Here is a 144,179-nt window from a genome sequence, read left to right as displayed (position 1 = left end):
GGTGTTAAGTTCGGCACTTTATGGTGCTGAACTTTGGGGCTTCGAGGATTTAAGAAAGCTGATGCTGGCAGAAAATGAATTTCTGTGGAAAGCTACTAGCGTTCCCATAAGTACCCCGTTAATACCACTAATGTGGGATCTTGGAAAAAAGGCGGGGCAAGATCTTGCCTTTTTACTGCCATTATTGTACTGGCGCCGTTTATGGACCACTGAAGAATTACGGCATTATGCCCAGGGGCTGAAGGAGATAATGATTATGGATTCATGCCAGAAAATTCATTGGCTGAAGGCCATTCGGTCTTTACTTTTCAAATTGGGAATGAGGGAACTCTGGGATGACCCGGAAAACACCATATTCCCCTCCAAAAAAATTGTAAAAGAAAAGTATTGGGAGATGGTGATCACAGAAGCGAGGACAAAGGGACTCTCCTCGCACATAACAGGCCGATTCATGGAAATTAAAGCCCGACCGAAGCTGGAATTATATTGGGACACTATTGGGAAACAGCAGGACCGTAAGCTCTGTTTCCAACTGAGAGTAGGCTCCCTTCCAGTAAGGTGTTTTACAGCTAAATGGGCAGGTGAAAATGATAATGACAGATGTCCTATGTGTGGGGAGGAACAAGAGTCACTAAGTCACTTCCTCTTCTTCTGTCCTTTGTATTCGGCCCCTAGATCGATGTGGATTAAGCCTATATGTAAATTGTTTGGTATTCATAGACATCAAGAGGCTCTAAGAATCCTATGTACTGACCCGACGCCCCTAATTGCTGTTGCTGTGGCTACATTTTTTAAATGGGCTTGGGTAATTCGTATAAAACAAATAGCGGCAGGCATGGGAATATTAAGCTGTTTTATACTTGTACAGTTTTGTGGGTTGTTTTTATTAACTTTTTGTGCAATACTCCTCTGGACCAAATGTATATTGATGAGTTTGTTTTTAGGATTTATGAAATAATGTAAGAAGATATTAGGCAATAGTCTAACGTAGTTTAATATATTTTTTATATTTATTGTATAAGTTTTAATGGATTTTTAATCTAAAATTGTGTATTTTATGTATACTTTTATGACTTAATTGTCGAATAAAGTTTAAGAAGTGGATGTACCTAGTGGGCTAGTTGGTCTCTAAGGACCCTCAGGATTGGAGGGGAATTATTTCCCCAACTTAAAGCGCAGGAGAGGGCTTATTTGCACAGTGGTGAAGGGAGGGGATGGTGTAGGAAACTGGCTCTATATATATTGGGCCAAAGTGAAATCAACCGAAATACGAATTCCGATTTACTCACCTGTTATCAGGAGAGACTTCCGTCCTGCATATTTGAGCCCAGTACTGATCCTGAAAAGTAATTTTAACCATACTTACCAGTAACTTGAATTTCTGTACATAGGATATTATTGCCTGCTTTTTGCTGAAAAAGTTTCTAAGAAATGATTTAAGAAACTTACAAATATTCCTCTAAAATCAGCCGAACTACGAATTCCAATTTACTCACCTGTTATCAGGAGAGACCTCAGTGCTGCATCTTTGAGCCCAGTACTGAGCCTGAAAAGTAATTCTAACCATAATTACCAGTAACTTGAATTTCCTTCCATAGGAATCCATTGTCTGGTTTTCACTAGAAACATTTCTAAGTGTCTATTTTCACAAACTACAAATATGCCTTAAAAATCACCTGTATGACTTAAATGCATTCTTTCAACTGTTTACAGGAGATACACCAGTGCTGGATCCAGGATCCACCACTGAGTAAGAAAAAGTAACAATAACACTGGTAAAATTGGTAATTCTATGTGAAAGTGTCTGTGTCAACTTTTAAAATACAATAATATTCCTTAAAAATCACTACTGTAACCAAAACATTTTTACTCAACTGTATACAGGAGATGTCCCAGAACTGAATCTAGAATCCAGTCCTGTGGTTAGAAAAGTAATCCATAAAGTAACTTATTGAATTTAACTAGAAATTCACACTGAGCTCAATGTTGCATTGTGTTTGAAATTGTGTTGCCCATTACAACAACTGTAACTACTGTACTTAAAAGTCTATTGCCTATTTGCAAAGTATTTAAACTAAAGTAATTTATTATAAGAAAGAATATTTTGTAATGTAATGTATAATGTAATTATAATGTAATTTAAAAAATAAAATATCTAAAAATAAATAGTTAAAAAAAATGTAATAAGTCAGTTTAAAAAGAAATACATATAACAATTAATACATTTTAAAATTGTCATTTACAAAACCTTTGAAATTCACTGAAAAAAAACATAGTTTTCATACATGTTATAGTTAGGAATTAGCATTTAAAACACCTTTGAATTTCACTGAAAAAACATAGGTTTCAGACATGTTATAGTTAGGAATTAGCATTTAAAAAACCTTAGAAATTCACTGAAAAAAACCATCGGTTTGAGGGGTGTTATAGTTAGTTGGGCATTTCACTTGTACAAAACCATTGACATTTCTCCGTTATAGTGAGTTCTACTAGTATATATAATATATTTATAAAGAAAATACCCTTTGAGGCATAGAGTGATGAATAAATTATGCAAAAAAGAAGCCGAGAACTCTGGGTAGTTTTCAAGTTTAGGTGGAAAGCAGCTCCTGTATCGGGCTCTCGCAACACCAGCCACACTCTAGATCTGCTCACCTCAAATATCTGCTTTTCTATCAAAGTCTCTAAGCATAGGATTAGCACAGTGCCATCCACGCCGAGATAGAAAGGGACAAAGTCTTTTGCCATTTCTACAGCAAAGCCTTTAAGAATAGGACTAGCACAGTGCTGTAAAATGACAAAAGCCATTTACCACTCTGTAACAGAGCGGACCACCTTCCTGGTTAAATTGGTAATAAGAGGGTATACAGCTTTGCCTCTTGGTCTATCTTTCTTTAATTCTTTATGTACGGGACTTTTGGTGTAGTCTATTTCTTTCTTTCTTATCAGGAACAGTTCATTGTCCTTAGGTCTATAATCTTCTTTCCTTTTCTTTTTCAGGCTCTCCAATCTTCTTCTGGAACATTTTGGTTCCAGGCCTTTTGCCCCTCAGAAGGAAAACAGGACCCAGGTAAGATTTTAGTCAGTTCCTAGTCTTAACCTTAACCAGTTTTCAGCTAATCTAATTTGGTAGAGGGATGTGAGGGTTTCTTTTCTTTTCACCCGACCGCCACCAGTACAAACAATCTGTCTTATTCCTCTTGCTAGTGAATTCCCTGCCCCCCTCCCCTTTCTACCCTCCTCTCTCTTTATTCTTCTAGGTTTGCTTGCGTCCCAAGCACTTTTCCACCAACTACGGACCCGGCCAGGCACCTGAGAGAGCCACGCTCCTCCGGGAATGTGGCGAGGTACCAGGTCTTTTTTCCTCTCGCTCTAGTCAGTCTTTGTCCGTGGTTCTTTGGTCTCGCAGAATAAAAGCGTCTTTTCCTCTAGTTTCTCTGCCTGAGCTTTCTCTGCGTCTTCCTCTCGGCTCCTCCAGCGAGATCCGCCTTCTTCTTCCGGGAGTCCTCTTAAAGGGCGAACGCTGCCTGCTGCTTCCTCCTTGAGCAGTGCACTGGTCACTTGGGTAGAAAACTCTGTTGGCGCAGGAGCCAGGATCGGCAGTCAGAGCAGGCTGTAAGGAAGGGGAGAAGAAGGGGTGTAAGGTCGCAACTTCCTCCTCCTCTCCTCTGTCTACACTATCATATGGGAGCACTTCATGATACACTCCTGGCACAATATTACAGCTTTGAATTGGGAAAATACCAGCCAAGCTGAAATGAGTAAAAGCAACCCCTGACACAGTGTTTCACTCTAATTAGAGCTCTTCAGAGAGGTATAGCTTGGTGGAGACACAAGGGAGCACCCAGTATAAGTAAAAAAAATACACTTTCAGGCATAGAGTGGCGAATAAATTTTGCAAAAAAAAGCAGAAAACTCTGGGTAGTTCTCAAGTTTAGGTGGAAAGTAGCTCCTGTATAGAGGACTCTCAACACCAGCGACACTCTAGATCTGCTCACCTCAAATGTCTGCTTTTCTATCAAAGTTTTTAAGTAAAGGATTAGCACATTGCCATCCACGCCGAGATTGAAAGGGACAACGTCTTTTGCCATTGCTACAGCAAAGTCTTTAAGCATAGGACTAGCACAGTGCTGTCCTTGCAGAGCTGTAAAATGACAAAAGCCATTTACCACTCCAGGCACAATATTACAGCTTTGAATATGTATACATATACACACACACACAACATATATGTATATATATTAACTACTGGTGGTTGCCAGTAGGTAGTTATAGTTAGAACCTAGTTTCCATAGGAAAAGCAATATTTGATTTGCCAATAACTTTGGCGCCGTTTGACGAATCTTCACAAAATTCTCCCAAAAATAAGTCTATCCAGGTCAGCTCCTATCCTGAAAGTTTGGGGGTGATTTGTCAAGCGGGGGCTGAGAAAAAAGGGGGGTCCCAAAATGCATTTTCTGCATGTTATATTCGTTAGGAAATTTTTGGACAGGCTACAACCCAAACTGCTGAATGGAATTACTCCAAATTTGGGAAAAAGGTAGAGCTTGGTTCAGAAAGCGACCTTTTTTATAAATGGTGTAAATCCGTTCAGTAGTTTTTGAGAAATTAAAAAATAAGAGTAAAAAAATCAATTTCCCATAGGAAACTTTGGGCAAGGCTACAGCCGAAACTGCTCAACGGACCCCAAATTTGGCAAAAAAGGTAGTGCTTGGTTCAGAAAGTGACCTTTCTTTAAAATGGTGTAAGTCCGTTCAGTAGTTGCTGAGAAATTGAAAAAATAAAAGTTTCGATATCTAGGGCAGCAGTGGAGTCGAGAACCCTCCCGACAACGATCTTCATTCTAATTGGCTGCCACGACCACAAGCTTCATTCTAATTAGTGTCAACATTCTAAACCAGGAAGTGTTGGCAGCCATCTTGTGGCTCGGTACAAGCGAGTCACTAGAAAACAGAGAAACAAAGATATAAAATAAGAGAAGGGGGCAGGGTAGAAAACCCCTGACCCCCTAGGCCTGCTCAGGGTGTCCCAACAGGAACCCCAGAACCAAAAAAAGATGATTATTTTTTAAATTTCTGCACAATAAGCGCTCGGGTTGCAAATTCCGCCAGAACTGTTTAAAAACAATGAATTTCTTAAAAAATATTAGCGGGATCTGCTGGGGCCTCCGCAGACCCAGGGATCACCACCTCCCCGGGGCTTTACTCATTTTGAGAGGGGGGCGCGCGGCCCTCCTCCTGGAGCCCATGTGGACCATCGCCCCACAGGGCCAGCTCCTGCAGTGTCCCGGGGTTCCCACCCCGGGACACTGCTGTTTGCTATGGCAGGACAGGAGCCGCGCGGCTCTCACCCTATCATAGCAACCTTGCTTTGGATTTTGGAAGCAAGACCAGGGAAACCTGGGCTTGCTCCCACAATCCAAAGCTGCTTGCTTTTCCACACGGGGAGCTGCATGTCAGCAGCTACTCGTGTGGAAAAGCAATGCCGGCTCCCGCAGGATTCAGTGAGCCGGCGGCCCCATGGGGGCATTGGGGCTCCTCCCACGGTCCCCAACGGTGAGGCCAGGCCAAATGGGGTCCTCGGGCCGGAAGTACCTACGGAAGGGCCTCTTCTCATTTTTTTAATTAAAATAATGAACATGTCGGCATGCTTGAGGGGATGCCGTCCCGAGGCAAATTTAAATTAGTGAAAATAAAAATTAGCTCTCAGCACAGCCCCGTGTGAAAGTGATGTCACTCGGCTCTCAGCACAGCACTCGAGTACTTCTTACGTCTTTCAAACACTGAGGGGGATATTCTGAAGGACACATCCCCGAGTTAACAGCACTTTATCGCAACCAAAATGGTGATACATTTAACTCACCATTCCCAATCTGGAGCAAACAGTTCAAATCACCAGTTTACCAGCGATAGCAGCTTCAAAAAGCATCATTACAGATGACCTCGGCAAATATCGCGAATGAGATGTAGAGCAGGCGTTCCCATGCAAAAAGCAGCGTACACAGCAAGTTTCGCAACCCCTAGCAAGATCGTCAAAGAGAGTACAAAACTAGTGATAAGGTGTATTAGTAGTAGGAAGTTTACACCTGCTCCGAGCTAGTGTAAAGTCAGACTACAACCTGCAACATGAAAGGGAGCCTAGCCCAGGTCCACACCTGAATGACAACAGATGCAATGGAGCCAACGATCATGCAGCTCGGACACCCAACACTGCTTTGACACCCCCCGCCACTAGCACCTTGTCCGCCATCCCCCCTCACCCCTACCCCCCCACAAACAAATGTGACAGCAAACGTAGGAAATCTTTGAAGTAACAAATTGGATGAGGTCGCACAATTATAATTAAAAAGATGCATATGAGGTTGGACAAATAAGAATCTCAGTCATCTATGGATTCACATATACAACATTTTATTTAAACAAAACAACACAATAAAAGTAGGTACAGGCATGGTGTGTCATCCCTCGACAATTTGTGAATCACAGACTGCAACACAAAAAGAAAGATAAGATTGTGCATCATGCGCCCATCAAAGGAGAGAGAGTGAAAGAGTGAATGAGAAGAAGAGAGAGAGAAAGAAAGAAAGAGTGAGAGAGAGAGGAAGGCAGAGAAAGAGTGAGAGAGAGGAAGAAAGAAAGAGTGAGAAACAAAGAAGAACAAGAGAAAGAGAGAAACAGTGTGAGAGAGAAAGAGAGAGAGGGAAAGAGTGAGACAGAGAGGAAGAGAGAGAAAGAAAGAATGAGAGAGAGAGAGGAAGAGACAGAGAAAGAGAAAAAGATTGAGAGAAAGAAAGAAGAGATAGAGTGTGAGAGAGAAAGAATGTGAGTGACAGAAAGGAAGACATGGAGGGGGAAAGTGAGTGTTGACACTGTGGAGAAAATTCTCACAGCTCACCTTTTTGCCACTGGTGTGTCTCCAACCACATACCTGGGCATAGTGCAGCCCTCAAGTTTAGTCATCTGAAACATAGTATAGAATCAGTAATGGCAGAGTACATACAACTACAGACGCCTAATTCTCAGCTTCGCCCCTGCTCACCCAGGCTGCTGCACCCCATCGACTCCCGCAACCCAGAGATGTCTGTTCACCCTGCATACTCAGGCTGCTGCACCCCATCGACTACTGCCGCCCAGAGGTGACTGCCTGCCTCTGCGCACCAAGGCTGCTGTACCCCAGCCACTCCCACTGCCCAGAGGTGTCTGCCCACTGCTGTGCACCCAGGCTGCTGCACCCCATCCACTCCCAGTGCTTGGTGGTGACTGCCTGTTCCTGCACCATCAGACTGCCGCACCCCATCCACTCCCAGTGTATAGAGGTATCTGTCCACTCCTGTGCACCCAGGCAGCTGCACCCCATCCACTCCCCTTGCTCAGAGGTGTCTGCCCGCTCTTCTGCACCTAGGCTGCTGCACACTATCCACTCCCACCGCCCAGAGGTGACTGCCCACTGCTGTGGAAACAAGCCTCTCTGCTCACCTTCTGCCACCGGAGTGTGTGTAAGAGGGTCCACTACGTGCTGAAGAAACCTCCTCAGCCGTTGCATACACGCAATCAAGCCGAGCTCACAATTCAGAGTGGGGGTTGATTGCCAGGATGGACACGCATCATCGCAGGCTGCACATGCGTTCAACTCTGGTGGAACTAACTCAGTGGAACTGAAGTCATTGCCTCGTGGCGAGAGGTCTGTGTGGGAGGGGTCGTCAATCTGTAAATCACAGCCTGCTAGACAAAAAGAAAGATAAGATTGTGCGTCATGCGTAAATCAAAAGAGAGAGAGAGAAACAGTGAGAGAGAAGAAGAGAGAGAGAAACAGTGTGAGAAAGCGGAAGAGAGAAACAGAGGAGGAGTGAGAGAGAGAGAAAGAGAGAGAGAAAGAGTGAGAAAGGAAGAGAGAGAGAAAGAGAGAAACATTGTGAGAGAGAGGAAGAGAGAGTGAAAGAGTGTGAAGGAGAGAAAGAAAGAGATGGAGAGGCACAGTGAGTGCCCACACTGTTGACAACACCCTCACAGATCACCTTTCCACCACCAGTGTGTCTCCAACCACATGCTGGGACATAGTGGAACCCTCATGCTCACTCATCTGAAACATAGTACAGAATCAGTAATGGCAGAGTACATACGACTGCACACACCTAAATTGCTGTCCCCCCTTTGTGCATCCAGGCTGTTGCACCCAATCCACTTCCACTGCCCAGAGGTGTCTGCCCTCTGCTGCGCACCCAGGCTGCTGCACCCCATCTACTCCCACTGCCTGGAGGTGACTGCCCGCCGCTCCCCAAACAAGGCTCTCTGCTCACCTTTCGCAACCTGTGTGTAGAAAAGAGGGCCTACCATGTGCCGCTGCAAGCCCCAAGCTTGGGGCCCGCAGACAGGGCACTCTACATATCATGCAGTCCGCTCCGCAGGCCACCAGCTCTCACATTTGGTGCTGCGTCTTGATTTTACCATGGCAGATGACATACCAGTGCACCCGCCATCAACGCAGGTTGCACACCCGCTCAGCCCTTGCAGTGGCACCAACTCTGTGACCAATGAGGCCATGCCATGTGGCGGTAGGCCCCCGCTGTTCGATGGCTCAGGCCTAACCTACTGTGGGTCCGGCAGGGCACACAAAACCTGACCTGCCCGGACCACCGGGACGGGGCACCATCGCAGGCTGCACACCCGCTCAGTACGTACAGTGCCCCTACTTCAGTACACCGAAAGTCACCTTCCCATGCCGGCGTGCCTGTGCCGGCCGCAATGCATCCGGTGCTACCAAGTCTGAAATGGAAATGGCGTGGAGCACGTGCGCCCGTTTTTTTTTTGGGCAGGGTCACATGTCCTCTGACGCCTGTGCTTAATGGGTGTGGTGTGGGTGTAAACCAACAGCCAGGGAGTGGTTGTGGTGTACTGACAACTAGACCAGCGAGCAGCAAATCACTACAATGAAAATCTGAGCCATATAGAATTGTTGTCCCTACCTGTAAGCATAAGCGGAGTGGGCTGTCCTGTTGCATGCCATTCCTTCTTGAGGCTGTGAACAATGACTCTGGAGCTCTGGGCGTGGTTCCTTCTGGGCTGTATGAGGAATCAACTGATGCGAGTTTCTCTGTTGTAGTGCTACCGCCACCCAGGCAGCAAGCGCCTATGTGTCTCCCTGTGACCCAAGTCCCAAAACATGTCCAACATGGAAGGTAGGGGGAACCACTGACCCTACATTCATCTATACTTCTACACATGAAAGATCGTGCACATGAAACATCTGTGTGGATATGAATGTTTATTGCACATTCAGTGGAGTGTTGCAGCTGTAGCAATATAGGGCCATGCAAAGCCCAAATTTCAGTTTTGGGCACATGGAGGGAAGCCAATTAGAGCCAAGCTCGTGCTTGGGGGTTAGGCTTCGCCAACATATGTACTTACCTAATTACTCCGCCAATCTCCAAGGACTTATAAATTCACTATACACTCTCCTGCAGTACTGTAATGATCCAGTCTCTACCCATGTACTTATATAATGACCCAGGCAAAGTTACATAACCAAAGCTTTCCCCACTGTCACAGGTAACATGGTTGCGTGCGCTGTCCACAGCACAATGTAATGTGGTAGGGCCCAGGGGCAGCATCATGCATACATAATCACCACATGGACACAGTTAGAAAGATAATGGAACTGGATACGGGCACGTGCGCTCGGCCCCTTTTTATTACCAGGGGTACATGTCCAGTGACGTCTGTGCTGGATGCATGTGGGGTAGGTGTAAGCCAGCCCTCAGGGAATGGCTGGTGCTGGAAACAAGTACAACAGTAATCATTGGATCCCACACAGAGATTCAATCGTAAAGGGTTCATGACTTGTGGTACACTGAGGTAGGGGCAGCAGATCCAAAATCATACACAAAATATTCTATCATAAAGGGTCCATGAGTTGTGGTGCACTGAGGTAGGGGCATCAGAAGCATTCCGCATGTGCACAGCTAGCAATGATGCATGGCCAGGGAGGGCCGCACTGGTAGCAATGTCTGTTGCTTACTTGACTGCTTCATCTGCAATTGCAACTCGATCTGAATTGTGAGCCCTGCAGTCGGCAATATAGATGGAAGGCAGTAGTCAGCCCAGACAATGCTTTTTGCCACTTCCTCTTGACAAAATCCGAGGACATAGTGTACAATTATATCTGCAAGTAATAAATAAAGAATGTATTCAAATTGTGAGCTCTTCTGACCACAGTGTACGTAACGAAAGATGAAATATGTATGGCATACATTGTCAAAATGTGTAGATTTCGGGGACGTTAAAGTTAGTTGCCTACTGGACTCTGACATTAATGAATCAAGACTGAATTTGAATTGTGAGCCCTGCTGACCACAGTGTAGGCCGAAGGCAGTGGTCAGTAAAGGCCCACAGCCACGTGTCATTGACTTTAGCTGCACAGATTGGGAGCATTTGGATTTCGTAACCGATTATAGTCTCTTACACAATTTGCATCAGTACTAATATTGAATTGTAAGCCCTGCTGACCGCAGTGTAGATGGGAGGCAGTGGTCAGGAAGGGCCCACAGCCACGTGACGTTGACTTGAGCTATATAGGGTCAGTGGTAGGTGTGGCGCTCAGCGTGTGCGCAACCATGGTTGATGCGTGGTGGGGGGCGGGCTGCACTGGGAGCAACGTCTCTTGTCTACTGGACTGCATCATCTGTAATCGCGACTCCATCTGAATTGTGAGCCCTGCTGTCCGCAGTGTAGATCGAAGGCAGTAGTCAACACAGACATCAAGGAATGCTTTTTGTGACTTCCTCTTGAAAAAATCCAACGACATAGAGTACAGTTCACTCTTCAATAACGAAATCATAACTGAATTCAAATTGTGAGCTCTGCGGTCCACAGTGTAGACTGCCATTCAGTGTTCCTTTGCACTTGCAAGATGAATTTGGTCATTGTACTAAAGCTATAATTGATGGCTTCCCATTAAGGAACGCATCGAGTTTAAAGCTCTCTGTGTTAGTCACAGGATCGTTCATGGGAAGGGCCCTGGCTTCCTGCGCAACTTGCTTCTCCCGTACAAACCTACCCGGCTCCTACGCTCATTGGGCGCAGGCTTGCTCTTGGTCCCTAGGATCAACAAGGCGAGAATGGGCGTGAGATCTTTCCGCTCCTTGGCTGCATGTAGATGGAACACTCTCCCACTCAGGCTACGTGTGGAGCCCTCGGAGGCGGTGTTCCGGAGGGAGCTGAAAACGTTCTTGTTTCCCAAGCCTTCATTTTTCGACGCAGGGCTCTTCCTTTCTGCCCTTGGTGCTGCTCAGTCCAATGATAGCGCGGGGACACACTGGCAAGTGTAACCAGGCGCTTTAGAAACTCAGAAATAATAATAATAATAATATAATTGATATCAAAAAAGTTCTTGAAGCAAGGATACTAAAAGGATATTATGTAGGTTTTAGGGACGTTGTAGTTAGTTGCCTACTGCACTCTGTAAATAATTATTCAAGACTTAATTTTAATTGTGAGCTCTGTTGACCGCAGTGTAGGCCGAAGGCAGTTGTGAGCAAGGGCCTACAGTCACGTGGTGTTGAGTTGAGCTGCACAGTCAGTGGCATCAGAAGCATTCAGCGTGTGTGGAGCCTGAGATGATGCGTGGTCCGGGCGGGCCGCACTGGTAGCAATGTCTTTTGTCAAATGAATTCTGCCTCAATAAGTGTAGTTGGCGATGACGTATGGTGCACTCAGTTAGTGGCACCTGAAGCTCTCAGCATGTGCGCACCCTGCGATGATGCGTGTCCGGGCGGGTCACACTAGTAGCAATGTCTTTTGTCTAATGAATTCTGCCTTAATAAGGGTACATGGCGATTACTTATGGCACACTGAGTTAGTGGTGCCTCTGGCGCTCAGCGTGAACGCAGCCTGCGGTGATGTTTGGTCCGGGAGTGCCGCACTTGGAGCAATGTGTCTTGCCCACTGGACTGCGTCATCTGCAATCACGACTCCATCTGAATTGTGAGCCCCGCTGTCAGCAGTGTAGATCGAAGGCAGTAGTCTGTACAGACATAACTCTGGGGTGCTGTGCCAGTGTGTTTGCAGGGGGCCTGTGTCGAGGAGGCCCGCGGTCATGGTGGCAGTCACATGGCAGAGTGAGGGCCGCCTCTGGCTGACGCGTTGGCCTTCACACAAGTGAAACACGCCCAGAGCCCCGGACTATTTATTCACACTTCTACGCTGGAGTGGCGTACATTGGACCAGCCCACTGCGCTTCCACTTACAGTGGACGACAACACAGGTACATGACCGAGATCTTCCCCACTGCCTGAGGTAACATGGTTGTGTCCACTGTCCACAACACTACAAGCACCAGCAGTATATGTACACATGGAGAGGTTTATGCTCTGCATAGTGAGGTCTGTCCAGCACATCACCGCTACACTTGGTATTGTGTGCATTATTATTGGTGGGTGCATCCTTCACACATGTTTGGTTACCACATCTCACAACATTCAGCTATTGTGTGGCTAAGAGGCCATGCCATTTTCGGAAAGTCCGCTATCCTGTTGTGCGCTGCCTCGGTGGTAGTAGGGGGGGTGGTCCGGGGGGAGGTCCCGAGAGTGATGGCAGTGGGTTTTGTGGCCTTCTTGGGGGTCGGAGGTGCATGATCAATAGCTCTATGACATGTGGTGGTCTTCAGATGTGATTCTGGGCTGGGCTCCCTTTCACACTGTAGGTAGTCGTCCTACTTTACGATAGTAAAAGGCAGATTTTACATTCCTAGTGCTAATGCAGCTTACCACTGTTTTTGGATATCACTGCAGATTTGGCTGCTCCTTGAAAATATCGGGAAGTGGTGTTTTTGTGTTATTTTTGCACAGGAACGCCTACTCTGCATATTATTAGCGTTAGTTAATGCCCTCATTCATGGCAATTTTTTTTTGCCTAAGCTATTGCTAGAAAACTGCTTATATCGGCTGTTTTCACCTGGTTGAAAATGTAAGGATAATTTAAAATCACTGAAAAAATTATAGGTTTAATTATAGGTTTAATGAACATTATAATCAGAAATTGGAGTGGTGTGGCTCACTGGTTAGAGGCAGCAGACCCGGAAGCAGAGGTTGGCCCGGGACCAGGGTTCGATTCCCGACGCGGCAGGGTCTTGGGCCAAGGTCAGCGGACTCGATAATTCTCGCCTTGGTGCCTACTCTAACCATGGGTCCCACTCAGCAACTCTGGGCAATAGCTTGCTTAATCTCCACTAACGGCCCCATCAGCGCCGGGGATGCTTGTCTTCACCTTGGAGATGGCCAGGAGGGACCATCTCACAGGGAAAGCCAGGATGGGTTCCCCAGCGGTATACAGCGCCGGGACGCCTCTTTGCTGGGGCAGCTGTGCGCTTTACAAGTATACAACATTTAACATTTAAATTAGCATTTAAAACACCTTTGAAATTCACTGAAAAAACCATAGGTTTCAGGGACGCTATAGTTAGAAATTAGCATTGAAAAAACCTTAGAAATTCACTGAAAAAAGCATAGGTTTCAGGGACGTTACAGCTTGTTGGACATTTCACTCATACAAAACCAGAGAAATTCGAACGTTATAACTAGTAGAGCTAACTATAACTTGCGCCCCCGCAATGCACTGCTGATGACATACTACATCACTCATGACATGGTCAGTGACATCACTGATGACATCACTGATGACATCTCAAATGACACCACTAATGACATCACTGATGACATCATCCATGTGATAATCTGATGCACCTCCTCACACCCTAATATAACCTTTGATACACCCACTCTAAAATACAGCCTACAATTTTCGAAACCAAAGACAAATCAATAGCAGTTACTATATACCCACTGACTAATTCCTAGCTATACACACGCATGCTTTCATTCACCCATACAGTTACTCATACATGCAGTGACTCATCAATATAGCACTATTATATGTACTCATACACCTATACAAACACTCATACACCGTCACTCATCCATAGAGTTATTGACACAACTAGCTAGACATGTAAAGAATCAATTACACTCACCTTTACAGTTATAGATTCACAATCTAACCTAACATATACTTACCCTCTTATACAATCACTAACACAAGCACACACTAATTTATACAGCTACTCTCACAATTACTCACTCTCACATATAATCATTTATATACTCCAGCAATCACATATACTGCCTTTCACATATGTAGATACTCACACATATAACAGTGAGACATACATTCATTCACTAATACACTGATACACACACTCACTCAACTATACAGGTATTTCCACATGCACTATTGAACCCATACACCCAGTAAATTATCCACTCAGACATATAGGAAAAAAGTCCCACACCGCCCACCCACCCACACCCACAAACACTGAGGCACCCATACAGAAACACATGCAACCACTAAGTAACCCATATAGACAGTCATGTATCTAATCATCAACCCATGCAGCAGCTTACACAACAATTGAGAGACTGATACAGACATTTGCACAGCTTAATCGCTAACCCATGCATTCAGTAAGACACATTTAATCACTAACTTATACAGTCAGTCACACACCTATTATATCCTCCACCAACACCCTTATACACCAACTCAGTCTTCAAAACACCTTGGCATTCACATATATAAAATATATTTAAACTTTACAGAAACACACATTCAATGGATGATGTCGTCAGTGATGTCATTTGAGATGTCATCAGTGATGTCATCAGTGATGTCACTGACCATGTCATGAGTGATGTAATATTTGACGTCATCAGCAGTGCATTGAGGGGGCGCGAGTTATAGTTAGCTCTACTAACTATAACGTTTGAATTTCTCTGATTTTGTACGAGTGAAATGTCCAACTAACTATAGCGTCCCTGAAACCTATGGTTTTTCAGTGAATTTATATATATGTACCCATACACATATAAATATTACCTACTACCGCTTGCCAGTAGGTAGTTATAGTTAGGATGTAGTTTCCATAGGAAGAGCATTTGTTAATTTGCCAATAACTTTGGTGTCATTTAACGAGTCCTCATGAATTTTTAAAACTAGTGTGATGCTCACTTCAGCTGCTGTCTCGAAACATTTGGGATGATCCGTCAAGCGAGGGATGTGAAAAAGGGGGTCCCTTAACACACTTTCCCCATGTAAATTTCCATTGGATATTTAAAACAAGGCTACATCCTGAACTGCTCAACAGAATTACACCAAATTTGGCAGACAAGAAGTGGTAGGTCCAGAACGCGACCTTTTTGTGAAATGGTGTAAATATGTTCAGAAGTTTTTGAGTTAAAGAAATTTCCAGTTGTATATATAGGTACTAAGTGGATCCGCAACCCCTCCCGATCTCGTGCTGAAATCTGATTGGCTGCCAACACTTCAAACCAGGAAGTCTGTGACTCGGATGAACTGAGTTACACAAAATAGATTTTTTTAGAAGGGGGCAGGATAGAAACACCCTAACATCCTAGGCCTCTTTAAAGAAATTGTCGGCAGGAGAAGCACTGGATCCGCGAATCCGAACAAAAATTATTTGGTTTTAAAGCATGGGCTCTCGCACTTCATTCATTTTGGCCCCTGGGTGGGCCAGGTCCCTGGGGGATTATGCACATAAAAGAGGGGGGGTGGGACACGGGCCCCCTCTCCTGGGGCTTACTAATGCCCCAGGGACTACCACCTCCTTGGACTTCTATCGAAATCAAATGCAGTGTAGGCCAGCACAGCCCCCCCCCTCTGCCCCAGGGACCACCATCTCCCCAGGGCTTAGAATTTTATAAATGGAGGGGCATTTTGGACGCCCCCAACTTCAGGGACTGCCACCTCCCAAGGGCTATCTTGAAAATAAAGCAGGGCTGCGTACTCCCCGTCCCCGCAGTCCTGGGGACCAACACCTACCCGGGGCTTTAACAAGAAATAATGCTGGAAGCTTTGCGAGCCACCACAGCCCCAGGGACTGCCATCTCCCCGGGGCACATACAGAATAATTAAGGGGGTCCAGTAGGGACTATCAGCCCCAGGGGCCACCACCTCCCTGGAACAAATGGAAAGAAAGAAGGTGTGCTGTGGGGACCATGCTACTGGAGCCATAGATGGCCCTCACCAACATTACAGATATATATTCCTCGCTGGAAACTTCCAGTGCTGAGATTCCCCTAGCTGTCCTCCCTAATCTGTCCAACCTCTATTCTAAGGATTCTGTAACAAAGGAGGAGGTAACTAGGCTACTTACCTTCCCTCTCATGTCTCCAGAACTCACGGACCACCTGCTAGGGGGAGTTACATCTGGGTCCCGCTGGACTCATGCCCTTTGAAGGTGTTAAAAATAGAAACTGAAGCTATTATTCCCCAACTTACCTCAGTACTTAATGCAGCTATCTCTGTGGGGCAGTACCCTATCCCTTGAAAGACTGCAGCGGTCAAACCTCTTTTAAATAACCATTCTCTGGATCCAGCGAAATGAAAGAACTATAGCTCAATTTCCCTGCTACCAGTCCCAGCCAAAACTCTGGAAAAATATTTAAACTGTCACCTCAGCTCCGATCTACAGGATTACCAGCTGCTTGATGGCTCACAGCATAGTTTTAGAAGTTACCACAGCACGGAGAGACCGCTAACTGCGGAACTCAATAACATCCATGCTCAGGTTGACGCAGGGCACACAACGGTGTGCGTTCTTCTTGAGCTTACAGCAGCCTTTGATACCCGATTCCACCAGTCTCCCTTGAGACTGATGGAACGGCTCAAGGAGATAGGGATCGGGGCACTGTCCTCAGGCTACTTACCTCCTTCCTCTGTGATCGGGCACAGATAGGGAAAATGGGTCAATTCCACTTGGCTCCTAATCCTCTATTATGATGAGTTCCGCAAGGCTCCTCTTTGAGCCCGACCCTTTTTAATAGTTATGTTGCCCCGCTGGCAAAGGTTGTAAGATCCTTTGGATTGGAGATGTTATCCTATGCTGATGACACGCAAATTATGGTGTCTATTACCCACAGAATTAGGGAATCTGCCATGAACTTCAAAAACTGTATGCAGTCAGTCTCCTCTTGGATGGTTGAGAACTATCTCAAACTTAACGGGGAAAAAACAGAGGTCCTGATCTTTGGGAACCAACAGAACATCTGGTCCAACAACTGGTGGCCAGACACACTTGGTTGCTGTCCTTGCCCTTTATCCCATGGTAAAAATGTAGGGGTTATAGTGGACAACTCACTTTCTCTGAGCCTGCAGATTAGCAGCACAGTGTCCACCAGCTTTGAGATCATTAGGATTCTAAGGAAAATTCCAAAGTATCTTTTGTTTGCCTCACAAAAGCAGGCAGGGTTTGCCCAAGTGATGTCCAGGCTGGACTATTGTAATGCCCTCTATTTGGGCATTAACAAGGGCCTGGTTTGCCGTTTGCAGCTGGTGGAGAATGCAGCAGCCAGGCTGGTGAATGGCCTTCCGAAATACGACTCAGTCGTGGCTTCTCTCATCAAGCTGCATTGGCTTCCTCTTGATCAAAGAATTCTGTTTAAGGCCCTATGCCTTACCAACAATGGTTTCTGTGGCCTAGGCCCTGATTCCATTAAAGGGCTGTTCCCATGCTATGTCCCTACTAAGCAGCTTATATCTGCTAGTAAAAACCTGCTGACAGTTCCGAGGTTTATGAAGGCTAGATGCGGAGGCAGAGCTTTTTCCATTGCTGCTGCTAGGCTATGGAATTCCCTCCCTAGCGATCTCTCTGGACAAGTGTCACACTCGCTCCTCCACAAGGCTTTGAGGACCTGGCTCTTTACAGAGCCATCAGTTTGCGCATGTTATCTTAATTCTGTATGACAGCCCCTCCTGTAGCGCTTTGACGCCCCTGGGTTTAGTTTGCGCTTTAGAAAACAAATATTCATTTATTCATTCTGTGGACTGCCACCCACCCGGGCCAGCTCTAGCAATGTCCTGGGGTGCCTACTTCTGGCACATTGTAGTTTGATATGGCTTGCATACACAACAACGCAGAAAGATTGAAGGGAGAAAGTGGAGCCAGAGGAGGAGCCGCGCAGTTCTTCGAACGCAGCTAGCAGTGTGTGGACAAAAGCGGCCACTGCATGCCGAAACAACAGGAGGGCAGCCGGGAGAGTGCCGTTTCAAGGAAAGACATCGGTTTCACAGGAGGGAGGCAGGATTGTCGCAGTAATCTCAGTGCTGAGGTAGGTATACCAGTGGGAAGTATGGCTGGAGCCATCAGGATAGAGCAGGAGCCGAGGAACCAGCAGGAGAGGGGGAGTGAGAGGGGGATAGGGTTTTGCCACACTGAGAAGGGAGGTTGGGGAGCTAAATATACAAACAACTTGGTGGGGTCAAACTTCTTAGTACATGCTAAAGGGGCAGTTGAGGAAAGAAGTGTTGAAGAGGGCAGAAGATCAAAAGACATAGCAGCCCCCCAACCCACACAACCTTCACTAGAAATAGGGCAAAGAAAAAAGGAGTAAGTTGGTTACTGTTTAAGGAGTAGGCAGTTGCTAACCAAGGAACCACAAATCCTTCTAACGGAGAGACTGAACATAGACACCCTAACTCCAAAAGCATGAAAAAAAGAAGACTCCTGCAGCAGGGAAGACATGGCCCCCACTGTCCAGAGCAAGCCAAGTTGAAATAAAATTAAGGGCTTAAATAATGAACAGAAAATATTGCCTTTATTAAGGTCCTTTTTTAAAGTCCAAGAGAAACAGAAAGTTAATTACACAGACCTGGAAAAGGGCCAGAAGGAGAGCATTGGTGAGGATGAAGCAAAGGCAGCAAAAATGGATGGCGACAGGTTCAGCGTAATAACGACGGTAGACCAGCAGGAACCAGCTATAGAACTGACTAAGGAAACGCAGGCAGAAAAGGAGGCCAACGAAGGAGGACACAGCCCAGCCCAGCCCACAGACAAACCAGAGAACCAACAAAGCCAATAACAAGCAACCAGCACGGAAATAAGGATGGAGATGATGATGAAAGAGATGGGGTCCAACTTTGCAACCTCAGAGAAAAATCAAGTAAAAATACAGGAAGCATGGAAAGTGTTGGATCAAAAGATAAAAAGGCTTATTGGCAGGGTAACATTGGTGGAGTTTGAAGTAGAGATGCTGAACAAGAAAGTTGAGACAAACAAAAAAGAATTTGACCTACTGAAGGCTAAAGAAAACGAGATCAAGGACAAAATGGAGTCTCTAGAAAATCAAGCTAGAAGGAAAAATCTTAGAATTCTTAATGTTCCCGAAGGCCTGGAGGGGGAGCATATCAAAAACTTCACAATCAAGTTACTGGAAGATATATTCCCCCTGGACAAAGATGGCAAACCTCTCAGGAGACAACCAAAAAATCCACTGAGACCCATTTGGGAAAGGAAAAACAAAGAAAAACCCAAGGAAAATCCTGGTCAACTTTAAAACGGATAAGCTAAAAGAGTTGCTAAGCTGGTAAAGGCAAAAAGAAAACTTGGTGGCATATCTCTAGAGAGAATACATAGTGGATAAACGATTTTGATTGCCCAAGGGCCAAGGAAACTACCCCAGCCACCCTTGCCCCTAACTGTTTCCCCTAGCTCAGTTCCAAGTGGTGGTGTACAAAACAAGGGTATAGTAGGATTAACCCTGGGATCTGAGATGGATTCTGGCATAGTCAGAACTCCAACTCAGGCTGCTTTAGTATGTGATGGAGGCATGGATATTGCCTCCTTATTTGTCAATCCCAGTAACCTGGGCAAATACAACAGCCTTTGATCAATGGTAAGGAGGCTATGACATACAGGGACACAGGTGCAAGTATCACAATGGTGACAAAATATCGTCTGGCCCCTGAACAGATCATACTTGGTGAGGTGTACCAAGTGACCAATGCAAGCAATGTCAGGATAGACCATTCCTTGGCAGTTGTGAATTTCACCTGGGGAGGGGTAACTGGCCTTTAGAAAGTTATGGTTAGCTCAGACCTCCCTGTCAAATGCTTATTGGGCAATTATTTGGAAACTTCAGCGTGGGCTGAAGTGGAACTCAGGACACATGCAGGAATGCTGAGCATCCCTGCAGATGTGTTTGCCATGACTAGGTCACAGGCAAAAATGTCTTACACTAAACATGCCCAGGATCCTGGTGCCTTTCAAGCAAAGCAGTGTCTTTCCCCCTAACTCAGAGTGAGGATCAGTCTCTTGAGAGAGATGATCCCAGACCCTATAAAGGTACTGTCTCAGAGGAACTTGAACCTGATCAGGTTGAGTTCTTGGAGACAGGAGGCCCTTCAAGGGAAGATCTGAGCTAAGAGCAGCTTAGCTGCCCCTCTTTTGAACCCCTCAGACAGCACGCTAATGCTGATGCTGATGGGAGTGCCAGTGGATCCCACAGGATCTACTGGGAGTATGGATTTCTGTATTCAGAGGGTAGATCTCTCAAGCCTGGTGCTACCAGGAGGTTGGTTATACCTTTGAAAATTAGAGGCTTACTAATAAAACTGGCACATGACATCCCATTAGCAGGACACTTAGGCCATCGCCGTCCTGTTCCCAACAGAAAAGGTCGCTCCCCACGTTGCTCCCCGCCCTGCCTGCAGCCTGGTATCGTAGCGCTTCACCGCCAGACTGCTGTTATTGCCTGATTCATTTGCACATTTTCATAGTAGCACTAGATTGCCTTGATTGTTTAGTCATTGAATTCATTTTTAGATCGTAGCGCTAGATTGCCAAGGTGCACTGTTGCTGTGCTCTCAATTGTGCTGCGCTGCCTGTAGATTTGGTGTGTGCCTGATTGTGCCGGTGCCACTGCCATTTGCATCGCATTTGCATCCTGTTTCGCTTTAGGCTGCCTGCCATTTTGTTGTTGTTGTCGTGCCTCCCTGACCGGATCTCTACCCCGCTCCCGCCTCCCAGCTGCTCCTCCCTCCCACTGATACTGCTAGCCCCGCTCCACCGCTGTAGCGCTGTGACCGTCCTGTTCCCAACAGAAGCGGTAGCTCCCCACGCTGCTCCCCGCCCTGCCTGCAGCCTGGTATCGTAGCGCTTCACCGCCAGACTGCTGTTATTGCCTGATTAATTTGCACATTTTCATAGTAGCGCTAGATTGCCTTGATTGTTTAGTCAGTGAATTCATTTTTAGATCGTAGCGCTAGATTGCCAAAGTGCGCTGTTGCTGTGCTCTCAATTGTGCTGCACTGCCTGTAGATTTGGTGTGTGCCTGATTGTGCCGGTGCCACTGCCATTTGCATCGCATTTGCATCCTATTTCGCTTTAGGCTGCCTGCCATTTTGTTGTTGTTGTCGTGCCTCTCTGCCCGGATCTCCACCCCGCTCCCGCCTCCCAGCTGCTCCTCCCTCCCACTGATACTGCTAGCCCCGCTCCCCCGCTGTAGCGCTGTGACCGTCCTGTTCCCAACAGAAGCGGTCGCTCCCCACGCTGCTCCCCGCCCTGCCTGCAGCCTGGTATCGTAGCGCTTCACCGCCAGACTGCTGTTATTGCCTGATTATTTTGCACATTTTCATAGTAGCGCTAGATTGCCTTGATTGTTTAGTCATTGAATTCATTTTTAGATCGTAGCGCTAGATTGCCAAAGTGCGCTGTTGCTGTGCTCTCAATTGTGCTGCGCTGCCTGTAGATTTGGTGTGTGCCTGATTGTGCCAGTGCCACTGCCATTTGCATCGCATTTGCATCCTGTTTCGCTTTAGGCTGCCTGCCATTTTGTTGTTGTTGTCGTGCCTCCCTGCCCGGATCTCCACCCTGCTCCCGCCTCCCAGCTGCTCCTCACTCGCCCCTCCCCCCTCCACTAACCTCTTATCACAGATGCTAGTGCGCGCAGCATTCACGCGCAGCGGTAGCGCCCCATGCGCGCCGAAGGTGTGCCAAAGGTAAGCCCGTCTACGCCCGTCCACGCTGGACCTCGCCAAGCGCCAAACCCCCTGGTCCCCGCAAAATCCTTTCCACCCGCTTTACTTACGACGCCGCAACCCTCTCAGCACTTAACCCCGGCCGCACACCACAATGCTACCAAGCTGCCCCAGGACACACCCAAGGACCCTTCACCTGCCACTCCTGCAAACTCGACTGCATCAGGACCCACACCAAATCCACTAACTCCAGACATAACTCTGACTCTAACCACCTCAAGTGCATCCTGTTGAACACCCGCTCGGTCCACAGACACTCCATTGAACTCTGGAACCTACTCGACACCACTTCACCGGACGTCGCCTTCCTTACAGAAACCTGGATGAACACCTCTTCAACACCCGACATCGCCATAGCCATCCCGGATGGTTATAAAATCATCCGAAAGGACCGAATCAACCAAACAGGAGGAGGCATCGCCATCGCCATCGTCCACAAGAACACCATCCGCATCACATCCAGCTCCGACAATAACCTCGCTACCGCCGAACACCTTCACTTCCAGATCCACACCAACCCCAAGACCACACTCAGAGGCACCCTCATCTACAGACCACCAGGTCCCCGCACACAATTCAGTGAAGACATCACTGACTTCATCAGCCCACATGCCCTCACCTCCGAAAACTATATTCTACTGGGAGACCCCAACTTCCATTTGGAAAAGAAAAACGACAGCAACACCACCGCCCTTCTGGACAACCTGGACAATCTCGGTCTCAAACAACTTGTTGACACCCCCACCCACCTTGCCATGCACACGCTCGACCCTATCTTCTCCTCCAGCAAGCACATCTCCTTCGATCACACCACAACACTCCATTGGATGGACCACAGCTGCGTCCACTTCAGCTACAAAAAGACCACGACCCACAACCCCCCACATCCTTTTCCTCGAAGAAATTGGAACAAAATCACCACCCACCAGCTCTTCACTTCGCTCCACCAAAACCCTCCTGCCATATCATCGGACCCAAACCAAGCAGCCACCAACCTCACACAATGGATCACCCACAGCGCCGACGAACTAGCACCCTTGAAGAACCATCCATTTAAGCAAAGTAACAAAAAAGCCCCCTGGTTCAACGATGACCCTAAGAAATCCAAGAAGCTATGCCGCACTCTCGAGAAAGCCTGGAGAAAAAACCCAACCACTGACCACCTGGCCACCTTCAAGAACGCCACCCGCAAACACCACCAACTGATCCGATCCACCAAGAAATCAGCATTCAAGGATCCACTCGACAACAATGCCCAAAACAGCAAGGAACTATTCAACACCATCAAAGAATTTACCAACCCCACCGCCGGAACCAGCGACATCACTCCCTCCCAAGACCTCTGCGACTCTCTATCCTCATTCTTCCACAACAAAATCACCGACATACATAACAGCTTTGTAAACCAAACCGAAGACGAGCCCACTCCACCCACCTCCGAACCAAAACTGCACTCTAACATACTTTCCGCCTGGAACCCAATCACCACTGAAGACACCATCCGCCTGATGAACTCCATCCACTCAGGATCACCAACCGACCCATGTCCTCACCACATCTTCAACAAAGCAGACTCCTTAATCGCACCCCATATCCGCGGTGTCATCAACTGTTCCTTCAACTCCGCTACCTTCCCGGAAAGCTGGAAACATGCGGAACTCAGCGCCCTTCTGAAGAAACCCACAGCAGACCCCACTGAACTTAAAAACTACCGCCCCATTTCGCTCCTCCCATTCCCTGCCAAAGTCATTGAGAAAGCCGTCAACAGTCAACTCGCCGCCTTCCTCGAATCCAACAAATCCCTCGACCCCTCACAATACGGATTCCGAGCCAAACACAGCACCGAAACCGCCCTCATCGCAGCAACAGACGACATTCGAACTCTACTGGACAACTCTACTCGACCTCTCCGCAGCCTTCGACACAGTCTGTCATAACACCCTCATTCAACGCCTCAGCAACATCGGAATACAAGGGAAAGCATTGGACTGGATCATCTCGTTCCTCGCTGGAAGAACCCAAAGAGTCCGCCTCCCCCCTTTTAAATCAGAGGCCACTGAAGTCATCTGCGGCGTACCAAAAGGATCTTCACTCAGTCCCACCCTCTTCAACGTATACATGAGTCCCCTCGCATCCATCGCTCGCCAACACAACCTCAACATCATCTCCTACGCAGACGACACCCAGCTGATCATCTCCCTCACCAAAGACCCAAACACCGCCAAAACCAACTTACACGAAGGAATGAAAGAAGTAGCCGAGTGGATGAAGAACAGCCGTCTAAAACTAAACTCCAACAAAACGGAAGTCCTCTTCTTAGGCTCATACCCCTCTGCCTGGGACGACTCTTGGTGGCCACCGGCCCTAGGAACCGCACCCAGACCTACGGATCACGCACGTAACCTGGGCTTCATCCTGGACTCCTCCCTCTCGATGACCAGACAAGCCAACGCCGTCTCATCATCTTGCTTCAACATCCTCCGCATGCTCAAAAAAATCTTCCGTTGGATCCCCACCGAAACAAGAAAGACGGTCACCCACGCACTGGTCACCAGCCGACTGGACTACGGAAACACACTTTACGCTGGAACAACAGCCAAACTACAGAATCTCCAACACATCCAAAACGCCTCAGCCAGACTCATATTGGACATCCCTTGCCAAGCTCACATTTCCGGCCACCTGAAAGACCTCCATTGGCTCCCCGTCAACAAGAGAATAACGTTCCGTCTGAGGAAAATGATATTTTGCCTGACCAAGATGCCCCCTACGTGCACCCTATGTCATATGCATGTCACCCATGCATCTCCTTGTAGTGGCCTGAATCACTAGGCCTCTGCAAACATGTCCAGTCATCAAAGTCTCCCAAACGTTAAGTTAAAATAAAGGCCCATGTATTTGCAGTTTGCATTGTGCACTTTTAAATAAATATCGTACTGAACCCTTTTTTGTGGTTGAGCCTGAAACCACTTTCTGAAATATTGTTTTCATGACTCCTGGCACACTGAAAACTGCAGTCACATCAGCAAGAAGCCTGCCAAGACAGTATTATGAATAACAGTTATCTGTTTGCTGTACAGAGTGGCATCCCTGCCCGGTGAGGAAAAGCAAACAGAACCCGTCCGCGACAGATAAGGCCTAGCCCTCTGTCTCAGCCCCCATGCAATGAACGGAGAAATATATGCTTTTTCTGATTCTTAGTGGTGAGCAACCTTTTGCTTCAGATAATACATCCCCTATCATATCAGATTGTACAAGATGTGCTTTTCGCCCTGACACAAGAGATTTCTCTGCTGGGCTGAAAGTCAGCTCTCCCCCCAGTTACACGTCAATTGCACGCCGTGCTCAAGTTGCACAATTAGGGCAAAGTTCCAGCTGGTCATGCAAACTCCTCCTCTAAGTACCCACCCACCTATGACACCTACCTATCACCTACCTATGACTCATCAAGTGTACACCCTCATGCACCCTCATACACGCCCACATGCTCTTATCTCTTTCTTTCTTGCTCTGCCTGGAGCGCTCCTCCCTATGTACAAGGAGTAAAATGTATATATTCTGTTCATTGTTATTAAATGTTAGAAGACCCTTCCTGAACCTCTGTGGTGATGGAACTGATTCTCCCTTTGACTCGAGTTATTGGAATAAAGCCCATTTTAACTCAGATACCACGGACTCTGCTTCTCACTTGATGCATGATAATTGTTAATGCCTAGAAATTAAGCCAGGGTAATATTTTATTTACCACATTAATTGGCGCCCGAATAGGGACATGTCCCTTTCCCCACTCGCCGGAGTTGTAGGTCTAGTCTTTGCCCCCTTCCACAGCCGTGACAGACTTTAAGTGTACACGCCATTGGGATTTCCCGCTACTCCCTCAGGCCCAGGAGGAGGACGGACTGCGACCAGGCATCCATGCGAGGCGGTGAGGAACGCGGATCGTCTCAAACCAGAGCCCAGCCCGTGAGAGAGCAAGGTCCGAGGTCTCCAGAGGTCCACCTGTTCCAAGGCGCATGCGTAGAAGTCCGAGGCCTTCAAGTTTCAAGTTCTGCTGCTTCCTGGTGAGTACCACTATGGGGAATGTATCAAGATTCAAGACGGGTTCATTTTAAATGAAAACGGTCAAGACGTGTCCATGGTAAACGTGGGCGCGGTAAAGACGTGTCTCATTCACGTGAGACCGGTAAAGACGGGCCCACGGTTAAACGTGGGAACGGTCAAGACGTGTCTCATTTCTGAGACCGGTATGGTTGTACTGTATTTTCAGTGCACAAAATTGTTTTTCAAGTACATGTTTAACTCTCTGTATCAGTTTAGGTTGTATCTGTTTTAGTGTTTAATTTGTTTAGAGTGAATGGTTGATTGATTGTCTCAGTCTATTTTTGTGTATTGTGTTTCCATTGTGTTGGTTCCATCACCACTGAGAGGATGCCACTGTTTTCAAAGTTACGTCAGATAGGGACCAGAAAAGGTATACTAGAAGAATCAGTTAACATCCCGCCTAGAGACACACCTGGTCATTATATGTATAATAAGCATGGGCTAGACGCCATTTTGTTTTTAGATTTATGGGTAGACTACACCAAGGACTTGGAGGAAAAGTATAGATGGCCTGTCTCGGGTACATGGGATTCTGAATGCATTATGAGAGTAGAGGAAGCGTTATGGAAAGGAAGTCAAGACCCTCTCAGAAAGACGCTATTGAGTTATGGCGCAAAGAGTCACACAGGAGAACAGAGAAGGAATTCAATAAAGCAGAGAGAACTAAACAAGCAGAGGAAAAAGCCAAAGATAAAGAGCTACGAGAGGAAGGGGAACGTGTCAAAACAGAACAGACTGATAGGGAAAGAAACGCCGTTGTTAATGGTATTTATCCCGTTCTGTCAGAAGAACTAGCTAAAGTGACCACCTCAGAAAGATCCAGTAGGCCGCGGACGCCACCACCTGTACCATATAGAGTACATAGAATAAAGCCGACAGCATCAGATGCGTTCATTTCCTCGTATCTAGACGAGTCCCTTCCAGACTACGTTAATGCAGGTTTTCCTCCACCCCCACCAGCAGATCAGCTCCAGCAACTCCAGCAGCAGCCCGTAAAAGATGACGTAGGTCCCGGGGCAGTGGGAGGGGTGCCTACTGTAGATGCAGCCATTCCATTTTGTGTATATGATCCAGAACCAGGAAAGGGTTCAATGGTCGTGATTTCACGTAGACTAAGACAAGCTGTTGCATATCTAGAGACATTACCAGACATGAAAGATCACCTAGATAGCATGTATCGTTTTATTAGAACGGGGGAGGGACCAGATAGTATAGCACAAGCCATGGCACAAAGAAAGGTAGGGGTTAAGAATCATGTCTTACGTTTTATTATTAACTGCCTGATCAGGGAACAAGACGAAGGAGACGGAGATGTAAAGCCAGGTTTGATAGAATGGAGTGATCACATAGATGCCGGTAGACATGAGAAACAGGGACAGATAGATGCCATGTACAAGAAAATACGAAAGGAAATAATAGAAAGGCACAGAAAAGAGTCTGACGAGAAGGGCGAGTCATCAGCGGAAGAGGTAGAGGATCGTCAGTATCCGAAAGGCAAGATTAATTATGTAGGAAAAGCGCGACAGTTTGACAGACCCAAGTGCCTTGATTACTGTAAACAAGGGCCAGCTATAAAAGAAAGATATTCCCTTGAAGCTCTATTCCAGGCTACTGAAAAAGCACTGAAACAATGGATAGGGAGTGAGAGACCTCCCACACAACACGAAATAGAGTTGGCCTGGTCAGCCACCCAGTGGGTGTCCAATGCCAATATATATAGCAGTGATATAGTGGCTCAGACTTTCTTAAGCCTTCCACCGAACGAACAGCGTTTGGCTGGTATTTACATGGTTCAACACTTGATAACGTTGTATAAAAGTCAGCATTTTGATCCTGGTCACTTGCATAAAATACTTGACGACATTTTACTGGATAGATGGACAGGTTTAGGTACTGAATTAATTAATGTAATCCTGGATCAACGACATAAGTAAATAGATTCTCTGATTACATACATGCCTCCAGTCTTACACCATGACAGACATAACGTACACATAGACAGACAGAACCCCCTACGAGAGGTCCATCCCGTTAAGAATGCGGCCAATGAGTTACAACGAGTGTATGTTTACACCCCCTTAACGAAACTAGAGATTTTAGAAATGAAAAAGATGTTGCCTTGCCATGATAAAGACCCGGGGGGGTTTCACCGTGAATTAAAAGACATCCTCCGCATAGGAGATTATACGTACGCTGACATTCTGAAGCTATTAAAAGTACTGTTACCTGCAGGGATTTATGAAAAGCTCAAGGAAAAAGACTGGGAAGTGGGTGATAAAAAGTTAAGTTGGGAAGCATTGGAAACAGAAGAGAAAGGCAGGGCCCCAGGAGTTGGTCTTGGAGAAAGAGCTAGAGAACTACCTGAATTTCTGATACAAGTTGTGCCAAGATTATTGATTACTAAAAAGGAAGACTGGGATGCTATTTCAGCCTGTAAACAAAAGCAAGACGAGGACACTAGTGATTTCTATTCTAGATTTGAGAAATGCTTTACTATTAATAGTGGCCTTAAGCCAGGTAGCGAGTCATTTCCACATCTTTTTGTGAGCAAATTAGTTGAGAATTCCTTACCCCAGATCAAGAATAGAGTACTGAAGGTTGAGAGTACTTGGCAAGCAAGCAGTCCTTCACAAATGTTACAGATGCTACAGTATCACCAGAACAGAATTAGGGAAGAGCAGGATCATGAAAAGAGACGCATGAAAGAGACCAAAATGAAGGTGCTGGTTGCCCAAACGGTACCGGCAAATTCGAACAAAAATAACACAACACCAGTTAAAGGGAACTGTAATTATTGCAAACAGCCAGGTCACTTTGTAAAGGACTGCACTGTTCTGAAACATAATATAGCTACAGGCAAGACAAAAGAGCGACAGTACACTCCTAGACAGAATAACACGCAACAGAACACACAACAGACAGTAGCGAATTTTCCTCCACCACCGCCTGTTCAGGCTCAACCACAAATGTATCAGTACACACAGTCTGACTATCCAGTATATCAACAGTTCTCATGAAACAGCCTCGAGAGGGAAGTAGGCTTGCCCCTTATTGAGGTTCCTGTAGATCAAGAGGGTCCGTATGTACATAGTCGTGTTCTAGGTCAGGATCGAAAGTTTCTGATTGACACAGGGGTGAGCAGAACTACCATCAGTCATGACGAGGTTCCAGGGGCACCTCTCTCGGGCTCACAAAATGTTTCCCTGGGATTTTCAGGAAAGCCTATTGTTAATGAAGTGTCTAAACCAGTCTCCCTAGGGGTTGGTCCACTGTCACGTACCACTGACCTGTTACTTACTAAGTCATGTCCAGAAAACTTACTTGGTATGAAGACCCTTCCTGAACCTCTGTGGTGATGGAACTGATTCTCCCTTTGACTCGAGTTATTGGAATAAAGCCCATTTTAACTCAGATACCACGGACTCTGCTTCTCACTTGATGCATGATAATTGTTAATGCCTAGAAATTAAGCCAGGGTAATATTTTATTTACCACATTAATTGGCGCCCGAATAGTCACAAAATGACACAAAAGGAGGTTCGTGCATTTATTGGCCTCACTTCTTACTGCAGGCAATGGATTCCCCAGTATGCATATCTAGCCAAACCACTCATACAGTTGACTACACAGGAGGCAGCTACTCCAACTGTCCTCCCTTGGACACAAGAACACACCTTGGCATTCGAGGAATTAAAAAGAGCTTTATGTCAAGCGCCAGTTTTAGCGACTCCATGTTACAGCAAACCTTTTATGCTTTTTGTAACTGAAAGAGAAGGAACAGCGTTATCTGTTCTCACACAAGATCAAGCAGGAACTCACAAGCCGTGTGCTTATTTTTCCAGTACACTAGACCCTGTGGCCCAGGCTCTGCCTGCGTGCCTGAAATCAGTTGCAGCAACAGCCCTAGCCATAAGACAAAGTGATTCAATAGTATTGGGTCACCCTCTGACAGTACAGGTACCACATGCAGTAGAGGTTCTCTTAAACAGAACACAGACACAACACTTGACTGTAGCAAGACTGACAGGATATGAACTGACATTATTTCAGCCACACATAGAGATCAGACGTTGTAACATTCTGAATCCTGCAACACTTTTGCCCTCGAGTACAGTAAGTTGCGTCACCACATGACTGTGTGGAAGTTATGAATATAGTGACAAAACCAAGACAAGACCTGACAGATATTGCTCTTCCAGGCCCAGACCTAACACTTTATGTGGATGGTTCATGCATGAGAACAAGTACAGGAGACTTAGTAGCAGCCTATGCTGTGACCACTGCTACAGAGGTCATAGAGACACAGAAAATAGACACATTGTCAGCACAAGCAGCAGAGCTCATTGCTCTGACACAAGCCTGCATAAGAGCTAAGCACTTGAAAGTAAACATTTATACTGCCTCACAATACGCTTTTGGCGTTATTCAGGATTTCGGGGTACTATGGAGGGAGAGAGGCTTCTTGACCTCCCATGGGACCAAGATCCAGCATGGTACGCTTATTCAAGCCCTGTTAGAAGCAATACATTTACCTACAGCCATTGCTATCCTGAAGTGCAAAGCTCACACCAAAGTTACAGACACGACAAAGACAGAGATACCATTACTGACAACAGGTATGACAGTCAGGGATCCCACACAAGATGTACTTGACATACAGACACATGCCACCCCATGCAAGGGACATCCCTTGCCAAGCTCACATTTCCGGCCACCTGAAAGACCTCCATTGGCTCCCCGTCAACAAGAGAATAACGTTCCGTCTCCTCACCCACACACACAAAGCCCTATACGACCTAGGACCCGAATGCCTCAACACGCGACTGTCCTTCTACACCCCCACCCGCCAACTACGATCGTCCAATCAAGCCCTCGCCGCCATTCCGCGCATCCATAAATCCACCATCGGGGGAAGATCCTTCTCCTACCTAGCGGCCAAAACCTGGAATTCTCTCCCCACCCACCTCCGCCTTACACAAAACCACCTCGCCTTCAGAAAGCAACTAAAAACTTGGATATTCGATAAGTAGAGCACACCCCTCCCTCAAGCGCCTTGAGACCCTCTGGGTGAGTAGTGCGCTATACAAATCTCTGAACTTGAACTTGAACTATCGCAAGACCTGGGACAGGCTTGTCCTTCACGCTGACTGGCCTCATATGTCAGAAGACACAAAGGAGTTTTGTCACGTCTGTGTCACTTGCCAAGCCAGTGGTAAGGCAGGTGGTACTACAAAGCCCCCCCGATACCACTACCTGTGGTGGGGGTTACCTTTGAGATGGTTGGGATTGACATTGTTGGTCCCTTGGATTCTCCAAATGCATATGGCTTGAAACTAGATTTGAGGAGCTAGCCCCTGGTAAGACAGCTAAAATCAAGAGAAGACTGGGAGAAAATTATTAAATGAATTCATTTAGGTCCCAATAGGCACTTAAATTTGTAATCTGTGAGACCACCTAGATGAATGAATTAATTACGATCACCATGACACTTCTTATGATGTTTACAAAATGTAAAACCAGGATATTCTTTTAAGGGGATGGTAACAGTGATAACAACATCCCTATAGAAGTAGCAGAAACATATGTATCTAATGGGCACATGAATGAATATAACATAACGTTATGGAGGCTTAGGAGGGTGAATTGGACACTATATAGGGCTTTGCGAGTAGATAACAACAGACTATTTTTGAGCGCGAAGGGATACATTTCGTCTAATAACAGAGACCAACAGCCCATACATCTTGCAGTAATAATTAATGGCACAAAACGGCAATGGTGGTTTTATAGGGAGAGCTTATAACACACTCGCGAGGATAACACTCGAGATAATAAAAGGAGTAATAATTCATTAATCGCATGAAACAACACGGCCGTAGTTTTAATGGCAAGAGACGAGCGCATATTACCATAGGAACGCATTGGTGGTTTGAACCAATGAGAGCTAACAGCCTAAACGCTTCTGAACCAATGCAAGGCAAGCAAGGAAATAGCAGAACTCGCATTGTGTATCCATAACGACGGCTCCTGGATTGGTTAGATTCCCACCAATCAGCAGACGCATAACGAGCGCCCAATTAAAATGCGGGAGGCTTTTAAACCCGGAGGCAAGGTGGAAATCATTCCCTTCGCTTTCGGAATATTGACCGGACGAGACGCGCTGCCAGGAGAAAGGAGCAGGGAGGCCGAAAGAATCCAAGAAGGTAAAGGAGGAGAAACGGCTCGAACCTTGCAAGGGTTACAATATTTGTTAGGAGTATGGTCAGATTCGTCAGTTACAGAGTATGACAGCGCCGAATTGATGAACAACATTAGGACCCATGCGCATACAAATGTAATAACAGTAAAAGATCTGCGCTACTAAACGATAAGTGTGGACTGCATTAAGAGGCCGTATCAATACTGTAGGTATTGGAATGACAATTCAATATGATAGTAAGGGGAATGCGGTAACTAATAAGTGTGGGGACATTATTATTAAAAATGTAGCACCATTGCAATGCTCAAATTTTTTAATAAAATAAAATGTAAGCCAAGTTTGTAGTAGTAGTGATAAACAATGGTGACACAGTTAAAAGAGCTCATAAATGATACTATACCTAATACCCCTACAGATAACGACAGAATTACGAGATTATCCCCAGTTGAGTGATCTGTTACCTGCTGATCTTTGACCGCATTAAAAGATGCCCAAGGCAGCAGCGGCTCTCCAATCTAACTGACTCGGTAAGTGACATAATAATAGAAAATTAGACCCCAGGCAAAAGTTATATATTGCAATACTGAGTGAGGGATTAATTAAATTTTCCAGGAAAAGAACCATTCAAGTGGTACTGAATACGGTGGCTCCTCCTGGCAGCAAGATTCAGCAAGAATATATCATACCAACAGGTAGTAGACAAACTGCACGATTTTTTATGAAGCAGATGTAACATGTTCTATATAAAGATATGGACTAAGGGGAATGTTTGTCTCTCTAGGTCCATAGATATATCCCGAAGCCCGCTTATAGATGCAGATGGCTACTATATGAACATTGATTTAATTCCTAAATCTAAGAGGTATGTAGCGGTGGTATTGCCCACTCAATGTGAAGTAGCTACTTGTTAGAACAAAAATGAAAAATCCAATGGATGGTCCACTAAAAATTAAACATCTTTTAATTTAGAGAGATCACACCTTGTCAATTGAACACGGCATTTTGTGATTCGTCTTCCACTGAAAATCCCATAGAAAATTCTTGGGTATAGCCAGCGCCCTCCAGTAGAGCCATTTTCACTCCACTTGGAATAAGGTAGGCTGGTATTAGACATTTCTTGGTAGTGGGTACTACAGCTGTGGAGTAAGAACTCCAAGGGAAAGGCAAACAAAATTGAATTGTTGAACCAGACGGGGAAGGGGCAATATGTACATGATACCATGAAAAGAAGAGTGTGGTATTGTTTGGTTTAAGCAAACGATTATTGACATAAGTGGTTGAGAGAACTGAACAGAACCTTTATTTAAAAAAATATATGCAACTGTTAACAAAATGTAAATACAGAGATATTGCGGGTGAATGCTGTATAAACGTGATAATGGATGGTAAATCTGTGTCTTTTAACTGTTTAGAATCAGTCCTGAAGAAGGTGTACTAAGAGAAAAACCAAAACGCCGCGTCGACTTTTGTGATTCTTCTTGTTTTTAATGGTTTTGTATAAAAAGACAAAAAGATTTTGTTATCAATGTTAATTGTATATGTCCAGTGGGACATGGTTTTATAATTGTTTTTTTAATGACTATATGAATTGTAATATTGATTTTGTTAATAAATTTGAAACCAGAGTTTTACCAAACATGTGTTGCGATAAGTTTCATATGATGTTTATAGCCTAAATAATTTGTTACTTTTGTTGCAAGTCTATAACTGTCCCCTTAGGGAAACGGTTAACATTGTATAACACTACACTGTACCTTTGCCTTTCTCGCCCATGATTGTGGCATGCTGTTTTTAATTAGACACCCCCAGTAGTAATATTGAAACTGGACATATCCTCTGTTGTCCATTTGTGATTGGGACCTATTCCTTTTGACATTATTTTCCCCCCAGTCCCTTACAAGCCTGTGCGGGGTCCTCCTCCTTTTTTTATAGATTCATACTCGGCTTGTTAGCTGAGGAGTTGTTGTATTCTACTGCAAATCAGCAGTGTGGTAAAATTTAAGACACCACAACACAATCCTGATTGTGTTTAACAATAATGGAAGGGATAAAGACATATAGCTTTTCCGAAGACCAATTTAACCAACTCATAAATAGTAAATCCCGAAGTACCACCACAATTAGGTTAGATAAATCGGATGAGGAACAATGGGAGAAACTTTGGAACTTAAAAAAGAAAACTGTAAGGGCGGATCTTCATGCGGAGTTCCTAGTAGAATATTGTAAAAATGGGATTATACCCAAGGGCCTCCAGGTCACGAATGAACCCGGCATTTTTATAACAGATAGGAAATTCATAGAAAAATGGACACTGGTAGCCAATCGGTGTAGTAGAGATTGGATTCTACTAATAATAGAAACAGCTAATGAATTCCTAGTAATTGAAAGAAAAGAGATAGAAGACTTAGAGAGCCAATTACCCTAGTCCCTAGTATATGGTACACCATGTACCCAGGGCATAGGTGCCCCAGAGGCCTCCCTTGGGCTGCAGCATGTATTATGCCACCCATGAGAGGCCATCCAAATTGACACAACAGGCCTGCTACTGCAGACAGTCTAAGATGGCGCTTGCACCACTTACTGAGATATAGGTTCACTACATATCTCTAAATCACTACACTTAAATATCTAGCAGTCACCCCTATGGCAGGCCTTATCAATCCTGAGGCAGGGTGCTGGGTTTTATGTGAGAGGGTGCCTCTGCATGAGCAGAGCCCCTCTGCAGCCTTCAGAGACCATTCTCCGGGGTTGTCTGTGATGCAGCCAGACATACATGTTTAAGTGCATTAAAACCTTGCGATAAATGCTAACTTTAAAACGGCAGCTTAGAAACATGATGTGTTTGGTGTCAAACACATTGGAATCATACCTCCATGTATGATTCCATCCTTCAAGAGGGACATATGTGGGTCACCGGTATACCTGGTACCAGCTTTCTCGACCTGGGCAGCTCAAAATGGATGCTGCCAGCTACAGAAACGGGTCTTCCCTCCTGCTGCTGAGCCAAGCTTGCGCAGAAGAAGGCATGACAACAGGCATCTTGTCACAGGGAGGTGTAACCACCTCTCAGAAAGGATTTAGTGTATTGGGTCTTGGTGGGTGCACTCTCTGACTGCCAGAAAGTCTGCACTGTGGGCACATTTGGTGTCCCTGTGCATAGTCTGTCTCAAACCAGTTCTGGGAGCCATTGGCTCCTGATATGGTGTGAAACTGGACAAAGGACATGGGTATAGCCACCCCTCTGTCCTGTCCCTCCCACAGGAGGGACCACAGAATCTATCCAACCCCTTCCCATGGGTATAAAGTGGGGTACCTGATCGCAAGACTTTAGATTTTACCTGGTCAAGATTCTGGTAAGAAGAGACCACGTACTTCGACTGCCTACATGACTCTGCATGACTGAAGAATCTCCCTTGGAATAAAGGAGTTAATCCCCTGCAAAAGCAGGCACATATATGTAACTACCCGGTTCACTTCTCCTGAGCACCTGAGGACTCCAAAGATTTCAGCAACACAGGATGTGGGTTTCCGAGGGTCCCAGAGGTCGATCTGCACTCTCAGCAATTCTGAGACCAGTATCCCTTGTGGGGCCTCGCAACCTGAACCCCCGTGCACTGCATTGTTTTGCAGTTGCATAGGCTTAGTGATGGTTCCTGAGCCTTTGCTTTAGACTCCATGTAGTCCTGAACCCGAGCAGTATTTGCACTGAAGATTTACAGCCTCCACGCAAGTGTCATGTGGGCTGGTCCTTTGCATACTTGCTTGAGGTCTCCTCGCGATCCCTGGTCCATTGGCCTGTGCATCCTATCGAGGATCACCTTGTGAATTCTTTGGCTTACCTGGTTGCTCCAGATGTGCCTTGACTCTCCATTGCTTGGAGAGTCCCCTGGACCTTGCTGGTCCACACCGTAACCTGTTTCCTCTCACTGCGTGGGTTGCAGTTGCAGGGCCTTGTTGGTGCTCCAGCCAGACATCGACCCCTCAGCTCTTGACATCCTTTGTCGGACAGCTTACCTCCGGATTCTGGTCATCCTAGACATCTCCTGGTCCCCGTGGCTGCAGAGGCAAGCAACCCTTCTTTGCACCTAAAGCACCCGACATCAGTGGGCATTCGACTACCGAGCCCCTGGTCACCAGAAGTTACCCAGACTCTATCCCCCCTGCTTTCAGGTTCCTCTCACCTTGAATCCAGGCTTGGATTCTGCTGAACACTCTTCGCCTTCCTGGCAGCAGTACTTCTTTGACGAAGGTTTCCTACACCAATTGACAACTATGCACCCGGATTCTCTGGGATAGGTAACACAGGTACCTCAGTACTCACTGGTGGGTTAGCCTTAGAACCTCTTATGTTCCAAAAGGTTTGCTCGAAGTCCTCCTAGAAGTATCCTTAACTTGTCATTTTCCAACTGCGAATTTCCTATAGAGTTGTACAGAGCACACGTCTGTGTTTCCTCACTGAACCCGTCCTCCGTGGGCTCCCTGTGTCACTCCTCAGTGTGTTTCCTTGGGGTCCCAGCGATTCTATGTGCTCTAGTCACTGTGTCTAGTTAAGTCGTTATTGTTATACCTTTTTTTAGTATATGGTTCGGTCTCCCCCTGGAGCCCGCTGTGTGTTGTGTTATTTACTAATGTTCTATTGATTCAGTATTGTGTGCTTTGTGCCCTAGTTTCACACAGAGACTAGTAGAGAGTGTTATATCAATAAATTCATATTTTTACATAAACACTGCGTGGTTCTCCTTTCATTTAGTCCTTTAGGAGGTGATATTCTGGTTTACATTCCTTCAAGATTAAGCCTGAAGGCTGCTCTACATAACTACCACTAGGATAGCTTTCAATAAAGGTTATCTTTGACCTCATACATTGTAAGGGTCATTTGGACTGGTACAAGATGCCCACTTTAATTATTGGACAGCATATACCAACCCACCTTCTCACAGTTATTGAAGCACATTTAAAAGTTCATCACACCATGTTGCTTTAACAAATATATTCCAAAGTGGCTTAAAACACATGTTTGCAGTACATATCTGGCACTTCCAAAGTTAAAAGTTTCCAGTCCAATATTGCTGCCACTGTAGGATATGGTATCCATACGCTACTACCCAGACAGAGTCAGAATGAGGTGTCACCTCTCCTGTATCCCTTGCTCACCTCCACCTCTAGAAATGCCAGAAAATCCTCCTCTAGCGTGGGGGTCAGGGGGTCATGTTCCTAAATTATTCACACAAAAAGAACCTCCGACTTCAGAGGAGCCTCCAACCCTGCCGGGCTGCCTCGGAAAGTACAGTGACGGAGCACCCAGTAAATTGCAAGCAGCAAAAACACCAAAGAAAACACTGAGGCCCAGTGTCTGGTACACTATAGTGTTTAATTCAAAGTGCTAGTAACAGCACACTGATTCCCTAACGATTCGGCTCCAACATGAGCCTTACTCACAGGTGAAAAACATTTGCTTCAATGAGACCTTGCATTTTTAAATGCATTCAGGCTGTCATGTGACTTGGTTTGTTTAAAGTCCTACATTTTCCAGAATGTAATGAAAGTTAACAGACATGGAAAACGGAGTGCAGTGCTCCGTTGGAATAAATATACATATTCACTGAAAAAAGACAAATGCTACAGGGACGTTAGAGTTAGGGTCAGATTTTACTCATACAAAACCCTAGAAATTCAGCAGAAATAGTAACCTGCGATAACTATAACTTATGCCCCTGCAATGCATTGCTTATGATCTCACATATTGCATCACTCAAGACGTGGTCTGTGACTTCACTGCATCAAGGGGGAAACAACTAAAATATGTATTAGTTTTACTACTAATAGAATTACAGAAAGTAACTTATAATTTCAACAATGCATAGAAGCATAATTTAAATAAATACCTAGACATTGCTCATACTGAAAAGTTATGCATTAATATAAATCAGCATTTCATTTTCCATTTTTACTGTTCTCAACTTCTTTACTCATACACCGTAAACAATGTACGTTTTAAACAGTCATTATTGAACACTGTGGAAAAATCAATCACAAAGATTGTAGAAAAAACACTAAAACTGAACACAACCTCATTACAATTAAGAAACAGTGTGCATTGCACTCACTATAAATAAACAAATAAACATAACATAACTTATATAACTATTTACAGATACAGTTTTGTACACACCCACTTTAAGCACATGCAGATATATCTTTACACCAGCAAGAACAAAGAAAGTGATGTCTGCAAGCACTTTACAATACCTTCAGGGGACCTAAACATGTACAGTGTAATATTTACAGCATACAGATTGACAGCAGCACTGCCAGGGAGTATTAACATGGAACAAGTTGCAAATTGAAGCAGTTAAAACAATCCATGAAAGGCAGTACAAGTAAATAATGCAGGAGATATTAGGTATAGCAGAATCTTCCACCTCTAAAGCATCCTTGGGAGAACCTTAATCAGCTGCAGTCATCATAATATCATCAGCATGTGAAGATTTGAGTGAGATGGATACTCACTCTACAAAATGCCACAACTCTGTCACTGTAAAAATGTGTCCCTTCGGGCCTTTATGCCCTTCTACTGTACTCAGGTTGCAGACTCATACCCCACAAATGATGCACTGTTGAAATAATAGTCATTCATCAGTTGCAAAAGAGCAACAATAAAGATTGCATAAAAAAGGCATACTATGTGTATATAGGTAGATGTTTACATGTGTAAATAGGTCTTGCAGTGACAGTACTGGATATTTGAGTGGGTGTGTGCAAGTGTGTGGATGTGTCCGTACCTTTGTGAATGACTGTATAGATGTGTGAGTACATGCATGGGTACCTGTATGGGTGTGTTTGTGATCCTTAAGTTAAATTAATAATAGATACATGTATAACTTTACAAGTAAATTTAATTAAGATATTAGAATATAATTTAAACCAAACAATTAACAAACTTTACTTTTTAACTATTTACAATTTCACAAACACACTGAAACTTGAGCCTTTGATTAACTACTGTATTAACTCACTCATATAGGTACAATGTTGCTGCCTATTTACTTTACCTCTCTGGAATTGTAACGGAGAAGGAGTAAATCAGATTACAATTTTTAAAAAGTAACAAAAAAAACATCATTTGACAAGAAGGCACAAACAATTTAAAGAAATATGAAATAGACTGTTTAGAAATAGAGTAATAACAAATTTGGTAGGAAAAATGAGGGACACTAAAAAGAGAAGAGCAGCACTCAAACAAAAATAATATATTGAGAGTGTGGTAGAAAAATGGTTCCTCTGAAGCGCAATTATTTATTTTGATACTAAACAGAGTCAAAACACTGGCTAAAACAGTGTTGATTATGAACAATAAAACCAAAAAAGGCTTGTTAATAAAAGTAACTTTTGCAAAATTTTCAAAGGAGAATGGAAGTGTATGTCTGCTATTGAGCCTTTCTTTAATGAATTACGAAATGCAGTCAACATAACTGAAAGATGTTATGAAGTAAGAGACAGTAGTCCCATTGCACAAAAAGAGATGGCTCCTATAGGGATCAGTATCTATATATCGAGGGACCAAATATCGACTTACCAAAATATCGACTCCAAAATATTGAGGGACAGAATATACAATGCCTATCTACAAACAGGTAAGTACTAAAATATCGATTGAAAAATATAGAATGTTAAAATATAGTTAACTAAAATATCGAATTTTTTAAATATATTAAAAATACTATAAAATTAATAGAATAATAAATACAATTAAATAAAACAGTTACAATAATGTAGAAAAGCTTAAAATGTAAAAATAATAAATGAAATGTAATTTTTTTTTAAATATATGTACTTAATAATATTATAAAATACTTATTAATCTTAATTATAAAATATTTAGAACATTATTTAAAATATATTGACATATATATTTAAATTAACATATTATTTAAATATAAAAATACATAATATATAATAGTTAAAATAATTCAAGTAATAATTTTTATATTAATTAATAATGAGTACAAAAGTAGTGAAAGTGTTGGATAGCGTAGGGATAAAAATTACTATTCCTACTCCAGTGAGTGCAACAGTAGGGAAAGTGTTGGATTGCGTAGGCGTAAAAATTACTATTCCCACTCCAATGAGTGCAACAGTAGGGAAAGCGTTGGATAGTGTAGGGGTAAAAATTACTATTCCCACTCCAGATTGTGCAACAGTAGGGAAAGCGTTGGATAGCGTAGGGGTAAAAATTACTATTCCCACTCCAGTGAGTGCAACAGTAGGGAAAGCGTCTGATGGCGTAGGGGTAAAAATTACTATTCCCACTCTAGTGAGTGCAACAGTAGGGAAAGCGTTGGATAGCTTAGGGGTAAAAATTACTATTCCCACTCCAGTGTGCAACAGTAGGGAAAGCGTTGGATAGCGGGAGGGTAAAAATTACTATTCCCACTCCAGAGAGTGCAGCAGTAGGGAAAGCGTTGGATAGCGGGAGGGTAAAAATTATTATTCCCACTCCAGAGAGTGCAACAGTAGGGAAAGCGCTGGATAGCGGGAGGGTAAAAATTAATATTTCCACTCCAGAGAGTGCAACAGTAGGGAAAGAGTTAGATAGCGGGAGGGTAAAATTACTTTTCCCACTCCAGAGAGTGAAACATCAGGGAAAGTAAGGATAATATTAAATTAAATATCAATATCAATTTAAAATAATTAAAATTAATTACCAATTACGAAATATTTAATAATTAATTAATTATAAATAACAATGAATGTAATTTATTAAAAATTAATCACCTATTAATAATGAACTCACAACAAATTACTTTCCAATACCAAAAATGTGATAAGATTAAAAAAACAATTAATAAAAATGAATGACCAATTAATAATTAGTTAACAATTAATTATCAATACATATAAATATAAAAACATATTTACTTAATTACAATTAAATTACTTCCCACCCTATTGCCCTTATAACTCACAACACATTCCAAATAAAAAATAAAAAATATGAACAGTTATCAATTAATCAATTAATTAAAACCTCATTACCAATTAATAAAAACATAATTACCAATTAATAATTAATTAACAATTAATTAATTTTCAATACATACAAACAAAAATACATATTTACTTAATTTACTATAAATAAATACTTTCCACCCTATTCCCCTATAAACCCACAACCCAACTAGGTAATTAAATCATGCAAAAATTAAATAACAAAACATTCATTATTTAAAAAAAATAAAACATACCTTACAAATATAATATATATTTTTAACACATATACTAACATACATAACACAAGATTTTTTTTGATATTATGGAAAAAGATATTTTAACTTTGAATGTATGGGAATCGATATTTCTTACCTTAATTTCGATATTCTAACCAACTATATTTTGGTAATTCGATATTCTGTCTGTTCTATATTTTTTATTCGATATTCTGGGCAGTCAATATTTCTGAATCGATATTTAGGGTGTTCAACTCCCAGACATGCAAAAGAAGAGATAGGTGAAGAGGTAAAAGGAAGGCATAGACATGCTCCTGTATATAAATTGGAGTGCAGTAGCATTTGTAGTATTTGTTCCCAGAGGGCAGGAAACATGCCACCCTTTTACCCTTAAAAAAGAAGCCAAATGGAGACCCGGAGGATTTGAATAATCTTCGTCCCATTTCCCTGCTGGCAGCCCCCGGAAAAATGCTGGAGAAGCTAATCCAGCATCAGCTAAATGCCCATATTGAGGCAAACAATATACTACATGAAACCCAGTCAGGGTTCAGGCCCGGTTTCAGTACTGAGACGGCGCTGATTGAAGTGGCTGAGTCACTAAGATGGTCGTTGGATTCAGGAGAGTCGGTTATGCTGAGGCTCCTGGATCGATCAGCCGCATTTGATACCGTGGATCATGATAGGCTGGTACATCGGCTTACAGCAATTGGGCTGCGTGATCAAGCACTTGGCTGGTTGCAGTCCTATTTATCGAATAGAACACAGAAGGTTGCACTAGGCCAATGCTCCTCGAGGCGCAGGGCGCTGAGGTGTGGGGTCCCACAGGGGTCGGCGTTAAGCCCCCTACTATTCATTATCTATCTTGCCCCACTTTTTACACTCATTGCCAACTGGGGAGTCACCGCTATAGCATACGTGGATGACACCCAGTTGGTTTTCCCCTACTCGGAAGTGTCAGAGATGGCCTTTGCGCGCTTTAAGGGCTGCCTCCAAGATGTGGTAACTTGGATGAATACAAATAGGTTGAAATTGAATCCGGGAAAAACGGAAGTGATCTTCTTTGGCAAAAGCACCCCCCCCCCGGCAGATGTATGGTGGCCGGTTGAGATGGGGACCTCCCCCACCCCCAGCCACTGGGCAAAGACCCTTGGGGTAAAATGGGACGATAATCTTTCTTTCGCGCCTCAAATCCAGCAGGTCACCGGATGCTGCCTGAGTAAAATGAGGAACCTCCGACAAATTTTGAAACTACTGCCTGAGTCCTGTCGGAAAACGGTGATCCATGCCACAATTACATCGAGGCTGGACTATGCCAATGGCCTGTATATGGGTCTTCCTAAATATCTGACCCAATGGCTGCAAACTGTACAGAATGCGGCGGCTAGGCTGCTGAAGCATATACCGTTTAAAGAGCGCGTCTCCCCCCATCTTCGTTCTCTGCATTGGCTGCCGATATTTACTTAATTTACTATAAATAAATACTTTCCACCCTATTCCCCTATAAACCCACAACCCAACTAGGTAATTAAATCATGCAAAAATTAAATAACAAAACATTCCTTATTTAAAAAAAATAAAACATACCTTACAAATATAATATATATTTTTAACACATATACTAACATACATAACACAAGATTTTTTTTGATATTATGGAAAAAGATATTTTAACTTTGAATGTATGGGAATCGATATTTCTTACCTTAATTTCGATATTCTAACCAACTATATTTTGGTAATTCGATATTCTGTCTGTTCTATATTTTTTATTCGATATTCTGGGCAGTCAATATTTCTGAATCGATATTTAGGGTGTTCAACTCCCAGACATGCAAAAGAAGAGATAGGTGAAGAGGTAAAAGGAAGGCATAGACATGCTCCTGTATATAAATTGGAGTGCAGTAGCATTTGTAGTATTTGTTCCCAGAGGGCAGGAAACATGCCACCCTTTTACCCTTAAAAAAGAAGCCAAATGGAGACCCGGAGGATTTGAATAATCTTCGTCCCATTTCCCTGCTGGCAGCCCCCGGAAAAATGCTGGAGAAGCTAATCCAGCATCAGCTAAATGCCCATATTGAGGCAAACAATATACTACATGAAACCCAGTCAGGGTTCAGGCCCGGTTTCAGTACTGAGACGGATCGATCAGCCGCATTTGATACCGTGGATCATGATAGGCTGGTACATCGGCTTACAGCAATTGGGCTGCGTGATCAAGCACTTGGCTGGTTGCAGTCCTATTTATCGAATAGAACACAGAAGGTTGCACTAGGCCAATGCTCCTCGAGGCGCAGGGCGCTGAGGTGTGGGGTCCCACAGGGGTCGGCGTTAAGCCCCCTACTATTCATTATCTATCTTGCCCCACTTTTTACACTCATTGCCAACTGGGGAGTCACCGCTATAGCATACGTGGATGACACCCAGTTGGTTTTCCCCTACTCGGAAGTGTCAGAGATGGCCTTTGCGCGCTTTAAGGGCTGCCTCCAAGATGTGGTAACTTGGATGAATACAAATAGGTTGAAATTGAATCCGGGAAAAACGGAAGTGATCTTCTTTGGCAAAAGCACCCCCCCCCCGGCAGATGTATGGTGGCCGGTTGAGATGGGGACCTCCCCCACCCCCAGCCACTGGGCAAAGACCCTTGGGGTAAAATGGGACGATAATCTTTCTTTCGCGCCTCAAATCCAGCAGGTCACCGGATGCTGCCTGAGTAAAATGAGGAACCTCCGACAAATTTTGAAACTACTGCCTGAGTCCTGTCGGAAAACGGTGATCCATGCCACAATTACATCGAGGCTGGACTATGCCAATGGCCTGTATATGGGTCTTCCTAAATATCTGACCCAATGGCTGCAAACTGTACAGAATGCGGCGGCTAGGCTGCTGAAGCATATACCGTTTAAAGAGCGCGTCTCCCCCCATCTTCGTTCTCTGCATTGGCTGCCGATATCCAGCAGGATTAAATTTAAAGCTCTTACACTGGCCTTTAGGGCTCTGCACGGTTCATGCCCTAACTATCTGAGATTACGACTACCTAGATACACTCAGACCCGCTCTCTTCGCTAGAATGATCGGGTTTTACTGAGTGTGCCACGAGTCAAAAGGGCAAGACTGGGCGGTCGGACTTTTTCAGCTAACACGGCTCGACTGTGGAACACCCTACCACTTGATTTGCAAAGGGCCCCGTCAGAACAGAGCTTTAGGAAACAGCTCAAGTTTTGGTTATTTTCACTGGATCATTAACTTTGCTCGCTTACCGGGCAGTCTGGCTTTGTTTTGCTCTCACAGCTCCCGGACACCTCCTAGTTGAGGTAGCTGTTCGCGCTATAGAAAATACAGTATTATTATTATTATTATTTGTAGTATTTGCCAGGAATACATTGATACAGTAGGACTCCACACATGTACTTCCAGTGAATCGTCAGCATGTTAGGCTTAAGTGCATGTTGTGCAATTTATCAGAACCGAAGTTGTGTAGTATATCCATGGGATCATTTACATTGCTTTCTGAGAGAAGCAAACTCTTACATTAAAGATATCATCCACTGATCGTCAGCAAGGGCTCAAAGGTAGAGATGTGTATTTTCCTATAGATGTCAAACATATTATTGAAACTGTGTTTGTCGAGGGAAATTTGGAAGAACAGCATGTTATTCTAGTATGGCATGAACTAGTGGATGTAAATAAGGTGAAGAAACCTGCATTCAATCTAAAAGACAATAACATGCACTGTAAATATGTAAATGTTTTCTAACAAGGAAGTTGCAGGGAGGAAGAAATGTTGCTTTCAAGTGGACAGTTTGAAAAACTGCAAAGAAGTAGATCTGAAAAAATATTTGAGCATAACTGTATCCATCCACCACATTCATGAAGTTTATTAGGGATGCCATTGAACTGTATCAGACGAAGCAAGCTAAAAGAATTCCAATGAATGTCTGGAAAAGAGTTCAGAGGCTCAATATTTTTCTCAACTATTTCAAACTGGACTAGGAGGATGGTATGATGACTGCCCCATCCAAATATCTGCAGCAGAGTACAAGTCAACAAGATTATTTTCTGAGGACCCTAGATGTCATATTCCATATGTATTCCATCAGTTGTTTGAAACAAGCTGTTTTTTCTCTATTCTCTGTGGAAAAAAAGAAAAAGAATAGAAACACCTTAAAACATCAGTATTTTTAACAAACATTTCAATAGTACCCCACAAAATCCTTTGAGCAGTAGTGACACCATTTCTGATGGTGGAAAACAGCTCTTACACCGCATGCTTTACATCGCATTCCATTACAACACGGTTGTTACAACAACCACGTTGTTACATTGAGAACCTTTAGATCACAAGTCATTACAACAACTTGCCGTAGGGGTCAGAAGGTGTTGGATTGTAAATCCAACACCTTCCCTGCTGTTGCATAAACTGGAGTAGTAATAGTTAATTATACTATTCCTAAGTTCAGCGCGCCCCCTACAGCAAGGCTTTGTAACAACTGGCAATGTAATGGTCCGCGATGTAACAACACGGTCATTGAAACAACCGCGTTGTAATGGCATGTAATGTAAAGCATGCATAGTAATGACATATATTCTTTCTGACTAACCTTGAATTTCAGCCTGAACTGTAGACAAGAGAAGTCTCGGAAAGGCAGGGCCTATTGCAGCATGGCTTGAGCAATGCTCCAGCAGGGGCCGAAATGAACCAGAGGACATTCAAGCACTGGTTCTGCTTTGGCAGCACTTTTTGAAGCTGCTGATTCACGTGCTTGGGAGTGGTGAACGGCAGGATCGCGTGCTTGGAGATGATGCACAATTGGTGACAGCTGCCACAGGGCCATAATGGTCCTTACCTTGCATAGCAATCTCTGCACACTTGGGCAATTAGTGTACGCACAAGAATAAGTAGGAAAAGCATACATTGTAAAGTACATGGAACATACAAATAAGTGAAAATACAAAAGAAAGCCAAGCAGAAAAAAGCAAAGCACAAGTCCTCACTGAATACAGCATACAAGCCTAGGCAAAGGTGGTGACAACACAGAGGGGCCGATTTCGATGTCGGACGGACTCAGGTCCGTCCGACATCGGTCAGGAGCCGTAACCGACCGACCTGCTGTGGTCGGTTACGGCCCTGCTAGTACGATATGACCGAACCCTGTTCTGTCCCATTCGTATGGTTCACAATGCAAGCATGCATTCAGACCGGAAAGCAGGCTTTCAATGTGAAATGCAGGGGTGCAGTTCATCCCTGCACCCTGTGGCCGGCACCCCAAGGTGCCTGCCACCGGGTGCAGGGATCAACGGAGGGGCGCCATAGGTGCCCCCAGGCTGCCATTTGGCGGCCTCACACCCATTGGGGCCCTGCTGGGGGCCCCCAGAGACAGTTTCCGACAGTTTTTATGTGCCCGACACAGTGAAAAACTGCCATCGAACTCCCTTGGTCGTAAAGAGGCGACCAGGGGAGTACTGGAGGATTTCCGCATGGCAGACGGGCTCTCCGATCCCGTCGTAAGCTATCCGGAAATCCGAGTCAGATTCCTTTCCGACCGAGCCCATCGGAATGACTTGGTCGGAAAGGAATCCGTGCGACACATACCGACTCGGTCAGAAGGGCTACGAACATGGTTCGGAGCCCTTCAAACGCAAATTGGAATTGGCCCCAGATAGTGAAAAGACAGAGGGGCACATGTACAAGGAGTTAACACCACCTGAATGTCAATTTTTTGACATTATGGCCGCTTTTTTTATCCCCATATGTACAAGTTGGAGCTAACCGTGGTTAGTGACAGTTTACTGGCAAAATAGTCAGTTTTCCCGATCACCACCTCTCTTAGCGACAGCTAAGGAAAATGAGATGCAAGGTAGGCTTTCCCGTGCAAAAACGGCTACTAACCCCCAATTTGTGATATTCACAATGATCGGCCGGTCCGGCAATAGATTCCAAAAACAGCTGTTAAGGCCCGTTAGACGCTGGTTTTCAAGACCAGAAAATAGGTGGTCTTAAAAACTGGAGATAAAAAAACAGGACATAAGGGAGATTAGCCCAGAGCCACATTTGCTAACCTACTGATGCCATGGAGGTACTACTCATGCAGTTTGGACACCAAGAAGACCACAATAACCACCGCCACTGCCCCCGGCCCCCAGGACCACCATTGGGCAGCGCCCAAGAAGAATGCAACTCTTTCATCAACGCATCACCCTGAAAGACCTAACGCCAGAGGATGTGATAGCCCACTACAGGCTGAAAATGTCCTCCGGATACTGATCCAGATAGCCCCCAGGTTGCAGGCACCAACACAGCGTAGCACCAACATCCCTCCGCAGACAAAGCTACTAGCATTGCTAAACATGCTGGGCTCTGGTACCTTCCAACCAACCACTGGCAGAGTTGGGAGGTCTCCCAGTCATCCTTTTCAAAGTTCCTCCCAACTGTCTTGGATGCCATAATCAGCCTGACACCACAGCACTTACGCTTCCCAAACACTGCGCAAGAACAGCTTCACACCCAGCAAGGCTTCTATGCCATTACTGGCATTCCGCATGTGTTGGGGGCAATTGACTGCATTCATGTCCCACTTGTGGCTCCTGTGGACACTGCACACATCTACCGGAACAGGAAGCACACACACTCCATGAAAATGCAGACAATCATGGGCCACTGGGGCTTGTTCACCAATGTTGTTGCCAAGTTTCCAGGGAGTGTGCATGACTCCTACATCTTCCGTCAGTCCATCATCAACCAGCAGTTTGAGAATGGCACAAAGGGAAATGGACTGCTTGTTGGAAAGTACTAACTGAACACAGCACACACCCCAAGTCCACAATTATGTAGCTGAAGCTGAAAGCGGTGACCTGTCGGTTCATGGAGAGGGAGGAGTCGAGTATGATGCCCAGGTCTCTGGCATGGTCCATGAGGGTCGAGGGCTACCCATGGTGGTGAGCCACCAGGTGTTGCGCCATGCCGCTGGGGTGGTTCTGAGGATGAGGACTTCTGTATTCTCTCCATAGAGTTTCATGCAGCTGTTGCTCATGCAAGACGCAACTTCCTGCATTCCTTCCTAGAAGTTGAGTCTGGTGGTTGTGGACTCCTTGGTGAGGAAGAGGATGAGCTTGGTGTCGTCGGCATAGGATACTATGCTGAGGTTGTGCTGTTGGATGATGGTGATGAGGGGGGGTCATGTGGATGTTGAAGAGGGTTGGGCTGAGCGATAATCCTTGGGGCACTCCGCAGTTGATTTTCATGGGTTCGGAGAGGAAGGATGACAGTCTGATTTTTTGGCTTCTGCCGGTGAGGAACAATCGGATCCAGTCGAGAGAGGTTCTTGTATGCCAGCATCATGTAGTCTGCCCGCTAGTGTGCAGTGGGAGATGGTGTGGAATGCTGCTGACAGGGCGAGTAGAATCAGGGCTGCGGTGTGGCCTTGGTTGAGGAGGATGCTGATGTTGTCAGTGGCGACAAGTAGGGCGGTCTCGTTGCTGTGGTTGCTGCTGAATCCGGATTGAGACCGGTCCAGGATTGCGTTGTTTGTGGCTTAGCTGGGAGGTTTGGTGAATTCCTGGATGATGTTGAAGAGTTCTTAGGAGTTGGCAATGATTTTGTTTTGGAGGAAGGTCCTTTTAGCGGTACAGATGTGTTGGTGGTATTTCGTCATGGCGTTCTTGTAGGAGTTGAAGTTTACTGGTGTCTTGCAGTTTCTCCAGTTCTTCTCACGGTGTCTGCAGGTGCGTCTGGGTTCTTTGAGGTTGTTGGTGAATGAGGGGGCTGCTCTGGTGCACTGTCTGTCGGAGTTGTGTAGGGGTGAGTTTGTCTGCGGAGTTGGAGATCCATGTGTGGAATTTCTTGGCAGCGCGGTTGGCGTTGGCTGCAGTGGTGGGGGTGTAGCGGTTGAGGGTGAGCTGCTCCTCTGTGACTCTGCTCCAGTTCCTTTGCGGGGCACAGGGTGTGATTTTGACTGGCTTGGGTTTGTCACAGAGAAAGTGTATGCAGTGGTGGTCGGTCTATGGGTGTTGCCTGGTGTGGCTGAAGTGTACGCTATTTCCTCCTGCAAAGATGGGGTTTGAGGGTGTGTCTTGCCTTGTGGGTTGGTGTGGTGTGAAGCTGTTTCATTCCGATGTTGGTGAGCTTTTCTCTGGAGGGAAGTGGAGTTGGGGTCATTGGTGTTGTTGAGGTGGAAGTTCCGGTCTCAGATGAGTATGCAGTCCATGGAGGCGATGGCATGGGGTGCAATGAGGTCAGCGATGGTGTTCGCGAAGTGGTCCAGAGGTCTGGGGGTTCTATAGGCGAGTGTGCCACAGAGTGTGGAGTTGAGGCTGGTCTGGACCTGGGAGTCCAGGTCTTCGGCAGCGGGTAAGGTGTCGCTGGAGGTGGAGAGGCAGAGGGACTTTTTTTGCGTGATGGCGAGGACTCCTCCTGGGTGGTTGGGGATGTCCTCCCTCAGGATCTTGTATCCGTACGGGATTGCGATGTCAGGGGCAAAGGAGCTTGTGTTCCAGGTGTCTGTAAAGAAGGTAATGTCAGGTGAGAGTGTGCCCCGGAGGTTCCAGATTTCCACGGCGTCTCTGTGCAGGGAAAGCACAGTGAGGATGCCTCTTAGACCGTTGGCAGTGTTGGCAGCCGGGGTGGTGGTGAAGGTCTGGTACCAGTGGCATCAGGAGATCTGGGTCATGTTTAGTGTGTTATGCACAAGACGGGACCTGTTCACACGGTAATCTAATGCTCACATCTCTACCAATCCGTAATGGTTTCTTAAAAAATCTGTTAGACCAGTGGTCAATCATATACTGTCTGTACTCTTGGGATCTGGGTCACCATTTTGTTAAAAGAAGGAGTTAAACTGTATCTGTTGTGTTGGTTCTGACTGATGTCTCCAACGGTCATACCCATCCCCCCATGAGCGAGAAAAACGTAGAAAAGAAAAAGTGTGAAAGGGGGTTGGTGGTGCCTCATGGAAGTAACACCACGGGAGTGGCAGGAAGGTACTTACCTGCTTCCTCAGGTTCTCATCATTAGTGACCACCAACCCATAACAAAACTGTGTGAAAGTAAATGGAAGAAAAGTAGACAATGGTGCTAGGGTGTGATATCAAATACTGCCTGTGCACCAGACAGCTTGTCTCAGTGTGCAGCAGAGTCAACCCAGAAAATGGAACTGCGGGGTCCAGACCATAGCTCCGCCCATCCCAGTTAAAACCAAGCTAGATCACACTGGCTGTTTAATTTTATTCAGTGCTGTGTGTCCGCTCATTTAAAAGTCGACATGTTTCATTGCCAGGGGAAAACTCATGGCAATTTCTTCAGGGCGTGGGTCAATCACTCCACCCTGCACCAATATTTGTTTATTTTAGTTTTCCTGCGGGAGACATAAGTACAAACAACACAGCATAATAAGTTAGAACCTGATCACAAATGCAATAGACATTTCCTCATTGTAAATGTAAAATGTAAATGTTGGAATTTGTAAAGCGCACAGCTACCTCCACCGGAGGTGTCCCGGCGCTGTCCGTATACCGCTTAGGAACCCTTCCTGGCTTTCCTGGGAAATGTCCACTCCTGGGCACCCCCAGGTGCAGCCAGGCATCCCAGCGCTTTTGGGGCCGTTGTGGAGACTAAGCAAGCTATTGCCCAGAGTTGCAGCGTGGGACCCATGATCAGAACAGGTACTGAGGCGAGAATATCCAGTCAGGGGAATTAATGAGTCGGAGACTCGCCGAGGCGGGAATCGAACCCTGGTCCCTGGCCAGAGCTCTGCATCAAGGTCTGCCTGCTCTAACCATTGAGCCACACTTCTCCAAAACCACCCTCGTGTTGTCATCATATTTACCGGGATATTGCCCCCCATGGGCATACCTGTACCCTTATGCACATGTGAGTGTGTGCGTGTTCACTGTCTCACTGGCTCTCTCAGTCTCTGCCACTGTCAATCTGCAAGACATAGTATAATGTGGTGAAACACAACTTATAAAATGAAAGGTATATCAATATAATATATTTCATATTGTGCCATTCCTGAGGGTTATGTCAGTTTATCACTGTTAAGCAGGTATACTAATGTATTTAGGATGTGTTACATCCAACCCCCGTTTTGGTACCGTAGTACCTAAAATCTGATACAACTTGTCGCATTTTAGTTCTAAAATCAAACCCCATCGCTGTGGATACAGGCACTTTAACTAGGCTGGCTTGTTCTAAAATGCACGCTCATGCTGCCTTTCCGCTCACAATCCTAGGCACAGATCTGTTCCTGCTCTACTTTTAACCCCCTAGGGGATCCCACATTCCGTGACCGTGTCGGTGTCTGGCGTTGACTCAGCACCACGCCGGTCTGGTCCACGTTGGATGTTTTTACCAAGCCAGGCTCACCGCATCATCACGCCCATCACTTGTCCCTCCTCTAGTTGTCTCTCTCCTCCCTGGGTATGCGATGTGATGTTGTAATAGCAACCTCTATGACCATGGGAGAAAGAGTTGATGTATTCCTCCCTATGTCTATAATCAGGAGGAATGTTGTACCATACATTCTGCAATTGTTTAATTGACAAATGTTCAGAATGTAATCTGCTACTGTCCGAATATAGTACCTTTTTGACAACAAGCATGATATATCTTCTACAGAAAGTGCATAGAATTGCTGGAGCAACTTGGCGACCGCTGGTAGAGAAAATTATAATTTCTTAATTATACACTGACCTTATTCCATTCAATGAGGTTGTTCAGCCCAGATTGGTGCTGTACAGTGCTTTGCTTCTTTCTTGCGCCAGCACTCTAGATTCCTCCCTAGGTTCTAAGTTCTGGAGCTCTCCTTTGCCTGGTTGACAGTTGGAGCTGTGGTTGGACGGGGAGGCTGTTCTACCTATACCTGTACTGCAAAATAAACCTCTACTTCACTTACTAGCTTATGGAGTCAACCCATCATTTATAACATTTGGCGACTTGGACTTATGGAGTGTCCAACCATCATCTCTCCGTGTATTGCTGCAGTCAACAGAAACCCTACAGTGCAGTAGAACCAAGAAATCAAGGAGCCTCTCAAGAACCCCGTGTGTACAGCCAGGACACCGACATCGTTTCCGCTTCAGTGATGACCACCTAAAGGAAAAAGTTAGTTTCTGGATGTTCGCGTTGTCCCAAGATTTCCGAAAGGACTTTGACGTCATTTCATCCGCCGCACATGAATCACGGTGAGTTACCTAGCAACGCTAACTCACACTGTGCTCTAACGCATGTAAACACAAGCGGCGTAAGCGGCAGCGTCATTGAAACACAAACAGCGTTTGTAACGACATCTTTGGAACGCAAGCGACGCCAGCTGCAGCGTCTGACGTCAGCGACAACATCACTGGAACGCAAGTGGCAACAGCGACAGCGTCACTGAAACGCAAGCAGCGACGTTGTCGACATCTCGATAACAAGAGTAGCAGCGGTGTCACCGGAACAAAGTTGACAGCGTCATTGGAATGCTTATCTAAGCAAAAACGTCAGCACACCTGATGTGTCTTTGAGGCGCATTTCTTTTGTGCATCGACCCCGCTGTGATCCGGTATTACACGCACGCCACATTTGGTCATTTGTAGGTATTTGCCTGTGATGTTACTTATCTCCATGGAAATGCTCCTGATTGAGCAATAAACATCGTTTCTTTGCCACAGACTTTCTCTTTTGTAGTAAGCATTTATTTTAAACCTCTTTTAACATTACTGCTTGGTATACTTGATTCTCTTTACCCAGCTAGTAGTATATGGACATGGCTCAAGCGATCAATGTCGCTCTTCCTCCTCAATTTTTGTCAGAACCAGGCAATCCCCCTATAGCCTGGGAAGACTAGATAGTCATGTTCTATAATTATATTGAAGCTTTAGATGGTGAAGACTATTCACCTAAACGGAAAAAAGCTTTGTTAATGACCACGTTGGGTAAAGAGGGACAGCGTCTGTTCAGATACTTACCACAAGTTCTACCTGCAGGGTCACAAGCTGACTTTGATGAGTTTAAAGAGGCTATAACAAGATTAGAAACTCGTTTTGGTAAAGAAGAGAATCTTATCCTTCAAAAATACAAATTTTATAAGAACAAACAATTAGCTGAAGAAAGTATTGATGAGTTTGTAGCGAGACTGCGTGAATTATCAATCAAATGTAACTTTGGCTCAATGGCAGATGAACTAATTAGAGATCAGCTGGTTGTTCAAGCCAACAATAGAAAAGTACAGGAACGTTTGTGGGCGGCGAAGAACCCAACTTTGAAAGACGCTATAGAACTTGCCAAGGTTGTGGAGGAAAGCGAAAAGTGTATGAGAGAACTACAGAAAAGTAGTTTGGAGTCCAAGGTGGCAGAAATCTCTCATAAGAGCACTCTTAGCGAAAATAGTGAGGATGAAGCTGCTGCCATTGCAATTGTTAGGAAGAAGGGTTATGTTCTTCAGAAAAAGAATGTACAACAATCATCTTTTAGCAAAAATAATCAAAAGATGTGTTCTAGATGTGGTAGTTTTTCCCATTCTTCGGAGGGGAAATTTTGTTTTGCAAACAACAAAGAGTGTCTACGGTGTGGTAAGACGGGACACTTCGCTAAAATGTGTAAGAATAAGAATAATTCGAGAATTACAGTTGTTAATGAATGTGTTGATTTGAGACGTGATGTCAACAAAATCTTAGTTCTGACTGACACTGTGTGCGCGTGTGATAACCAGAGAGGTAATCCTTTTAAAGATGATTTTGTAATTGATGGGAAAGTTATTACACTTATGGTTGACACTGGTTCAAAGCGGACCATAATCCCCAATTCTTTGATGAAGAGAGTGTGGGGTGAAAGAGTTTTGAAGACATGCGACATCTTCCCGTCTGGTTACCAGGGGGAGAAAATTGACATACTGGGCTTCTTCGAAGCTGATATTGTTTTCAAAGGAAGATCAGCTTGTGGTAAAATATATATATCAGCAGATGGACCAGCAATTTTAGGCCGTCATCATCAATATGATCTGCACATAGTGGTTGATCCTAGATCTGATAATCCTATTTCAATTGTCGAGACCTCATCCATGGAGGATATATTGGCCCGATTTAAAAATGTGTTTAGGGATCAGTTGGGTGAGCTGATTGGCTACTCTCATCGCATAGTTCTCAAGGAGGGCAGTTCACCTGTACAACACAAAGTAAGGAGGGTGCCCTTTGCTTTGCGGGACGAAGTTAAGGCTACTCTTGAGGAGATGCTCCAAGGGAGTATCATCGAACCCATCGAAGCATCTCCTTGGGTTTCGCCTGTTGTGATCTCACAGAAACCAGACAACAAGATCAGGTTCTGTGTGGATCTTCGCTCCCTAAATAAGTGTGTTGTAGCCGACGTATTTCCCCTACCAAACATTGGCGAATTAGTTTCAACCCTTAAAGGAGCAAGGTTCTTTAGTAAGTTGGACCGTAAACACGCCTACCATCAAATTTGCCTGGACGAAAGCTCAAAGCATTTAACTGCCTTTATCACCAGTGAGGGCACATTTCAATTCACCAGACTACCTTTTGGGCTAGTCTCAGCTGCTAGCGTGTTCCAGAGACTTGTCTCTGAAGTCTTTAAGGGTCTTGATAAGGTACTGTACTTTCAAGATGATATCTTGATTTATGGCAACTCTCTACAGGAGCACAACAAAATCTTACAAGATGTGTTACGTAGAGTGGATGAGGCTGGTTTGACATTAAGAAAAGAGAAGTGTGCCTTTCTGTTGAGAGAAATAGAGTACTTAGGATTTTGCTTGTCGGAAGAAGGCATCAAACCCAAGAAAAACTTACTTGAAGCCATTGAGTTAGCACCCTCCCCAGTGGATAAGGATCAACTTCGGTCCTTTATGGGCTTGATCGAGTTTTATTCGAAATTTGTAAGAGATTTCTCTTCCAAGACTGCTTCCCTCAGATCCTTACTTAAAAAAGGTGTCAAATTTTGTTGGACCACTGAGTACGAATCTTGTTTTAAATTGATCAAAGGGGAACTCAAAACTGCAGATGTACTCACCCCTTTTGACACTGCTCGGTCCTCTATTCTCATGGTTGACGCCAGTGCCATTGGCCTTGGTGCGGTCCTTTTACAAAGACATGGCAGTGTGGAGAAAACCATAGCTTTCGCGTCTAGGCCTTTGTCCACCTCTGAGTCTAACTACTCGGTAATAGAGCGTGAGGCTCTTGCCGCTGTCTGGGGAACAAGCTACTTTCGTACCTACTTGTGGGGTTACAAGTTCGTTTTGCGTACAGACCACAAACCCCTTTTAAACATCTTAGCTCCGGGTGGGGCTGGTAAGGGCTCCCAAAGGTTGGCGAGACTAGCTTCTCGCTTGCAAGATTATCAGTGTGAGATTGAATTTGTCCACGGGTGGAGGAATATCCAAGCAGATTGCCTGTCCAGGCTCCCTATTCCTTCCACTTGTGGTGGTTCTGAGTTCACGTCTGATGATCTAGCGGTTGCTGTTATGGAAGATGTTTTGTTGGTGGGCGGTGGTTCATTTTCCCGTGATGAATGGTCCAAAGGAATGGAAGAAGATCTGACCTTGAAGGCTGTTATCAGTCTTGTCTCTAATGGTACTAGGAGAGAAAGTACGGTTAGTCCTTCTGTCAGACCTTTCCTGAAAATTTTAGATGAACTTTCTTTAGAAGGTAAAGATGTTTTGATGCGAGGTGATCGTTTTGTCCCTCCCAGACTATTAAGAAGGAGGATTCTAGACTTGGCCCATGAGGGACATTTGGGTCAAAGTCTCACTCAACGCCGTGTCAAACAGAACTTTTGGTGGCCCTCTATTGACAATGATGCAGTTGATTGTGTTCTAAAGTGTAGCTTCTGCAAAGAAGGGGAGAAGCGCCTCAAGGTCTTGGGCTCTCGGTCCGCACACAAAATTGCTTTTGATGATACTCCCTGGCACAGTGTCTGCATAGACTTTATAGGTCCCATGAGTGAATTACCCACCGACCACCGTTTCGCAATTGTTCTAATCGATTGTTTTTCAAAATGGCTGTGTGTACAATTTGTAAAAGAGATCACCACTGATGTCACCATTAAGTTTTTGAAGGGTATTTTTATCAACGAGGGGTATCCTTGTGTCCTCATCTCAGACAATGGGACTCAACTCACCTCCTCGAAAATGACTTCATTTGTTAATGAGTGTGGCATCAGGCATCAGAAGACTAGTCGTTACAATCCACAGGGTAATGGCCTTTGCGAAAGGGTGAATCGCCTTGTCAAGGGTGTGATTCAGATGTTTGTTGAGACTGGTTGCTTCTCTGATGAGCGTGTCCAGGAGATGGTCTGGGCCTATCGCTCCACACCTCACAAGAGTGGTGAAAAGTCTCCTTTTGAACTTATGCGTGGTCGCATTCCTGTAAGCAAATTGACCCCTGCTTGGTTAAAGGGTTCTGGCGGCGATGTCCCCTTAATTCATGACAATACCCTCCTTCCCATCTCTGTTGGTGACCTAGTTAAAGTTAAGCCGGGAAGACTTGCTAAGGGTCTCAGCAAGTTTAGGGGTCCTTACAGAGTCAAGAAGGTTTTTCCTCATTTCATCGTCTTAGCCAATGGTGAAAGTTGGAACTACCGCAGAGTAGCTCTCTATCAGAAACGTAAAGACTCTTCTTCTGATGACCTGTTTCCTCCTCAGAGTGTTGGTTGTAATGGTTATTTACTGTCTTCTGGTGGTCCTTCTGTGCTCAACCCCTTGTCAACTGGACAGGGGGAGGTGGGTGGTGGTGATGCCTCCACATCTTCATGTTACTACTATAATGGTTCTGCGGTTAATTCTTCTGCTCCTGTTTCCCTTGCTCCTGCCTCTGTATCTTGTGATCCTGTTTCTTCCTCCTCTTCCTTGGTTGAGGCTGGTTTGAGGAGCTCTCGCTCCCGTCGTCCACCCATGTACTTGAATGATTATGTACATTAGTGTTTCTTTATTCTTTTCCGTGTTTCCTTTCCTTACAAAGAGGGGAGATATGTTGTACAGTGCTTTGCTTCTTTCTTGCGCCAGCACTCTAGATTCCTCCCTAGGTTCTAAGTTCTGGAGCTCTCCTTTGCCTGGTTGACAGTTGGAGCTGTGGTTGGACGGGGAGGCTGTTCTACCTATACCTGTACTGCAAATAAACCTCTACTTCACTTACTAGCTTATGGAGTCAACTCATCATTTATAACAATTGGTCTACCCCTTCTTGATAAATCCAGCGTGCCTCTCTGGTGCTTAGTCGAGTTTCCATGTTGTAGTGGTCGCCCACTACCCTTTCAAGCACAACCCACCGGATGTCCCTCAGGGTGTGTTTGAGTGCTTGAAAATGCTGCACCAATTTGGTTGTCAATTTCCCTGCACGCAGTGTGCTCAGGGGTGCTTGTATCCTAACTTTGACTCTCCGTGTTGTGAGACCTATATAATGTAGGTCACACAGACATGTGAGTCTGTAGATGACATTTGTGGTGTTACAATTGCTAAACCTGGTCAAATACCAGGTTTTGTTACTGGCATGGGTGACACTTTAGGCCGGGGCTGTGAGCTCACACACTGAACAACTGCCGCATGGGTAGTGTCCTTGCGGCACACCGGTCTCTCTCAGTTCTTCTTTGGGTCAGGTGTGCACTAAACGATCACGGAGATTGTCTGATCTTTTAAAGGCAAATCGGGGTTGAGGCATGTTCAGTGTGGCCTGTTGGCAGTTTAACTTTTTTTCCAGGGATGAGTCGTAGTGGTAGACGTTAGGAGATCCAGGGTCACTGGCGCTGGTCAAGTTCTGGTCACGGACGGGCACAGACCGGCTTGCCTTTGGAACGCCTTTGTTGTGCCAGCGGCGCAAATGCACAGCCACCGCCATCAAATAGGTTAAGGGAAGGACGAGCAGCTGGGAGGCAATGTAATTTGCATTGATGCTGGTCAATTGTCTGAAGCTACACATGACAAACCTGAATTACCAAAGTAGCATTACTCACACACCCCACAATAGAACCTCTGCAAATACAGCAGGCACAAATACTAATGGAAACATCTCTCCATTATATGTCACAGGTGATCATGGATATGCACTCTCTCCATGGCTGATGACACCCCTCAGAGCCACAAACACCCAGGCACAGAGACAGTACAATGCTGCCCTAGTACACACCAGGTCCATTGTCGAGGGAACATTTGGCATGCTTAAGTCACTGTTCCGGTGCCTCGATATCTCAGGCGGAAGACTGTTGTACAGCCCTGAACTAGTGTGCAAGATCATCCTGGCATGTTGTGTGTTGCACAATGCGCCATGGATTGAATTGCTGGATGAACCAGACAATCCTGAGGATGACTAAGAAGATGAGGCTGTCAAAAAACAGACCACAAACACACAGGAAGTGATGTCAGCATACATCCTGTTGCCTAGAGTCCTGTGCACTTTCACTTTCTCTTTTGAGCACACTTCTGGTGACTGTGGAGAGTGTTGGAAGAGTTTGGCGTTGTGTGCTGGTGATTTGGGATTTGAGAGTGTTGTGTCCTGTGAATTGTCCATAGTGTCCCTGTGAAGTCTGGCGTACTTGTCCTTATGTATTTTGTGCGTCTTGTACTAAATCTTGTTGGGTGTTTGTCCAAGGGGTAATATACATTATTAATAGTTTTTGGGGTATATATTAGGGTTCTATTTTTTGGTAGTGTGTTTAGGTGTGTGTTGGGAGATGGTGGGTGTGGGTAGGGAGGGCAGGATGTCGGAGGGGCTTTGGGGGGCTACCTTTGGCTGGTGAAGTATTACCTGCCCTTGATGATTGAAAGTGGGGGCGGAGCCTCCAGTGATATACCGTATGTGTGTGGAAGGTGAGGTGGGAGCATGTGAGGAGCCAGATGCTGTGGGCCTTCGGTGTGGACAGGACTGACCAACAATGGAAGTACAGATAGCAGGATTGCGTGGCCTGTGAGGGTGACAGGTTGGACCACCTGGGAGTCCTCATTGGCCAACAAGGTGGTAAGTACAACCTCAAAATAGTTAAATGAACACTTTTGTAAAAAATACAAATGTTGTCTGGAACACAATGCAGTATATGTATAAAAAAGTGGTGGAGTGAGGCGTTGTACATCATGCCTTCACGCCAAACTTTGCCACTTCAGAATCGCAACGCTGCATCATGTTTACAAGCATATGGTGCAGGCTTGCGTTTCCCCATGCACTGGCATAACAATTAGCAGTGTAGTGCCAATGCTAGCACCCTTAAACCATAGTGCAAGTGTGCCTGCGTGCAGGGCAAATATTGTTCATGTACAGGAAGGGTGACCTTTCTGTACATGAACAATCCATGGCATTTTGCTTATTCCATGATGCTTTTCTCCAAATTTTGCTATGTTAGGATCAGCTTTTACCTGACCTTTACTATTGGCACTATTTCCTATGTACACTGCCCTTGTACCTAGGTTTTATGTAACATTATATGAGATATGAAAAATTGGACATTTACCAAACGACATCTCCAGAGTGTCATACACCATCAATAGCTGTGACACACCATTATGCGATCTGCAGCAATGCTATTGTCTACAGAGAATGGAGAACATGATGTTGTTGGGAGAAACAGGGCCTTGGGAATGTGTCACACAAGTCGTCTGTGCAAAATGTGCAAATGTGCAAGCATGATTATCTTGTTTGGCCTAGCTCTGCATTATCATGTCTTGTTGGAATAACAGGCAAACTAGACACAATCATGTATTCAACATGTACAGTTACAGACCATTGACATTGATGGTGATGAATTGGATGATAATAATAATAATATTAATAATCCACATTTGTAAAGCGCACAATCACCCGTAAGGGTCTCTAGGCGCTGGGGGCCGTCGGGAAGATTAAGCAAGCTATTGCCCAGAGTCACATGGTGCTGGGCTAACCTGCCGCCGGAGCCGGGGATCGAACCGTGATCCCCAGATTCCAGCGTCAGTCGCCCTGGCCTCGGCGCCACACCTCTCCCTGATGAATAGGACACATGTGTGAATTTACGTCTGTTACCAACACATGTTTCTTTTCATGTCTCACAGCTTGCAGGCCAATCATCGCACAGGGATATTGACGTCTTCAGGGACCCACACGCCACTGGTGAGTTCACCCATTAAATATTGTCATTGTGAGATGTGATGAATGTCTGGGTCAAATCATGTTCTTAGTATTATGCATGCAGTATAGGTGTGTATCACATGTACCTTGCCTCCAGTTTGATGGTGTTTTGTGGAAGTGTGAAGGGTTTACAGATAAATAAGTGAAGATGGAGCAATGCATATGTCTTCCGGATGTAACTTTGCACATCCCCAGTCAGTGATACCCATGCAAGAAATATTAATGGGTTCATTCACTACAGCACATGCATGTGGATTACAGAGAGTACAGACAGGAGAGGAGACATGTGAGTGGTGTTGGTGATGAGTATGACCAGACATGGAATGCATGTACATCCTTGACTGAGATGACTGTGCAAGTGGGCCAGATCATGCAGAAGGAGGTAGCATTTTTCAGGCCGTGTGTGATCAGACACAGGTCTGCACAGTACTATGGTAGGTATGCTGCGTACCAGCTCTCCCAAAGTTGCAGGGCGTAGCTTTAGGCCAAGGCTACCAATGGCACGTTCCCCAACCACCTAGCAAAGATGGCCCTATGCATGTAATTGGCATGTTTTGGAACTGCAATGGTTTTGTCATGCTGATTCCTTGGGGCCCTTCCCTTGGTAGGCTCAGGTACAAATGTACAAGCCCCTCTCGCCGAATATGTGACGTTACCCCGCATGCATTTACCACGCATGCTTATTCTCTGCAGTTTTTTCTCTGCAATAATTTTTACATCACAGGGCTTTGAAACACTATTCGTTACAACGCATTCCCCATTACAACGCAGTTACTATTCTAACTCTAGGGGGGTGTTACTTTTGAGAATGCGTTGTAACAGTTTGCGGTGTAAAGCCCTGCGTTGTAAACATTTTAGCAGAGTAATAATGCAGGATAAACAATGTTTGTCCCACTCGCCACCACTACGTCACCTATTGTGAAGATGTGGTGGCGAGGGGGGCTGTGCCTCATGTACAAGTCAGTGTTTAGCCACCTAAAGTTATTTTTCCATGTGTGCTGCTTGATGCAGCACAAATGAAAGTGACCATAGGGATTTTCCAGGATTGTTAATGTGCAGGAAGGGACACCTTCCTATACTTAAACAAGCCCCCCCTGCACACAGACACCCGTGCAAGGGTGCCTGTGTTGCATCAGAGTTGATAACCTTCATGCCATTGCAGGTGGACTAGCAGGGCTGCACCAGAATATTGTACATATGGTGCAGCCCTGTGTTACAGAAGTGGAGGAGCGAGGCGCTTCACCCAGAGGGCTAATGCTTCTCTCATCAAATTCCTTTTACATGTTCCCCTCAGTCAGGGTATGTGACAGCCCCATCATTTGACACTGACAGTCTCATTGGATTGTGACACTACATGTTACATGCCATGCACTGTCATGTCAGTGTCGCCAGCATGTTGTAACTGATCCTTGATTCTACATTGCATTGTCCATGTCACTTTTGAACTTCACAATCTTTTGTTAGAGTGTAGGCTCCCATGTTTCACTGACCTTGTTTTTTAAGTTAAATGGAGAATATTGACATGGTCATCAGGACGCACATTTTGTCATTGCTCTTATTTGACAGACAACATGCTGCCAAAGAAGGCCCAAGCGTTCCAGGTCAAAAAGGGCCGGTACCTTCACATACACCGGGTGGCCAAGGGATAGCGCAACATGGCAAGGAGGCATTTAGCTTACTGGGCAGCTGGGAGGTGGAAGTCGGTGCCCGATGTAGTCCTCCGACGCAGGTAGAGTGACACACAGGCCATACCTGGCCCTTCTGGCAACAGGCGTGGTTCCCGACGTGGACAGGGATCTGCACATCCTCCCGAGACACCACACAGACAAGCTGCTGCCTCAGGATCCAACACACAATATGTGTGAGAGTCACTCCTACTCAGTAGACCCTGATATTGTGTCAAGATTTATATTTTTAGTAGGGGTGGATTGCATGGTGCCACACCTTGCTGATGGCAATGCACCATGATTGTTGTTGTGCCATGATTATGCCTATCCCATTGTTGTGATCTGGTGATGTGCCACATGATGTGGGCAGGGAGGTATGCTTGATTTGCCATGATACACACAGTGTAGCTACTTGTTCATTTTGTTATGTGAAAGGGAGTGGTGACATCTTAATGGATGCATGTTGATATGCAGGTATGGTACAGCTTTGGTTTAACTGCTCCTTATCCCTTTCATGCAGTGACCTTTTCACTTGTGTGCATTTTCAATGGTGAGATGTTGCAAGCTTGAGGAAATATGTGTCTTGGTCAGTTGTGACACTTGTGCATTGTTGGCCATCAGATGTCTTTCTTAAATCAGTGGTTGTATGGACACAAGGAAGTGACAGAGTGTGACCTGCTCCTTTAAGTTGACATGTTTATGGTGCAGGCATGCATTTCATCATGCACTGTCACTTGACTTTTCATTGTGGCTCACAGACAGGCAGCTTTGCTGGGCAGTGAACATGTGCAATGGTTTGGCGCAAGAATGTTTTTGTGTGAGGAGGGACCCCTTCAGGCACATTGGCAATGATGGACTAATTGCTGATTCTATGTGTGCTGCACAAGGCAGTGCAAATGTACATCCAAATAGCTTTGGCTATTGTGATTTCTCTTGTGTGCATGTCGTCGGTCATGTTTTTCCTAGCAAGTATTGCTTACTGCCCTCTTGTTCGCTTAACCATTGTGAGTATGGTGTAGTGTGACTTTCTATTGTTGTTGCAGACTGAACAGACAGTAAAAACACCCATTATACTCAACGTGACACCAAGTGTAGTGTGTAAGTGGGCCTATATTTCAGGGATGTGGATTTCCAAAGGCTTATTAGTGGTGCTCAGGCCCTATCACCATCCCCACATCACATCAGGTGCGATTGGCATGGTGATATGTGTTTGGGAGTATGCCATGCAGATGCTCACATGGAGGAAACATGCTGTCCTGTTTCCAAATATCTGTTGCCTGCGTTTGCGTGCAGATGAGAACAGACATGACTGCATATGTTTTCACTGACACTGTTGACTTTCCCAAAATACTTGTTTACATGCAAATCAATTTGTAATGGGCAAATCACACCAGGACTAATCTAGAATACAGTTTTTGGTATGGCACATGTGTACACTTGAGAGTAGAGGAGTGCATTTGGAGCTAAGGGGTGCCATTCATCAATTAGACATTCTTTGGTGCTAAATTGCTATTATTGCTTGGTGTCATAATTGACTTGTCATACTTCTTTACAAGGACTTTTTACTTCTGTGAGTATGGAACACAGACAAGACATGTAGTAAAACATTATGGTGTCACATTCCAGATATGCATAGTCCATGCACTGTACTGTTGAAAGCATGTCCCCCCTGCTTATGGTATGACATCGCCTTTTGACTCAACTGTGCTGAATGTGTGCATTGTGGGACATGCACCTTTTAGCCAGAAGGCTGCACGATCACTATGTTGTGACAATGCATGTTTTATGGGGATGCAGACTCACTACATGGTTTCTCACTTGGTGTACACAGGGCTGCATCTCATGAACAAGGAAAGGGGCACATTGCCTGGAGATGCGACAGGCTGTCAAAATTGTGCCCTTGCCTCAACACCACACATATATAATTTGTCTGCACAGGACTGCATCTCTATAATTACAATATGAGGATGCACTGTGAACGCAACTGATTATGTGCGTAAGTGTGCATGCCACCACAAATGTCTGCACACATGCACCATTGTGTAAGGGTGTGTGAGTTGATTTGAAGATTGTACATGTGCATGAAGTGGGACCTTACTGCACATACACATTCTTACACACAACTCAGACACCCTTGTACAATTGTGCATATGTGCTGACATTGGTGGTGGCATGCTCACTTATGCACATAATCAGTCGCATTCAGAGTGCATCCTCATATTGTTGAAAAATAGATGCAGCCCTGTGCAGACAAATTGTATATGTACGGTGTTGAGGCAAAGGGGCCATTTTGACAGCCTGCCACATCTCCAGGCAATGTGCCCCTTTGCTTTTTCATCTTGCCCTTATTTTGTGGTCTGATATTAATCTTTGGCTATATTTTGAAATACTTTTCTGTGCAGATTTCCAAGTCTGTGACCCCACCAAAATGTGTCTAGGTTGACTAGGTTGGTATGTATCTATACCCACAGGGACAGGAGTATCTGGGATAAGATCTGCAGTCATTGTGGATGTGCACTGGTAGATATTTAATTGTGCATGAGTGACATTGGGCCCATCCACTACCGTCCCTCTAGTCCCTCGTTGTTACTCACTGTGTTGCTGATGTGGGTGGTTGGTTTTTAACATGTTCAGCTGTATCCTTTCCCCGGACTCCGACCACTGACACCTGGTAGAGCCTTGCGGACACCTGTTCCTCCAATGTATCCAGCTCCTCCTGTGGTGCTGGACTCCCTCCTTTAGTCTGCTGTGCTGCCTTGCGATTGGCTGACAGTTTCTCCTTAGTCTTGCGCTTAGCATCATGCCAGCGCTTCTTGCAGTTGATCACTGCCCTCCTCACCTCTCCGACAGCATTCACCTTGGCTGCGATGGACTGCCATACTGCATTTTTGGTCCCCAATGATACAGTGGAGCTGACAAAGAGCTGGTGTTATTTCTCTGACACCTTGGCAATCAGGACCTGGTTTTCCTGCTGGCTGAACCTGGTTTTCCTCTCCCCCTTGCCCTTCTCCTGGCTCTCTGGCTGGTCTTCCTGACTGTTTGGGGGGTTGTTGTCTCCTGCAGTACTGGGTCCAGATTCCTCCATGGTTCTTCAGATTTTTTGTTCTGTTTGTGATACTTCGCAAGCATATTGTAGTCGCTGTTCCAGCCTAACGTGAAATAAATTGTAGCAAGCAGTTTCTGGCCGCTAACTGGCCTGCCTCCACTTTTTCACATTAGCAGTAAGATTTTTATCACCATAACACAGTTGCTAACATTGACAATTTCCGCAGAGATGAGAAACTATCTCCATGTAGCGACGGCTTGTACATACGCCGCTAAGGCAATAGTTTACGGCGGGACGCAGCTATAAAAATAATTCCGCTAACTCAGGTTAGCAATAGTTATCGCCAGTCCTTGTGCATATACCCCAGAATGTTTTCCTAACACAGGAACCCAAGTAGTGGCAACATGACTACATCACAAATCCTACAGGTGTTGGTATAGGTATCTGTGGTCATGACACCTTGGAAGTGTAACCTGGTGATCTTAAAGATAAAATCCATGCATCAATACCTAGCGCCTGCGTTCTCAATGCATTGCTGCATAGAATCGTGTATTGCCATTGCCTGTCCCAAAGAGTGATTCCCGCTGGGAGCATTGACCATGGCTTTCACCAGGGCCCAGCTCGCGGTTGCAGCTCATCAGAAGAATCACAGCAGCGTGAATCCGATCACCATGTCACCGACCTCCTTAGCACCTGCTGCACTCCGAAGCAGCACCTGCTCGTGGCTGCTGAATTGATGCAGCACCGTAATTGCAGCTGTAAAATTGTCGCAGTGCCTGCATCAGTGCTGTCTAATTGACACAGCTTGTCTGGATTTTCGACGCATCCTCCCTCAATGCCGACTCTTCATTGACACCGCGCAACACTAAGGAAGCCAGGCCACCTGTTCGGAAATAGATGCATCACCTCCCCTGCCAGTAAAGAAGGAACTAACACTTCACCTCCCCTCCCAGTAAGGAACCGATGCCTCACATACCCTTGTGGTAAGGAACCGATGCATAGTTTTGTTTTTCCGGCATCTCACCTACCCGGCGCTTTGCACCATCTTTAATTATTGACACATCTAAGGTACTTTTTGCTTAATTGAATGTGCACATTGATTTCTAAAGCCTAAACATGCTAAAACCTTTTAAAAGTGATATTTTGACTTGTATATGTTGATTTTTTGTTGTTTTGGTCTTGCTTTATTCTGATAAATATTTGCTATTTTTCTAAACTGCTGTTGACTCTTTTTGTAGTTTTTTCACTGTGTTACTGTGTGTGTATGACAAATGCTTTTCACATTGCCTCTGAGATAAGCCTGACTGCTCGTGCCAAGCTACCAAGGGGGTGAGCAGAGTTTATCTTAGCTCTGTGCCTCCCTTACCCTGACTAGCGTAAAGGTCCCTACTTAGACAGGGTGCAAAACACTGCCAAGTAAAGACCAAGGGGCATATTATCAAGCACAGCATTAAAATTATCGCCGCTTTAGAGGCAGAAAACTGACGCTAAAACGTCGATAATGGGCTTGATAATACACCGTAGAGAATTCCCATAGAAGCCCATGTTCACACCAGAACATGGGCTTCTAAGAGAATTCACAAGGGTCTATTATCAAGCCCATTATAACCGCTTTAGCAGCAGTTTTCTGCCGCTGAAGTGGCGATAATGTTAACGCCGTTTCGTTATAATATGCTCCCAAATTTCTAACACCAAGGTCATTATCAATCCTGGAAGAGTCCCTTCTGCAAAAGGCTACCTGTTCACAGATATTTGTTACGTGTGACGAAAATCTCACATATGCAGCCCACAGGCATGTGCACACTTGTGTACAGGTGCAACCTGCACAGAGCCTCTTACCCTAGTGGCACAGGAGTGACCTTATTCCTAAAAACAGATTCTGGTGTTTAGCACTCTCAGCCCAATTACAGAATTATAATGAATTTATTTTCAGTGAGAGTGAAGTAGTGAGACTCACTCACAGTAAAATTCTGAAAACTGATAGTCAAATATGAAAAATCCAGGGGGAGGGAGGGGGTAAATTGGCAGAACTCATTTACTCTCGCTCTCTCTCTCTCTATATATATATATGTATATATATATATATATATATATATATGACAAACGAAGAAGCACCAGACTTGGAGAGCCCTACGCCAAGTGTTAATGTTCATTTCATGCCAGGCAGTCCCGCTGTCACTCACTTCAAGTTCAGAGATTAATTAGCCAGCATTTCCTAACGCGTTTCAAGCGTCCATGCGCCCTTGTTCACAGGTGTTGGCCGATGGGTGTGAGCAGCAATACGCCTTCAAACATCCCTAAATAGTCCCGCCCAGCTGGGCGTGTCAGCATAGTGCATGCTGGGATATGAAGTCTATTGACAAGGTGTGTACCTGTGGCCGCCGTCACTCCATCAAATTCAATACCACAGTGGGTTTCTGTACCTGTTACGAGTGGCTGCAGGGCTGTGATTATCCCTTCGGCAGGAAAACACAAGGCTCCATCTGCGTCTGTAATCACCACGCTGGACCCGCTAGTCAGCGGTGGGGCACCTCCGCGACCCCGGCAGGCCGCAATTATATGACAAACGAAGAAGCACCAGACTTGGAGAGCCCTACGCCAAGTGTTAATGTTCATTTCATGCCAGGCAGTCCCGCTGTCACTCACTTCAAGTTCAGAGATTAATTAGCCAGCATTTCCTAACGCGTTTCAAGCGTCCATGCGCCCTTGTTCACAGGTGTTGGCCGATGGGTGTGAGCAGCAATACGCCTTCAAACATCCCTAAATAGTCCCGCCCAGCTGGGCGTGTCAGCATAGTGCATGCTGGGATATGAAGTCTATTGACAAGGTGTGTACCTGTGGCCGCCGTCACTCCATCAAATTCAATACCACAGTGGGTTTCTGTACCTGTTACGAGTGGCTGCAGGGCTGTGATTATCCCTTCGGCAGGAAAACACAAGGCTCCATCTGCGTCTGTAATCACCACGCTGGACCCGCTAGTCAGCGGTGGGGCACCTCCGCGACCCCGGCAGGCCGCAATTATATGACAAACGAAGAAGCACCAGACTTGGAGAGCCCTACGCCAAGTGTTAATGTTCATTTCATGCCAGGCAGTCCCGCTGTCACTCACTTCAAGTTCAGAGATTAATTAGCCAGCATTTCCTAACGCGTTTCAAGCGTCCATGCGCCCTTGTTCACAGGTGTTGGCCGATGGGTGTGAGCAGCAATACGCCTTCAAACATCCCTAAATAGTCCCGCCCAGCTGGGCGTGTCAGCATAGTGCATGCTGGGATATGAAGTCTATTGACAAGGTGTGTACCTGTGGCCGCCGTCACTCCATCAAATTCAATACCACAGTGGGTTTCTGTACCTGTTACGAGTGGCTGCAGGGCTGTGATTATCCCTTCGGCAGGAAAACACAAGGCTCCATCTGCGTCTGTAATCACCACGCTGGACCCGCTAGTCAGCGGTGGGGCACCTCCGCGACCCCGGCAGGCCGCAATTATATGACAAACGAAGAAGCACCAGACTTGGAGAGCCCTACGCCAAGTGTTAATGTTCATTTCATGCCAGGCAGTCCCGCTGTCACTCACTTCAAGTTCAGAGATTAATTAGCCAGCATTTCCTAACGCGTTTCAAGCGTCCATGCGCCCTTGTTCACAGGTGTTGGCCGATGGGTGTGAGCAGCAATACGCCTTCAAACATCCCTAAATAGTCCTGCCCAGCTGGGCATGTCAGCATAGTGCATGCTGGGATATGAAGTCTATTGACAAGGTGTGTACCTGTGGCCGCCGTCACTCCATCAAATTCAATACCACAGTGGGTTTCTGTACCTGTTACGAGTGGCTGCAGGGCTGTGATTATCCCTTCGGCAGGAAAACACAAGGCTCCATCTGCGTCTGTAATCACCACGCTGGACCCGCTAGTCAGCGGTGGGGCACCTCCGCGACCCCGGCAGGCCGCAATTATATGACAAACGAAGAAGCACCAGACTTGGAGAGCCCTACGCCAAGTGTTAATGTTCATTTCATGCCAGGCAGTCCCGCTGTCACTCACTTCAAGTTCAGAGATTAATTAGCCAGCATTTCCTAACGCGTTTCAAGCGTCCATGCGCCCTTGTTCACAGGTGTTGGCCGATGGGTGTGAGCAGCAATACGCCTTCAAACATCCCTAAATAGTCCCGCCCAGCTGGGCGTGTCAGCATAGTGCATGCTGGGATATGAAGTCTATTGACAAGGTGTGTACCTGTGGCCGCCGTCACTCCATCAAATTCAATACCACAGTGGGTTTCTGTACCTGTTACGAGTGGCTGCAGGGCTGTGATTATCCCTTCGGCAGGAAAACACAAGGCTCCATCTGCGTCTGTAATCACCACGCTGGACCCGCTAGTCAGCGGTGGGGCACCTCCGCGACCCCGGCAGGCCGCAATTATATGACAAACGAAGAAGCACCAGACTTGGAGAGCCCTACGCCAAGTGTTAATGTTCATTTCATGCCAGGCAGTCCCGCTGTCACTCACTTCAAGTTCAGAGATTAATTAGCCAGCATTTCCTAACGCGTTTCAAGCGTCCATGCGCCCTTGTTCACAGGTGTTGGCCGATGGGTGTGAGCAGCAATACGCCTTCAAACATCCCTAAATAGTCCCGCCCAGCTGGGCGTGTCAGCATAGTGCATGCTGGGATATGAAGTCTATTGACAAGGTGTGTACCTGTGGCCGCCGTCACTCCATCAAATTCAATACCACAGTGGGTTTCTGTACCTGTTACGAGTGGCTGCAGGGCTGTGATTATCCCTTCGGCAGGAAAACACAAGGCTCCATCTGCGTCTGTAATCACCACGCTGGACCCGCTAGTCAGCGGTGGGGCACCTCCGCGACCCCGGCAGGCCGCAATTATATGACAAACGAAGAAGCACCAGACTTGGAGAGCCCTACGCCAAGTGTTAATGTTCATTTCATGCCAGGCAGTCCCGCTGTCACTCACTTCAAGTTCAGAGATTAATTAGCCAGCATTTCCTAACGCGTTTCAAGCGTCCATGCGCCCTTGTTCACAGGTGTTGGCCGATGGGTGTGAGCAGCAATACGCCTTCAAACATCCCTAAATAGTCCCGCCCAGCTGGGCGTGTCAGCATAGTGCATGCTGGGATATGAAGTCTATTGACAAGGTGTGTACCTGTGGCCGCCGTCACTCCATCAAATTCACCCCCCTCTTGTGTGGCATTCCTACATGGGCAACCTTTTGGACAGAATTTTATGTGGCTGGCCTCAGTCACGGGAATGCCCCGCCGCTGCTTCTGGCAGCTCTTCACCGTTCATGAAATTCGAGCGGTGTTAAGAAGGAGGGGGGCCTGAGCCACTGGCAGGTATTGGCAGAACATCAGCGCTGCAAACCCTTTTTTCCACCCACTGGGGAGAACATTTGAACGCAGCAAAAAGGGCACCCACGGAGGTTTTGCACTATGGAGTTTGGCAAGATCAACTACAAAGACCATAATGCCTTGCCGCACGCCCACATGGGCAGGACTCAAGTAATTGAATAAAAGCACGTGCATATAATCAAAGCCGTTTTGTTTCTCGTTCGTGAAAGTCAGTGAACAAGCTGTAAAGGCGAAACGCGTCTGGCATCACAGAAGAGAAGTGTGACAGACTGAGGGGCTGCTACCGGTGGCACGAGTACAGTAACCCCCTCTTGTGTGGCATTCCTACATGGGCAACCTTTTGGACAGAATTTTATGTGGCTGGCCTCAGTCACGGGAATGCCCCGCCGCTGCTTCTGGCAGCTCTTCACCGTTCATGAAATTCGAGCGGTGTTAAGAAGGAGGGGGGCCTGAGCCACTGGCAGGTATTGGCAGAACATCAGCGCTGCAAACCCTTTTTTCCACCCACTGGGGAGAACATTTGAACGCAGCAAAAAGGGCACCCACGGAGGTTTTGCACTATGTAGTTTGGCAAGATCAACTACAAAGACCATAATGCCTTGCCGCACGCCCACATGGGCAGGACTCAAGTAATTGAATAAAAGCACGTGCATATAATCAAAGCCGTTTTGTTTCTCGTTCGTGAAAGTCAGTGAACAAGCTGTAAAGGCGAAACGCGTCTGGCATCACAGAAGAGAAGTGTGACAGACTGAGGGGCTGCTACCGGTGGCACGAGTACAGTAACCCCCTCTTGTGTGGCATTCCTACATGGGCAACCTTTTGGACAGAATTTTATGTGGCTGGCCTCAGTCACGGGAATGCCCCGCCACTGCTTCTGGCGGCTCTTCACCGTTCATGAAATTCGAGCGGTGTTAAGAAGGAGGGGGGCCTGAGCCACTGGAAGGTATTGGCAGAACATCAGCGCTGCAAACCCTTTTTTCCACCCACTGGGGAGAACATTTGAACGCAGCAAAAAGGGCACCCTCGGAGGTTTTGCACTATGGAGTTTGGCAAGATCAACTACAAAGACCATAATGCCTTGCCGCACGCCCACATGGGCAGGACTCAAGTAATTGAATAAAAGCACGTGCATATAATCAAAGCCGTTTTGTTTCTCGTTCGTGAAAGTCAGTGAACAAGCTGTAAAGGCGAAACGCGTCTGGCATCACAGGAGAGAAGTGTGACAGACTGAGGGGCTGCTACCGGTGGCACGAGTGCGGTAACCCCCTCTTGTGTGGCATTCCTACATGGGCAACCTTTTGGACAGAATTTTATGTGGCTGGCCTCAGTCACGGGAATGCCCCGCCGCTGCTTCTGGCGGCTCTTCACCGTTCATGAAATTCGAGCGGTGTTAAGAAGGAGGGGGGCCTGAGCCACTGGCAGGTATTGGCAGAACATCAACGCTGCAAACCCTTTTTTCCACCCACTGGGGAGAACATTTGAATGCAGCAAAAAGGGCACCCACGGAGGTTTTGCACTATGGAGTTTGGCAAGATCAACTACAAAGACCATAAAGCCTTGCCGCACGCCCACATGGGCAGGACTCAAGTAATTGAATAAAAGCACGTGCATATAATCAAAGCCGTTTTGTTTCTCGTTCGTGAAAGTCAGTGAACAAGCTGTAAAGGCGAAACGCGTCTGGCATCACAGGAGAGAAGTGTGACAGACTGAGGGGCTGCTACCGGTAGCACGAGTGCGGTAACCCCCTCTTGTGTGGCATTCCTACATGGGCAACCTTTTGGACAGAATTTTATGTGGCTGGCCTCAGTCACGGGAATGCCCCGCCGCTGCTTCTGGCGGCTCTTCACCGTTCATGAAATTCGAGCGGTGTTAAGAAGGAGGGGGGCCTGAGCCACTGGCAGGTATTGGCAGAACATCAGCGCTGCAAACCCTTTTTTCCACCCACTGGGGAGAACATTTGAACGCAGCAAAAAGGGCACCCTCGGAGGTTTTGCACTATGGAGTTTGGCAAGATCAACTACAAAGACCATAATGCCTTGCCGCACGCCCACATGGGCAGGACTCAAGTAATTGAATAAAAGCACGTGCATATAATCAAAGCCGTTTTGTTTCTCGTTCGTGAAAGTCAGTGAACAAGCTGTAAAGGCGAAACGGGTCTGGCATCACAAGAGAGAAGTGTGACAGACTGAGGGGCTGCTACCGGTAGCACGAGTGCGGTAACCCCCTCTTGTGTGGCATTCCTACATGGGCAACCTTTTGGACAGAATTTTATGTGGCTGGCCTCAGTCACGGGAATGCCCCGCCGCTGCTTCTGGCGGCTCTTCACCGTTCATGAAATTCGAGCGGTGTTAAGAAGGAGGGGGGCCTGAGCCACTGGCAGGTATTGGCAGAACATCAGCGCTGCAAACCCTTTTTTCCACCCACTGGGGAGAACATTTGAACGCAGCAAAAAGGGCACCCTCGGAGGTTTTGCACTATGGAGTTTGGCAAGATCAACTACAAAGACCATAATGCCTTGCCGCACGCCCACATGGGCAGGACTCAAGTAATTGAATAAAAGCACGTGCATATAATCAAAGCCGTTTTGTTTCTCGTTCGTGAAAGTCAGTGAACAAGCTGTAAAGGCGAAACGGGTCTGGCATCACAGGAGAGAAGTGTGACAGACTGAGGGGCTGCTACCGGTAGCACGAGTGCGGTAACCCCCTCTTGTGTGGCATTCCTACATGGGCAACCTTTTGGACAGAATTTTATGTGGCTGGCCTCAGTCACGGGAATGCCCCGCCGCTGCTTCTGGCGGCTCTTCACCGTTCATGAAATTCGAGCGGTGTTAAGAAGGAGGGGGGCCTGAGCCACTGGCAGGTATTGGCAGAACATCAGCGCTGCAAACCCTTTTTTCCACCCACTGGGGAGAACATTTGAACGCAGCAAAAAGGGCACCCTCGGAGGTTTTGCACTATGGAGTTTGGCAAGATCAACTACAAAGACCATAATGCCTTGCCGCACGCCCACATGGGCAGGACTCAAGTAATTGAATAAAAGCACGTGCATATAATCAAAGCCGTTTTGTTTCTCGTTCGTGAAAGTCAGTGAACAAGCTGTAAAGGCGAAACGGGTCTGGCATCACAAGAGAGAAGTGTGACAGACTGAGGGGCTGCTACCGGTGGCACGAGTGCGGTAACCCCCTCTTGTGTGGCATTCCTACATGGGCAATCTTTTGGACAGAAATATATATATATATATATCTCTCAAAGGAACAAGAGAAGTCGTTTTCTTCCTGTCACATGCCCTCATAGGTAAGATGTATAAGCTAGCACAACCAAATGATGAAGCATGCCACCTAGTTGGGGGAGGGTCTGGGATTATCCTTAGGGCTTGTCACGGAAGGCCAATGCAAACAGTGGATCGTCAGTAACCTTTCAAACAATGACTCTACAGAATGCAACACTTTTGGTTATATGGGAAAAATATTTGCTATATGTAGGAAGGTCCTTCTAGCATGGTTACCCCCACTTTTTGCCTGGTGTCAATGTGTTTTGGACTAGTCTGACTGGGATCCTGCTAATCAGGACCCTAGTCACTGTGCTTCCTCTCTATATTGCACTGTGGTAAGTACTGTGGTACTGTCCTAATTGGCTACTGGTGCACACTTCTAAGTCCCTAGTGTATATGGTACAAAGGTACCCAGGGCATAGGGCATAGGGTCCCATGGGATGCAGCATGTATAATGCCACCCATGAGAGACCAGTCTGACTGCAGACATGCCATTGCAGCCTGTGTGAGCTGGTGCTAGCACCACTCACCACAGACATAAGATTATTTTTATCTGAGGTCACTGCACTTAAAACCTATAAGTCACCCCTAAGGTAGGCCTTTCAATCATGAAGGCAGGAAGCTTGGTTATAAGTGTGAGGGTGTCCTGCATGAGCAGGACACCCCCTACAAACCCAGGAGTCGGTTCTCCAGGCTTTGTAAGTGCCATCAGACATTTTATATATACAGTGGACATCAAGTCAATTATGAGATGTCTAACTATATTTTGGCTGCACCAAAACTGGTCATATTTGGTATCAAACATGTTGGACTCCTACCCCAACACGATTCCAGTGTTGGATGTAGGATCCCATGTACTGGGGGGGGGGCGCCTGTATTTCAGGGTCTTAAAGCAAGCTAGTGCTGCATTAGACCACAGACACAATTCTGCCCTCCTGCTACTGAGTCAAGTCTCAGCAGGGGAAGGTAGAAAAATAGGATTCCTGTCACAGAGATGTGGGACCACCACCCAGATAGGAATTAGTGTATTGGGCTGGGGTGGGGGCACTTGCCAACATCACCAGACAGCTTTGAAGGGCGCATTTGCTGCCCTCCTTGCATATTCGAGTTGAAACCAGTTCAGGTAGCTATTGACACCTGCTCTGATGTGAAAGGTGGACAAAGGACATAGGAGTATCAGCCCCCCTGTCCTGTCCCTCATCTGGGAGGGACCCCTGAATCATTCCAACCCTTTTATTTGGGTACTTAAGGGCTTAACTGTGGGTGGCTTTTCAAATTCATTGTGGGACAAGATTCAGATCTGAAACCACTTCTACTTCTACCATCTGGGCACTTTGGACTTCGTTGGACTTTGCTTTTAGGGACTGAGACTGCATCTGAGAAAACTCCTACTGCTACTGGTCTTGTCATCCTGCCAGTCTTCTGCATTGTCTGTGCCTGTAATTCATGCATGTGCTTCTCCAGGCTTGTGGGCATCAAAGACACCCGAAGGAATCTCCCTTGGAGTGAAGGAGTCACTCCCCTGCATCTGTAGCAACTGCAAATAAGCTGACCGGTATGCGTCTTCTGACGTCCTCTGGACTTTGAAAGGCCCAGCAACACAAGTGGTAGTTCTGCCACTCCCTCAAGTTCTGTATTGTCTTCTCACAGTGGTTGAGGCCAGTATCCCTTGTGGAACATGCCGACTTGCCGTTGCCAAGACTTGTTGACTCTTTTATCCAGAGATCTTTGGGATCCAAGAAGGTCCAGTTTTCAGCATCTCTTGCAACCAAGTTCTTCGTCCTCATCACACCGTGGGCCTGCATCCTTGGTCCTCTTGCAACTCATGTGCCTTTGGCCTGTGGGTCCTCTTGAGAGTATTCTTTGGCTCCAGTGGGCTTCCTGCTTGCTCAGGGCCTGCTCTTACTCTCCCGCACTTGGTGAGTCCCTTGGACCTTGCTGGTCCCAACTCTGCACCTTCTTAGTTTTCCATGTCTGTTGCTGCTGCCAATACGGATATAGCATCTTCCATTGCATGCATTTACAAGTCATGCGATTTCAATACAGTCATTACAACAACCGCGTTGTTACATTGCAGTACATTACAACACATGCTGTTCCATCAACTTGCTCTAGGGGGCGTGCTGGACTTAGGTATAGTATAATTTTCTATTCCAACTTCAGTGTGCGCAACAGTAGGGACGTTGTTGGAATAGTAAATTATACTATTCCTTAGGTTAGCGCCTCCCCTAGAGCAAGTCGATGTAACAACTTGCATTGTAATGTACTGCCATGTAACAATACGTTTGTTATAACAACCGCGTTGTAATCGCATGCGTTGTTACGTATGTGATGTAAATGCTGTTTCCCACCAAGAGTTGTTGGTGCTCCCGCGATACACCGACCCCATGGTTTTCGACTTCCGATGTGGGACAGCTCATGAATGGCTCATGGTCTTTTACAGCACTGCCTGGTCGTCACAGTTACAGTGGCAAGGTCACCATCAACTCCCCTGCATCTGCCGTCATCAGTGGTCATTGGTCACCCATGCCTCCTGTTCCCTCCTGAGTGGCATAGACTCTGTCTTCTGCTTGCAGGTGCTTCTCTTCAAGAATCCACCCTTGGATTCACTGGACTCTTTCAGCTTCTTTGCCAGTGGCATCTGTACTGAAGTAGTCTATTGTAGTCTGGAGCACTTTCCGGCATCACTTCACACATATGCACCCGGCTTCAATGGTGTATGTATCCTGGTTCCTGGGGTATCCACGGGTGAGGTGACTCTCCAACCTTCCATCTTCCATGGGGTTTCTTCAGGGTTCTCTGGGAAGGGTCTTCTTCTTTAAAACTGCAGCTGCAAATTCCCCATTGACTTTCATTGAGTATGCGACTGTGTTTCCACTCTGCACATGGCCTCCATGGTGTCCCAGGGTACTTACCTTGGATCCCTAGCTCTTCCAAGTCTTCTGGGTCAAGTTTCTACTTTAGTTGCAGTTCGCATTCCACTTTATTATTATATGGTTTGGTCTCCTCCCTGGAGACCACTGTGTATTTGAATACCTGTTCTCCTTTTGAAATATTGAGTATATTGCGTTTATATTTCCAGGTAAGAGATATTCCAATGTGTTAGTGAGTGTGTATAATAAATATTACTATTTGTATAACTACACTGTGTGGTTCTTTTTAATTTAACCTAGAGAGCACGATTAGTACTGGTAAAATACGCTGCTTAATCCTCCTCCTGGACTAAGCCTGAAGGCTGTTCTCCAGAGCTACCACTAAGAGAGCTTTCTATGGTTGTCTGAGACCACTAAAATCACCATAAGTGTTGTCTGAATTAGTGCAGGGTGCTTCACTTAAATAAGTGTGCACTATATACTAAGCTAGTCTCCTGTATTATAATTTCAATAAAAGGCCTGATATTGACTCTAGATAGCTCTGGCAAGCAGGCTAGCTCAAATACATTTTACACATTCATGTGAAACACTTAGGCCATCGCAACAAGTGGCTTTGGAGGAGGGTGCAATTTGTATTGCATCTGTTAAAATGTGACACCGCAGATATCAACATTTATGGGGCATTACATAGCACATGTTATGCGTTTTCATCATAATCTGCTGGTTAATATTAATTGTTGAGCAATGTTCTCCTGTTAAATTCTGGCAGGTTTGACCTAACAAATCTAGAAGATTGTGCAAACTTCACCCTACCTAATAATTACTGCGTGAAATAACATCAGCATAACTTCAAGTTCCAAACCCTGCCGGAACAGTGTTTGTACAGGTGTCACACAACATTGAGCCACTCATAATTGTGGCACTAGGGCTAGTTCAGAAGAGGGCTGGAATACAGTGAAATTGGTGTATTTCCTAAGAGGACAGAAAGAGCCTCCAAATCGACAGTATGGCTGGGGCAGTTAGTCTGTGAAAGACATGCACATAACAGCAGCAACCTTATAGGTTTTCAAAAACCCAGCCTGCTGGTGCTTTTCTTAATTTCCTTACCGGCCAGCTACCCATGAGATGGTGTACTTACAACTCTTCACAAAAACTAAACATGCTCTCAAAAGTGTGCCTCAAAGTACTAAATTTATGTAAATGCAAATATCCAGTGTTTTACTATAGTGCTGAATGCGACCATGCACGTTCTTTGAAAGCTCTGCCAACTTATTCAGCTAAGGGAACTGGGGTTATGTGATGTTAAGTTATGTTATACAGACTTGTAGAGCACACTATCACCCTGGAGGGCATCCTGGTGTTGAGCCTGTGTGAGTCAAGCCCCTCCAGAGGCTTAGTGTGACTAGTCGAAAAGCCAGTTCTTCAAGAAGTGAAGAAGAGGATATTAGGCATAGTGGCGGTCCTTCCATGCTCTAGGTCATTCCACAATTTAGGAGCGATTTAGGAATCGCCCAGGATCAAGGAATATGGGAAGGAAGGAAGCCAGGATTACAGCATAACTGGGGCAAATGAACTAATCGCTCAGGATCAAACAAAATGTGAAGAAGGCTAGCCATGATTATAAAATTAGTGTAATGGTTCTGCAGATATTATTTTAACCACTTCAGGACATTAACTCTTAATAATAAATAGATATTTATTTGGGTGCAAACACAAGCGTAAAAGATAAGTTCATGCAGTAAAATACATTCATTAAAAATCCATTAGCGATACCAATATATAAGAAAAAAGACCTGATTTCAATTAATTGAAATACCTTGGGAGGGGGTAAAAGTCTGGGAAGCACTCATTTGGGTCTTGATTGTCTTGACCTAAAAGTGGCCAACAGGAAGTTTGTAACTACAAAAAGGGTATATTCATTTGGCAACAGCTGTAAGTACATGAGCGCCACTGGGGCTTGCTTAAACCTCATAGATTATAAAAGGGGCCGGAAAAACTGCCTTCTAGGATAACAAAAATATTTGCATAAAAGTAAGAAATGTAGGGTGTCCTGTGGAGACATGGGGGCCATATTATCAAGAAAGGGCGATACATTATCGCCGCTTTTAACGGCAGGAAACTGCCGCTAAAGCGGCGATAATGGGCTTGATAATATGCCCTTGTGAATTCCCATAGAAGCCCAGGTTCTGGGGTTAACCTGGGCTACTTTGGGAATTCACAAGGGCATATGATCAAGCCCATTATCGCCGCTTTAGCGGCAGTTTCCTGCCGATAAAAGCGGCGATAATGTATCGCCCTTTCTTAATAATATGGCCCATAGAGTCACAGCCACAAGGCTCTCTCTCTTTTAGTTTAGTAAAACCCGAAGGGATAGGCAAAAGATGGTGAATCTGCTTAAACCTAAATCGGGTCACCAAGAACCTTTCACTTGTGCTGGTGAGGGTAAAAAGATACTTCCCCATTCCCTGCACAGATTTCATCAAAACGTGTCCCCTCATAGAAGACTTCAAGAGCTTAATACTTTCACGATGGGAAGAAGCATGCTCAAACAACAGAACCTTCACTATGTTGAGCTTTGGGGCGTTCACTGAGTCGTTTTTGAGGAACATGTCTTCCCTGCGTAAGGCAGTGAGAGACTCCTTTAAGCATCGTTACGACAGGATTTTAAAAGCGTGATCTAATGATAGGTAATTTATAATGATTAAGCGTTTTTTCTTGGCGTCCTCCCTGGACCAAATCTTTACCCAACACAAGATGGGCTTTACTGCCACCAGATCTCCTATAAAATTAACTACAAGTTCTTCATGTATAGAAAACAAGGGGGTGCTCTGGGGGACCTTCAAGATTTGTCTGAAAAAATTGTTTGCGGTCTGCTGTAACATATGCACCGAGGTACACCCCCATGCTTCACTATCGTTGCATTTGGACTGGTATAACTTTAAAAGCACACCTGATGACCCTGATAGTAATCTATGGGCATAACTGGTATTAGCCCCTGTTGATTTATTCATATCACCCATCTTTCCCTCCAGCAGTGCTTTCCAGTTTAAATTTGTATCAAATAAAGTGTAGGAAAAACCTGGGACCTTCGCAGGAGTATGATTCCCTGCCTTAAATGTTTTGGACCAACTTGACCTAGGGCCAACTTCCAGACCGTAATATTTGGTGAATTTGAACATTACGTCCAGACTGTCTTTAAAAGAAACAAACCCATCAATGAAAACCGGCAGACCCATAAGTACTGCATCCTCAGCATATAGAAGAACTGGTAATACTGTCCCACCAATTCTAGGACAGTCGGACTCGAATAAAGAGAGGGCACCTTCTATGCCACTGATATAAATAATGAATAAAAAAGGAGCTAATATTCAACCTTGGCAGACCCCACTAGTGCAATTAAACTGTTCTGAAAGCCCCCCCCCCCGTCACCCCCCCTCCGGGAATATCTAACCACTGCAGTGGACTGGGGATAGAGATTCATTAATAAAGATGCAATGCCAAGGTCTACACCCTCGAGTAATATGCAGGTATATTTACTATTAGGTGAATTTAGGGAATTCTGGCATGGGTGACAATCAAAATCCCCTGCCAATATTAGATTCGTTTGGGCAAGGCCCTCCCATGTTAAAGAGTCAATAGCACCACTTAAGGCTAGAACGTTTGAGTGCCCGCGAAGACCCATCTTGGCATTACAGAAATTGATCAACTCCAGAGGAAATACCCTCCCGACAAATATTTTCAGTCGTTGGAACTGAGGAGAGGGCCACTTCTAGTCCCTCGCAGAGCCACAAAACTCAATTGCAGCAAAGGTAATTAGTCCGCCACGCGCTCTACCAGCACTAGAGCGCACAGCAGGACAGAAAAAGGTTTTATACCCCTCCAGAAAGAAATTATTCTCCCCTTCCCACATTTCTCAAATGCAGATCATATTGAAGGACATTTCATCATACAAGGACGAGGAAACTTTCTCGGTCGGTTCTCACTACCAAGCGATCGCATCTCTCTTGCTCTAGCTCTGCTGAATCATAGAGTTTTATTTTTCGCATTGCCTCGGTGATTAATTCAAATGGAACGTTCAGGCTATAAATCTCGGGAAGAGCATCCAATTAGAATGCAGCAGGGATGTCATCAGAATGATTATTGGCATGCGGTTTACAGGGCCTATAGCCAATAATGATGCAAATGATGCAGGTCACTGCCGTCAGAAATATTTTAAATATCAGGGTATTACTGCGCCCAGCGATATTGAATTCTTCGAAGCAGAATGTATTTTCCTTGCTCATCTGCATGCTTACTCTGCACTAGTATGCATGGCAGCGGCAGGAGGGATCACCTATTGACCCGCAGCTGTGGCAGACCGAGGTCCTCGGAGGTTTAGATCAATGGCTGATTGATAATGAGCAAATAGGATATAGAAGGCGCCGAAGACACTCGGTTCAGGCAGCAATGCACTTTACCTTGACACCTGCCTCGGGGGAGAGGCACTCTTAATTCATAATGTTAGATTGAGAGCAGTTAAGGTGAGGTCGAAGATCAGATATCGAATTTGATGAGCTTCACTGTCTGAAGAGCGGGTACTAACGAGCACATTTGAAGACAGCATTTCACCACGCCTGCACAAGTCACCGCCGCATCTGCTTTTATGAGTTGTGTATGCAAATTACCATTGTGCAGTCTATGCGGCCAGCCCTTCATTTGCAGTTGCAGCATCCAACATTAGAGGTATCACACTAGCGCACTGGAATGTTTTCCCTTTGAAAAGTATTACTAACGTGTCCTTGAAGCTGTAATACTTGCTGTTTCTGTATTTCCGCAGAAATTCTTGAATGTTTTTAGGCCTGGGTGAAATTTTAATTACACCAGCGACATTTTTTAAACTTTTGGATTTTTTGTTCTGCAAAATTCACTAAATTTCAAACAAATTCACATTACACAATGTTGCTTAATGTTTCAAGTGAGCACCATTTCGTGTATGAAAGTCTTACAAGAAAATGACTCGCCAAGAGATATTTTCTGTTCAAACCAGTCATGCTTGCAACTATAAGCCTGACTACTATACCACATACAAAAGAAACAATTGATGGAAGGAATGTTGGACAATGCATTCACCCCCAGTCACAAGGATCTGGGTTTAATCCACCATTCTTTTGCTCACCACATGACCCCAGTTGGGACCCAGCAATATGCAAATCAGTCTTGACCCTGTTCCTTATGGGAACAGTCCAGCTCGAACTGCCAAGCCAGGTCCTCCCTGGACCGGAAAGAAGCATCCTGGGTCCGATTTCAGGGCATTACCCTTCATCAGCCAGGCTAGCTTGAATACAGTAGTGTAGTGAGCACGGGACCCACGTCTGGGCATACCCTTCACACTTAGGGCGACATATGCAAAAGAAACAATTGATGGACGGAAGGCTGAACAATGCAAACATTCACCCCCAGTCACAAGAATCTGGGTTTAACCTTCATACTTTTGCTCACCACACCACCCCAGTTGGGACCCAGCCATATGCAAATGAGTCTTGACCCTGTTCCTTATGGGAACAGTCCATTCCGAACTTCCAAGCCAGGTCCTCCCTGGCCCGGAAACATGCATCCTGGTACTGGTTTCAGGGCATCACCCTTCATCAGCCAGGCTAGCTTGAATCCAGTGGTGTAGTGAGCACTGGACCCACGTTTGGGCATACCCTTCACACTTAGGGCAACCTATGCAAAAGAAACAATTGATGGACCGAATGCTGGACAATGCAAACATTCACCCCCAGTCACAAGGATCTGGGTTTAACCTTCATACTTTTGCTCACCACACCACCCCAGTTGGGACCCAGCCATATGCAAATCCGTCTTGACCCTGTTCCTTATGGGAACAGTCCAGCCCAAACTGCCAAGCCAGGTACTCCCTGGACCGGAAACAAGCAACCTAGGACCGGTTTCAGGGCATCACCCTTCATCAGCCAGGATAGCTAAAATCCAGTGGTGTAAAGAGTATGGGATCCCGGTCTGGGCATACCCTTCCCACTTAGAGCGTGTACACATGTACTGAACTCTCATTTACCATATTTTTTAAATAATTATCTTTTATCCATGCCTAGCCATCCTGAAATATTTTAATGTCTCACAATGTTGTTGAGGTGATGTGGTATCAGGCAATGCAGCTGAGACAATTCTCAACTTCAAACACAGCAACAGACATCTAAGGTAATTTGCGGACTTGCAGTAGTAATATAAGGAACTGACTTGGGGATACCACACACCGCCCAGCACTGAAGATGTTTCCAGGAACTTATTGTTGTTGGAACTTTTTTGCAGACATCAGCAGTAACAGAGTGACGACAGCATAACTAGGGGCATTAAGTCTGGATTCTTATTATGACAGGGATGGATGAGAGTCGTTTTACTTGCTTACTCCTTTCTACCATAGTTAACCTAAGTTTATAAGCAGGCACTGCGCTAAGTGAAGGTGGTAAGGTTTGAATATGGCAATGAATATGGCAACATCCTCACATTATTATATGCAAGATGTACTGATGCCAACCAATCAGCACAATGTATGTGTGTGAAAACCGCACTCGATTATACTAAATTGACCAGTATATCGATATGTGTGCTATGTCAGATTAATGCCTGCTAACATTGATATGAATCTGAAAGTGGCCTAGATCTTGGTAGCAGCGAGGACTCTGACATGCAACAACAAAAAGAGGTATTCCATTACATCATTTTAATCCTGTATTATCTCAAACTTGATAAAACAAAATCAATATCTATTCATAATTTACAGTACATTTCACTTCATATCAGTATTCAAGGAAATGCGAACAACATTCATGAAACATAATACATTTCAATACATGACCCAATGCATTTCGGAACTGAAAGTTCCTTCGTCAGGGGTTCCGATTGAAAAGTGTTGATATACTAAAATACGCGAAATGCCATTGTTCAATTTTAATGAAATCTGTGTCCACAGGTGATTAGACTATTGTAATGGCAACCTGCGTATAATGAAAGTCATGTGTAAAATCCGGATGTTCAAAAGCCTTTAAGGACAATGACCTCGGTGGCGGGAAGTTCAATCTAACCGCGTTTGTATGTCCGGGCTAAACTCAATCTGCGTTTCACGACATTGAAACCAAAACGCTGATGGTCGGAGTTTGCCGCTTGCGCGGCTATTCGTTTCAGATTGAGTTTAGCCCGGACATACAAACGTGGTTAGATTGAACTTCCCGCCACCGTGGTCATTGTCCTTAAAGGCTTTAGAACATCCGGATTTTACACATGACTTTTATTATACGCAGGTTGCCATTACAATAGTCTAATCACCTGTGGACACAGATTTAATTAAAATTGAACAATGGCATTTTGCGTATTTTAGTATATCAACTCTTTTCAATCGGAACCCCTGACGAAGGAACTTTCAGTTCCGAAATGCATTGGGTCATGTATTGAAATGTATTATGTTTCATGAATGTTGTTGGCATTTCCTTGAATACTGATATGAAGTGAAATGTACTGTAAATTATGAATAGATATTGATTTTGTTTTATCAAGTTTGAGATAATACAGGATTAAAATGATGTAATGGAATATCTCTTTTTGTTGTTGCATGTCAGAGTCCTAGCTGCTACCAAGGGCTAGGCCACTTTCAGAACCAATCAGCACAGGCAGGTTCTGCGGATCTGCGGTATTGTCAAAAAGAAAAAGCCTTTTCTTTTATGTTTACCAAATAAAGTGTACAAATCTACATTTCAAATAGAGTGCTGAGTTCCAGAATTTTGAATTTCGGTGAATGGACATTATGCGGTTGAAGACAAGATCGGAGAAAAACAGCAAAGGCAGTCCTGTGCACAAGCTCGCCCTTCTGAACAGTTGCTTTCCTATGCCATCTGGGCATCTCCTTGCCCATGAACTCTGGACTGGCCTAAGACATAGTTGTGATGAGTGTTGGCACCCAAACATCCAACTAGCATCCGCTCAACTGTCATTTCATTCTCCATCATGGCTGACTCCCAGGCAAGCAACACTTCCAACTTCACACCATCGTTTCAATACGGGTCCTTCCAATCACCAGGGCAACTGAGTACGCAAACAACTCTCTCTCCCCCTGCTTAATCAATTATTCTGTTACTGAGCAATTTATTTTATTTTATTCATTTATTTATCATGAGTTTTATATAGCGCTGGCTAGACGCGGAGGTATTAGAGCGCTTTATAGTAGGCACAGCGAGTTGCAAGTTTCCAGTTTAAATAAGTTACATAATGATTACATGGAAACGACAAAAGTACAGTCAAGGTACAGTAAAATAAAAGGCAGTTGCATGGAAATTAACAGGGGTAGTGGGAAAATCAAAAAGGGGGAGAGAAGGTAGAGGGGGACAAAAGTAGTGTTATGAGAGAGGGTGTGGGGATAAGAGGGGATGGAGAATAGGCAAATCAGATGAGGGAGAAACGTTTGAGGATCGTCAGGGGGGAAACGAGGAAAAGGGCTGGACCAAGGTACAAGATGGCAGGTCTGGGTCTGGAGGAATCGGGGGTGAACGGCATGAAAATGGCGGGCAGGGCAAAAGATAAAACGTCATAAAGTCCATGGATGTGACACAGGGAGCGTGAAATAAGGTGCAAAAAAGAAGTTGGGGTGGGGAACGTAGCTCCAAAGGCGGGGAGGTAGGGAGAGGAGACGTGCAGGCTCGGGTCCACTGGGGCATCGGTGTAGACAATCTGCCAATTGTGGCTCCTGCACCCACATACCTGGAAAAAGTTCTCTCGGGTCTCAGGAGTTGGGAACAAGGTGGAGCATATCCAGGTAGACAGCCAGCATGGGGAGACAGCGAGGCGGCAGCAAGGACTGGCATGCAGCCGATGGAGACAAAGCTGCTCCAAGGCTGGCCCCATTATCATTCAACAGCGGCAACTCGATCCAAAGCAGAAAGCAGAGGGAGAGAACATTAGCAGCATCGGGACGAGGAATGTATTTTTCCGATGTCAAGCTGGGTACATAACGGTCGCGGGACAACCCAGGCCGGAATCCTTGATAGCCGAACCAGGCGGCTCCACTGGGCATCAGCCAAGACGTCTTGATGTCCCATGAAGAGGGGTGATCACGTCTTAGAGTAATCCAACACCATCTGGAGCCATCTGGAGGAGCCAAAACTGGATGGTAAGCTCCGAGTGAGGTGAAAGAGTTGGAAAGAGAGGCATTAGCGGTGCGGTAATCCATGCCCCGATGTCTGGCTGGGTAGGAGACAGCCTCAGGGGAAATCCGGGCCAGACTCCTCAATAGTCGATCCAAGCAGCTCCGCCGGGCATCGGCCAAGTCTTCTCTGTGTCCGCTGTCCGAATACCGGAGGAAAGGACGGAAAAAAGGGGTTATTAAGGGGTTAAAGGTCCGGCTCGGCAAACACTGGCTGGGAGCTCCTGGCAGGAGCTCCTCACCGGGCGGCCATCTTGTACCTGAGCAATCACCAAGTGAACTTCTGGAACATTCTTCTACACCTATAAAATCACCCTGTAGGCCATCGTTCCAGAGCAAATGCCAGAAAGCCTTGCTGCCACCTGGCAAAGCAATGTTCCAGAACTCACAACGTATTCACCTGAACCCCTGCAGCTTCACCAGCCAGAAAAAAGTCCAAAACTCCCAGGATATATTTACACTTCCGAGCACCACTGAACAACCTTTTTGTACACAGATAAATGAATAGTCATTATGCAACAACAGAATACACTGATATGACCAACTATCTGACTCTAACCTAGTCATTCTCTTTATCACTGAAACATTCTTAGTTAAAGGTGCTGTACAAACAATCATTTCTGTAGGTTATGTAACCCAACTCCAAAATTGGCAAATGATGAAAATGATTGAGGGATTATGGTGGATTATAAAAACACATTGCCAACCACGTGACTCAATACCCACACAACATTACATGTGAGTCCGTATGCAAATATTGTTCACCTGGTGTCATTTCTGCCACGCTCATGCTTACATACTGGCCATCCTCTTCCAACAATATCTTTCCGGAGAAACTCTTGGGCTCTATTTCAGACACGTTCACAGAATACTCAAACTCAGTTATTTTGATAAACGTCGTCATCCTATTAAATAACGGAACTGCATCATATCACTTTCCTGATCTCTAACTGTTAAGCCCTTTTCCAAAATAACAGTTGCCAATTATTAGTTTTTTAAATTAGATACTTAAAAACAAGTCACAATAGTTTGCCTCATAGACTACTGAAACACACACCGCCACCAGAAGGCAGCCTGGCTCAAACCTGAATGAAAGCTACAAAAAACCATAACTAGAAAGATAATGCAATATGTTTTCCTGAAAGAGAGTGTAAAACACATATGGTACTTTTGTGAAACATTTGAACAATTTTCTTACAGAGACAATAAAGAATGAATAAAGCAAAGCAACAAAACAATGAAATTACATTCATGCATACACCAACTCCTAAACTCACTCAACCAAAACTCTGCATGTTCTATGTGTTCTCCATAAAAGAAACCTTTGAAACCTTTGAAATCATCAATTCCTTCTTTTTTGCTGGATCACCTACTAAACCATGTTTCCAAAATATATTCCTTTAGCTTTGCTTGCTATCATCCCTGCCAGAGTGTTCATTACATGTTCCTCTCATCAGGAAAGTTCACCAGTAAACTAGGAATTTCCTTAATCACCCTGAAAATGAAATGATTCTGGGGCAACATAATACTTTATCATATATCCTCTCCTTGTGAAGCTCAAAAAGCATCTTTCTTTTTATTTTTTTTATTTCAATTTTTTAAAATTAAAATATACTTTGCATATCAGAAGATACAGACAGTACAGAGCAATGCAGGGGGGGTATACATTCGGGGGTATGTTGGGCTTTTTGTGCGCTGTATTCATTGTTCTTGGCTTGTCCTTGATTGTGCAACATTACCCCCCCCTGGAAAGAGAAAGAGAGCAGAAGTGGAGGTAGTGGGGGGGGGGGGGTTTAGGTCCGGCGTGTTTCCAAGTGTGCGTCGAGGGCTTCCCACAAGTCGTTTTTGGCGTTATGTTCCTTAGAGAATTTGCCAGTGATGTTATCTGCGCCTCTGAGGAAGGTGACCCAGTCCATCCAGTTTTTGAAAGTGGCTTTGGCCGTATCCTTCCAATTTGTTAGTATGATTTTCACTGCCGCGGTTAGTAGGATGTCTACTAGGTCTCTTTCCTCCTTGTTTCCTAGGCAGTCCGTCATGAAACCTGTGACGAGGCCGACGAAGGTAATTGGTATCGCTTTGCCTGTGATGGCGTTGATGTAGTTGTGCACTTTTCTCCAGAAGGCCTGACTTTGTGGCACTCGAAAATGAGGTGCTCCAGGCTGTCATTCTCTTTGCTGCAGTTCCAGCATGTTCCAGTGTCCCTTATGCATGCTTTGTGTAGTCTCGCTGGTGTCCAGTAGGCTCGGTGAAGGAGCCAGAATTTCGTTTGCGCCACCACACAACAAAAATCTACAGACTACTGTGTCCCCAAACGTCCACGCTGATCAAAAAGCATCTTTCATTCAACAACCTATCAAAAGCAGAAAAATTCACATGTGGAGTGTGACAAACCTGTCAAACCACCCCCATCAGGGCTAAGGATATTTTACGTCCTCCAAAAACATCAACACAAGCAACAAATCTAAATTTAGAACATGGACTCCAAACTCTCACTCCAAACTAGGGGGCCGATTATGAGTCCGTCCGCCACCATAGAGTAGGAGGGAACCTCCGCATTGCTTGCAGAGTTCCTTCCTGTGCAATTAGGATGTGACCGCCACCCTGGCGGTCACATCCTCTATTTTTACCATTGTGGCGGGTGCGGCTTCAAGCTGCATCTGCCGCAATGGTAAAAATGAAAGCTGTGCATTTGCATGCACAAAGCGGCAGGCACCGTGCGGTGCCTGCCGCTCTGTGCACGCAAATTTAGGGGGGTACCATAGGTACCCCCCCATGTGCACCCCCCACCCCCCTTCACCCCTGGGGGCCCGCAACGGGCCCCCAAACAAGAATCCGTATGCCTTTGCACGGCGGACTTGCCGCCGTGTAAAGGCATTGAAATTCAGACATCCTAATATGGCTGGCGGTGTCTGAGAGACACCGCCACCATATTAGGCCTTTTCCGCCGCGATTGTAAGCCAACCGCGGCGGAAAAGCAGCGGACTTAAACCAGGACCCACCAACCATCCTAATGTGGCGGTGGGTCTTTGGTGGGTCTGTAGAGGATTTTCAGCATCCGCCGGGCCGGCGGTGGCTTCCGCCGGCCCAGAGGATGCGGAAAATCCTCCATCATAATGGGCCCCAAAGTGTCAAAACCCCCTTCGCAGAACATGGGACCACTCGGCTCAACTCTGGGGGTTGAGGCCTTTTACTCCTGAAGTCCCAGGGCCTGGCCTACTATGGACACAAGGCAACCTGGCCACGTACCCCTTCTGCACTTGACTCTCATTAGTAGACATGAACGAGCAGTCTAAGGGTCCCTTGGGGGAGGTGTGAATACAGATTTCTGAACACAACACATAACAACTGAGAGAGTACTCATTCAAATAAAAGTTACGACATTCAAATACAATAATACATTTCTCCCTTGAGGTCAGGGCTCTAGCATTTCATTGGCAAGTTCCTGTCTCACCTCTTCCTCATAATGTGATTGGGGTTGTTCCCCATTCACTGGTGCAAAGAATGCTCAATAGTAGGCCTTTAAGTCAAGAGTCCACTCTGACTTTAATTACAGTCAAAAATTGTCTTAGCGCTGCAGTGCTCTTAGCAGTGAGTCCCTCGAGGCCTGTAGGACTGTCACAAGTCTTATCCTCTCTGGCAGAGGTGAAGTGTGCAGTTTTTTGGAGGGTGCCGTATCCAATGGCACTCTCAACAGCTCCGAGCCTGCTTAAGTGAGCCAGCTGCACACGAGCATTGCAGCATCACTTGGCAGACAACAGCTTTCCTCTGAGCCCACACGATCATGCTCCAGCAGCATCAGGGTGTTTTTGCACTCCTCCTGCAGGGGAAGTGTCCACATTTGCCAAGGGGGGATAGTATTCCGTTGCTCCTGATCTTGATCCCATTGAGGCAGTACTTCCATGGCAGCCTCACTCGATCGACTGGTCAGGTCAGATGCAGACCTTGTTGCCACTGGTATCCTACAGGTCACCACTGCTGGGGAAGAGGTGTGGTGCTGCAGCCAGGGCGACTGACCGCGGACGCTGGGTTTCACAGCTCGATCCGTGGCACCGGTGGCAGGTCAGCCCAGCACCATGTGACTCTGGGCAATAGCTTGCTTAATCTTCCCGACGGCCCCCAGCACCGGGATGCCTCCGGGTAGCTGTGCACTTTACAAATACTGGATTTACATTTACTGCTCACAGTTTACATGCATGTGCTACCTGTGCCACACAGCACAATTACTCCCAGCACCTCATCAGGGTTGAAGTGCAACTGCCACACAAGGCGTTGGCCTAAACCACACAGTAGTCCTTACCAGGGCAGCCCCTGTTGGTACACAGGGTCACTGCTATGGCCTTGCAGAGGTTTTGGTCCTTCTTTGCAAGGCAGTCTTTTCCATGGCGTACCCTCCTTTTACACTGGGTCACCGCAATGGTGTCGCACAGGCTTCAGTTCTTACGGCACTGTAATCTTTACACTTCTGTCTTCACAGTAGCCCTCTCCTGGCATACAGAGGTCATCACCGTAAGTCTGCCCAATGGCAAGGACCTGATCTGTGCAGCAGCCCTCCTCACACCAGGAGTCCACTCAACAGGACTCTCCATTGGGCCTCTCACCCTCCAACACTCTCCACTTCCTCACAGGGCACACTGGTCTTGACAAGCAAAAATGTGCTGTTGCTCCAGGTTCCAGAGCAGGTTGTCTAGGTTTCTCTGGGTGATGTCAGCTCAACCAGCAGGGGGACTAGCAAGCCCTGGCACCTGATGCTGGTCGCAGGCAGATGTCTTGCTGAGCTTCCCCTTCTCACACAGCCTGTCTGACTGCTTGACAGATGACACTTTTTGGGGTCTCAATCTCCCCTTCTTATAATCCATTTCCAGAAATTAGGGGCCTGATTACGACTTTGGCCGTGCGGATCTGGGTCACCCTGCCACCTCACCGCCAAAGCCACGGTCAGATCACCTGCCAGAATAGGAGTTTCCTCCTTTCTGAAAGGCTGGTTTTTGACAATGCCTCAGAAAATGAGCACCGCAATGGGAATGCCAAGAACAGTACCTGCCTGGCATGGACTGAAATGTCCATGCGGTGTAGGAACTGGGGATACATGCACACAGGTGGGCACATGCTGTGCCCCCCCCTGCATGCATCCCCATGCATAGGAGGCACAGGGGGCCCTCCAGGGCTCCCTTTGTTTCCTCTCTGCCATGGTGTTCATGGAGTAGGAACCTCCATGACACCACCGGTGGAGATGAAACTCGTAATACGCTTGACGGGACCCCTGAGGTCCCACTAAGCCTATTGCAGCCACCTAACTGCTGCAACACCACCAGGGAATGGTGGTTCCCTGGTGGCTGTGGTGGGACTGCGGCGGTCTGACCGCCCAAATCATAATATGGCAGTTGGGAGACTGCCACCTGTGCACCCCCATGAGTATGGTGGTCCGTGGTCTGCCAGATTCATAATCGGGCCCTTAATGTGATTTGGAGTTTGGGTCTTTGAGGTTTTATGTAGGGGTTCTGCTACGTTTGAAGTACATACTTCTCCTCTCCCTCGTACTTTTGAAAAACCATCTGTCACAGTAGGAGAGACTCCGAAGCTGACAGTCCCACAGCACAGATGCAAAAAGAACAATTGATGGACAGAATGCAGAACAATGTCATGCATTCACCCCAGTACAGAGATTTGGGCCAAAATCCATCATTTTTTTGCTCACCATGCCATTCCAGTTTGGACGCAGCCATATGCAAATCGGTCTTGACCCTGCGCTCAATGTTAACAGTCCAGCCCGAACTGCCAGGCCGGGGCCTCCCTGAACTAGAAACAAGCATCATAGGACCGGTGTTGGGATTTTAGCCCTCATCAGTGAGGATAGCTTGACTCCAGTGGCATGGAGAGCATGGGACCCACATCTGGGCATACCCGTCCCACTTGGGGTGACAAATGCAAAAAGAACAATTGATGGACTGAATGCAGAACAATGTCATACATTCACCCCAGTGCAGAGATCTGGGCCTAAATCAATTGTTTTTTGCTCACCATGCCATACCAGTTTGGACCCATCCATATGCAAATAAGTCTTGACCCTGCGCCCAATGGGAAAATTCCAGCACAAACTGCCAGGCCAGGTCCTCCCTGGACTGAAAACAAGCATCCTAGGACCAGTTTCGGGCTTTCAGCCCTCATCAGCCAGGATAGCTTGACTCCAGTGGCATGGAGAGCATGGGGCCCACGTCTGGGCATACTAGTCCCACTCGGGGTGAAACTGAAAAAAGTCCCACAGCACAGACCATGGCAGTGACTAGAGTTCACTCCTGAATGTAAATGACAGTAATGTGTGCATCAAAAGGTTAATCTTGGGTTTTGAACTTTCTCTTTATTGTTCCCCTATCAGCCCCATCTTTTTCATGAGATGTGTCTAGGCCCCTTCGTTGTGATGTCTCACTGAATCAGAGAACACCCTTTGATGTGTACAGGGGGAGCCTCGCTCTCCCCCTCCAGTGTGTCCCACCCAGCTCACAGGAATGAAGCAATACACCAATCTGTCTAGGGGGAATCCTCTATCTCCTCATGTCTTCACCAAGCAGGTTTGGATCTCCCTATATGGAACCCATGGTCTTCCATGAAATGCACCAATACAGACAAACTCACATTCTGTGTATGTGCACAACACACACTATCCAGCACTGTCACCTCCGTATATTGTGCCACCACAGAAACTCATACAATCAGTACACTTATTCACTCTACATGCACTGCTCAGTACAGTAGCCTTTATGGGTTGCCACTTGCAGGCACACATGCAGGCAGCACACACATTCACCATGCATTCACTGTACAACACTATACTGAACTCTTCACAGTTACACATACACCTGTGCATGCACTGACCATTCACACATTGCACACCCCTGCTCTAGCCCTGTATTGTTCTCTTCACAGGCACACGTACAACCAGAGCAGAATCACCACCCCTGCGCTGCACAGCACTTTATACCTAACTGATGTAGGCCAAGGGTGAGTTAAGCACACAGCAGCAGAACTTTAGAAAGTGGGTGAGCCTGTAGGCTGCACTCCAGTAACACAAGTTAAAAAGAACCTTTTCACTCCTACTGATAATTACACGGAATTCTGCTACCACCGCGCTCATACTGCTTAACTCTCGGTAAAGAAGGTAGCCTTTGGGTACCTCTTTCAGTCCAATAAGACCACTTATCCGTGAGACAGGCCTATCTCATGGTTCACACACATGATCCATGTTTGCCTATGACAACATAAATCAGCATTAGGGTTCCAGACATCAGTACAAATGGGCACTAAAGGCAGGTGCACACGTCCATTACTATTAAGAGGACTTCTTTCCCTTCCCAACATAAAGGTTTGTAGTGTAGTTCCTATCATCCCAATAGGCTCTGCGCATTGGAATAATATCTTCAATAGTATAGACGTAGGACTGTGGTTAACTAGGTCTTCTACTGACGATATTAGACTTAAAGTTATGTGTGCCAGCTAGCTCAGAGTTCACTAGAAACTTTCTCGAATAGGCAAGGAGGAGTTTAACCTCCCTGGATAGACAAGAAGGGATTTAGTTTCTGACAACCATTGAACATGACAACTTTGCTCTCCCCTAATCAAGAGTATACCTCTAGAGTCGTGTGAAAACAAAAGACAACTATTTTACTCAGTCAGTACGTGCATTCTTAGTTTCACCAGTTTGTAGAGAAATAAGAGATGGGCGTGCTTCAATAAAAAGATGTTATTTATTGATCAGTCTCTTTTCTCATACAAGAGAAATGAATCGCTATTATTGCAATACTTATAGTTAAGTAAAGTGCATACAGTAAAAACAGAATTATAAAATAATACTGTAAAAGCATTTATATGGTTTCTTAGCCATATGATACTTAAAATGGATAAAAGATATACATACATATATACATTGACTAATCGTACTCAACTTGTGCTTCTAACTACGCCTACCCCGGTGTACCTGAAATAAGCCTAATACTTGGGAGGGAGTAAGTAAGTAGCAGTTTAAGTTAAGTTTGTTTTGCCAAGAATCTGACTCAAGAATTCTCTGTAAGGGGTTAGTCAGTTCAGTACCTGGGAATTAGAAGGCTGGAGGGTTGGTATCTCTGTCACAGGACTCGATATCCCAGTTACCCGCGAGGGCGGCTGGAAACGCCGGAGGCTGGATTTCTCGGCAGGAGAAAAGGCAGCGTCTCTCTCAGCGCGTCAAAAGGGAGGGGCAGCGTCCGTGGGCTTTTCTGCATCAGCTGGGCTCTTCGGCAAGTAGCGCTGCTCCAAGCTCGTCACCACCGTGTCCTAGCTTAGGGCAGCGTCGGTATATTTATACCTGAAAGGTGCCGTGTTTGACGTAAGGATGGACATAAGACGTCAGCAAGAATGTCATAAGGACTGGTCGTTCTTACATTCTTTGCAGGAGTTTTTGAGCGAAATCAAAACAATAGCTGCGGGGGATTTCCCAGGTCTGTTGGAGGTTTGATTTGTTTTGAGAACTCGGTGTGCTTCTCTAGGGGGCTGAAGGGATAGTGCTTGCTTAATGTGACAGCATGCGCTATGACCTAATTTGAAGACGGGTTTCTGTGCCAGTGTATGGACATTAGTGAATTAATAACCGGACAAGGGTCAGAAATAGGAGTATCAATATAGGTACCTAGATAACCACACTACACCCACTCCACGAATTTATGTACATATTTACTAACCTAACCAATAGTAAACATAACTAACAGTGCATGTGTATACCGGACCACCCCAAAAACATTTTCGTATTTGAAAAATGATGTATGCGAAATGCACGAAATGAGTATAGGTACTGTATGCATTCAAGCAGTATAATCATTCAATAAGGAGATGCACATTTTATATTGGCATGAATGATTTGCGAAATTACACATGAAATGGCTCTTGATACAGAAAAAAATTGCGAGACCATCTCATCACATATAAACACAATGAATTGCATATAAACTAGAGGTTGAGGTAATGTAATGTCTCTAGTATTCCTAAGAATAGAAGTTCTGTTCTCTAAGAATAGTTTTACTTTAAGCAGAAGATAAGTGCCAAAAAGGTAAATATTTTGGAATTGGAAAAAAGTTTTCGCTATTCAGGGGAGAAGAGAAAAAATAGTTCACAGTCACTTTGTTTTCAAAAGACTGAAGGCCAAATTCAGAGTTCAGGGAACGCCGTGTGCAAGTTTGTTTAAAATCATTCTCTCTGTTCCGGTGAAGACATCATTTCAGACAGATTCTCGAACAAACAGTCTACAGCTTCTGGTGAAAGTTCGACTAGGTTAGAAAATGTCGCTACCATGCAGTCACGCGCATGATTGCTTTCACTGATGGTTTGATCAGAACTGCTTACAGAAGGTCGTACCTGGTCGATGCTGCCTTCATCTTGTACTTCACTACCCTTCAATCGTAGTGGTGAAGTTTCCACGAATGCCGTCATCAGGATAGGTAGCCGCTGGGGACAGCACAATGCATGAGCCTTTACTGGACCCAACAAAGTATCTGCATCCAATGGTACGTCTGATTGTAGTGTAAGACAGGTGTCCAACACGCATTCTTCGCCGCATAGCATGCACCTTAATACAGGCATAACACAATTCTGCCAGATGGGTCTGAATGAAAGAAACCAGGTCATATTCAGATCTCGTAGCCGGGCTAAGCCAAGGACTTTAGTTATGCGGTCCCGGTAGCGGATAGCTAGGATCGTTTCTTCCATTGTTGCTGGAGTCTTGTCTGTGACATGGCTTGCCATAACGAAGCAAGATTAGCAAGAATAAAATGCCTGCTACGAGTCCCAACAGGAGTGGAAGTCCGCCAAAGATGGAATGGACGAAATTTGGAAAAATACCCAGGATCGCTCTGAATGGGGTTAAAGCGCCTGAAAAAACTGTCTTAAATACACTTGCGATACCACTTGTATCAGAAATATTTAAGATTTCGTTCAGCATTTCTGCGAAGTGTAGGGGGCAATTTGTTGATAACATTGAATGAATCTCTGCCGTTGTCCTTGCAACTTGGAGATCATACGTTTCTTTTGATGACGTCAACTGGGTTGGCGTCTGTAGGAGCACAGTCTTCATTCTGCTTAAAGTATCAATTCGAATAGAAGAGATTTTTAAACTGGGCCAAAACCTTCCCTCCCTGTCTGGAGCATCATTCGGGAACAATACTCTTTCACAGCACATGACCCTGGAAGTCACGCTTACGAGATAAGGTTTTCCTGGCAGCAAGCCACAACATCTGTGATCTACAATTAGAATGTAACTCTCGTTCGAAAGTCTTCTAAAGAATGGTTCTATTTGTGTTGCAGGTGTGCCTAACTGGTGACATGAAAGGTTATTTGAAGTCCCTTCACAGGCCCCATGCAAACTAATACCCTGACACAGAAGTATGCCACTTAGTGATTTTTCACAATTATTACCACTAAGAAATACACTCTGTCCGTTATTACTGACACATGTGTGTGTATAGGGCAAGTTCCATGTGGACTTAATGTATCCTTTACCCAACCTTTCATACTGGCCTGCCTGTATATATTTTTGGCAGTATTGAAACTGGAAAGTTGTTATCGGAATATTTATTATCCCATGTATTATCCATTCAATGACAGGTCGTTCTGACATTGTCAATGGTAATCTCTCAAGTTTTTCAATGCTCAGAATTGTATAGTCAGCACCCTTTTGTGCCAAACTGATTTGTTTATCAGTAAGGTTAAAGATATTAAATAGTGATGTTGTGTTGATTAAACGCCAAGGCACATAGCCTGAACGCAGATTTTGTAACGTCCAGCCAAGCTGTACAATAGAACGCACTTGAGACTGACCGTGTTGCAACATCAGTAAGTCTTGTTCTATTATATCGATTGCAGAAGATACAATACTGTCCAGTGAATATATTCTGGAAGACAGAGTCATTAACCCATTGTCCACAACAGAAAGTGATTTTTCCAAATTAACACGGTCAATTTCCCGTATTTTTTCTGCTGTCTCAATTTGAGTTACTTTCCAGGCTTCGTTGTAAGCTGCATATATAGAGGCCGCTATGAAACGTTTTAGACGCTGTTTGCGTGGTCCCATGATGAAATCACGCAAGTCAGCACCTTCTTTAAGTAAAGTTAAGTGTTGCTTAATTTCTGACAGTGTGGATGTATGTAGCCATTGAAGGCAGAGTTTCCCCACACTATAAGTAGTTACAATCCCTGGATGTTGTCTCTGGGAGTATCATGGGTCTGGCCTGGTCAATGTGAACCCCTGTATTTTGTTCAGGAATCTGTCTTGACAGTTATTTGTGTCTGTGGGCCAGATCAACCATTGTTTCCAATCAGCATGTGTTCTGTTTTGGTTTAAAAAATGGGATATGTCTATCTCAACATCCGTAGTGCTATTACTGGTAGGTGTTGGTTTCGGAATAGACGGTTTATTCAAGTCTTTAATTTTGGCTAGGCCAAGACAGGATGTCTGTTGAATTGTATCATTCAAAAATATATTTTGTTCTGGGATCATGCAGGCTCTAAATAATGATTCTGTACCTTGCACTTGCCAATCTTTTGTGCCCCAGATTGTTTTCGTTTCAATGTTATTGTTCCAGAAATCAAAACCGAATGTATACATTTTTTTTAAAAATGAGTCTGAATATATCAATTTTGTGTTTGTAAGCATGGTTTTCACTCCTGTCTTATTTAACAATTTGAAATAAAATGATTCTGCATTACTTGTGTTGAACCCTGAAAAGCATGAATATTTATCAAAATATGTCTTTGAACTGCCTTTTGGTGGAGTTGCACAATGTTCCCATTGGATAAAATTTAAAACATTTCTAGGTTGAGTAGATTTATGCAGATAATGGTTACCATAATGGTTGTAACAAAACATTTGATCGTAATTAGATGAACCTTGCAAATAATCATGTTCTGTAAATTTAGCTGACATAACTAGATCAGACATCATATCATTAGGCCGGGAAATTGCTCGTTTGTTTTAAAATTGTTGTGCACTTATTCTGTGTTTTTAAACTTCACTTACCTTGAAACTGCTCGCATTTCACAGCGGATTTAGCGCTGTTGGTGACCTGGCGCAGGACGCTTTCCCCAGCGCTTCGCCTCTCCCGTAGGCCACGCCCCCTTCGGACGCCACGCCCACCCCCCCTGGTCCTCTCGGCTTCATATCATGTGCTTTCCTAGGAAGCGCAGCGGACGAGCGCAGCGGGCGCGACGTTTGCGCGCCGAAGGCGCGCCAAAGGAAAGCCCGTCTGCGCCCGTCCGCGACCGACCGGGACCAGGGGCAGGACACTCTGCCTCACTCCTTCAATATTCCTCTGCGCAGTTGACCGGACTTCAAGGCCCCTGGCCTTTAGATGACTCGGTATCCTCTCGAATCACTAGGCTTGGCCTTTCCACTTCTTATTTTTTCTCCGACTCCCGGCCCTCATCTCTGCCTCCATCCAGCGGCCCCACCACATCTTCATCTACCAGCTCTTCTTGCGTGTCTGTTTCCGCAATGTATCTTAATACTAGATCGGCTGTGAAGCATCAGCACGAACTATTCACGTTACTAGACTCGCATAAACCTGACCTCCTATTCCTCACCGAGACCTGGTATACTGATAGTTCCCTCCCTTCTCTATTGGCGATGCTTCCCCCCACTTACTACGCTCTTCGAGCTGATCGCCCTCCCGGAAAGCTAGGAGGGGGAGTTGCCCTGATTGCTCGGAAAGAAATCACGTTACAACCTTTAGTTTCACACCCCCTAGGCTCCTCGGACTGCCTAGTGGCCCGCTCACTTACCTTCACCCCCCCTCTCACCTGTGTTCGTATCTATCGTCCACCGTCCCCCCCACAATCATTTCTTTCCAGTTTCCAAGACTTGTTGGCTACCCTGGCAGTTAACCACTCGTCCATTGTCGTTCTTGGGGATTTCAATTTCTGGCCCTCTGATCCCGCGCAGTCTACGGTCTCCAAGGAGTTCTCAGAGTCGCTTAACTCTCTTAACTTCACCTCCGCGGTTCATGTTCCCACTCACAGTCAGGGCCATACCCTCGACCAAATCTGGCACAGAGAGTGTTCAGTCTCCTCACTTTCCATAGCTCCCTGCATCTGGTCCGATCACTTCCTCATTTCATTTTCCCTCTCTTTTTTTTTTTGTCCCCAAGCCCCCTCCAGTCAAAAATACTTGGGCGCGGTCCTGGAACCGTGTAGACGTAGCTTCCTTGTCTACCTTGTCTACCTTGCTCTCCGCGTCCAGCCCGGTCCTTGCAGGACTTTCATCCCTTGATCAAGCGGCAACCATCAATGAATGGCTGCGAGCCGGCTGTGACCAAGTCGCCGCCCTAAAGCGCATATCATCTAAGCGCGTAAAAGACGCAAACCGCTGGTTTAACGACGACTTGAAGACGCAAAAAATTAATCTTCGTCGAGCGGAGCGCACCTGGCGGAGGGACTACTGCCCCAATTCAAGAACTCACTATATCACTCTTGCAGCCCGTTATAAGAATTCCATCTTGGAAACTAAGAAGGCCTATTTCTCTTCAAAAATTCAGTCTGCTGAAAATCAGCCTAGAGAAATTTTTTCCATAGTTCAGGAGCTTGCATACTCGGACAGGTCCACACTCAAACCTTCTCCCTCACAGCTTCTCTGTGACTCCCTCAATTCTTTTTTTCTGGACAAAATTAGTACTATCAGAACTAACATTCCCAGCCCGTCCCCCTCTTTTATCAATCCTCACTGCCCCCCAGCAACATCGTGCCTGGATGTTATTCCGCCTCTTACCAGGGACACTTATCTTTCCCTCCTTCCCTTGGTTAAGTCTGGCTCCCCCTTGGATCCCTGTCCCGCTCACATCCTTAAACAGATCTACTCTTCCTGTCCCTTACCCCCCTCACGCTTCTAAATAGCTCACTGTCCCAGGGCATTGTCACCCCCTCACTTAAATCAGCGGTGATCCTACCCATTTAAAAAAAATCCGGTGCTGATCCTTCGGTTCCAGCTAACTATCGCCCCATCTCACTCCTCCCATTTCTGGCCAAGATACTGGAACGCCACGTAGTAAAAACTCTGAGCTCCTTTGTGGAAACGAACTGTGTCTTGGCCCCTAGGCAGGCCGGCTTCCGACCCGCCCATTCCACGGAGTCCGTGGTTCTATCAGTCTTGGATAACCTCAGGGAAGGAATGGACACTAGTCAGCCCCAGGCCCTGGTCCTCCTCGATCTTTCCGCCGCCTTCGACACGGTGGATCATACCATCTTACTTTCCCGTGTCGGAGCGGCGGGCATCGGGGGGCGGCCTTGGTCTGGCTGTCCTCCTTCCTGAGTGGTCGCTCCCAAGCTGTTCGACTGGGGGATTATTCTGCTGACTTTCGACCAGTGCAGTATGGGGTCCCGCAAGGATCCTCCCTCTCTCCATTGTTATTTAATTTATACATTGCCCTTCTTATTTTTGCGTTACAGCAGCGTGAGGTCTCCGTGTTCAATTATGCGGACGACCTCCAGCTCATTTTTTCATTATCTTCTTCCCCTGCCTCAATATCTAATTTTCATTCAGTTATGACCTTCATTCAGGACTGGATGAACCACAACCACCTGAAACTCAATCCTGATAAAACGGAACTGGTGTTGACAGGTGGTTGCTCCAGTCCTTGGTTTCCTCTCTTTTGGCCCCCCTCCTTAGGTTCCCCACCCATTCCCTCTTCCTCTGTTAAAACTCTTGGCTTTAAAATCAATGACCAACTGTCCCTCCATTCCCAAGTCTGCACGGTGGTATCTTCAGCCTTTCTCTGCCTCCGAACCATTCGGAAAGTTTCCCGGTTCTTTTCCCCTTCTGCCCTCAAACTCATTCTCCTGGCGATGGTGACGTCCCGCTTGGACTATGGTAATGCCATTTACTGTGGCATGCCACAGTACCTCGTGAGGCGCCTCCAGATGGTTCAGAACCAGGCAGCCCGGCTAGTCTTTAACCTTCCCAAATTCCACCACGTCACTCCCCTTCTTAGATCCCTGCACTGGCTTCCTGTACAGCAACGTGCACTGTTCAAATTGGGCTGTATCATGTTTAAAGTTCGGGCTGGGCTGGCCCCAGCTTTCATCAGCTCAGCCATTCATGATTACACCCCATCGAGAGAACTGCGCTCATCTACTCACCAACTTCTTGTGATCCCCCGTTATAAACGAAAAAAATGGGGTGGTTCCAAGTTCTCGACCTTGGGTCCTGCCTTTTGGAACTTTCTCCCGATTCACTTGCGATCCTGCACCCAGTACTCTCTCTTCCGTCCTAATTTAGGACGCCCCCGCGCCGCACGGCCACCAGCTGCTGCGAGTGCCTCCCCGCCTGCCTCACTGCTCGGCCGGCCGCCGCGCTCACCTCGTGGTCGCCTCTGGCTCTGTTCGTCATTATTGCTGTAAATTTATTGTAGTTGCATTTTTCTTTCGTGCCTGTATTTAGTAGTTGCATTGTTCCTTTGTTTGCTGTATTTTGTCCCTGTTTCCCCTCTTTTCTGACTGTTTGTTTTACCCCGTCTCTCCCCACCCTGCTCCCCGCTTCCCGCCACCGCCCCTAAACCCCGCCCCTTTTGCATTCTGTACCCTCCCCGCTCCCGCCTCCCAGCTGCTCCGCCCTCCCTCGCACTTGGCCATATATGGCGACCGTGCGACGCAGGTGAGTGTGTCCTAATTTAGGACGCCCCCGCGCCGCACGGACACCAGCTGCGGCGAGTGCCTCCCCGCCTGCCTCACTGCTCGGCCGGCCGCCGCGCTCACCTCGTGGTCGCCTCTGGCTCTGTTCATCATTATTGCTGTAAATTTATTGTAGTTGCATTTTTCTTTCGAGCCCGTCTGCGCCCGTCCGCGCCTGGACCGCGCCCAGTGCCAGGACCCCTGGCCCCCATCGACGGAAGCCGACCCGACGAACCTACAACGCCGCCGAACTCATCGCACTCAACACCGGCGCCATCCCGGGATGCCACCGAGCCACCCCGAGGCACACCCACGGTCCCTTCAGCTGCCACGCCTGCAAGTTCACCTGCGTCCGGACCTACCCTGCACCAGCACCCGCCAAGCCGAACACCAGCAGCAACCACCTCAAGTGCATCCTGCTCAACACCCGCTCCGTCCACAGACACGCCATCGAACTCTGGGACCTCCTCGACACCACAGCCCCTGACATCGCCTTCCTCACTGAGACCTGGATGAACGCCTCCTCAGCGCCCGACATCGCCATCGCCATCCCGGATGGCTACAAGATCACCAGGAGGGACCGCACCGCCAACCAGATGGGAGGAGGCATCGCCATCATCCACAGAGACACCATCCGCATCACGACCAACACCGACGACACCCTTACCACCGCCGAACACCTGCACTTCCAGATCCACACCGACCCGAAGACCACCCTCAGAGGCACCCTGATCTACCGACCCCCGGGACCACGCACACGATTCAGCGAGGACATCGCCGACATCGTCAGCCCGCATGCCCTCCCCTCCGCCGACTACATCCTCCTGGGGGACCTCAACTTCCACCTGGAGAACAACAGCGACCGTAACACCATCACCCTGCTCGACAACCTCGCCAACCTCGGACTCAAACAGCTGGTGTCCACCCCCACCCACCTCGCCGGACACACACTCGACGCCGTCTTCTCATCCAGCAAAGACATCGCCTTCAGCCACGCAACAAGACTCCACTGGACGGACCACAGCTGTGTCCACTTCACCTTCAAAAGAACGACGATCCACCACCACCAGCAACAGGTTGCCCGAAGAAGCTGGAACAAGATCACAGCCGACCAGCTCACCGCCTCCCTGAGCCAGCACCCTCCTGCCGGCTCAGCGAACCCCAGCCAGGCCGCCGACAACCTCACGAAGTGGATCAGCAACTGCGCGGACGAACTCGCCCCTCTAAGGACCCCGCCCAGCAGACCCGGCAGCAGGAAAACCCCATGGTTCACCGACGAACTCAAGAGCTCCAAGAAGAACTGCCGAGCCCTCGAGAAAGCATGGAGAAGGGAACCAACAATGAACAACATGTCCACCCTCAAGCTCGCCACCCGGAAACACCACCAACTGATCCGCGCCACCAAGAAAACTGCATACAAGGACCGTCTGGACAACAACGCACACAACTGCAAGGAACTCTTCAACATCGTGAAAGAGCTCTCCAACCCCAACGCCGGAAACAACGACATCACCCCATCGCAAGACCTCTGCAACTCCCTCGCCTCCTACTTCCACAACAAGATCGCGGACATACACAACAGCTCCAGCATCCAACCATCGAACGCCACAACCGCAGCGACGCCACCCACCATCACCCTCTGCGCCTGGACCCCGATCAGCACCGAAGACACCATCTGCACGATGAACTCTATCCACTCCGGATCTCCAACCGACCCCTGCCCTCACCACGTCTTCAACAAAGCCGACGTTGTCATCGCACCCCACCTGCGGGACATTATCAACACCTCCTTCGACAACGCCACCTTCCCTGAGAGCTGGAAGCACGCCGAACTCAGCGCCCTACTCAAGAAACCTACAGCGGACCCCACCGAACTTAAGAACTACCGTCCCATCTCGCTCCTCCCGTTCCCGGCCAAAGTCATCGAAAAGACTGTCAACAAACAGCTGGCCGCCTTCCTCGAGACAAATGGATCCCTCGACCCCTCACAGTCCGGCTTCCGAGCCAACCACAGCACCGAGACCGCCCTCCTCGCTGCCACCGATGACATCCGAACCCTGATGGACAACGGAGAAACAGCGGCCCTCATCCTCCTGGACCTCTCCGCGGCATTCGACACTGTCTGCCACCGCACCCTAGTACAGCGCCTTGGCAACATCGGAATCCAGGAGAAGGCACTGGAATGGATCGCCTCCTTCCTCGACGGAAGAACACAGAGAGTCCGCCTACCACCGTACAAGTCAGAGGCCACCGAAGTCATCTGCGGCGTCCCTCAAGGATCCTCGTTGAGTCCTACCCTCTTCAACGTCTACATGAGCCCCCTCGCGGCCATCGCACGCCAACACAACCTCAACATAATCTCCTACGCCGACGACACCCAACTGATCCTCTCCCTGACCAACGACCCCGCCGCCGCCAGAGCCAACCTGCACGAAGGGATGAGAGATGTAGCCGAGTGGATGACGACCAGCCGCCTGAAACTGAACTCAGACAAGACGGAGGTCCTCATCCTGGGCTCCTCGCCCTCCACCTGGGACGACTCCTGGTGGCCCCCCGCCCTCGGCACCGCACCCAAACCGACGGACCACGCACGCAACCTGGGCTTCATCCTGGACTCCTCCCTCTCCATGACCAGACAAGTCAACGCCGTCTCCTCGTCATGCTTCAACATCCTGCGCATGCTACGGAAGATCTTCTGGTGGATCCCCACCGAGACCAGGAAGACTGTCACCCAGGCCCTCGTCACCAGCCGACTGGACTACGGCAACGCCCTCTACGCCGGAACCACTGCCAAGCTCCAGAAGAGACTCCAGCGGATCCAGAACGCCTCAGCCAGACTCATCCTCGACATCCCACGAAACAGCCACATCTCCGGGCACCTAAGAGACCTGCACTGGCTCCCCGTCAACAAAAGAATCACCTTCCGCCTCCTCACCCACGCTCACAAAGCCCTACACGACCAAGGCCCGAGCTACCTCAACAACCGAATCAACTTCTACGCTCCCAAACGCCACCTCAGATCTACCAGCCACGCCCTCGCCGCCGTCCCCCGCATCCGAAGAGCGACAACAGGAGGAAGGTCCTTCTCCTACCTGGCCGCCAAGACCTGGAACTCCCTCCCGACCAACCTGCGCCTGACCAAGGACCACCTCTCCTTCAGGAAGAAGCTTTAGACCTGGCTGTTCGAGCAGTAAAGGCACCCCCCCCCTCCTAGCGCCTTGAGACCCTACGGGTGAATAGTGCGCTCTATAAATGTACTGATTGATTGATTGATTGATTCCGCAAAGCCCTTAAAACCCTTTTATTTACTCAGGCCTTCCCATCTTAATGCTCCCCATCTCCCGCACCATTTCGTCCTCTGGATATGTAGCACTGTTTAGCGCCATGAAACCGCTTGGTGTACGCGCGCTGTATAAATATTTTTTAATTCATATTAAATTCAAATTAATACTTTCAAAGTCCCAATCATCAGCAAATGTGCTTGGTTTTACAAAGTCACTTAATGAAATCTTGAATTGATGAGGATACTTCAGGAGCTCAACCGGACCATAGATTTCGTAATAAGTTTTGTCCCATGCTACCCCACCGGGTACAGGATTGGCTGTGAAGTTTACTGAAGAAAGATCTCTTCTCTCGATGTGTGAAGACTTGTGTGGTTTCAGGACCAAGTTGATGTTCTGACTTGCTGTGTTCATTGTAACATATTTTCCCTCAATGAAATGTCCCAAGCATAGTACCATGATGAGCCAAAGTATGAGGATGAATACTCCTAGTGCCACCCAAAGTTCAATCCATGGAGAAATCAGATAGGTTTCTTTTAGTTGATGAAAGAGTTCCTTTGCTTTATCTTTAAAAGTCTTTGTTGTCCGCTGTTCTTCTGGTTCACTCAGATCTTCAGAAAAATCCTCGAAGTTGATGAAGTAGCCTGATGCTGTTCTGTCAATTGTTTCAATTGCTTCTGGATTCCTTTTCGTTTTTGGAATTTTCTTTGTTTTATTAGCATAGTCTGTGGTTACATCATTATAGACTGGTGTTTCTTGATTTAATATTTTAATTTAGGTTTCAAGAGTTTTAAGTTCCATGGCTTTGTTGCATAGTCCTTGTTGTTTTACTGTAGGTTTATCAATTGTGATTAGTCTTTCAGTTTGAACCTCTGTGTTTGTAGCAAACTTTGGTGTTCTACTACTTCTTGGGAGTCCACTTGGCCTACTACTTGTTATCGGCCACATGATTGTGGTTTAACCAGGTCGATGGATACAACTCGGTTCTCCTTTTTACCAGCAAGGGGCGGTAGTACTACTGATCTTGTCCCGTTGACAGACAAGACAGGAACTGCTTTTCTGTAAGAAGGCCCAAATTCCTTCTTCACCGCGATCTTCTCTCTGACCAGATCCCCGATTTTTGGAATCCAGACAGGCCTTGCTGGGACAGGTGGTTTTTCTTCAGTGGTTATTGGCTGCTGTTTCAACTTTATGTTGCTCAGGTCTTTTCTTGTTTCGTTTAAGTCCTGTAAAATAGCCAAACGATCTTTGATATCAAAGCATTTTTCTGTAACCACTGAAGTTTGACTATCAAGGTCCTGGATTAACATTCTAGTCCCAAACAATAGTTCGTATGGACTGAGACCTCTCAGAGAATTTCTTGGCAGATTATTAGGACTACGTTGGACACTTATTAAATGTTTGACCCACCGAGCTCCTGAACCTAATACCTTTGCTGTTATAGATTGCTTTATGTCACGGTTTTTTCTTTCCACAATTCCGTTTCCCTCAGGATGAAAGGGACAAGAGTACCGCAATGCAATGCCCATGCTGATCATGGCCTCCTTGTAAGCCCGAGAGCTAAATGCAGGACCCTGGTCAGAATGTAGCATGCCAATTGCGTATGTGCCGATAAAGACTCGCAAATCTTTGTATAACAGTTCAGACGTCAGCCGAGAGCTGGGGTCTATATTTTAAGTGAAAATAGTCTCTATATGTTAATATGACGCATTATTCATACTGGGTATTTTATGTCGATAGCCTAATCCTTTATTGAGCGAAACGCCATGGCAATACACCGTCTCGGTCACCACTGCGATCTCTGTTGCAGTTTGGGCAGTTTTTTGCAAATATGTGATGTTGCAGGCTCATTCCTGGCCACCAGTATGTTGATTGTAATTCTTCTAGAAAATCCTTAAGTGTAAGGTGTCTAAGACCCTCACCCATATGTGCGTCTGCTATTAACAAGCCTCTCCTGTCCATGTTTGGAATCACTCTATCCCCCACTCCAGGGATTCGAGCAAAAGGAACGGAGTTTGCATCGATTATGTATGCATAATTGAGTGGATACATGAGGGGTAGCGCTGAGCAGTCGCCTTTTGATGACGTTTTTACCGCCAGCATTGTTTCCCCGTCAATGTATTTTACTGAATGCTTTTTTGTAGCTACGGAAGCCGATTTAGTTGTTTCGCTGTGGCTGTCTCAGCCAATGAATTCCCTGCAACGTGAACGCCATCACACTGATGACTCAGTGTATGTATCACGTGAGTCTTTGGTAGTTCTTTCTGCAAAAGAACTACTTGTTCCCAAAGCAATTTTTGCTTTATTGTGGCACCTGTGTCATCTTTGTACCCGTTTTCAACCCATTTCTGCAAGTCGTTATTGTATGATTTGACGCAGTAATATGAATCGCACACTATAAGTGTCGGGAATTCGCGATCCGCATTATCTAGCGCCATTTTTAATGCTATTATTTCAGTTTGTTGTTCTGAATTATTTTCCACTGAGTGTGTTTTTGAAAACAGAGGTTTTAATTTACCTCCGCGCCACACGTCTTTTGTAATCTCGCATATGGCGTTATAAGCTTGTTCTCCCCAAACTGAGGGCTGAGCATGTCCGTCTGTATGTATCACACAGGCGTACTGTCGTATGGGCAGAATGTCGATTGGCAGAGGATATTCTCTTTCATATTCTAGATTTTTTAATTTTGTCAACTCTGGATCAAAATAGTATTTCACTCTGTCTGTAGCAAGAGAATCTTCCCATTGAATCCATCTTGGATTTAGTGCCATAGTAGGTAAATTACATGGGGTTGTTAATCCCTCAAAGGCTGATTCTGCTGTTCTGACTGTAATCTGTCTGCCGTCAGCTTGGTATCTTTCTCTTGCTACAGCTGTTTGAACCGCGTGAACAATGTTTTCCTTAATGCTGAATGTTTTTTCAGCTTCTGTGTACAAATGTGCTTTGTATGCTATTGGTACCTTTTCTCCCTCATTTGAGGTTAGGTATGTGAATCCGCATCTTCCTGGGATGACTCGAATTACAAGGTTGCGTGTGTTATCGCGTGTTTGCAGTTTAGTTTTAACTAACATGTCTGTTTGTAAAGATCTCAAAATTTCTGTGTGTTTTTGAGTCCAGTTGATTATTTTAAAATCTGGTTTTATTAGATCATAGAGAGGTTTAACCCTCTCTGCATAATTTATAATGTAAGTTCTTCCGAAATTTAGGAAACCTAGAATTGATTGTAAGTTTTTTAGTGTTCTAGGTGCTTGGATTACAGCACATTTCTCTAGGAAATCTTTAGCCAGGCGTTTGCCTTCACTTGATAATTCATATCCTAAAAATAGGACAGTCAGATGGGCAATTCTTGACTTTTTGAAGTTGAATTTATAACCCTCTGCTGCGAACCCAAGTATTATGGTGTTCACTCTTTTCAAGTGATATCCAAGTCATCGTCTGTTAGATAGATGTCATCGACATAAGATAATGCCTCATCATCATATATTTGTAGTAACTCTGTTACTCTTGCTGAGAATAATCCTGGGCTGTTCTTGAACCCTTGGGGCAAACAACAGAAATTTTTCTGCGAGCCATTTATTGAGAAAGCGGTCAAATATCTGCTTTCTGGTGCTATATTTTGACAAAAGAATCCATTAGAGATGTCTAATGTTGTTTTGTATTTTTTGCGCACTATGCTATTCATTAGTGCTGCACTGTGTGAGTTTTGTACTGCAAATGTTTTGCAGCATGAGTTAAGGTGTCTGTAGTCCAAAACTAGACGATATGAATCATCTGGTTTGGAGACAGGAAACAAAGGATTGTTCATTTGTGAGGTGCATGTTTCAATCTCCCCCTGGTATTCAAGTTGATCTAAGATCTCCCTGACCTGTTTTTTAGCTTCTTGCTTAATTGGGTACTGCCTCTGTGCAGTCGGTTGAGATTTTAACTGGATTTTGTGAGGAGGAGAGTCCTCATCCCATCCCACATGATTTTTATATAATGCAGGAGCCTGGGCTACTGCCCACTTTCTTGCAAGTGTATATTTTTTATGAATTGGAATATGATTTGAGAAGGCAGGCATAATCATTTCTTCGCCATGAGGGCACTCCCTGACAAACTCTGGTGGCCAGTCTTTTTCAGCTAGAAGGATGTCATAGCCCTTGGAGAGATTATCCCAAAATAGACCCCTTATTTTCCTAGTCTTATCTCCCTCTATACGTAAGGTTATTTCATATATTTTATGAGGTTTGCTAACTCTGGTATATGCAGTTTCCACCTGAATGTACTCATTCGTGTCCACTGTCTCCAGATGATTCATCAGGATCTTGCGAGCTATGCTCACTTCTGCTGCGCTGTCTAACATTGTCTGAGCCCACTCTCCGTTTTTCAGCTGAGTCCTCGGGATCCTCGGCATGTTTGATTATTTTAATGCTGGCTACCTTCTTCTTTGGAAATTGTAACTTTTTACTTTGATGAGCAGGTTCTTTGTCTTTGGACTTGACGTGCTCTTCCCTGTGTTCTGACCGTCCTCTTCTTTCCGATTTCTGCGAGGAAGTCTGAAAAGATCGAGAGGGACGTGTATCAATATCTTGATATCTATCAGGTTTCTTCAAATTATCCCTATTTCTAAGGTTGTATTTTTTCTCAGAGGGCTCCCTCTGGGGAGACTTGTTTCCTTGGTCCGGAGATCTTTCTCTCCGCCGAGGAGACCTTCCTCTGGACTGGAATCTTTTTTTCTTTGGGAGTGGATTGTTTATTTCCATCCCAGTTCTTTTTTGAAGTGTTTATATTATTTTTAATAAATACCTTTTCAGGATTTTCTATTAGTTGGGGTTTCACTGGTTTCCCACCCAAACTATCTCTTCCTAGTTCTTCATAGGATTTTTCTATGATTCTGGCAAGTTCAAATGGTTGGTCTGCTAAGTCTGTTTCCTTCAACGTGCTGCTTCCCTTTTTATGTTTGCTAGTTATATTGCAGAGACCTGCTTGAAGTCTTTCAGTAATTTCATACCCTGAGTTAAAGCAGGTTCTGGACCGTATTCATTTTGAATCTGTTTTAGCACCTCTGGTATTACCGTCATGGATGGAACACCATGTGTTTTTGTGTAAATGGAAGCAAAGACTGTACCCCAAGTGTCACAGTCCTCCACATGTGGTGCGATCCCCATTGGGAGACAGATAGTCAGAATTCTGTGTTTCTCCACAGGTGTGGTATCTGGAAATACCGCCTCTATTTGAGTGATTTTCTGTGCTAACCAGAATGGAATTTGTTCCCGTTTAATGGGTACTTTACCTAGACAGGACTGAATGTTCTGTGGTGTGATTTTATTTGTGTTCCCCTGATGAGGGGTCAGCTGTGGAATTTTAATAGCTGGTTGGACTGTTGACGTCCGCATTACATATTGCACTAGTTGTCTGTGTATTTTAATCAGTTGTTTTAATTGTGTTAAAGGTTCTGGTATTGACATTTTTCCAATGTCTGGATGTGGTGTGTATCCGGCTAGAACCGGCCACGTCGCTCCTGGTCTAGCTAGTGGACCGAGCCTGGTGATGTGATCATTATGTTTTAGGGCGCCTTTAAACCAGAGCAGGTGCTCTTGGTATTTGAGTGGTATTTCCACCTCCTCGAAAGGGGTGTACTCATCCGGAGGTTCCTCTATCTTGTAATAATGGAACTCTTTTGTTACAGCGTTTGCTGCTGGAAAATTTATCCATGAATAGAATACCTCTGTCTGCCGATATTCGTGTGCCTCAATTACGAATATGACTGTACCACCTCTCGGTGTTAGTCAATTTTCTATAAGTTTTAAAGTTATAGTTTTTCTTATGCTGACCGGGATGAGTATTGCACCCGGGTCTTGCTGTAGGAGACTTGTGTCCTCCTCTAGGAGTTGAGCTGCTATTCTAGCTGTCTCCCTTTCTTCTTCAGTTTCTGACATTTTACTGTCAAGAAGGGTTTTTGTTGCAGATCAGGTTTTCAAGGAAACAAAGATTAGATGCACAATATTTTGGAACACTGTATCCTTCAACGTTGAATAAACCAAAAACCATACATAGGAGTCTCCTCCTACTAAGTTTGGCGGATTTAACCTTTCACCCACTCCAGACGTCTTTGGAGTTTTATGGAAAAAAGGGTCTGTGTGAAAAAGCACGACTGAGTTACTCTAATGTCTTGCGTTAGATTTATCGCCTATCCAAACCGTTGGGCACCATGTAGTGTAGTTCCTATCATCCCAATAGGCTCTGCGCATTGGAATAATATCTTCAATAGTATAGACATAGGACTGTGGTTAACTAGGTCTTCTACTGACGATATTAGACTTAAAGTTATGTGTGCCAGCTAGCTCAGAGTTCACTAGAAACTTTCTCGAATAGGCAAGGAGGAGTTTAACCTCCCTGGATAGACAAGAAGGGATTTAGTTTCTGACAACCATAGAACATGACAACTTTGCTCTCCCCTAATCAAGAGTATATCTCTAGAGTCGTGTGAAAACAAAAGACAACTATTTTACTCAGTCAGTACGTGCATTCTTAGTTTCACCAGTTTGTAGAGAAATAAGAGATGGACGTGCTTCAATAAAAAGATGTTATTTATTGATCAGTCTCTTTTCTCATACAAGAGAAATGAATCGCTATTATTGCAATACTTATAGTTAAGTAAAGTGCATACAGTAAAAACAGAATTATAAATTAATACTGTAAAAGCATTTATATGGTTTCTTAGCCATATGATACTTAAAATGGATAAAAGATATACATACATATATACATTGACTAATCGTACTCAACTGGTCCTTCTAACTACGCCTACCCCGGTAGGGAGTAAGTAAGTAGCAGTTTAAGTTAAGTTTGTTTTGCCAAGAATCTGACTCAAGAATTCTCTGTAAGGGGTTAGTCAGTTCAGTACCTGGGATTTAGAAGGCTGGAGGGTTGGTATCTCTGTCACAGGACTCGATATCCCAGTTACCCGCGAGGGCGGCTGGAAACGCCGGAGGCTGGATTTCTCGGCAGGAGATAAGGCAGCGTCTCTCTCAGCGCGTCAAAAGGGAGGGGCAGCGTCCGTGGGCTTTTCTGCATGAGCTGGGCTCTCCGGCAAGTAGCGCTGCTCCAAGCTCGTCACCACCGTGTCCTAGCTTAGGGCAGCGTCGGTATATTTATACCTGAAAGGTGCCGTGTTTGACGTAAGGATGGACATAAGACGTCTGCAAGAATGTCATAAGGACTGGTCGTTCTTACATTCTTTGCAGGAGTTCTCGAGCGAAATCAAAACAATAGCTGCGGGGGATTTCCCAGGTCTGTTGGAGGTTTGATTTGTTTTGAGAACTCAGTGTGCTTCTCTAGGGGGCTGAAGGGATAGTGCTTGCTTAATGTGACAGCATGCGCTATGACCTAATTTGAAGACGGGTTTCTGTGCCGGTGTATGGACATTAGTGAATTAATAACCGGACAATGGTCAGAAACAGGAGTATCAATATAGGTACCTAGATAAACGCACTACAGGTTATCCAACTCATCGAAATATTTTCACCATGGGAATACTGAAAACAATTTTCTCACACCTGGGACTCCATTCCACAGGGTGTTACCCAGGAGGTCTCTAGTCTTGTCATGATTTGGCTAAGCCAATGGTAAATAAATTTGACTATTGAAACACTTATTCTGCAACAGATGCTACATGCAACAACAAAAGAAGTGCTATGTTGAGTAGACACAAGCACTTCACTCCAGCACTTACAAAACCTCGCACTTGCTTGCACTGTCTCTATTGGAGAACCGTAGCCTTAAGGCCCGGTGGCGCAGGTTACGCCTGAAATCCCCAGGATTCACCTGCCTTGTCAAATACAGAGACACGGACTCTTCGTCTGGCGTAGAAGATGGTATTTATTAGCTGCAGCTAGTACAGTGGTCTTAGAAGTCGTCAGTAAAACGAGGTTCAAAAGAGACTACCACTTAACTCCGTGGTGCACAGGTTTATATACGGCATAATACAATGCAAAATGCAATCACACAAGAGCATGCAACATAGGTAAACGTTTATGGACAATGCTTTAAGTCTTAAGGCAACTCAAGTTTCCCGGTATGTTTGTTATTCGACCCCTTGAGTAAATTACGAGTGAATCCACACAATTCGATTTACAAGTAGAGAAAACACAGCTGCATGTTGTAGAAGGACAATCGCGAAACAGGAGAATACATGAGACATGTAGCGAAGGACAGCAGATAAGATAACCTGGAGGAAAGAATGGTGTGAGCCAACAAATAGTCTGGACGGGGATTAATCAGCTCAGACAGGAATTAGTGTACTCGGCCAGGCCCTGACACTCGTTAGTAAACATAATCAAAGAAGCCACCTGACACGTAAATGCAGAAACGACAAAAACATCGCGTTCACCGCGCTGCCTGAGTGAGGGCAACACAAAATGGTGGCGACGTACAAAATGGAGGCTGAGCACGAACGGATTCGTAATTTACAGAACCTCACACCCTCCTTTTGCCATTACTCAGGCAAAAACAAACCAACTCATGCTAATCTGAGTCAGAGTCAGCATCGATGTTCATAAAGTCCTCAAGCTGCTGTTGCATCATCATCCTAATATTCTCTGTCCTCGGAGTTTCAGGCCGTGGAACGCATAAAGTAGCCAGTAGACCACACACTGCGGGACCACATTGAACGCGCAGACAACAAGAGAATATGATGGCCAAAATGGCTCCCAGGAACGTTAGGATCTTCCATCCCCAGGTTGACAATATTCTCCAAAACCATCCCATGAAAGACCAATCCCCTTCGTCCTGAAGGATCGACTCGGAGATGGTATGCAATTTGGAAATGGCTTGATATACTGCCGGAGCATCGTCTGGAATATAAATGCAACAGCTAGGTCTGATCAATTTACAGACACCTCCTCGGTCTGCCATGATCACATCTAATGCAATTCGATTTTGTAACATCATAAGACGATCAGCCTGAAGCTCTGCTGTAATGTTACCTATTGCACCTGCAGTAACATTAATAGTGGTCTCAACCACACAAACCAATTGTGTGATGTTTCTGCTGTTGGCCATCTGGCCCCAAAAGGGAAGGAATCCTTTAAGGAAGTCTCCTCCCTCTTGTTCTGCCGTGTCCTTGGCATCGAATATACCTCGACTATATCTAGTTCTATGGTTCTATGGTGATCTGACAGAGCCGTATATGTAGGGGGAAGAAGGAAAGCTATATAACAGGTTCCAGAAAAGTTGGAAGGGAGCCACGTGTAAGCTCTGTCTTTGCAGACAAAATAGGTTCCTTGTGACGGAACCAATGGAGGGAAATCAGGGGACGAGAAAATGTAGGTGTGTAAACAACCCTGTTTATTATCAGTTTTCTTACTATTGACTTGGAGACAGAAATTACCTTGATGGGGTACAGTCCATACTGGAGAAGACTCACCCTTCTTAGTTTTGTCACCAAGACTAGAAACATAGTGGGTAACATTCCATCCTTCATAATCTCTCTTCTCATCCAACAGAATTCTTCCCTTTTCTACAATCTTAGCCATCACCACTATACCTTTGATCAAAGAGCTGTGACTGAAATCCAATCCAGTCCCAGAAGTCTTTACGGGATTTTTAAGTCTGTTGTGGTATGCAGCCGAAAACATAGTCAGGTAGGCCCAAGCTGAACCTTCATATGAAAAAGGGAGAACCAAATTTGGCATCCCCTTTTGTGCATTGTGTGGCATAAGACCGCACACCCAACAGTCAGTCATATTAATGGCCAAATGGTGTTGGTGTAACAACTGAATAAACATATTATTCATATATTCAGCTCTCCTTATCTGTTCATGAGGGGGTAGAGTATGCATTTTATGTGAAAAGGCAGAAAGGCGAGAGGAGAAGTTGTAGAATTAGCAACATTTCTCGGATATAGAATATGGACAATCCAACCAATGCAGGCTAATAAAATACACAAAAACATGCAAATACACAAAGTCACGCCAAATCGACTACGCAATAATTTACAATATTTCAATCTCATTTCCTGCCTCCTATTTTCCCTACCTACAGTTATTGTACCATCCATCTTTGTCTAAAAAAAATGTAGCTCACGGCAATCTTCCTCGATCACTCAGCTATATACTTCTGTATACCCTGAGGCGCTAGCCGCTTACTAAAAGAACAAAAAAATAAGGTTACAGTCTCCTACCGTGACCCTGCGACGGAGACGGATGGCACTTCTAATACTAATACTACACAAAAACAAAAAAGGACAACAAAAGAACAAAGCAACCAAAAAAATGTCTTTAAGTGGTAGGAGAAGGAGAAAAAAATGTTCAAAGTGTTCAGTTCTTATGGTCAACTCTCGACCTCAGGTTATAGCGTGTTTTGCTCGGCACGGTCTGGTCTTGAAATAGGGCTTTCGGATTTGTAGTGTCTATTCGAAGGTGCGCAGGCACAGCGGCTTGAAGAATATCGTCGTCTGCTTTCTCAGACTGAGTTCCATAAATTTGGGCATCACTGAAGGGCAAAAAACAAGGAACCGCTGCAGTATCCGATTCTCTTACACCACTGCGAATCCACTGGTCAAAGGGTAATGGCAATGGCACTTTTTTACAGTGCACGCCATGCACCCAGTTTCACTTGCCGACCACTTTCACAGCCGTGCGGGTGACGAGCAAAACTTGCGTAGGCGTAGACCAACGAGGCTCCAGATTCTTCGTCCGTTGAAAATTTTTTATGCAGACCCAGTCACCGGGCAAAATGGTGTGATCTGGGTCCGTGGAGGCCCCTGGCAAAGCACTTTGTACCTGTTGACGAATAATACTTAATTTAGTATTCAAATCATGCAAATAGTCAATTAACAAAGGATATGGTATATCAGAATATCTCTTGGGGCGAGGGACACCCCAAACATTAGCTGGACGTCCAAAGACTACTTCATATGGCCTAAGTCCCATACGAGAGTGTAGAGTATTTCTGGTTGACAAAAGAGCTAGGAGCAAGGTATCTGGCCAAGCAAGACCCGTGCCGGCTTGAATCTTAGCTAATTTAAGTTTGAGTGTACCATTATAACACTCAACCAAACCTGCTGACTGTGGATGGTTTGCCGCATGAAATTTCTGTCTGATCCCGAGACCAGAACATACTTTCTGCATAATTTGACCCACGAATTCACTCCCATTGTCACTCCAGACAATTTGCGGCAAACCAAATCTGGGGAAAAACTCTTTAAGTAACACTTTAGCAGTTGACAGGGCAGTGTTATCTTTCAAGGGTTAGGCCTCTATCCAACGGGAAAAGGCACATACCACCACCAGAACATACTTAAGATTGTTGCATCGATCCATATGAATGGAATCGATCTGCAACACTTCAAAAGGATACGACGGGGGAGAAAAATGACCTGCCGGAGTTGGGGTACCCTTTCCTGGGTTATGCATTAGACAAACAATACAATGCTTGACCATGTTCTCTGCACATTTTGGAATTCCTTAATTCTGCCACACAGGAGCCAAGAGCTTACAAATGCCTTTCGAACTAATGTGGGCTGGACCATGAGCCATAGTTACAACCGGCAATACATAAGCGTCCGGTAATAACCATCGCTGATGTTCCGACAATTCTGTCGAACAACCAGTCGAGTCTAACATTCCCGTACTTTCTTTCCACGTTCCTAATTCCTTCTCAGTCGCTTCTCCCTGAATCGTTTACACACTTTCAATCATATCTTCACACATTCCAATTTCCCTAACCCAGTTCGCAGGACCTGCCACATACATTCGACTAGCTGTGTTTCTAGCTGTAGTTTTTGCTACCTCGTCTGCAAACGTATTTCCACGACCCACATCATCTGTGACTTTCTTATGTGCGCTGCACTTTATGATTGCTATCTGTGCAGGTAAGGTAAGTGACTCGAGAAGATCCGTCACTAACTGACCATGCTGGATCTTTGTCCCGTGAGAGGTAAAGAATCGTCTCTCCCTTCATAACCTACCAAAGCTATGTGCAACGCCAAAAGCATACTTGCTGTCTGTGTACACATTCACTCTCTTTCCTTTTGACAACACACACGCTCTAGTCAAGGCTATCAATTCAGCTGCTTGAGCTGAATTGTGTCCGATACGTGCCGTCTCAACAATTGTACATAAGGTGGTAACAGCATAGGCAGAAGTAGTCTCCCCATTTGGAAACTTGAAACAGGAACCGTCTACCCATAGGATCCCATCTGGGTCCTTGAGCGGAGTGTCCTTCAAATCAATCCTTCCCTTCGCTTCTTCTACCGTTCGAAGAAAACAATCATGTTTCTCCTGAACATCTTTCTCATCTAGCAGTGGCAACAGTGTAGCTGGATTTAACGTGTTACATCTTTTGATGTGTACATGACTCGCCAAAAGTGTCAGCTCGTATCCAGACAAACGAGCACTCGTAAGATGCTGTGTTCTAGTTCTATTCAACAAAGTATCCACTGCATGCGGAACCAAAACAATGAGTGTGTTATCCAATACTCATCCAGCCGATTGTCTGATAGAAATCGCTGCAGCTGCCGTAGCTCTGAGACAACTGGGCAAAGCTTTAGCTACCGGGTCTAATGTGGCGGAGAAATAGGCACATGGCCGCTGCTTATCTTCCAAATTTCTGTGTCAAAACTGACAATGCGCAACCCTCTCTCTCGTGAACGTACAGTGTAAAAGACTTACTGTAAGACTTACTGTAATCTGGGGTACCTAACACCGGAGCAGAACACAAAGCAGCACGTAGGTCAACAAAGCTTTTCTGACATTCATCCGTCCAAGGGAGCGGATGTGGCGTATCTTTCAACGTTAGGTCCAACAGTGGTCTAGCCAAAAGTGAAAAATTGGTAATCCATTGTCTACAGTAGGAAGTGATACCCAAAAAGGCACGAACTTCTCTCTGCGTAGTGGGTACAGACATCTGCGAAATAGCATGAATACGTTCTGGGGTCAATCACCTTCCCTCCTTCGACAAGAGATGACCTAGATAGGTAACCTCTTGGCGGGCATATTGCAACTTAGAGGGGGACACCTTATGCTGTAGTGCAGACAAATGGTGCAACAACGCAACAGTCACTTCCTTACACACATCTTCCGTATCAGCAGCCACCAACAAATTATCCACATACTGAATAAGTGTAGCACCAGGAGGCAAAGAAAAAGCATCAAGTTGTGACTTAAGAGCCTTACTATAAATAGATGGACTTTCACAATAGCCTTGAGGAGCTCTCTTAAATCTAAAACTTCGGCCTCCGAGAGAGGAACCAAAGATATCCCTACTTTCTTCAGCAATAGAATACTAAAGAAAGAATTCTTGAGGTCTATAACTGAAAACCATGCTGCCGAGGCAGGAATCATCGTCAACAAAGCAGTAATGTCCGGAACAACAGGAAACTGTGGCACCACAATTTTATTGACCTCTCTAAGGTCAATAACAAATCTGTAAACAGGAGGTTGTGAAGGATCAGTTCTCTTAAGTATCGGAAGAACAGGGCTATTACAAACATAGCCTCTTGTTTCCTCAACTACGCCTTTCTGTATGAAATCATCGACAATAGCCAAAAGAAACGGTTCTGAAACACCCATAGTATTGCTCGTGACATATGGCCCATGATCTACTGGAATCGACACAACTCCCTTACTTCGTCCATGGCTGTCCTATTCGATCTGAAACTCGTCAGCCCTTTCTTCACAGTAATCGTCATTATAATACTGTGTGGACTGAACTCTCTGTTGATCAAAATAGTTTGTAGTAGATGGAGGAATGGAACGCTGCTCCTGAGAGGACACACCTCGTCCTCTACCTCTAGATCCTGACTGGGAATTACCACGACCCCGTGGAGCAGACATCCCATTATTACGCTGTAATAGAACTGGACAATTATTCTTAAAATGTCCCTCTTCTTTACAATACGCACATTGATTAGGACCCAACGGAAGACCCGGTGCGAAGTACTCAGGTTTCTGAAACACTTTCTGAAACTGTGGGGGTTGAGAAAACTGAGGCTGCGCAGATCGCGGAGGATAAGCTTGATGTAAAAGCACCTTCGTTTTCAAATCTTTATTTTTCTTCTCTTGTTTGTCTTTCTCCTCCTTATCTCTATTCTCATATTACTGTGTGCTAGCCAGTATTTTAGCAGGGGAAGAGACAGCCCATGCACTTTCAGACCTCTTTAGTTTATTTGATAATTCAGGAAGCAAGTTGTATACAAACTTGTCCACAAACAACTGTTGACCACCCTCCACACTCAAATCCCGACCACTGTGATCAATAAACGTCTCTTCAAAACGGGTGAAGAAATCCGAAATGCTTTCGTCTTTGTTCTGCTTGCATGGGGCCGGATTATCCCAATTAACTCGCACCGCGGGCATCTTAGTTTTCATTAATTCTATTATTCTGCCTGGTTGGGCTGTAATCAGATCATCGGGTTTCGCACCACCCACTTGACCTGCATCAGCGGCTCTAATAGCAGCCCAATCACCACCTAATTCAGCATTATGATTTTCCCTATGAATCCGCGCCCACAAGGCTTGTGGAACAACATTTCCAAACAACATCTCTATATTGGCCAAATTCATAATACAAGCGTCAACTGTTTGAGATAATTCCTTATAATATCCAGCCGGATTCTTACGAGGGTCCAGAAGAGTTTGTTTAAGCGCCAATACTTCAGACCTTTTCCAGGGTTCGTGAACCCATATACGCTGGAAAGGGGCAGGGACAGCAGGTGGACCAACTATTGCGTCTCTCCTTACAGGAGGAACTTCAAGCATCGGATAATTCTTAATGTCTGTGCTTTTGGCAGGATCAGTTTCCGGAAAAGGATAAGGACAAGAACATTGTTCGAAACGCAATGAGTTTAGTTACTGCGTCTTCAACTCGTGGACCTACAATAAAACCTTTATCAAAGTCGGCTTGTAATTGCAATAGCTCTGAAGGAACTGTATCTAACCCCATATCCTCCCAACCTTTAATAAGAGTCTGACACATGACATTAAAAACATATCTCTGCGTGGGCTCTACCCATTGGTGAAAAGAACTCATAATATCTTCTGTACTATTGTCTAGTCCTCTCTCAATCCATTTACGAGCGAGGGAACCCAAAACTACCTTTTCGTCTGTAAGAGGAAGCTGACAATGGGATTGTTGTTTAGAGAAAGCTGGAGACAGATTCAAAGACCCGAGAAGAGGAGAAAAGTAATTCGACACAGCCTCAGCCGGTCTCCTGTGTGATGTAAGGGAATCCCTCGAGAGAATGGGAGGCAATACAGATGCAGAAGGTAACGGAGACTGAAATGTAACCGACTGGGGAATGAGAGTAGGAATTGGTAGAGGTGGGTGCTGAATTGTAGGCTGTAAAGGCGGAACAGAAACAGGCAGAGAAGCATTAATGGGCTGAGCCGGTTGCTGAATAATCAGCAATTGAGCAACCAGTGGTTGAGCGATAGGAGGAGGTAACAAAGGTGCGTTAGCATTTTGGGCATAGGGCGGAGGTGAATTCAATAAACAAGACATTAAGGAATCTTCTCCTAATTCCTTATTTTTATCTGAAGAAGAAGTAGGCAACACCGGATAGCATCTATCTATCGCCATGCGATGTTGTCTCTCCAATATCTCATTCGCACCCTCTGCTTCATTATTTTTAAATTGATGAGCAGCCTCTATAATTGACATAGTTTGTGCTTTCTTATCTTTTTTTGCTTGCTTAATTTCTTTCTGTTTGGCTTCCTTACGCCAAAGGCGAAAAGAGTCAAACATTGCCGGCCGGGCTTTTCTTCTAAACAAAATCGATTCCAAATTAACTAGTATGGCAGAATCAAAACTACCATTTTGGGGCCAACTTAAAACTCCACTATTTTTCGTGTATCAGACCCATGTCTCGTTAAAGGTAATGGGACCAATACCATGCTTAGAATAGAGCTCATACGTGGGAGTTCCAACTGGAGGAATCGGACATGAATCCTCCAACTGGGAATCCCTTGTACAACCTAAACAACAAATTCTTTTGAATTTACTCAGTCCAGGCATCGTTACTTCTCTAGACTGTTTACAAACAACAAGGGGTAGAAATCACTGAAACAGTACAATCGTACTTACCCCTTGGCTTCGGGTATTGCAATACCTGAATAAAACCCAAAATCAAAACAAGACAAACGATCGTGGGAGCGACCCACAAAATACTTAACTAAGGATCGTCCTACACCAGCGAAGGTCCGTCTATCATCTATCTTTACCAAACATCATCAGAAGGGTCCAAGGCAGGGCGACAGTCAGGGCAGCAGTCTTCAGTAGCCGTCGGAAAGGAGTAGCCGCGCTATCAAAGACCTTCGGTCCACTTACGACATACAGGGGTCGATCACGTGGTGCGCGTCTCCTGAATTTTCTTGTGGGGCTCCTCACGACCCTCGGGCTTAACCGCTACCTCTGAAGTTGCCCCACATTGGGCGCCAGTTGGAGAACCGTAGCCTTAAGGCCCGGTGGCGCAGGGTACGCCTGAAATCCCCGGGATTCACCTGCCTTGTCATATACAGAGACACAGACTCTTCGTCTGGCGTAGAAGATGGTATTTATTAGCTGCAGCTAGTACAGTGGTCTCAGAAGTCGTCAGTATAATGAGGTTCAAAAGAGACTGCCACTTAACTCCGTGGCGCACAGGTTTATATACGGCATAATACAATGCAAAATGCAATCACACAAGAGCATGCGACATAGGTAAACGTTTATGTCTTAAGGCAACTCAAGTTTCCCGGTATGTTTGTTATTCGACCCCTTGAGTAAATTACGAGTGAATCCACACAATTCGATTTACAAGTAGAAAAAACACAGCTGCATGTTGTAGAAGGACAATCGCGAAACAGGAGAATACATGAGACATGTAGCGAAGGACAGCAGATAAGATAACCTGGAGGAAAGAATGGTGTGAGCCAACAAATAGTCCGGACGGGGATTAATCAGCTCAGACAGGAATTAGTGTACTCGGTTAGGCCCTGACACTCGTTAGAAAACATAAGCAAAGAAGCCACCTGACACGTAAATGCAGAAACGACAAAAACATCGCGTTCACCGTGCTGCCTGAGTGAGGGCAACACAAAATGGCGGCGACATACAAAATGGAGGCTGAGCACGAACGAATTCGTAATTTACAGAACCTCACTATGAATTTCATTGAAAGCCCTCAGCATTGCTCGTGGATTAGATCCCATTTTTCCTCAATCTAAGCACAGGTTATCCTGCTAAAGGAAAATCTTAAATTCAAAATAATGCCATTTATGATCACCCCACTTTCAAAAAATTTATTACGTGCGAGTTGTTGCTCTATAGAGACGTGCAAGCTTCGGGATGCTGCTCCTGAAGGAAATATGTTTAATGAGCAAACACTATAATTAAACTAGATGTGACTCTGTCCCAAAACATAACATGAACTAGAGAGAACTCAACTGAACTACAGATCTGAATATGCAAACTGCAATGCTATCGCAGGCACACCTTACCAACATTAGTCAGGCAACACTGCACAGTGAGAAGTTAGAGCACACAAAATTATTTCTCAGAACATCCAGAAATGTCCCTAATAAACATCATACAAACCAACACCTGTGCAATCATGCATCACTAATGAAGTAGAGTCTGATTTACCACCCTGAAAGTCCTCTGTGTCTTGCTATGAGTCTAGTGTAAAGTGATACATAAATGCTAATACAACACAATACACTTTCCACTGATCAACAAAAATGGAAAAATAGTCAGTTTGAAAAAATGCGTATTACATGGCTTCCTTCAACTTTCTTCGACTCCCGCTCATAACAAAGTTAAAAAAACGTCACCTAGTAATCGCTCTATTCAGTAGTGGTTGGCTAGCTTTTTAAGTTGGTGGGGCGTTAGGGTTTCTTACCAGGGCACATGTCGGGGGAACATGTGCAGCTAAAAAGTAATTAAAAAAAATTAAAGTTCATTCATCTTCCGCTGCCGGCTGCTACCATGGTGATCCTCTGTTCCCACACCTTGGTGCTCCTCTGCTCTGCTCCCGGCATTCCATGGGTACAGGCTCCCAGACTCCCAACCCAATTCAGACACTGCTCACATGCAATTACTGAGCTTGAGAGAAACACCAGGATTGGTCTGAGCGGGCTGAAATGCCATTCAGTTAGGGCCTGGGAGTTTATGCCTTTTCAACTGGCTGTGCAACATAGCTCAGGTTGGAAAAATGTAAGTGCGCATGCCGGTTTGGTTAGCCGTGCATGCGCACTCATGGTGCGCACCACTCCTCCTCCCTGGCTGCTGCTGATCTAGGATGGCCCCACCCTAGACTAAGCTGACCGGGCTTAGTCAGTGAAAAATAAAATTATAATAAAACAGCTTTATTATAATTTTATTTTTTACCTGCTGTCTTTCAGCAGTGGGGGCAGCTCTCCTCCACCATAGCAGAGGAGTTGGTGCAGGCTCTATCTGCACTATCATCCTCAAATACCCTAACATCTTGGATTGATCAGCAAGGAGCAATCTTGTTCAATATCTTCTCATTCCTCTTGCAAGTAAAGGGCCACTCAAACCCTTCAAAATGCTATTAATACCTGTCCAGTAGCATTCCATTATGAAATCTCTACTTTCAATTAAATTGTATTGTCAAATCTCTTTTAACTGGAAACCTGCACAATGACCATACTATTTGTTATCACAACCTGGCACCATTCTCTCTAAAATAATCTACACTTATGGGGCCAAAAAAATAAAGAACGCTTCCCAGATTGCTAGGCTGTGAGAGATAGTGAAAGAAACCAAAGTTTACATGATTAAATGAATCTGTGGAAAAATCTATGACTCGCCATTTGCAGGTTGCATCAAGCAGGAAGGTTTTTCTCTGATAGAATCATGTATCACCTCTACAACATCTGAACAGAACAAAACAGTAAGCAAATAAAGAATGTGAAACCTCCAAGCTGAAGCACCTGAGAATATCGGATACGTTTAATGCCCGAAATTTCAAGGAAATCATACATAAATATCAAATGTGAAATCAAAAACGAACTGGAAGTACTTTGTGTAAGGGGGGCCTCATTTATGAGAAATGACGCAGGTATAATGTAGCACAGGGGCTTAAAAAGTGACGCATCTGCTTAGATGTGTCACTTTGTAAATAGTGCGCAACAGGAGGCATGTTTTACGCCGCCGATGTGTCACAAAAAGTGACACATTAGAAGCGCAAAACTGATGCAAGGCCTCATAAATGAGGCCCAATACGCTTACACCTCAACCAATGCTTATTTACTCAAAATGGCCAAAAGGGGTAATTACAAAATCTGTTTTTGGCAAAGACAGAAAGAAACAAACCCCCTTTGTCTACTTCAGGTGAAAAACATGTTTTTATAAATGGAGGATAAGTTTAAAAATATCAACGGTGCTCATTGACTGTAGAATTGCCCAGCTGCGTTTTCTTGCTAAAGAATACCTCGATAAAAGTGTCAGACTCTTTCGGGTTAGTTCCTTTAACACCAGTTCATAATTTCGAATTGCAAGGGGCACTTCTAGTTTAGGTCCACAGCAAATCATTTAAATTTGCAACTGGTCCTCAGGGCTTTATTGCAGCATCAACAAGCTTGCTGTGTCCAAAGCAAATTCGGCACTCTGCATACACGAGAGAAATCTCACTGGGGCAGGCAATCAAACCTTTCACTTATAGATGTTCAAATGAAGTTCTTCCACGGGGATTGTAATGTCTATTTTGGCACTACCCATTCTACTAGGTACAGAATGCTTCAGAGATTCGTGAAGAATCTTCACATTTCCCACGAACCAAGTCTGACTTTTGTTCCATTTCCCTTCTTTCCTTGAATACTGGAACTCTCTTTCACTTTCACTGCACTCTACCTATAACTTACACTCCTTTCAGTATCTACTAGAAGAATGTCTCCTATTTCTTCCCATCTAATCGTAGATTATCCTGTTGTTGCTCTTTCCTTTATGTTCATGTTGTTGTACTACTTTGAATTTTGTTTGACGTTTTAGTGAAAGTGGTCTGCAAATGGGTTCAAATAAAGAAATAAATAGGACATATTATTAAGATGCCAAAACTTCCATTTTCTTTCTCTAAGTGCCTACATCAAAGGTACAGATACATGTAATTTCCAAATGTTGTCTCTTCTGTGATACATTACAATTAACAAGATTAAAGCATCTGTAGAGTGTACAATGCTTAGTGTAGCCAATCTCCTGTAAATGATGCTTACCTTCACAATAGTAACTTCATGTGCCACTAAGTTGTGGCAGGCGTTTGCATTCTTGAGACCCTCTGTATGTTTTCTTAGGACTTTCAAAGTGTCCCTGTCATGACCTCTATTGACTGGGATATTCTGTGTCAATGCTCAGCTGTATTTCTTGGCTTGCTGGGGCACCCCACTATTTCGATTTTATGGGGGATATTAGTAGAAAATACAGCATAAGCACCGACGTGCTCAAAATAGAATGGACAATAAGAGGAAAAGTGAATTCAGTGCATTAAAAACCACAGTGCTTCGACATCACCCAATGAAGTTTAAATAAATAACAGAGGGAGACATAGCTGCTTTGCCTGTGCTGCTGCACTCTGATGTAGGCAGCCCCTTTCCTGCTGAAACTACGCTTTGTTAACATCCGGGCAAGTTACGTAGAGCTAAAACCATTTCCAGCTAAACCAGATTGCTACTTTAACATCCACAACATTTTAGCTTTTGCTTCCATTAACAGAGCTGAAATTGTTTACAGTTCAATTCATTTTCCTTTAATTGAAAACAATTCAAGCTACAATAAGGTGGGCGCCGGGATGCAGTGGAGTGCAGGACGATGGTTAATATATTGATCCTTTCAGTATAACTGCAATCTCAGCCAATTAAATTTTAGCGGGCTAATATGTATCATATATCTTTGACATAAACTGTCGCTTTTTGCTGTTTAAGGTGGTATTATAAATACAATATGCAGTTAATCAAACTCTCCTCCATAATAGGTTCGAACGGAAAATGTATTTTTGACATGACTTGGTTATCTTTAAATATATGCACATAACCAGCTTATCTAACTAAGAAAATAAGTTTTTTCCATGATGCTATGCTTTAACAGCAGTTACCTCTTGTTTAAACTGTTTTTAGTCATAATTCATCATCAAAGTTATTCTAATAGCATATTTTTTTTTCTCTCAAGTCGAAGATTTGTTTGAACTGGTGGTCCATTTTAAATGGATCCACTGTTAGCGTACACAGCACAGTTGAAAACTAGCTCCAAAATTCACTCTCAAATAAGCGACCCAAATGGTGACAAATGTTGTTCACTAAGCGCCTGATTCACAAAGGTAAACTTACATGTCTGTGTAAGTTTATTCTTTTTAGGTATTCATGAACTCCGACTTAGGGCTCAGTATGACGGATCCGGAGGGCCTTCCGAGCGAAACTTGCTCCGGGAGTCAAACGAGCGAGTATGATGCAGCCATATGCTTACGGACTCGGTTCGCTCGGACTCCCGCTGAACTCTATGGGAGCCTGTGTACAGATGCATACACAGGCTCCCATAGCAAAAAAGGGTGGGTGGGGAAAAGCGTATACCTTGTGGCGGGCACCCCATGGTTCCTGTCACACTGCGCATGCCGGGATCGGAGGGTCCCATGGGCACATCCCTATGACAGATTCGGAGGACCCCAAGTGAAGGGGGGCCTGCTACGGCCCGAAGTATGCTTCCGACAGCTGTTTCGTCTCGCTGAGACCAAGGCAAAGCGTCTGTCTGAATCATGCATCCTACTCGATCGGTTTGACTTTGGTTTCAATAATATGGCATGATTTGGCTACGAACGAGTCCTACAGACAGGTTTGGGAACTATAAATGATTTGTTCAGTGCATAGGCAATCTTTGCATCGTGCTTGGTCGTTCGGACTGTGTATGATTCGGTCATAAACAAAGGCCTACGAATCAGATCCGGAAAAGCCAAATCTGTTTCGAAGGTATTCTGAACGAGATCGGAATCGGGCTCTTAATAGTAACTTTACTACAGCGTCCTTTTCAGATTGGGTTCCTTGACTTACTGCTGAAGTAAAAGGTTTCTTATCTCTTTTATGGGTCTAGATGGCCCCATAAAGAAGATAAAGAACCTTTTACCCCAGAAGGAAGTTGGGGCACCCAGTCGGAAAGAGACGGGGCTAAAACAGAAACTTCTTTCATGTTAGATCAACATTTCACGTCCCAATTGCAAATATATTTTTGGTTAAATGGTAGTTCAAATCTTTGACTTCCCTTCAGTCGACTGACGAACATCTTTCTTTTCTTTTTGTGCGCATTTATCATTATGTAAAGTGAAAGTCACACTTGTTTAGTGTTGTTTAACACGGGCCGAGCGTGCACATTGGTGCTGTGTGGGCGGGAGCGCAGTGGTTGTGATTCGAGCTCCCTTGCAAATGCTGGTCAGACTGAAGGACGTGCAGCAGAATCCTGCATAATTGTGCTCTTAAAAGGATCTGTTGTCTGACACGTGGGTGGGTGCTTGTTGTGCGTGGATTCTTCCACAGAGAGGTCTGAGCTTGGATTATAGTACTGTGCTTTGCAGTTTGACAGTCCTCGATAGAGCTGCAGCTATGGTTTTGGGGGCTCGCCCAAAGCCACAGTTCCGGTTCCCGCCATTCGAGGGGGAAATGCCTGAGAACACTGTGGCAGCGATCGGTGCGTGGCACAGATTTACCGAAGACGTCGCTTGTGTTTTCAGTTATCGTCTAATAGCTTTATTGGACTCAATAGGAAAAATTTTCGCAAAACTTCTTTTAATGTTAATAATGGAATGGGCAGACTTAAATAGTATTTTACCTATGGAACAGACAGGATTTCGAAAAGAGCATGGAACTTTAGACAATTTGACACTATTACAGGTGATTATGGATAAATATGCACGTGTTCGAGGTGGTGGCGTATACGTAGCATTTATAGATTTCTCCTCGGCGTTCGACAAGGTGGATCGCCCAACGCTGTGGAGAAAGCTGGCTGCATTGGGGATGCCAGGATATTTACTCGAACTAGTTAAGTCTCTACACTCGAATACATGATGTAAGGTGCTACAAGGTGGAGAGAGGGGTCTTTCTCAATCTATCCCCTCTCAGAATGGATTAAAACAAGGGTGTATATTGGCGCCCATATTGTTTTCCTTGTATATGGCCGACCTACCATCTTCCATTGCAGTATGTGACGGAATAGCACCGTTAATTGGAGGGTCAGCCATATCGATTTTAATGTATGCGGACGATATACTGGTTTTAGATTTGACCCCGAAGGGTCTATCTAATCGTCTATATGCATTGAACCAATTTGCTGAAGCACATTATATGAAAATTAATAGTTCGAAAAGTAAAATTATGTGCATCTTTGGTAAAAAGAAATGCAGGTCTGGTAGTTATAATTGGACTATTAGCGGACAAAAACTTGAGGTGGTTAAAACCTATACCTTTTTAGGCAAAATAATATCTGCTAATCTTAGTGAGAAGCCCCATATTGATCATAACTCACGTAAAGCGCTGGCCCATGGTACGGGGTTATGTACTTTGTATAACGCTACTGGGAAGAGGCATTTTTCCCTCTTTCTGGATGTATTTAGAGCGAAAATTCCTGCAACACTTCTATACGGAATCGAACTAGTGGAGTTGAATCAATGGGGCTTTATGCATAAAATGGAAGGAAAGGTACTAAGAAAAATTTCTTCTCTTAACACAGCATGTTCTACATCTTCATGCAGGTTGGAATTCGGACTCCGAAGTTGTTGGGTACAGGGGTTGGTTGCCCTCGTAAGATGGGTAGCCTGTCTGGCCAGAGGTAAACCGGGTACCTTAAGAGAAATTATTAAAAAGGAACTCCTGGGCAATTTTAACGAGTACTCGCAGCTGGTAAAAAACTTTAGAAAAGCTGTATCCCTGCTAGAATTGGATGAAAGTACGTTATTCTTACTTTCACCATCTGAACTAAAGCTTAAACTAAAAAGTACATCTTGGGAACTCTGTTATAAGTCAGATATACTTGCCCAACCTAGACAAAAAGAAAGGGAAGCCCTGGTAAAAACATATATCCCAAAATTAGCCCAACAATATCTCATTTGGAATATTCCCCATAGTGTCCGTAGATTATGGTACCTTTTAAGACATAATTTGCTTCCACTTAATATACTCTTAGCAAAATGGTATGGGGTGTCTCCTCTATGCAATTTTTGTAATAATGCTGTACAGGATCTTAACCACATCTTGTTTATTTGTCCTGCATTGCGCCCATTGCGCCTCAAATGGTTAAAACCTATTTGTTTACAACTGGGGATTGTAAATGTAAAAATGTTCTTCCATGCACTTTATTGCCCCCCAAATGAAATGTTTTGTTCCAGAATTTTTAAATTTTTTAAAGGGATTTTAGATATTTATTAATGAAGTACAGGGAGATGTTGATGATTGCTTTACTCGTAGATAAGTAGTGTTTTCTTCTTGCTTTATGTCGTCATTTATTCGTTATCTGTATGTATAATTGTGTGTATAACTTTATGTGGCCCTCAATGAGAGCCAAAACATAATAAATAAACTTTGAAACTTTGTGTTTTCAGTGGAAACAGATGTGACTTTCAGATTCCTGCGTTTACATTAACTCAAACATGTTTAAATACAGCGTGCACTCCAGCTGCCCCTACGGATAGCTTGCTTTTTCAGAAAAAAAACATGCAACTTTTCTACAGTTTCACTTTCCCCAGCCCCGATAAAAGGTGGGTCGTCCCTCTTGCGATGTTAGACGTCCTTCTAGGTTCTCCCATGCATCTTTGCGGAAAGAGGCCGTGTGCACTCTGCCGTGTGCCGGGCTCTGGCGTGTGTGTGTGTGTGTGTGTGTGGGGGGCAGGGGAGTTTGACAGCCAAGTTTTGCATCTAGATGAACAAATCGGGGAATTTATTTATCTAGCATTGTTTAGTGGAATGCAATAGTCAGCGCCTACACGTCTCCAGGTTGTCCTCTTACCGCTGCCTTCTCTCTCCCCAGAATGTACTCTTGAAAAGCACGGTCGGCGGCAACAACAAGAAAACCAACAACAGGAGTGGCTGGCTGCAGCACGTCTGGGAGCTGGGGCTCAAGCAGTTACTGTGGCCCTCGGCTCTGCGGGGTCCGATGGGCCCTTGGCACCGAGCAGGGCCTGAGGAGCCACGGAGACGGTGAGGAGACCGAGGAGCCAGGTCGCTGCGGGCTCCGGGAGCCCCACAAACAGTGTGGGGTCCGAGAGAGAGGCTGGGGTGGGGCTAAGGTAAGAGGATCACTTGGGATAGCGCAGTGCCAGAGGGGCCCGAGGCAGGTCAGGGTCCGCGCCCCCTCCCCCACACACGGCCGTGAATCTATCACCCATGGCTGATGGCTCGGTCTGCATGTCCTCTAACCCCCACCAAAGAGGTGCTCGAAAGAGGAGTCCCTAACTCCACTTTTAAAATCCAAACTCCTTGAGTAGGATGCTGTCTTGAGCGGCGTCAGTGGCCTAAATATGTCAAATGTAGCCTCTTCTGTTGGCATTTTGTGTTTTAGACCTGCAATTTGACAGTAGGTATGTCAAACAGACCTAACTTATCACAATATATATGGGTCTGGCTCTTTAACCATTGGCTTTCTTCAACCAGCCTCTTCAGCCATTGGCTGCAGACTGTCCATCATGCGTTAGCACATTCAATCAAACTTATCGGCTTTGCCACTGCTAGTTTAAGTGATGAACGAGTCACTCATTTTATACTTAATTTTTTCCACTGGAAGTATGCCTTCATTAAGAGTGGATCGTGATTCAACCAAATCAGAATACATGCGCAATAAATTACTATTCATTTACCAGATGTATCAAGATACCCTTTTGCGATTCCCAAATAGCGATTTTTAAGGAATCGCTATTTGAGAATTGCAAAATGGTATGTATGTAGAAATTCGCTATTTTTTAGCGATTTCTTAAAATTCCTTAATTGCGATTAGCAAATTGCGAATCGCAATTAAGGAATAATTTCCCATTCATTTCTATGGGCCAGGAGGCCCATGAGAATGAATGTGAAATTATTCTCAATTTGCGATTCGCAATTTGCTAAACGCAAAGTGAGAATAATTTCAAGGGTGCAAGGGTTTCTTAAGGACACCCTGCTGCACCCCTGAAATTGACATGTGTGCACATATGGCCTACATACATGCCCTAAGGGCATGTATGAGCGTCACATGCCACCTTTACAAATTGCAAAAAGTGCATTTGTAAAAGAATTCGCAAATACCACCAACTACAAGTTGGTGGTAATTTGCGATTTATTAGTGTGAAATCGCAAAACTTTCTTGTTTCTTACATACCATTTAAGGAATCGCTTTTTGCGATTCCTTAAATGGTAGCGCAAAATTAAGGAATCGCAAATTTTGCGATTCCTTAATTTTGCGATGCGATTGTTTTCATACATCCCATTTCCTGTTTTTCTTGTCACAAACGCTGCTATTTTGCGATTCGCAGCATTTGCGACAAAAAAAACTCTTGATACATCTGCCCCTAAGAACCATTAATGGGACACACTTGAAAGTTTTGGGGGAATAATTTAGAATTTGGTGTCTACTGCACTTTCCATTAATGACCAGGCTTTAACCCCCATGAATACTGGCAGGTTTGACGTATTGCTGTTAACCAGCTCATAATGCGGGGCCCTGGCATGGACTGGCGCGGCTGAGTCCTGCTTTTGTCTGATTTCACGTCTCTTCTCCAGGTCAACACCATCTGCTACGGTGCCAAGATCATGCTCCCAGGAGTCATGCGTTATGAGGATGGCATCGAGATGAACCAGGACATTGTGGTGATCACAACTAAAGGAGAAGCCATCTGCGTTGGTAAGAACTGCGCGGGAGCTGTGCCAGGCACGAGTAAAGGCGAGGACATGGAGCCTGTGTATCCTGTGCACTCTCTACTACTCGCTCTCTACTACTTTCTACTACTCACTCTCAACTACTCACTCTCTACTACTCTCTACTACTCACTCTCTGCTACTCTCTACTACTCTACTCTCTACTCATTCTCTAATACTCACACTACTACTCTCTACTACTCAGTCTCTACTACTCACTCTCTACTGCTCACACTCTACTACTCACTTACTACTCACTCTCTACTACTCACTCTCTACTACTCTCTACTTCTCACTCTGTACTACTCACTCTCTACTACTCTCTACTACCCACTCTCTACTCCTCACTCTCTACTACTTTCTACTACTCACTCTCTACTACTCACTCTCTACTACTCTCTACTACTCTACTCTCTACTCATTCTCTACTACTCACTCTCTACTGCTACTCTCTACTACTCACTCTACTATTCACACTACTAACTCTCTAGTACTCACTCTCCGTTACTCTCTACTCACTAAATACTACTCAAAAACAGCCTAACCTTACTCCAAACCTTTAATCTTTGCCTAAATGCACTAGTGAACAAAATGCTAACAGTCTCATCTTTATTACACATAATGCAATTCTGTTTGCAAGCAGGTGGATTTTTAGCTTTAGCTTTATTAGGGTTTTTTTTTAAACCTTCATGAACATAACATGCATATATATACGTAGATATATGTATGTGTGTGTATATATATATATATATATGTATAGCTTCCACCAGGCACAACAAACTGCTGTGCCCTTGCACTCCAAGTCCAGTCTTTTCAGAATAACCGCTCCAAAACAAAGCGTGTATTCAAGGTGAGTATTTAATCATTTCCACTCCAGCATGTTATTAGGAGTAAGGAAAAACCCCAACGCGTTTCGGCGACGGCTCGCCTTGGTCACGGGTGGTTTAACAATTTGAAATACATGTATTTAAATAAAGTTGCAATCAATCAAAGTGTGCATGTGACTCCTAGCAATAAACATAAACAGAGGACATGGAACATTTCATTTTAGCGGCCATCTTAGAGTGGTGTGAAGCAAACATACATCGTATTGCTATTCGAGTTATCTGCGTGAAGATTAAATGCATATCACTTTCCCTGCATATATGCCTTAATCCGAGGCATGAATTATCCTGATTTTGACTTAAACTGCAATATATAATGGAAAGTACCACTTATAAATGCCCCTCGGTGTATTCACATATTAAGTGCATACCGGATAGTCTCGTTCAGTTTCACGGACTAAATGGTGAGTGAACCAACCATACTGAGCAACCATAACACATAAAAGTATTTGTGAGCCAATGCTCCAATATTACATCCCACTACCCAAGTGGGTTAATGGCTCAGAATGTAAATTAACACGGATAAGTCTGTGAGTCTAAATCGAAAATTCAATATCAAACACCACAGTACACCACAGATAAATTCGTCCTGTTTCCCCAGTGAGATGATAATGCTGCAAACACAGAGAGGGACCTACTCAGGATAATTGTTTCACCGCAAGTCCTAGGCAAAAAGAAGGGAAAGAAAAACGACTAATCAGATCACAAACCATAGCTATAACTCTCCTCCTTATAGTCATACACTGAGTGTTCCATGTCAATCCCCTTCTACCAATAGTGAGAATGTAAACAGTGAAGACAGTTTCCTATAGACAAACATGTATGAAAATTAAAAATTAAATTGAATTAAAAACGAGTCATCTAGCAGGAGACTCAGGTAGATGTAATTCATGACACATTACACATTGCACATTGCCTGGCTAATATTCTATACATAGAGAGCAATCAATGAATTTGTTTTAATCACCCAGATGCCATATCATTTCTTCCTCAGAATTGAGTCCCCTGGGGATCAAGGTGTCTAAATCAATGATGTATCTGTTTTCCATCTGTCGCAATTTGCGAATTGTATCCCCTCCTCTTTTCATCGGGGGCAATTTGTCAATCACAAAGAATCTTAGTAAATTGCGGTTACTATTGTGATGTTCCTCGAAATGACGGGCAACGGGTGAGGTTTGGTCCTTGTTATTGATTGCCCTCATATGTTGTAACACCCTTGTTTTGGCTGGGAACATGGTGCTCCCTACATATTTCTTGGAGCAGGGACAAACCAAGATATACACACAGTATTCAGAAAGGCACGTGAGATGTTTTCCAATATCCTTTTCTTTCTCTTCTATTGGATAATATACCTTTTCACATTTGCACTGTGTTTACACGCTTTACACCTCATACATGTAAAGAAGCCTTGAATATCATTGGTTCGTGGTCTGATGGTACTTATTTCATTATGGCTAACCTTATTTCTCAGTGAGTCTGCCTTCCGGTATGTCATACTCGGGCCATCTCCCAAACCGTCAATCAAAGTAGATTCTGTTTTGAGAACCTTCCAATGTTTTTTGAGACTCTTCTGGGTCTTCCATGATTTAGAGTGGTAAGTAGAGATGAATCTAATCGTCTCATTGGCTTGCCCTGTTTCCTTATCTGCGGGAATCAATAATGAGGCATGGCTGATCTTATTAGCCTTTTGATATGCCTCCTCAATTACATTAGGGTGATAACCTCTTTCCCTAAATCGTTCCTTCATGCACTCTCCCTCTGCAGCAAAGTCATGATCCCTGCTGCAATTTCTCCGAGCCCGGAGGAACTCGCCAAATGGGATGCTTCGAATCAGGGATTTTGGATGTCCACTATCTGCATGTAGCAGTGTATTTCCAGCGGTATCTTTACGATAAAGTTTCATCGTCAGATTCCCTCTGAAAACTTCAATCGACAGATCAAGAAATACTGCTTCTGCGTGACTGATCTTTCCTTCCAGGGCCAAATTCAGATTGTTTTTGTTGAGATCTTGGATAAAAGTCTCTCAAAGGGCAGATGGCCCATCCCAGATGATGAATAAATCATCGATATACCGCAGCCATACTTTCACATGGCTGCGATATAAATCATTGGTCCTGGCTATTTGCTGCTCCCAGCTTGCCATGAATAAATTAGCAAAGCTGGGAGCAAAACAAGTTCCCATCGCCGTCCCTTGTTTTTGTAGATAGTGGACATCATTAAACACGAAAAAATTATTTTTCAGGCAAAAAGTCATCATTTGGATGATCATTTCAGTATGTTCAAGATAGGAGATGGATCTGTTCTTCAGAAATTGATGACGAGCGTCAATTCCATCGCTGTGTTTGATTGACGTATATAAACTACATACGCCCAGGGTGATTAATAGATAGCTGTCTTGCCAAACGAAATCATGTAGTTTATTGATAAAATCCCTGCTATCTTTCAGATACGAAGGGACTTTTTCAACAAAAGGGCGCAAAAAGTAATCAATATACTTCGAGGTGTTCTCTAGCAGGGAACCTATTGAGGACACAATAGGCCTCCCTGGAGGTTTGCTAGCATTTTTATGTAGCTTGGGCAAGAGATATAACACTGCCACCCTTGGGTTACGATTGAGTAAGAATGAATACTCATTCCATTCGATGATACCCTTAGTTCTCCAATTTTCTAGTAGTTCAAAGTATATACTGTTAGTTTTTTCAATAGCTTGTAATGAAGCTACCTCGTAACATTCAGAACAATTCAATTGGCGCATACCCTCAGTTACATAGTTTTGCACATCCATAATAACAACATTGCCACCTTTGTCAGATTGTCTGATGACAATTGAATGATCACCCTCCAAAGATTTAATGGAAAGTTGCTCTAATTTGCTCAAATTGTCATTGGACCAGCAGTTCTGTTTGGCCAAATTCTTGAAATCAGCAATGACCAGAGATTCAAAAGTGTCAATACTGCATGTCGGTAAGGACGGGTTGAAAGTGGATTTCGGTTTAAGAGTGTTGGGGCAATTCAAGTTAGTAGAAAAACCCAAGGATGTAGCACTAATAGCTTCATTCGTAGGGGTACCAAATTCCAAGCATTTGAGAGCAATTAGTGATTCAACCTCATTTACAGTTTCATCAGCAGGTTTGATACTGGGTGGATTGTTGCTGGTATTTTTGACCTTAAGTTTATTCCATTTATGAAACCAGAGTTTTCTGGTGAATTTAAAAAGGTCTATACGTTCCTGTGAATAACAAAAGTTAGAGGTAGGGCAAAAAGATAGACCATACTGCAACACATCATGTTCAATTTTAGAGAGAGTACGAGATGACAAATTTACCACGTTTTTATGATTCATTGTCCTCTTCTTTTCTGACCCTGTGTTTCCACTCCCATTGGGTTTACATTTCCTCTTGCAGCTTCCACCTCGCCTGGTTTGTGACTTGACTTGGTTGCATTTTCTCCAGGATTTCCTCTTCCTCTGCCTCTGCCTCTTCCTCTGAATCCTTTTCCTTTTCCCCGACCCCGGTCTATCTGCCAGTTTTGTTGTTGGAGGGATTGATTCATTAACTTGAATTCCTTCCAAAAATGTGTTGGTTTACTTGGATTTTTGTTTATAGGTGTTTGGCCATCTTCTGCGACATCGCTTTCGATTACTTCTTCTTCCGACTCTCCGCCCCCATGTACTTTATCCAAATTCGCTTGTACTCCCTTTCTTTTCAAGTTGTCATATTTTCTGCTGAAAGTGAATACCCTACCAGATTGGTAATCAATTTTGTCTCTTAGAAACTTCCGCTCTTTTTCATCAACAATTTCATCCTCGTGTTTGCTGATTCTTTTGTTTATTTTTTCCATTTTTTTACAGAAGTTTTCATTCGTTTCATCCTTGCTTATTTCATCCTTGAGATCTGATATAGCTTTCAGTAATGCCAATCTATCTCTCCAGGCATGTTTTATTAAAATCGACAACATCCTGTTAGAACAGTCCATCAGATTCTCTGCCCACTCCTCAGCCATTTGAATGTCTGGTTCCTCGTATGGGGTTTTTCCTTACTCTTAATAACATGCTGGAGTGGAAATGATTAAATATTCACCTTGAATACACGCTTTGTTTTGGAGAGGTTATTTGAAAAGACTGGACTTGGAGTGCAAGGGCACAGCAGTTCGTTGGGCCTGGTGGAAGCTATATAATATACATGGTACCCTCTATCCCTGTCTTGCACCGCAGTCATGGTGTCCCGCTGTTCATGGAGGAAGTGAATCGGATTATATATATATATGTATATATACATACATATATATACAGCTGCATATCTATATCAATATCGATATTACATCTTATTTACATATACATAGATGCACACATATGCATGTTATGTACATGGAAATTAAAAAAACACTAAAAGCAATAAGTATCGCATTTGCAAGAGATTAAGCTAATATATTGTAAATGACAATGCCATATATTTATCTGTTTTCAAAAACAACACATAAATAAAAAGTTTGTCATTTACAATGCCAATAGTTCTAACTTTTGCAAAGTCGACACCACTTTGCATTGAAAATGCGTTCTATAGGTTTAGCTGTGCGGGTTTGCACAGAACACTCATAGAACAAGACACATCTCCAGATGTATCAGAAATCATAAATCTGGACATGTTTGTGAATGCTGCACCATCCTTCAATTGGTGCAGTAAAGCACAACAAGGAGAATTGTATTCACTTCTCCTCATTTTTTCACGTTCAATATATGCTACAATGCACAGCATATATAGAAGGAGAAAAATGCCTTTACTGATTGTTTTTGTGCAGGAAGGTGTCCCTTCCTGCACAAAAACAATCTCCACATGTCACGGATATCCTTGCACCATGGTGCAAGGGTGCCTGTGTCACCACATGGCTGCAGTTTAAGCAGCCGTGCAGAGGGAAGCACAGACTTGCAACATATTTATATACATATTTTGCATCCCTGTGCTTCTGAAGTACCACAGCATGCTGTAATTAAACAATTTACAGTGTCATGCTGCAGCACTTCCCTATAATTCTGCACTTATGCATTCACCACACATCACAACTGTATTTTTTCACTCAATTATGCACTACACATACATTCATCTAAACTTTCACACAGAAGCATACTAGTTTAGCTCTTTCTTTAACCAAAGTAGTTAGTTCTGAAAATAACTTTTTTTTTCTTTTTGTTGTTTTGTATATTTTTTGGATTTTTTTGAACGATTTTGTATTTTCTTTTTTAAAGAGGGAAAAAAATGTGGACTGGAGAATCAGAACTAAAAACTAGGAGCAGAGAAAAAAAAAGAAACTAACTATGGTGGCTGTCAACCGCTCAACACACCAGATCCACCGACTGCTCCCCATACGCAATGAGACGATTGCATTTAGTACAAGTCATCCGGAGTTTCCCAAATTGGCAATGGATATGTGGAGGAGATGTAGATGTTGATGGGATTGCTCCAGAGGTACTTGGAACAGCCGGTGGTTGAGTAGCATTTCCTCTCAATCTTCTAATTTCCTCCCTTGCAAAGTTAAGTGGTGTCAAGTTTTAAGATGTTTGCGCATACTCGCTGTTTCACACGAGTATTTCTTCATGGGGTCTCCCCTAGAAAGCACTACCTTATAAATTCGCCAAGTAACCTTTGTGGCATTAACTTCCTTCTGCCCTGGAGGAAACGTGAAAAATTTCCACACAATAGATGTGGATCTCTCTTTAAGGGGAGGTTCTGGAACAAATTCCTCTATTTGAGAATGCTCTGATTCTGAGGTCGATAGTTGGTTTGTAGCCATTGTAAAATCTGGACAATCTGGTCTGCAATCAGGAAGAAACAGAAGTTCTCCTTAGCAGGTCTTTACCTAAGAAAAGGTCTAAGAAGAGTGATTGAAATGGATGGGGTCCTTGAATACTTTCAATAGGAAGTGTAATGAACCAATAAAATCTCTTTATTTTAGGCCACATGGGGTACGCGTAGTGTGCGCGCACTCAGCACGCACCAAGCGCGCACCCAGCACAAGTTCACGAAATTGCATTTAAAAGTGATGTACTTTTTTAGAAAGTTAAAGAATATTATTTTTATAATTATGTCAGATAATGTCTTGTCTTAATATTTATATTAAATATATATATAAGTTTTTGAACATTAAAATTTAGTTGCAGAAGTTGCGCACCCACCACGCTCGATATGCATATGACGTCATGCGCTACTGCGCGTCCTTCATGTCGCGTAATACGGGCAACTCGCGTATGCGCCAGAAGTCACATACATGTCGCAAAGCGACCGCATTGGAAAAGTCGTACTCGTCGCACACCCTACGCGGATCCTATACAGCGATCATAAAATGGCAGACACATTTCGCGCAGTAAACGAGCAGGGTGTGCTTAAGGTGCGCGACTCCAAAAAAAAGGGAAAAAAAAGAATAAAAATAATTTACGTATATTACAAACAATATAAAATAATAAAACATTTTTTTTTAAGAAATGTGTAATGTAATTTAAAAAATAACAAATCTAAAAATAGAAAGACTAAAAATATGTAGTTAAAAAATATAAAAAAACAATAAATATATTTAAAAATTATCATTTAAAAAACCTTTGAAATTCACTGAAAAAACCATATGTTTCAGGCAGATTATAGTTAGGAATTAGCATTTAAAAAACCTTAGAAATTCATTGAACAAAACTTAGGTTTTAGGGGTGTTATAGTTAGCTAGACATTTCAGTCGTACAAAACCATTGAAATTCCCCTGTTATAGTTAGTTGTACTAACTATAACTCGCATGCCCGCAATCCACTGCCAATGATGTCACATATGACATCATTCATGACATGGTCAGTGACATCACTGATTATATCACTGATGACATCTCAAATTACATCACTGATGAGATCACTAATGACGTCATCCATGTGAAACACCTCCCACCCAACCACACACACACATTCATTCACTATACCATACGAATACTCACTTAACTAATTCATAACTAATATAGGCTTTCACATAGCTAGTAACCAACTTATGTAGTAGTTTACACAACAAGAGATAGAGTGATACAGGTATTCACACAGTTTAATCACTATCCCACATATTTAGTGAGACACTTTAAATTCGTCACTTAGACAGTCAATCACATCGCCACTAAATCCTCCATTCAGACACTTATACATACATTCAGTCTTCAAGGCAGATTGCTATATATATATAATACTTATTTAAATATTGAACCATACCACATTCACTGGATGATGTCATCAGGGATGTCATTTAAGATGTCATCAGTGATGTCACTGACCATGTCATGAATGATGTAATATGTGACATCATCAGCAGTGGATTTTGGGCGCGCGAGTTATAGCTAGTACAATTAACTATAACGGGGGGATTTCAATGGTTTTGTACGAGTAAAATGTCTAGCTAACTATAACACCCCTAAAACCTATGTTTTTTTTATTGAATATATATACATACATACATATATCTATATATATATATATATATATTGATATTTTGTACATCTTTATTTTTTACAGCAATAGGTTTTAGTCAATATTTTTGTACTTACCTGTTTAAGTATAGAGAGTCGATATTTATGTAGTCTATATTTTTTATCGATGTTTCTTACATCGATATTTGTGAGATCGACGTTGTGTCAGTGAACCAGTATAAACCACTCCCCTCTACAGTACTACACTGTATATGTATATATATATATGTATATATATATATATATATATATATATATATATTTATCCGAATAGCGCAGATTGCTCCTTCAGGAAATCTGCCATAAGTAGTCCAAAGTAATACACACACTCAGGAATAGCCAGTTGCAGATATTTATTGGTCACAGGTAACGCGTTTCGACAGGCTCGCTTTCTTGATCACACCGAGCGAGTCTTTTGAAACGCGTTACCTGTGAAGATTTATTTTACCAAAATGAAATAAATGTAATGTACATTTTAACAACATATAATAAATAAACTTAATTTAAAAAAAATAAAGCACACATACATAATATTTTATACATATATATATATGTATAGTTACTTTAAAACAATTAATAACCTATTATTTTACAAAGTTTAAAATCATATAAAAATAAGAAATATATATATATCAATAATTTAAAATATGAGAAAAACATTTTATAGTAAATTAAAACATTAAACTATTAAAAAATATTTAAATTTGAATTTCCCAGTACAGTCAGTGCAAAAGTAGGGAAAGTGTTGGATAGCAAAATTACTATTCCCGCTCCAGTGTGTGCAACAACAGAGAAAGTGTTGGATAGCGGAGGAGTACAAATTAATAGTCCCACTCCAATGAGTACAACAGTAGAGCAAGTGTTGGATAGTGAAGGTGTAACAATTACTATTCCCACTCCAATAAGTGTAACTGTAGGGAAAGTGTTGGAAAGTGATGGGGTAAAAATTACTATTCCCACTTCAATCAGTGTAACAGTAGGGAAAGTGTTGAATTTCAGAGGGGTAACAATTACAATTTCCACTCCGTTCACTTTAAAATTAAAAGCAAACAAAATATTAACAACAACAGCATTTTTAAAAACAAAATAAATAAGAAAAAATATGAATATGTTTAAAATCTAAATAGAAATATATTTATTATTAAGGAGACGTCCGTATAGTCCACCCGGCCCCTCTCGTTGTATGGACGCTCTGCTATCTTTAAAATGGTCTCGCTCCCCAGAGTGCTTCATCAACTCCAAAACTTCCCATATCATATTCCAAGGTCTTGGTTTGCGCAAATAAATGCCATACTCAACAAATTCTTATGGGGTGCGGGTGCAGTTAGGGTGGTGTTACAGACCTGTGTGCAATCTACATACTGCGGTGGCATTCTGCTGCAGATGTATACTCGTATTACGTGCCCCCCACCTCCTGGTTGTTAGTGACTGGTGGCATAATTCACCTACAGACCCAGCATATGCCCTTGAACATGCAGCAATGGAGGGGGTTCCCCTGCTTCGGCTGCTGTAGAACGTACAGTCCCTAGATACTCTTCCTCATGCCAGCAGAACGACAATTCGGCTGTGGCGGTATACTGTCGAGCACATGGGGTGGCATGGGCGTCTGACCCAGACAACTCCACCGTGGCATAGAACACTTGTACGCCAGGTGGCCATGTTGCAGGGGTTCTGTTCCATCAGTGCGATCAAATTGGCATCTCCACATTAAGGGACATTATGAAGGGCACCACACTAAAATCCTTCATGCAACTGCAAGAAGAGTTCCATCTTCATAAATCTCAGTTTTATAAGTATCTCCAACTGCGTCATGCTTTCACCCCATTGCTTGTTAATCCAGCTGATCTTCCGGAATTCCACCCTTTAGAGGGTTGTCTTCTTATGGGCAATTTGGGTGCACTCAAAATTCGGCATATATACCAAACATTGACCACACACTCCACTACGACCCTTCACAAGACTAAGAGGGCATTGGAAATAGGTATTCCAGAACTCACTGATGATGATTGGGCGGAGGGTGTTGCCAGTTCCCGGGGTGCTGCTGTATCCTCCAGGTTCCATCTTATCCAATTCAAGTATGTTCATTGTGTGTCTTACACATGCCTCCATCTTTGGAGGATGGGGGCGACATCATCTCCCCAGTGACAGGGAGGAGGAGTCATTATTCCACACTGTATGGAGCTGCGCTTCCATACAGCCATTTTGGTGTAAAGTTTTATCCTGCCTTAAGGAGGTGTTGTCTTGGGATCTCCCACTCGACCCAAGGTTGTTGCGACTCCACAGCACAGATGACATCAGAGGGAACCGCAATAAACAACACTTACTCTTCCTTGCACTCACAATTGCAAAACGCAATATTGCCCAGCAATGGAAAGGGACCTCCCCACCGACAATAGGGAAATGACAGAAGGAACTGCAGGGGTGCGGAAATAGAAGTCTTTCAGGCATGGGGTTACCCTAAAAAACATAGTAAAATCTGGTCGAGATGGGCCACATAACGGGGCATAGACCTCCCTCCTCTTCCTTCGCAGACCCCCTAAAAGCAGCTGCCACTAGAGGTTTTGGGCCATGATGTATGATATTGGGTTCTTCATTTTAAGTTGCGCATTGGAAATATTATAGGCTCGCCAGTTGGGGTGGGGTAGGAATGTCTGTATTGTTTTAATTTACATTCTCACGTAAACACAATGGACCCAATGATGTTGGTCTATCAGGCGACTTGTCAGTATGTTGTTTCATGATGGTATATTTTGGGCATCTGCCCTAGAGGTACTTTAAAATCGCAATAAAATATGTTTAAAAAAAATTAAAAGCATATTATAATGTTAAATACCTATGACAAAGACCTACAAATATTATATTACATAAAATAAAATAAAACATTCTAACAAATACATTTTTTTAATTAGGAAATATTTCGAAACAAAAACATTAATTATTACATACATTTTGTTTTTTTATTTCCTACCCTATAACAGCACACAATTCACAACCCACATCTATATTTAAAAAAAATGTACTTCCATGATTAACATGATAAATTAACAAGTAAAGAAATATTATTAATTAAAAAACAAATTAAAACTCATAAAAATTAAGTAACTTCCCATACTTTACCCCTATAATTCCCACAACCCACACCTAAAATTAAACTGTATAAAAATGAATTACTTAATTAAAACTTTTTTCAATTAAAAAACTAATAGTCAGTTAAGAAAACATAATGTACTTCCCACCCTTTATCCCTGTAAAATTGAAACCCACACACAAAAGAAATTACCTTAATTAAATATCAATTAATTAACTAATATTAATGATCAACTAATTAATAATGAATTAGACATAAATTACTTCCCACCCTTAACCCTTATAAATCCAACAACCCACACCTAAAATTAATTACACAATTGCAATAATTAATTTTCAATTAATTAATTAATATCAATTAACAACACATTTTTCATTAATCAAAAATAAAATACTTCCCACTCATTACCCCTATAAACCCCACAACCCACACCTAAAATTAATAACACAATTTCCATATTTAGTTTTCAATTAATTAATTAATATTAATTAACAACCTAATTAGTATATTTACATTACATTCCATATAAACCCACAGCCCACTACGGAACTAAAAAACACAAAATGTAAGGAAAATGAAATTGATAACTTCTAAAAATTTAACCCATATATAAAAAAAAAAACAATTCATGTACAAAAAATACATCACATACATTTCAAATATATACTAAAATACATGCAAATAATGAAAAAATCGCTATTTTAAACCACCATATTTTTGCAAACGATATTAATGACTTCTATATTTTGAAAAAACAATATTTCTTAGCTTAAAATCGATTTTCGTGACCACGATATTCTTCCTGCTGATATTTCTGACTCACGATATTTAAGACTCGATATTTCTGTAGTTCGACATTTCCAACTCCATGTTATCTTTGTGAATACCGAAAAAAAGTAACTTTACTACTTTTTGGTATTCACAAAGATAAGGTACTATTAGTAAAGTTAGACTCTTGATCTAAGTTAACCTTTGTGAATACCGAAAGTAGTAAAGTTAGACTTTTGGTCTAAGTTTACCTTTGTGAAAACCGAAAAGCCCTTCATGCTTTGTCATTGGAA

This window comes from Lissotriton helveticus, chromosome 4_1, assembly GCF_964261635.1.
Source record: "Lissotriton helveticus chromosome 4_1, aLisHel1.1, whole genome shotgun sequence".
Lineage (NCBI taxonomy): Eukaryota > Metazoa > Chordata > Amphibia > Caudata > Salamandridae > Lissotriton > Lissotriton helveticus.
The sequence above is the reverse complement of the archived record's forward strand: the minus strand, read 5'-3'. Positions refer to the sequence as shown.